Below are 144,179 nucleotides of genomic sequence, written 5' to 3'. Positions count from 1 at the left end.
TTAATAATAGGTGAAGCTGTGAAGCTTTTGGCACAATTTCTGGCATACCCGATTTGGGGTTTCTTGAGAAATTTGGTGGATCTTTGTAATATTAGTTGTTTGATCTTGAAAATCTGATTAGAGGTTGGGAATATCATACAAAATCAGAAAAGGGACATTTGAAAAATTCATCAAGAAATAAACATGGTAAGCATGAAAGATAACATAGTGGCAAATTGAAGACATTTGGGTTACATAGCATGTGAAAGAAGAGTGGCTAGAAACTTTATTTTATCAATTCTGATTTTGCAACAGTCATATAGCCCAGCATTTAGTATCCCATATCTTTTTACTTGGTGATTATTTTTTCGATCGCTCTAGTCAGAATGAAGATAATTAGGCTTGGAAAAACATATCCAAAGATGAGCTCGATCCAACAGTGGAATCAAAAGATATACCCCCCGAAACATGACCCATTTTCACCTGGCAGCAATATTTATTTTACTGTCTGGTCAACAAAGGAAAGATTTTGATATTGATTTAACATATTTAAATGTCAATTGTTAAAATATAATTTAAATATGTTAATATATATCATTATTAAATTTAAAAGTTAATAAGCATGTCATTTTTTAAAAGAAAAAATATGAGAAGTTGAAGAGACAAGATCAGTTACAGAACTGAAAAGTCATTGGAAGAAACCAAATGGTTGCTGGAGAATGTATTTATTGTAAAACCTTTTGATTTGAAAGGGTTCTTCTTTTCTGCAAGAGTAGGTATTGCTGGAGTAGAAGGGAGACAATAGTTTATTTTCATGCATTTTATTTTCTATGTTTAAGGGATTTTGTATTTGGATTTTGGTAATGGATTTGGCAAAGGAATTGTGAGCAAATAAAGTCAGAGTATTTTTATTTGTGGTGTTCAATACAAAGAGGTTTTATTTTGAATTAGAGTATTTGGTTATTACTTTTTTTTATTATAATCAATTAGAGCATGGTCATATTCAGTTTTGAACACTTTCTTACATCTTGAGTCAAATGGCGAATGGGTTGTAAATCAGAGTACTTTCAACTGTTCCTATTGCAAAGATTCAAACATTTAATCTTCTTTTCATTCCAATTTCATTGCATTTACATTTACAACATTCATATTGCATTACCAATATCAAGAAGTCATAGGAATTATGGGTTCTTGGCATTGGCTAGATTCAGGAGTTAAAATCTACCTGAGTTAGTTCCGTCTGGGACTAGCTTGGTTTTCCCTCTTCTGTTCTTAGGTTAAGAACGTACCCAATTAGTTTAGGAACAAACAAATTCATTGAATATCATTGATAAGGGAGTTGTACCTTTTAATTCAGAGGAAATCTATCAACCTCATGATAGATTATCCAACTGTTGGTATAAAATTGTTTCTCACAGGTTTGGACATTTAAGAGTTACATTGGAAAGAACAATTTGTTTACCAACACACTTTTATTGTAGAATCAACCTTAGCAATTTTATCTTGTGCTTCTTTCTCTTTAGGTTGATCTATTTTAACTATGGGAGGTTGTGAAGGTGGTTCTTGTGTGTTCACCTTCTCCCTTGGGATTTCTAATATAGCCTTCTATAATTCATCCACAATCACCAAAACTAGATTAGTACATAGTTGTGATTGTAGTGTAGCTTGGTGAAGGATCTTTTTGAGATCCTTTGCAGTGAGTGGATTGGTTTTTTGACCTAAGGCATTAGGAACATCCTTAACTATTATTGTTTCTATAGGTGATGTATGTGGACGACTTGGTGGTGGCATTTGGGTGTCTTGGACACTCTATTCTTGTTGTTGTTCTTCAACTATTGCCTTTTCACCCTATGTCTTCTCCACTGTTTCCTTTTCTTTTTCTTTCTCTAACTCTTCCTCTTTCTTATTTTCCTCCTCTTCTTCATCATTTCTCCCCTCAAATGGGTCTTCTTGCCCTTCTTTCATAGTTTTCAATCCATAAATTAGTTTCCACATTTGTGTGGACTTTTGTACAACATCTTCTATTTGGTTTTGCAATATTTTAAAGGCTTTATATTTGGGTGCAAATTTGCTCCCATGTTTCTTGCTGGCCTTAGTTATTTGACCTTTAGTAAGGTTTTACATTACATGAGCCAATGTAGACTCCCTTATTTCCTTTTCCATCTTGAGACAATAATGCTATTTATTTTCAACTAATGAGCTCAACTCTTTAGGCATTGAGTTGTCTAGTTCAAGTGGGGTGGTCTTGAACTTAGCCATCATAGTGTATATGGATTCTTCCACTATGTTTTGTTGTTCCTTTGACAACTTAATAAAATCAATGGTCTTTAGACCATTTAAATCTACATTTTATTTGATATTATTACAAAAACTTTTCAATTTAGATGTGGTAGAATGGCTTACCAATTTGAATTTATTTTCATTAGGCTCTATCCTTTTTTTGTCTAATTTAGGAGGTGCAACATACTTTCTTCTCTTCTTCTACTCTGTAGGTCCTCCTTATTCTGTATCCTTTTTCTTCTCCCATTCTTTTGTCACTTGAGTTGTAGTCCTAGTATCTACCCTTGTAGTTGGCTTGGTTGGGCTTGGCTTTGTTGATTTATTCTTCCCTTTGAGTTGTTCCACCAATTTTTTTTGAGCTTTCCTTTTCTTTGGCTAAGTCTTGGGTGCTTCTTGCTCAGCACTTCCATCTTCTACATCCTCCCCAATACCTTGGGTTAAGGCAAGTGGTCCCTAACCTTGTTCCTCTTCATCATCCTTAGCTTCCTCACCTTCTTCTTCTCCTCTTGCAGTAGCCTCACCAAATTTGGCTTTTAATTTCTTGACAAGTTTATCCTTCTTTTTCAATGTGGAGGCAATCTTCATCTCCATATCCACTTTTGATCTCACCATGTCATAGGTTTCAAAATGTGATGCATCCTTGTCTATTTCCTCTGCAAGTAATGCAATTATTGTTTTCGATGTTTCATCTATGTTAATTTCATAACTGAGAGGTCTTAACCATCACACTCTTGGTATTTCAGCTTGAATGTATGTATAGTCAATGTCTACAAGAAAGCATACATCATTTACATGTTTCTCTATTAAGGAAACTAGAATTCTTAGTCTTTGCTTCTTTGACTTCTTGAAGTCTTCAAAATAACTAGTCATTAGGGACTAAAAATGAGCTCCCATCTTCTCTATGTATTCATTAACTTGAGCTATGATAGACCTATTAGTTTTCCATGCCACTTTACCAAAAGAAGGAAACTCATTCTATACATAGAAGAAAATAAAAATCAAAATAGTACCAAATTTTCTTTGGGCTCCCTTGGTTCTCCTGATTGCTGCTAGATTTTCATTAATTTGTTGTAGTTACAGTTTTGTAAAATCATAAGTATGAACCTTTTTCACCAATTTATAGCCTACATCCACTACAATGCAGGGCACACTATTAAGTCTGTTGGATAGGTAAAATTTGTGTACAATAACTCTAATAGAAAAATCAACTAGAGGGTCTTGAATGGTATCAATTTTCATCCCTCTCTTGTTCCACTTAGCACTAGTATTCTTCTCAATTGCTTCCTTTGCATCACTCCTAAGTGCCTTTATCCGATCTAGGGTTGGGTACCCTATCACTCTATGCACAATTCTTTTGGTGATTTTTATTGGGCCATCCTGCAACCATAAGCTTCCATCATGTATTTTTCTAAGCATTAGTCTAATCCATTCAATCTTGAATACCGTAGGGAATTCTAGGGAACACATTAAACCCTTGTTTTCAACAAATTTTTACTCTTATTTCAATACTCCATTATCACTCAATTTTTCACATGCTTCCCTCATCTCCATATCACCTATGGCTCAAATATTGCAATTGTAACATCTTCTTACATCCTGAACCATAACTACTTTGGGGGGTATAACAGATAGGGCTCCATCTGGGTCATTCTTATATGCTACCTCTAGTATTGGGCAGAAATTAGTTTGTTTTACCTCATTTAACACTAGCTAGACCTCAAATAGTTCCTTATCCTAAGTTTTCCTAGAGCTAGAAGCCATTTTGTACAATCTAGGGTTTGTACACAAAGAAAATATGAATCTATGAAGCTTGGCACAAACGTAAATACCTTGAGATCAATGAAATCATGCTAAAATGCTATTCAAATCTGCTCAAACACTACATTCTCTACTATGAGGTGACTCTACACTCTTTCTTGTCTTTTCTCTTCATTTGCAATGAAGGAAAATGATTGAAAATGCGATGATATACCCTATTTCCTTAGCATTTAATGCTTAATGTGGTTAGAACTGTCCACTCAGCTTCTAAAGGATTCTACATTACTTAGATTCCATTGGCTTTTCATTACTTGGCATCCATAGGAGTATTCTTTACTTGGCTTCTACTACCAACTCGGCTCCAAGTGATCATTTGGCTTCTACTATTTTGACAGTCAACTCAGCATGTACTAGGATTTTACTTGGCATTTGAGGAAAACTTAGCAACACTTGTGAAATCATGAAAATTTAACTTTTCCTCTGTGATCATGTTGCTCTCTTCTTTTCCATACTTGCTTGTTTTAGGAACTGATGTATGATAAAACTTTGTAAATCAGTCCCTCATGCCTTTTCTTTGCTTAGTTTAATGAAGTGTGATCACTTGACCTGTTAGGTGAAGTGATCCCTTCATTTGATGTGCTACACCCATCTTTTTTCTTTCATGTCTTATTCATTTCTCCTTTGATGTGTTCAACATCTACCTTCTCTTTACCATAGTTAAGTGCCTTTGATCTTGTTGGGCAATTCTTGCTGATATGACTAGTCTTCAAGCAACTAAAACATGTGGTTTGACTCAAGCATCTGCTATAGTTTCCTCTAAAATGTGTTCTCATGTAATTTTTAGGAATGTGTCCATATTCCTGATAGTAATGAAAACTATAAATGGTGTTGTAATCCCAATTATAGTGATTTCGATGGTTGTTTCCTCTTGCTAGCTGATTTGGTGTCCACATAGGCTTTGATCTGGATTCAAAAGCTCTATGTCCATACTTCTTGCAATTATAGTAGTGTCCTTCAAATCTTGGTGTTCTGATAGTCTTAGTCCTATAATTGTGTGCTTGATGTCCTTGCTTTTTTCACTTATGAGAGTAGCCAACATTCTTTGGTTTTTCATGCTAATGGGCATTCTTACTCCTGCATACATTAGAGGTATGTCATTTTTTACCAAGTAAATGACAAGTAGGTTTAGTATTCTTACCTTTATTACTCCTTTCTTTTGCAGTCTTGGATGACTTTCCTTGTTCAATTTTGGTGAATCCTAATCTTGAAGTGTCATTGCTAGCCCTTGATGATTTTAGTAGCTTCTCAAAGTACTTGATGGCCTCATTGGGTTTATTGAAGCTCTTTACAATTTCCTTCTCTCTTTTTAGGTCATTTTGTAGTTTTTCATTTTGCATCTTTAGTGTAGAGACCTCAATGTCTTTGACATTCAGCTCATGGTGCACATTAATAATCTGGCTTAGGGTGTCTAGCTGCATGTTTGAAATTATTGCAAGCTCAATTAACTTTTCTTCTAGTCTGTTGGCTAGATTTCTCTTGTCTTCTTCTAGCATAGTCTTATCTTCAATGACTCTTTTCTTCTATTCAATCACTTCACAAAGCATCATGGCTTGTGAATCTTGTTCAATCTTGAGTGTTCTAATTTCTTCTTCTTGAGCTCTATTAATCTCCATTAGGTCTAGTGTTGCTGCATCAAACTCTTTGGAATCTCCATCTGAAAATAGTTTTTAGGTGTCAATCTCCTTGTACTATGTATCATTCTCAACTATTTCAATGTCTCTCCTCTTTAAGGATTTTCTCAGTTCTTCTCTAGCTTCTTCTAAAGCATTAAAGCAAGTTGCATGTCAATTTCCTAATTCTCTATGATCTTCCCAAGTTTGTAGACTTCCATTACAAGATCTTTTCTCCAAGTTGTAAAGCTCCTTCTTGTGAGAACTTGGCTTTGATACCAATTGTTGGAATTTACAGGTGGGAAGATTTACTTCTAAGAGGGGGGTGAATTAGAAGTATCTAACTTTAACCATTTCAAAACCTTTTAATTGATATCATTCACATGCATCTAATTCATCTAATAAACATGAAAGTAAAGACATGCATGAAAATAGATAACATAAGAATTTGGTAACCCAGAAACCCTGCAAAATGAGAAGGTAAAACTGGGGTGGGGATGACCTCATAAAGTATCACTACAACAATATGTAACTGTTCAAGGTTAAAAAGTTTGACCACTTCGAATGGTCTACCCTGTGATTTACTGTTGGCGCTAAAAATTGCATGGTCAATTTTCAGCACTACTGAAAAAATCAAGCCCTTAAATGCTTTTAAAATGCATATGTGCATGGTTGTACCCAGCTATCCGTTTGAGACCCCTAAGGAGTTTAATGCTTCTAGCACTTTTCATTCAGAATGCCTAAGTGTTTCGTGAAGTTAAATTGAGTTTCTGAGTCATTTGACGAAGTCCTGTTTCAAGCATTTGTCAAATTTGCAATTCTGCCCTAATGTCAAACAGCGACAGGAGGTTGTGCTTGCCACTGAACATCTCAAACCCAAAAATTTATCTAGTGTCCATACCCAAGAACCTACATTTCAGATTTTGAGTCATTTCGAGTTCATCTGACTAGGTTTTAAATCCCTCGAAGTTGGTCAGTTATTGTTTTCATGCTTTTGCACTTTGCACCTAATTCTGAAAAGCCCTGTTTGACATGCTATAACTTTGACACAGTTGACTAAAATGCTAAATTTCCTTTTGCGTTGCCTTGTACACGTCAAAGACTAATTAAGTTTCAAGTTTCAGCTCGTGATGAATCTGTTTGATATATTCTCAAACGTGATTCCAAATGAGATTTCTAAAGTTCTATTGGTGTTAGAACTTGCAGATTTGTCAGTACCCCTGTTCGTGGCATTATAACTTAAAATTCATGATTGGTCAAGTCAGATGGATTGTACCCCTGTATAGTACCCTAAAAATACTACAAGTGTGTAAGTTTGCAAGTAATGACGAATCTGTATGCACACTTTTCCAGGTCATTTCCATTTGCAAAAATCATTATCTTGTCAATGTTTCCAGTTTGCAAATCCAAGTAGCCTACTTTGACTATCCGCCATTTGTGCCCAGTTATTTTTCATGAGCCCAAATCATAGATTCACAATGTCCTCATGATAGAGAACCAACGCCCTGAGTTTCATTTTCCCATTTGCTCATTTGCCCAGTTTTCCAAGCCAAATCTTAGCCTAGTTTATTGCTTTCTGACATGTTTTCTTACAGGTAAATCTAAGAAGGCAACTTTGACAATAAATATTTTTTGACTGGGAATTCGTCATGAGACGAGATTTGACAGGGTGCAAGAATGAAAAAAAGAGAATTAGTGTGTTCAATCTCAAGGCCTGGTCAGTTCTCCGGGTCAATTTTTAAAGGCAGTCAACAGACCTCTTGATGCAAAAGTGATAGTTTATTAATTAATGGTGAAATGAGTTTTTAACGATCAGTTAGTGTGTGATTTTAATTCTAGTGCTTCTGTTTTATGTTGAAGATGGAAAAATTGCCTTGCATGCCTAGCACTCTTCTTCATTTCTACATAAGCTTATTTCATTAAAAAAAAATGTGGATGTAAAATATGTTTTTAAATGAGTATTCAGAGTGGTCAATGACAACAAGAGCTGTAGCTTCGATATGAGCTTTCATATGACGGTTACAAGGCTCTTTGTAATAGCTCCTTTAGGTCCACTACAGCTACATCAGTCCCTTTCCAAGCAGTGGATGTTTCTGATTGAGGAATAGATAAGGCAATTATGACCAAGAGTGAGAAACTATATATTCATGATGATCTTTCTTAGAATGGAGATAAGAGCCGAAGTCATGGAAACCATGATAAAAAAAGGGCATATGGTGTGGTAGAGAACTTTGATAGATTTAAGTGGGCTCATTGCAAGTAGCCATTGCATCAATAATTCATGCATTCTATTGGAATACCCTTGCCTCCTAAATATGTTGAGGTCTTGGAAGAAAATTTAGATTGGGGAGAAACCCAGTGGTCTTAAACAGGTGTTTGGGTTTGTGGTAAAGAATATCCTCTTGCACAAGCACATTTTGTATCTTCAATGTAACCTTTTGTAGATGGTAGGTCATATTCATGGGTACAATATCTGTATAAATGTTGTCATTGAGATTTAATTCACAGTGCTCCTTCATGAAGGCTTGCTAGACTGTGGTCATTCATCCAATGGATATATGCGCATAAAACAAGTAAAATCCACAATGTTTGAAAGATCACGAGAATATAGAGGGAATCAACAACAACAAAAAAAGAGTAGCTCATGCCTTTCAAAGAATCCACGCTTTCCAGCTAGGAGTCAGAGTGTAGGAAAAATGATGCAGTGTCCAAGTAATAAGCATGAGTCTCACACATAAAAAAAGGGGTCATTCGCTAGTTTTTAAAGAAAGAGACAAAAAACCTGTGCCAAAAGACCAAAAATTTTGCCATTGTTTAGAGGGGATGATCCACATTTTTATAGAAGATAGAGGCAGCACACGAGGAAAGAACACCACAACCTATAATGGAGGATCACATTAGGAGGTAAGCTATAGTGTGTAAAAATAGGAAAGATGCCACCAAAGATTATGAGCAACCCACGCATTCAGCAAAGGAAGCTGCCTATGCAAGTAGAATCCCACGCAAGCATTTCCAACAGCCCACGCATGACTCCTTGTGAGTTCGATAAGCTTTTGGGGCAGATTTGGAAGGTATTAAAGAGGAGGATACCCCACATGAAGGCAACAACAATCCATAACAATCAAAGCACCAGCGACAAGGAAGGAAGTGAAGGCGCTAGTGAACGCCAAAAACATAAGAAAAATGCCAAACAAAGTATGCTAAGGAAAAGCCAACTCATGCCATGAGCAAAGTGCAGGAAAGAGTATGTCAAACTATTATTTCCCACATCTTCTATGTGGATTACTTCTTCGACATTTAAATATATTTTCACATGGTAAGTGTAATGTCTAAGACAAGCGCTCTTTTGAAGAGACAAGCGCCCATGCACGTGGGGCCCGTGGATGTCATGGAGACAAAGTAATTTTAAAAAAACATGCAATTAAAGACCAATGATGTCAGCAAACATGAGGTCATCAAAAAAGGTTGAAAATCTGGCTAGTCATTACTCGCTAGCCAAAAAATCTAAGAAATTCCGAATAGCGACTTAGCGAGTCGTCGAACAAGTTCAAAAATCCGACGAACGATGGATGAGTTCAGATGAAAGGGAATTGAGACACGTGGCACATCCAGTGGTCCTAGCTTACTTGCCAAGTAGAAATATGCACAGAGATTACCATAGCGACATGTGGCAGGAGAAGATAGGGTCATCAACCAATCACAGAGCGCCATGTGGCATGGGTCAACAGAGCAGTGACCTCAAAATTGAAGAGTTGGACAAAATAAAATAATTTTAAATTTTTTTTCAAAATATGCACATTCAGTCATCCAAGAGATATTTTTTCTAAAGTTTTGACTTTAGAATTTTTTTAAATTTTGCAAATTTAAAAAAATCAAATGTGCAGACATGAGTTTCTAGCAAAGGACTATTTTTCAACCAAATTTTTAGGAGGTTTCCAAGAGGCCAGATAGGCGATGTTATATATCATCAAAATTTGGAAAAGATGAACTTTTTGATTCTGGAGTCAATTTTTGCACAGGTATCAGTCAATTTGAGCTACATGAGGTTTTCTATCAGGTACCTGAATTGCAACCATATTTAGAGCAGGAAGTTCAGTTTTGATTTTTTTTATCAAGGTAATGACCTGAATATCAGTAAAAAATAGTTGAAATGTAGTATAGGTTGAAATTTGAGTGGATTCATTTAGTAAAAACTAAAATTTCACCAGCGTTTCAATGGGTAAATCAGATATTTTGGTGACTTAGCAAGTTTTCATCATTCAGAAATAGACATTTGCAAATTAGTTGCAAAAAATGATGAAACAAAATCAGATCAAGATGGGAGAAGGAAATAAGAAGTTTTCAGTTGCTAGAAGATTTATTTTCAAGTGGACACTTGTCAAGTAAAGATTAGATCTGAGATTTCTTTCTTGTCTATATCTTTCTTTCTCTGATACTTTGTAAGGGTTCTAGTTCCAATTTTTTGTTACTGTGAGACCATTGTTGGTAGGAAAGTTGTAGTCATTCTGTGAGACCACTTTGTTGGATCTCGATCTGTGATTCCACCCACATTCTTCAGCAATTTCTCTTCTGTATGAACAGCAAGATAAGTTTTATGCATATAGTTCTATTTTGTTAGGTGATCTATGAGTTATTTTTTGTACGTCTTTCATATATTCATTTTCAAGGAGAATGAATAAAATACAACAAAGGTTTCCAAATTCAATTTGAGTTTTGTCTCCTATGTATGGATCTATGATCTTTCTAGTTTGTGATCAAGGATCATAGATTAGGTTGCATCTCATTTTGGAATGTATGTGGTTAAAATGTCTTGCATATGGATCAAAAGAACCATGCAATTGCTTGGTATTTATCACAAGGTTTTGCAGATTTCATGATGGGATATTTTGAGTATGAGATTCAAATCTGAAGTAGATGTCTGTTCACAAGGTGAATGATAGATCAGGGATCTAGATGTAGTAATGTTTCTTAGATTTCCAAAAGATGTATGGTGATAGTTCATTTAATTTCCCAATAGATAAGGCACTGATCAGAAATAGGATCACTAGATTTTGTTGCTCATATTTGGGTCTTGTTGATATCAACATATTAAATCAATTTTCCCTTTTATGTTGAAAGCTATTCAATGTAAACCCATACTTAGCTTGCCAGTTTCATGGAGTATGTTCTTAGCTATTTCGTGCTTGTGATTCCTGGGTAAGTATAGAAGATTTAGGGGTTTTTATCTGCTTTACATTAGATTCAGTGTATGCTTTGACAACTGGTACCATATAAGGAATCTATAGGTTCACTCGCCTAGGTTTTGCAGAGCCTGAAGTACAGAAGGAGTATAGCGTTATAGTTGGCCTGATGTCTGAATGGGCATGTTGAAAATGGGAGTTAGCTGCCCCTAGATGTGCTTTGTTCTCATCATGGTAATTGGAAATGGGTAACATTTTCAAACACCAACAAAATGGTGACTCTGCTAGGGAATGTATTAAATCAGATTTAAGATAAACCTTGAGAATTTGAAAAGAAGAGATTCAATACAACAGGAGAAGTGCATTAAAAAGTTTCAGCAGTAAGTTCTCTGATGTTCTTTCCAATTTTCTTACTCTAAATCATGCACCCTAGCTAAGTTTTATCCATTTACATTAGTATTTTTCAAGGTTGAATATAGATTGTGCTGCTAAGAGTGTTCATCTTCAGTCATGTCAACCGGTTGTTTTTTTCATAATACTGTTGTAATTTAGAGTCAGAATTGGTGAAAGATGTTTTCTCTCTTTTAAATGTTTTTAAAAGTCTTGCAAAGTTTTCAAGTTGAATTTTTTAGTTCAGATCGATAGTGTTATGAATCATGTTTAAAATCTTTCTCACAATAGTGAGTGGTGACTCTATCTAAAGGATCTCTGAATTATTGTAGATCAGTGATGTATAAATTGTTTTCAAGAGTTTTCAGTGGAATCAAGCAGGTCTGAAAGTTAGATGAATTTGCAAGCAACAAGAGAGTATATAAGTTTCTGACTAGTAAGTTTTGAAGTGTTGTTTGATTTGCTATTATAAGAATTTGTAATGGTAAAGATGAATCACAGCAGTGATGTCATTTAATTCTCCTCAGGGAGATGGCGACTTTGTAAGGTTTAATCAGTGGTGTAAAGAATTCAGATTAGCACCAGGCCAATCAGCAGATCAGTGGTTTCATGTAGCAACACTTGAGGTATTTTATGCTTTCATATGATTTCTTTTCAATGAAAGTGAGTTCCAAATATGTGTTCTCCATCAAGTGAAGTTTTAGCACTAAGAAGAGGAGAATGATTTGATAAGTTTTATGCACTTCATTAGAATGAGTTTCAATTGTTGTTTTAAAGTTGTGAAGTGTATTTGAAGCGTTCATTTGGTAGAGGATTGTGAAGATCTGCTGCAAGTTATGAATTCTGAAAGTATTTAATGATGAATGAGTCTTGAGTTGAAGAATGTCGAGTTTCATCTCATCTAGTATGCAGCCTATTAGTGAAGTTCCTAGATCCATCTCTACCAAGAGGTATGTGCCATTGAATTTTAATGGTATTCATGGTTTTCCAAACATTATGCCTTATGATCTTAAAAAGTATTTACCTAAGTTTAGTGGAAACCATGAAATTTCAGCCAGTCATCATGTTCAGTTGTTTAGTGACTTGGTTGGTGATTTTGAAATTGCTCATGAAGACATTCAAATAAAATTGTTTGTTCAGACTTTAGAGGATGATGCTAGGGACTGGTTTTCATTCTTACCAGCATCTTTAGTTTCATGTTGTGATGAATTAATGACAACCTTCATGATGTAGTTCGGGGAAAGAGTAAACATCTCTAATTATTTTGATAAGTTTTTGAAAATTCAAATCAGGAATGGTGAGTTAGTTCCTAAATTCAATATCAGATTTGCAAAGATTTTAAATGAAATTCCTAAAAGTTACAAGCTAGATGATCCAATGTGTTTAGTGGTTTATCTCGGTGAATTTGATAAAAAGATGAACTATCTATTAAGAGATAAGAAACCTAGAACTTTGCATCAAGCATTCATGATAGCAATAAAGATTGAGAATAACATAAAATATGGCTTAACTCGGAGTCACTTCTCTAGAAATGTTTGCCGACAATATGAGGTGCAAAGAACAAATCAATGTCATATAGAATGTTTAATTTTAGATCAGCAAATAAGCACTCCTGTTGTTGTAAGTAGTTTTGTTGAAGATTTAGAAATAAAAACATGTGAACATGAAATCTCTTTGTTGCAAAAAGGAAATGATTCCATTTGTGCTGAATTGAATGCACATGTTTATGGTATTACAATAGCGAATGATAGAATTGATTCATTTGATGAGTTATCCATGTAAGATATAAATCCAGTCATTCATTTTCCCATTGATGATTTGCATTATGTTGAAAACATAATGAATCAGGAAGAGGAAAGGTATTTATCTCAGTATGAGGATGAAGAACTTGAAAGTGATGCATCAAGTGACAAAGATGAAATTGCTGATCCGACATATTGTGAAGAAGCATCATGTGAAAATAATGGTGAGACTTGTTGCTCAAGTCAAGAAGAGGATTGTGATAGTCCATATGCATCTTCATGTGAATCAGATGCTGAGTGGGAAGAAGAGAGCAATGACGGAAGTGAGTGTTCTCTTGCTAGTAAAGGTACAAATACTATTTCTAAATCTCAAAGCGAGTCTCCATTTTAGAATTGTGTAAATCAGTTTGAGATTGAAAGTTATGAAGAAAATGTGTCTACACAATATGAAGACAAAGAGGTTATCCATAGAGACGTATTACCTAATTGTGTAGAAGAGTGTCTTGAGGATGAGTGCAATGATGATCAGTACGTGATTGATCCTGAGATTAATGCATCAGCACCTATTGGTAAGATAAATGATGATTTGCTTGCAAGACATTGTAATCACCTATATGGAGACAATGAAAGTGACTTTGATTTGTATTCTACATGCTGTGTTGATGGAGTGGATGTTGAGTCTTCATATGATTCTGATTTTTCTTCTTCATATGTTGAAAGTGTCCATGACAGTGATGTTAGAAATGGTTTTAAAGTTTTCACTAATCCATTATATGGTGAGGACTTTGATGTTGATCAGAACATTACTTGTCCTAATGTCTACAAAGGCGCTTTGCATGGAGTTATCCATCCTCTTTTTGAAGAACACATGGAAGTTTCAAATTTAGTAGAGAATAATTTTAATGATGATACTTTCTCTTACTGTTGTAAGAGGTCAGACTGTTCTTCTTCCAAATATGACAGTGAATATGATCATGATATTGCATCTGATTATGATAACAAGGTGTTTGATGAGACGGTTATTGAAAATATGCCTATACCTTGCAATGATTCTTATGATGAATATTTTAATGTGATGACTAATCCACATGCTGATTTCAAAGAACCATTTTGAAGGTTGTGAATTAGTTTCAAATTTTGACATTGATATCATGTGTGAGTACAAGTCAAAGTATTCATTTGAGTATCATCCGATTATACAAAAGGATACACATTTTGAAGGTACAAGTGGTCTTTTTCCCCAAGTTGAATATGAACCCTTCATATTCGAAAATGATAGCATGTATGAGTCATTAAATGAAGAGAGTTTTCAGTTTCAGTCTGATATGTTTAAGTGTGCTTATCAGTATCTTCATAATGAGCTAACGGTTGAAGATGAAGTAAGTTTTTATATGCATTATGAAAGTAAGAGTGATAATTTTGTTTTGCCGAGTGATTTTTTATATGATGATAATATGATTGGTGAAACTGATAGGAGAAGAAAATTCAGTTTATCGCATGAAAGTTCAGATGAGAATCATCTTTATGACAGAGGTAAAATTTTTTACTTAAGTTCGGTGGCCTAGGGCCATCATGTGTACATAGTCTTGGTAGTTGTAGTTGTTTCTCTGTTTTCAATAAAGCTGTTCGAGAGAAGTTCTAAAATTTTTGGGAGTGGTTTGCTTCCTCCAGAGATCTAAGATCTTACCACGCTCACAAGGGACATGCATCCCCAGATAGAACCACTGTTGGTGCTAAAAATTGCATGGTCAATTTTTAGCACTACTGAAAAAATCAAGCCCTTAAACGCTTTTAAAATGCATATGTGCATGGTTGTACCTGGCTATCCATTTGAGACCCCTAAGGTGTTTAATGCTTCTAGCACCTTTCATTCAGCATGCCTAAGCATTTCGTGAAGTTAAATTGAGTTTCTGAGTCATTTGACGAAGTCCTGTTCCAAGCATTTGTCAAATTTGCAATTCTGCCCTAATGTCAAATAGCGACAGGAGGCTGTGTTTGTCATTGAATATCTCACACCTAGAAATGTATCATGACATGCCACTTTGAGATTATCTAGTGTCCATACCCAAGAACCTATGTTTCATATTGTGAGTCATTTCAAGTTCATCTAACTAGGTTTTAAATCCCTCGAAGTTGGTCAGTTACTATTTTTATGCTTTTGCACTTTGCACCTAATTTCGAAAAGCCCTATTTGACGTACTATAACTTTGACCCAGTTGACTAAAATGCTAAATTTCCTTTTGCATTGCATTGTACACATTAAAGACTGATTAAGTTCCAAGTTACAGCTTGTGAAAAATCTGTTTGATATATTTTCAAATGTGATTCCAAATGAGATTTCTAAAGTTTTATTGGTGTCAGCACTTGTAGATTTGTCAGTACCCCTGTTCGTGGCGTTATAACTTGAAATTCGTGATTGGACAAGTCAGATGGATTGTACCCCTGTATAGTACCCTAAAAATACTACAAGTGTGTTAGTTTACAACTCATGACCAATCTGTATGCACACTTTTCTAGGTCATTTCCATTTACAAAAATCATTGTCAATGTTTCCAGTTTGCAAATCCAAGTAGCCTACTTTGACTGTCTGCCATTTGCGCCTAGTTATTTTTCATGAGCCCAAATCATAGATTCCCAATTTCCTCGTGATAGAGAACCAATGCCTTGAGTTTCATTTCCCCATGTGCTCATTTTCCCAATTTTCCAAGCCAAATCCGAGCCCAGTTTATTGCTTTCTGACATGTTTTCTTATAGGTAAATCTGAGAAGGCAACTTTGACAATAAATATTTTTTGACTGGGAATTCATCATGAGATGAGATTTGACAGGGTGCAAGAATGAAAAATAGAGAATTAGCGTGTTCAATCTCAAGGCCTAGTTAGTTGTTCGAGTTGGTTTTTAAAGGTAGTCAATGGACCTCCTGATGCAAAAGTGACAGTTTATAGATTAATGGTGAAATGAGTTTTTAACAATCAGTTAGTGTGTGATTTTAATTCCAGTGCTTCCATTTTATGTTGAAGATGAAAAAATCACCTTGCATGCCTAGCAATCTTCTTCATTTCTACATAAGCTTATTTCATAAAAAAAAACGTGGATGTAAAATATGTTTTTAAATGAGTATCCAGAGTGGTCAATGACAACAAGAGCTACAGCTTCGATATGAGCTTTCATATGATGGTTACAAGGCTCTTTGTAATAGCTCCTTTAGGTCCACTACAACTACATCAGTCCCTTTGCAGCCAGTGGATGTTTCTGATCGAGGAATAGATAAGGCAATTATGACCAAGAGTGAGGGGTTAGCCCACAATAGTGGGTTACACTTTTTTAGAGGAAGAAATTCCTCCAAAATCATGAAGGATGATTTTTTTGCCTAAAAACTTTTGATAGAAAGTACCCATATAGTTTCTATCGAAACTAATTCTCACCCTAGTTTCAATCAAAACTAAGTAAATGGAAGAAAAGGGTCCTTAATAGTTTTGATAGAAACTAAATACTTTCGATCGAAACTATTTAGGACAAAAAATCAACCTAAATAGTTTCGATAGAAACTATTTAGTTTCTATCGAAACTATGTAAAAACTTTCGATAGAAAGTTAGTTTCTATCGAAACTAGAAAACTAGATGTCTTTTGCAAATTCTATAATAGTTTCAATTGTTTTCATGGCTTCCAAGCTCAATTACTAGGTCCAGATGGAGCACTAAAATCATGTCATTTTTCATGATAGAAGTACTTTGAACAAGCTTTCTAATGACTATGAATTTGATACATTTTGAATTTGTAAGGTATATGTTTTTGCATGTGAATTGAACAGAGGTTCGTTCTAAAAAATAAATCTCTATATTGAACGCTCATAGAAAAATAGTAACTAAGAGAAAAAAAATTAAAAAATAACTACAGTCTTTGTATTCAAGTCCTCTATCAATCAAAAAAAGAAAATTTGAAATCAGGTAAATATATAATAAGTTACATGTGTCAAAAGCCATGTATGTCCAAATTCATGTTAGGTCAACTTTAAATGCTAATAAAATATGAAATACTAAGGATAAAAACATTAGATCACCTCCATGGTTTTGGTATGGATGTTAACAAACTAAATTTGAAAGAATCACATTGATATCTATTATAGAAAAAAGGTTGTGTCTCAAAAACAATGTCACTTTTTAAAAACCAAGTTTTTGATAACATACTAGCTTTCATGGGAGAAAAAATAATTCAATCAAATCAAGTCAAATTTTTTTTTAAAATATATATTTAGATTCTACATAGAAAATCTTAAAAGACTCTAGTTTAGTTCATCTTCAAATTCCTAACCGTTAAATGATAATTTGCATCTGAAAGTGAAAGTTTTCTTGAAAATTCATAGTTCATTGTCAGTTTAGGAAAAAAAGTGTAACCCACTATTGTGGGTTCACCCAGAGAAACTTCATATTCATGATGATCTTTCTTAGAATGGAGATAAAAGCCAAAGTCATGGAAACCATGATAAAAAAAGGGCATAAGGTGTGGTAGAGAACTTTGATAGATTTAAGTGGGCTCGTTGCAAGTAGTCATTGCATCAGAAAGTCATGCGTTCTATTGGAATACCCTTGCCTCCTAAATATGTTGAGGTCTTGGAAGAAAATTTAGATTGGGGAGAAACCTAGTGGTCTTAAACATGTGTTTGAGTTTGTGGTAAAGAATATCCTCTTGCACAGGCACATTTTGTATCCTCAATGTAACCTTGTGTAGATGGCAGGTCATATTCATGGGTACAATATCTGTATAAATGTTGTCATTAAGATTTAATTCACAGTGCTCCTTCATGAAGGCTTGCTAGACTATGGTCATTCATCCAATGGATATACATGCATAAAACAAGTAAAATCCACAATGTTTGAAAGATCACACCAATACAGAGGGAATCAACAACATCAAATAAAGAGTAGCTCACGCCTTTCAAAGAATCCATGCTTTCCAACTAGGAGTCAGAGTGTAGGAAAAATGATGCAGTGTCCAAGTAACAGGAACGAGTCTCACGCATAAAAAAGGGGTCATTGACTAGTTTTTAAAGAAAGAGACAAAAAACTTGCACCAAAAGAAAAAAAAATTCGCTAGTCTTTAGAGGGGATGATCCACGTTTTTGCAGAAGATAGAGGTAGCACACGAGGAAAGAATAGCACAACCTATAATGGAGGATCACATTAGGAGGTAAGCTACAACATGTAAAAATAGGAAAGACGCCACTAGAGATCATGAGCAACCCACGCATTCAGTAGAGGAAGCTGCCTATGCAAGTAGAATCCCATGCAAGCATTTCCAACAGACCACGCATGACACCTTGTGAGTTCGATAAGATTTTGGGGCAGAGTTGGAAGGTATTAAAGAGGAGGATACCCCACATGAAGGCAATGACAATCCATAACAATCAAAGCACTAGTGACAAGGAAGGAAGGGAAGGCGCCAGTGAACGCCAACAACATAAGGAAAATGCCAAACAAAGTATGCTAAAGGAAAGCCAATCCGTGCCATGAGCAAGGTGCAGGAAAGAGTATGTCAAACTGTTATTTCCCACATCTACTATGTGGATTGCTTCTTTGAAATTTAAATATATTTTCACATGGTAAGTTTAATGTCTAAGACAAGCACTCTTTTGAAGAGACAAGCGCCCATGCGCGTGGGGCCCGTGGATGTCATGGAGACAAAGTAATTTTTAAAAAACATGCAATTAAAGACCAATGATGTCAGCAAACATGAGGTCATCAAAAAAGGTTGAAAATCTGGCAAGTCGTTACTCACTAGCCAAAAAATCTAAGAAATTCTGGCTAGCGACTTAGCGAGTCACTGAAAAAGTTCAGAAATCTGGCGAACGATGCATGAGTTTAGATGAAAGGGAATTGCGACACGTGGCACAACCAGTGGTCCTTACTTACTCGCCAAGAAAAAATATGCACAGAGATTACCATAGCAACATGGCGAGGGTGGTTATGGTGGTGACATGTGGCAAGAAAGGATAGGGTCATCAACCAATCATGGAGTGCCATGTGGCATGGGTCAACAGAGCTTTGACCTCAAAATTGAAGAGTTGGACAAAATAAAATAATTTTAAATTTTTGTTTTAAAATTGTTTTCAAAATATGCATGTTCAGTCATCCAAGAGATATTTTTTCTAAAGTTTGACTTTAGAATTTTTTTAAATTTTTCAAATTTAAAAAAATCAAATGTGTAGACATGAGTTTCTAGTAGAGGACTATTTTTCAAATAGACTTTCAGGAGGTTTCCAAGAGGCCAAATAGGCAATCTTTTATATCACCGAAATTGGGAAAAGATGAATTTTCTGATTTTGGAGTCAATTTTTGTACATGTATTAGTCAGTTTGAGCTACATGAGGTTTTCTATCAGGTACCTGAATTGCAACCATATTCAGACTAGGAAGTTCAGTTTGATTTTTTTTGTCAAGGTAATGACCTGAATATTAGTAAAAAAATAGTTGAAATGTAGTATGGGTGAAATTTGAGCAGATTCATTCAGTAAAAACTAAAATTTCACCAGCATTTCAGTGGGTAAATCAGATATTTTGGCGACTCGGCAAGTTTTCATCATTCAGAAATAGACATTTGCAAATCAGTTGCAAAAAATGATGAAACAAAATCAGATCAAGATGGGAGAAGGAAAGAAGAAGTTTTCAATTGCTAGAAGATTGATTTTCAAGTGGACACTTGTCAAGTAAAGATTAGATTCGAGATTTATTTCTTGTCTATATCTTTCTTTCTCTGATACTTTGTAAGGGTTTCGGTTCCAATTTTTTGTTACTGTGAGACCATTGTTGGTAGGAAAGTTGTAGTCATTCTGTGAGACCACTTTGTTGGATCCAGATTTGTGATTCCACCCACATTCTTCAGCAATTTCTCTTCTGTATGAATAGAAAGATAAGTTTTATGCATATAGTTCTATTCTGTTAGGTGATCTATTAGTTTTTTTTTGTACGTCTTTCATATATTCATTTTTAAGGAGAATGAATAAAATACAGCAAAGGTTTCCAAATTCAATTTGAGTCTTGTCTCATATTTATGGATTTGTAATCTTTCTAGTTTGTGATCCAGGATCATAGATTAGGTTGCATCTCATTTTGGAATGTATGTGGTTAAAATGTCTTGCATATGGATCAAAAGAGCCATGTAATTGCTTGGTATTTATCACAAGGTTTTGCAGATTTCATGATGGGGTATTTTGAGTATGAGATTCAAATCTGAAGCAGATGTCTATTCACAAGGTGAACGATAGATCAGGCATCTGGATGTAGTAATGTGTCTCAGATTTCCAAAAGATGTATGGTTATAGTTCATTTAATTGCCCAATAGATAAGGCATTGATCAGAAATAGGTTCACTAGATTTTGTTGCTCATATTTGGGTCTTGCTGATATCAACATATTAAATCAATTTTCCCTTTTATGTTGAAAGCTATTCAATGTAAACCCACACTTAGCTTGCCAGTTTCATGGAGTATGTTCTTAGCTATTTTGTGCTTGTGATTCCTGGGTAAGTATAGAAGATTTAGGGGTTTTTATCTACTTTACATTAGATTCAGTGTATGCTTTGACAAATGGTACCATATAAGGAATCTATAGGTTCACCCGCCTAGGTTTTGCAGAGCCAGAAGTGCAGAAGGAGTATAGCCTTATAGTTGGTCTGGTATCTGAATGGGCATATTGAAAATGGGAGTTAGCTGCCCCTAGATGTGCTTTGTTCTCATCAGGGTAGTTGGAAATGGGTAACATTTTCAAACACCAACAAGTTGCATATCCTACATTGTCATCTAGTTTTAGTCTCCAAGTGGTAGATTGTTTGGTGTGGAGTGTGATCAATCTCCAAGTGGGAGATTGTTGATATCATGGCGATTGATCATGTAGTGGGGGTTGATGTTGTGGCACCTTCTTTAGTAGTTGTTGGAAGTGAGGGGTAGTAGCCCCAAATCTCTGGCTGATGTGCAACACCAAACTCTTTTTGTATTTTTTTGAGAAAATAAAATTGACAACATTGCAAAAACCCTAAAATGGTCAATTTTAGAGGTTGCCCTAAAAAGTTGTTTTAAGCGATTAAGATGCATAATGCATTGTAATGTTGGTGAAAGTTTTTTTCTAGATAATATAAAGGTTGAAGGATGTGTAGGTGGATGTATCCTAGGTTTTAGGTGAATCCTGTTAAATTTTTGTGTTATCTATGTTGTTTGTGTTTTCTTCTATTATTTATGCATATAACTATTTATTCTTATATTGTTCTAGATATATCAAACCTTAATAGTTCATTCTAGAGCATGAGTGTGACGATCACAAGAAGGAGAAAATAAGTCTTGCTCAAGAATAAAATGTCCCAATGTTGGAGAGCTTCTTTAATCTTAGAATTGGGAAATTTTTGCAAAGTATAGTAGTAAGCTTGTCATGCTTGCTGCTATTTTAAGTTGCCCACATGCATGAAAGAAAAAATCTTCTTGTGAGGAGGGGAAGCTACTTTAACAAGACGATTAATGATTTTGTTAAATTTCTATTTTTAAATACTTATGCATAGTACATTAGAAATTTCTAGCATTCCAACAAATACACAAGCACATCCATTTCCCTCTCAGAGGTAGCAAATTTTGGTTTGTTTTGTCAGTTGCAGAGTTGTTGTTTTTATGTGTGACAAAGATGCGCATCATGTTTTGATGCTTATGAATCCATTCCCAATGGATTTATTCAAGGCCTTTGATCATATTCTTTGTAGCGAAGCATCCCCCTTGAGTCACCAAAATTGTTGACATTGTTGTCACCATTTATCCCATTATAGATAACTGATCAGAGACATCTTCATGAGATAATTTTTGTAGTCTTGATGCAAGAGCATACTAGGTGTCAGAGAAATCTTCAATTAACCAAAATTATTTCATTTTAGTTGTTTGAATAAGGGTTTTCCTAATTTAGAGTTTTTTTTTCTATGGAGGCTTTCTACTTATTAAGTTAGTCACACAAGCTTTGAATGTCCTAATTTCAAGGGTGGATGTTCGTCCTGAATATATCAACATACTAGTTGAGGCTCAATTCTCTATCATGCGTATTCATGGATTTATTGTGGATTTTTGGTTGTAAAGTTTGGTATATAAAATTTACGCTAACCATTGAAGGCCTAAACATCCCTGGATGAGGCCCAAAAACCCAATAGATGAGCACCTATGCATATTTGAGCATGTAGATCAAAAGATGAGGTTTTCAAAAATGTGTTTATAATAGCCAATAAGAGAAATGGTTCGACAATTGTTCCCTTCTAAAGTAGGGTTGACCAAAACTTCTAAAATAAATGTCAAATTATATTTGGTTGACTCTATATATGTATTTTTATGATATGTCGACCCTAGATATTAAGTTTGAGTGTCTAGAACTTTCCTAGGCAACATAAAATTGACTATTTAAGAAATACCCAAACATTGTCTAGATAGTTGTAGGTGATAGTGTGTAGATTTTTCTTGCAGATTTATGTAATGAAGACATCCATGTCACACTAGTACATTTGGACCCAATTTTTGACCAAGGTTCATCGCTATTTTTTTTGTAGAAATTTTGACCAAATTGCATGTTGGTCAAAATTTTGATGAATACATTAGACAAAATTTTGACGAGAAAAATAGCAACAAACCCTGGTTGAAATTTAACCAAAATCGGTTGGAAATTGGGTCCAAATTTACTAGTGTCAGTTAGCATATTGTAATCCTAAGTTTTGTAATTCTACATTTGTGACGATAATAAGAAGCCCATATTTTGTTCTCACAATTTGATGGTATTTCTTTGTTTATGTTATGTATTTATGGTATTAAGTGGAGTTCCCTTCATCAAGTGGTATTAGAGATGGAGTTCCTGAGTGTGATGATAGATCACCAACTATGAGGTAGTTTGTACTGGGATTGTACTTTGGGTTGAGTGTGTAGACCAATCACTAATTGTGAGGTAGTTTGTACTAGCTTTTCAATGAAAGCAAGAAAATGCCTCCACAAAGAGAGTGTAGTGGAAGGGTCATAGGTGTTACACCTAAGGGTTTTCGATCCCACTAGAGGTAAATGCAAGCATTGCAAGAAAAAATGTGCAAGGAATAAATCTTTCCATAGGAGATGATGAAAGTGAGGATGAAAGAGAAGAAGAAGGAAACATTGATCAAGTAGTAGAAGATGAAGTTTTGAACCTAGAGGAGGAAAATATTTTCAAGGCCATTTCTAAGATTAGAAAAAGACCTAAGTTTGATATTCCTAGATTTTTGGGAAATTGTAACCTAGAGGAATTGATTGATTGGGTCAATTAATTAGAAGATTAATTTCAATATGAATATGTTGAAGATCTAGATAGGGTTAAGTTTGTGAAGGCCAAATTGAAGGGTCATGTGGAGATATGGTGGCACAAAATCTAGTCGGAGAAAAATAGAAGAGGAAAAGACAAAATTACCAGATGGGATCAAATGATAGCTAAAATGAAGTGAAAACTCATTCCCATAGATTATGAGCTTGATTTGTTTAAGAATATTCAAGGGTTGAAGTAAGTGGGAAGATCTATTCAAGAGTATGCTAAGGAGTTCTATTGAGTTCTCATAAGAACTTCCCATGCAAAATCTAATAAGGAGAAATTTGTGCATTATTTTAATGGGTTAAGGCCAAGCATTCAAGAGGAGTTGAGTCTAGTTTGAATAACTAGTATTGAGAAGGCATACAAGTTTTCCCTAAGAGTAGAGGAGAAATTGAGTAGAAAGTTTGGCAATGAGAATAGTGGAAGAGGTTGTGGTGGAAGATCTCATAGATGGTGTTATGGAGGCAAAAGTATGATGAAAAGAACAAGAATGAGGTGAGTAGTAGTAGTGAGAACCAGAAGGGTAACAATTCCAATTGTTTCCATGATTATAACAATAGAGATCAAAGAAGAAGAGGAAGAGGGGAAGGATCGGGAAGATGGATTTTACATAGAAAATGCTTTCATTATGAAGAAGAATCACATAGAGAATTTGAATATTCCTAGTACCAAGGAAGACAAGATTAGAGAATAGGAGGCCAAGCTAGAGTTGTGCATGTCAATGAAGATGCCCGATCATCATATTTTGAAGATGCTAAAAGAGGAGAAGTCCTAGTTAACATATGATTCCTATTGAGTGGTGAGAATGAACTTGATCAAAAGAAGCCTATTTTGCACAAGGTGCAAATGTGAAGATAAGTATTTTGACGTGATCACTGATGGTGGGAGTACTGATAATCTAGTTTCAGAATACATGGTCACAAACTTAAATCTCAAGAGGCAAAAACACTCACATATTTACTATATTTCTTGGGTGCAAGATGACCATAAGGTCATGGTCGATGAGAAATGCCTAGTGAAGTTCAAGATTAGAAGTTACTAGGATGAGGTGTGGTGTGATATCATATCTATGGACATGGGTAGGTCATGGTAGTTTGATAGGCATGTTGTACATGATTGGCGAGAAAATACCTACACTCTAAGAAAGGATGGAGTGAAACATAAGTTGAAACAATTGAAGGAGAAAGAATAAAAGTTATGTAGTGCTCTAAGAAGATGTTTTGTTGATAGAAAGGAGTTTCTCCAAGGTATGAAGAATGCTATAATCCAAAAAGATGGTAAAGAAGAAGTAGAGGAGGTACCTGTAGAAGTTGCAAATTTGTTGGGAGAGTTTCTTGATATTGTGTTTGATAATGTACCTAGTGGATTACCCCTAGTGAGGAAGATCATTCACTAGATCAATTTGATTCCAGAAGCCAATTTTTCACATAAGAAAAAACATAAAATGACACCAACAAAAAGTGAAAAGTTGAATAGAAAAGTGCACGAGTTGTTGCAGAAGGGGTTGATTTGAGAGAGTTAGAGTCCATGTGCTATACCAATAGTATTAGCACCAAAGAATAATGGAGAATGGAGGAGGTGCATAGATTCTCATGCTATCAACAGGATCACAATCAAGAATGTATTTCCTTTACTAAGGATGGATGATATCATGGACTGCTTGAGTGGATCGTATTTCACAAAGATAGATCTGAAGAGTGGGTACCATTAGATTCACATTATAGAAGGAAATGAGTGGAAGAATGCCTTCAAGAGAAAGGGAAGGATTGCATGAGTGGTTAATCATAACTTTTGGACTAACCAATAGACCAGGCACTTTTATGAGGCTCATGAATGAGATATTGAAGGAGTTTTTGGGTAATTTTTTCATTGTTTACCTAGATGATATATTGATCTTTACTAAAACATTGGAGGAGCATTTGATTCATATTCTAAATGTGTTTGATAATTTTAGGGAAGAAACCTTGCTAATAAATGTGAAGAAGTGTAGTTTTGTGAAGGAGTTGGTGTACTTGGGATTTGTAATCTTAGTAAAAGGTTTAAAAGTGGACTCGAAGAAAGTGAAGGCTATCCTTGAATGACCTATTCCAAAGAGTGCTACAAAGGTAAGATCTTTTCATGGACTGGATAGTTTTTTCATAAAGTTTATAAGATGTTTTAGCAATATTTTTGGACCCTTAACTAAAATAATGAAGGGGGATAGGAAATAATTTAAGTGGACCGTAGGAGAAGATAAGAGCTTTAGTCTATTAAAACATAAAGTTATAGAGTAGCTTGTTTTAGCATTTCCAAATTTTAACAATGTGTTTCAAGTAGATTGTGATGCTAGTGGTATTGCAATAGGAGCTATTTTGAGCCAAGAAAGTAGATCTGCTTCTTATTTTAGTGAGTTTGAATGATGTCAAAAGAAAATATTATGGTTATGATCAAGAACTTTATTCTATAGTTCAAGCATTGAAGAAGTGGAGATACTATCTTCTTCCTTAAGAGTTTGTTTTGTATATTGATCATACAAATTTGCAATATTTGAATAGTCAAGGAAAATTGAACCAAAGACATTTGAAGTGGGTTGAGTTTTTGTAGAGTTATACGTTTGTTCTAAAACACAAGAGTGGGAAGTCTAATAGAGTTGATGATGTTCTTAGTAAAACACAACTTTTGTAGATAGAAATGTAGATTGAGGTGGTTGGGTTCATGGAACTCAAAAATTTGTATCTAGAGGATACTAATTTTGGTGAATCTTGGAAGGATTATACTGAACTTGTTACACTTGATAGAACAAAGTGGTTAGATTTCACAATCCAAGATGGTATTTTATTCAAAGGGAGCTAGTTGTGCATTCCAAGAAGTTTAATGAGAGAGAATCTCGTCAAGGAGAAACATAGCGAAGGATTGGCTAGACATTTTGAGAGAGATAAGATCACTACTATTAATGCTTAAAGTTATTACTAGCCATAGTTGCAAAAAGATGTGAAGAATTTTGTATAGAGTTGCAAAGTATGTCAGATGGAAAAAGAAGTGAACCAAAATTTGGGGTTGTATCATCCATCACCTATACTAGAGAATATGTGGGAGGATGTTAGCATGGATTTTGTTATTGGAGTACCAAGGACTCAGTAAGGACATGATTCTATTTTTTCAGTGGTTGATAGGTTTTCAAAGATGATACATTTTATTCCTTGCAAGAAGCCTATTGATGTTGTTCATGTGGCTAAGTTATTTTTCAAAGAAGTGGTGAGACTACATGGTTTACCAAATAGTATAGTTTTAGATCTTGATACTAGTTTTTTTGGGTATTTTTGGCATATATTGTGGAAGAAATTGAAGATATATTTGAAGTTCAGTTCATCACATCATCCATAGACTAATGGAAAAACTAAAGTTGTGAATAAGAGTTTGGGAAATTTGCTGAGATGTTTGTTTGGAGATAAACCAAAAGGCTTGGATCTAATTTTACCACATGTAGAATTTTCATATAATAACTTTGTCAATAGGGGTACTAGTCAATCACAATTCCATATTGTATAAGGGAGTAGTCACAAAAATGATTATAAATTGAGGCAATTAGATAACGAAGAAATAAGTAGTGCTGAAGCAGAAGACTTTGATGAACATTTGAAGAATATCCATAAGGAGGTGAGGAAGCACACTTTAAAGATGAATACATAGTATAAAGCTAAGGTAGATTTCAAAAAAAGGTATAAGGAACTCCAGACTAGAGATGAAGTCATGGTTCATTTAAGAAAGGAGAATTTCCCAATGGGTACATATAATAAGTAGAAATGAAGAAGTTTGGACTATGCAAGATAGTGAAAAGGCATGATTCTAGAAATGTCTATGAAGTGGATGTTGATATAAAATTATTTTGAAGTGAAGAACCTATAATGGAACAATCATTATGTTGTCAATGATGTCAAACCTAGTACCTATTGGTGAGACAATTGCTTTTTTGTTTGAAAGTTATCATTTTGTTGATTGGTGAAGAGGATTTGAGAAGAGGAGATAATAATAGCACCTAGAGAAGGTTGAGTTATTTGGTATGTAAAAGAAGCACTAAGACCAAGTAAGACATTGATAATATAGTGAATTGTTTATCTACTTAAAGTATGGAATGAAAGATTACTTAAGATGAGACTACAAGAAGATCAAATATGAAAAGTGTCTTCCAAGCCTTGTCGAGTAGTCAGTGCAAGCCAAGTGATTGTTAGTATGTGCCTAGTAAAGTTTAGTTGATTTTGAGCATTAGTAAACTTTAGTGTTTGCTAAGTAAACTAGTGTAAGCTGAGTCAAAGAACAGTATGGAAGCCGAGTGACAACATATTGATGTTGAGTGCTAGTATTCATGCTAAATTGAAGATTTGATGAATTTGAGCTGACTATTTTATTTTCTTGAATTGTGTGAAGCATTTGGAAGATAAGTTTGATGAGTTGGTGGCACAAAATTCAAAGAATTGTAGAAGAAGTTTCTAGAAGAACCAAATATAAAAGTGGGTAGATTCATTGTATTCTACCTAGTCCTACCTAACCCTAAAATGGATGATTTTGGTTAAGCAGAAAAAGATCTTAAATCTCTATTTATAGAGAGAGCTAATTAGAAGAAAAAGTTGTCATGTGTGAGAACCTAAGGAAGACAAGGAGTCTAGGGTATTGCTTCATTCAGTGGTTGAATACAAGAGACTGCAATTGACATGCAAACCAAGAAAACTTAAGAGTATGTATGCTTGAAGGGTAAACAAGCTATCAAAGATAAAGTGTGTGAATACCAAGCATAATGGAGGACTAAAACAAATTTCTATAATTTTCAAGCAAGTTGTAATTTGTTATTAGATCAAGCCTTACTATTACTTTCCAATCATTATATCACTCTAGGGTAAATCCTTTGGATTAAGTTTTATCTAATAGTCATTTATAAATACTTTAAGTGGGTGAAATTCCAAGTGAATGGTATAAATTCCTCTAACAAGGGTCACTCCTAATAGGGTGATTGAAATCCTCTAACCAGGTCACATTTAGTAGTGTGTATTGTAACGTTTAACAGAGTTGGCCTTTCATGGGGCATCACTTCAGAAGAGTGAGAGTTAGTAGCATGTTACTGGTAGTTTTTCCCAAATTGGGTTTCCATGTAAAATCCTTGTGTCAAATATGTTATTGAATTTTTTATGTTTCATGTTTACATTTTTGCAAAGTCTTTTTGACATAGGATAGTAACCTACAAAGCTTAAGTGTTGTATGATCTAATGGATGCATGCAAAATAAGTTTGTAAGGATATGGGTCTATGAATCATTGAAAATTTTTATTTGTACATTTGGACCTTTGGTAATTGATTCACCTCCATCTCAATTATTATAAAGAATTCCAACAATTGGTATCAGAGCGCCATAGTGCTTAAGAGGACTGGTTTGAAGGTACTAGAAGAGAAAGATTAAGATGTTAAAAGGAGAGGTACCCAAGCTTAGCAAGGATAACTTCCTTGCATGGAAAAGTCTGATGAAGCTACACCTAGGAGGTCTTGGAGACCATGGACAATATACCATCTCCAATGATCATGTCAATCCTATTGGAGTCCTAATTGTTGATGATCTAGAAATGAATAAAGAACACAATCAAGCAATGTTGGAGATTCCATCTACCATAATTAATGTTGAGTTCAATGACACCATTTATGGAGGAGATGTAAATGTTTTAAGAGCCAAATCTAAAATTCTTAGAGGTAATTTTGATGATATGAGGATGCAAGAAGGTGAGAATGTTTCTCAATATTGCTCTAGAGTAAAAGATGTTGTTAATGCTATAAGAGGAGCCACTGGTAAGATAGATGATGATATTGTATTAATTAAAGTACTGAGAATACATCTACCCATCTATGCTATTAGAGTTTCTTACATACAAGAATTATGATGTATACCAAGTTCAAGTCTGACACTAGAAGGTTTGGTAGGTAGGCTCACTGCCTTTGAGCTCTATAATTTTGATAGCTTCAAATTTGACAATCTTGAATATTCTTTCAAAGATAAACTATCATTAAAAGAACGTAAAGAGAAGATGAAAATGGTCAAATATGTTTCTAGTGATAGTGAAATGGATGAGGTAGATGTAGCCTAGCTTAAAGCATTGCTAGTAAGGAGATTTCATAAAGGCAAAGGCAAATTCAAAGGTAAGTTACCTATCATATATTTTAATTGCAATGATGTTGGTCATATTGCTTCGAGATGTCTAGAGAAGAAGAACAATAGAAGTGGAGACAAATATAGAAGCAAAAGAGACAAGGAAAAAAAAATTACAAAGATAAAGGAAAGAAGTCTTGCTACATTGTAGAAGAGGAAACTAAAGATGGATTTGATAACCATGATGATGAAGTGGTGTATGTTGCAATGAAGAATGAATCTAATGAGGATGAGGCAACTACACTAGTGTCTTATGTGAACAAGAGTGATAGATGGATCATTGATAATGTTTTTTCACATCACATGACTAGAGATAAAAGCAATTTCATTACCTTAAATTATTATGATGGAAATAGTGTAAGGTTTGGTAATGATGCACGCTATCTAATAAAAGGAAAAGGATTGCAAAGTTAAGTTTGAGAACACAATAGCTAAGATCTATGATACTAATAGGAAACTAATTGTGAAGGGTGATCAAACTAGAGGCAATCTATTTTATCTTGATATGAATGATGCTACTTGTCTTGTTGTAGAATCTGATGATGTATGGTTATTACACAAGAGGTTATGTCATGTTAACTTTGATAACTTAGTAAGTATCAGTAATATGAAAAGTGATGGGAACACAACCCAAGAATAGAATGGACACAACAGAAAAGGGAAATTATATTAACTGAGAAAATAAGCTAGTACAAATAGTATAGAGAAAATAAACTTCAGAACATGCCCTAAGGGCTTACAATCACATAAATCTGGAGAATATTTCTCCTTTTAGCACCTCCTCTCAAACTCCACTCCGAATTGCCTTTTACAATGCCAAAAATATCCTTAAATAGACCCCAGAGGGTTAAGGACTAGGAGTACATTCTAGAAATCGCTAGTAGGCATCCACCAATGAAATAGAAGGTTCCGGAAGCTGCTTTAGAAGTCGGTGCAAATCTAGAAGAATCCAGAAATGGTAACCAAACTTTCGGGAGGCATAACTTTTGAACCGTATCTCTGATTGACGAACCGTTTACATTTTCAGAAAGATCTCAAAGCGCTCTATAGCCCTATGGACAAGCTTAGCTTGTCGCCCATTTTTTGACCCTTTTTGAGGTCATTTAATGCCCCAAACCTGACTTTGAAGCATTCTTAGGAAGTCTCCAAAACCTGAAAAACTGCAATAACTTTCAAACCGTGGGGCCTATTGACCTGATTCTTTTTTTGGAATGCTCTAAATCATGATTACATTCATCTGGCCAATTCACACCTTCTAGTTTACCGAAATGATGGCCCAAATACATGCTCCTATTTTTTTGGGATTTTCAAACGCACTGATAGTTGAACTATGAGAGTTGGAACCTTTATTTGAGCCAAATGGGTATCCAAAAATGTAAAGACATGAAACAAAAACTAAGTCTAGGTACATTTTTTTGGGTGACACAGGATTGCCCTTATACCTGTGGATGCTCCTGCATCAGACACCCAGGGTAGATTGAAAAGTGACCCTATCACTTTATGGATGGTAGAGGAAATCCCAAATGGGAAACCTCAACTGCTGAAATCCAAGTTGAGTCCTCGATCGACCGTCCTTTCCATTTGACCAAATACTCTTCATACTACCTGTTTCTGGTACTCCTACCCACACGATGATCTAGAATGTCTTCTATCTCCTCCTTCTTAGAAGCATGGATTGGACATGGCTCTAAAACCAGCTCCTCATCTGTACCATCATCATGATACTCTATTAAATCTGCAATGTTGAAAATGGGAGAAATGTGAATACCATTTGGAAGCTCTACCTCATATGCATTTCCTAAGTCATGTTTCTTCAAAACTTTGCAGGGGCCAAATTTCTTCATTTTCAGCTTGTTGTAAGTACCAATTGGAAATCTTTCTTTTTGTAAGTGAACCATGACTAAATCTCCTACTTGGAATTCCTTATGTCTTCTCCTTTGATCAGCCCTAGCTTTATACTCTTGATTCATCTTGGTTATGTGTGCCTGAACCTCCTCATGTAGACGCTTGATATGTTTAGCAAATTCCTCAGCTTTAGCACTTGTCCTCTCCCCTTGTTCTATCTTCCTCAGTGCTGGTGCAGTCCTTGGGCTATTCTCATATACAATTTGAAATGGTGATTTTCCAGTACTCCTATTTACAGAGTTATTATAAGCAAACTCTGCCTGTGGTAGAATCAAATCCCATCCCTTGGGCTTATCTCCAACTTAACATCTTAGCAAATTGTCCAGACATCTATTTACCACTTCTATTTGGCCATTAGTCTGTGGGTGATGCGTGGAACTGAATTTCAAGTCTGTTGTCAACTTCTTCCATAATGTCCTCCAGAAATACCCACAAATTTAGTATCTCTATCAGAAACTATACTCCTTGGAAGACCATGTAGTCTTACCACCTCTTTGAAAAATAAGTCTGCAATATGGACAACATCATGAGTTTTGTGGCATGGAATGAAATGTGCCATTTTGGAGAACCTATCAACCACCATGAATACTGAGTCATTACCCCTTTGTGTCCTTGGCAATCCAAGAACAAAATCCATACTTATGTCCTCCCATGGCCTTGATGGAATAGGAAATGGCTAATATAGGCCAGTATTTTGACTAAACCCCTTGGCAACTTGACAAACCTAGCAACTCTGTACAAACTTCTTCACATCCTGTGTAATTTGAGGCCAAAAATAATGTTCTCTAGGAATGGAAATGGTCTTATCCCAACCAAAATGTCCTGCCATCCCTCCACTGTGTTTCTCCTTAATCAAATTTTCCCTCATGGAACTCCTTGGAATGCACAATTGACTACCTTTGAACAACATGCCATCCTGAATCAAATAGTCTAACCACTTGGTTCTATCTATAGCAACAGGTTCTTTACAAGCTTTCCATGCTTCAACAAAATCAGGATCCTCGGGGTACAAATTCTTGAGTTCATCAAACCCAACTACTTCAACCTGCATTGTTGTAAGCAACAACTGTCTCCTACTTAGTGCATCTGCAACCCTGTTAGATTTTCCACTTCTATGCTTCAACACAAATGTATAACTCTACAAGAATTCTACCCACTTCATATGCCTTTGATTCAATTTATCTTGGCTATTTAGGTACTATAATGCTTGATGATCAGTATACAAAAAAAATTCCTTTGGCAGTAAATAATGCCTCCATTTCTTTAAGGCCTGAACTATTGCATAGAACTCTTGATCATAAACAGAATACTTCTTCTTTGCATCATTCAATTTTTCACTAAAATATGCAATAGGCTTACCTTATTGGGTTAATATAGCCCCAATAGCACTACCACTAGCATCACAATCCACCTGGAATACTTTTCTAAAATCTGGAAGTGCCAACACAGGTTGTTCAGTCAACTTCTTCTTCAGCAATTCAAAACTTCTCGCAACTGCTGCAGTCCATTTGAACTCTTTTCTATCCCCTCTTATTGTATCAGTTAGGGGTGCACATATGCCACTGAAATTCTTAATAAACTTCCTGTAAAAACTAACCAGACCATGAAATGATCTTACTTCAGTAGCAGACCTTGGAGTAGGCCATTCCAAGATTGCTTTTACCTTCTCTAGATCCATTTTGAGACCTTCAGGTGATATAACAAATCCCAAATAGACTAACTCCCTTTTTGCAAAGACACACTTCTTTAGATTAATTAACAGTTTCTCTTCCCTTAGCCTTTCAAGGACACTACAAATATGCAATAAATGTTCTTCCAAAGTATTGCTGAAAATTAAAATATCATCCAAATAGACAATAACAAATTTTCCCAAGAACTTCTTAAGTACCTCATTCATGAGCCGCATGAAGGTGCTTGGGGCATTCGTCAATCCAAAGGGCATGACTAACCACTCATAAAGACCCTCCTTGGTCTTGAAGGTTGTTTTCCACTCATCTCCTTCTTGAATCCATATATGATGATAGCCACTCTTCAGATCTATCTTTGTGAAGTACCGAGCTTTACTCAAGCAGTCCATAAGATCATCCATCCTTGGTAAAGGAAACCGATACTTGATGGTTACCCTATTTATAGCTCAAGAATCTGTACACATCTTCCACTCTCCATCCTTCTTTGGTGCAAGTACTGTAGGTACTGCACATGGACTCAGGCTCTCTCGAATCAAGCCCTTCCACTCATCTCCTTCTCGAATCCATATTTGATGATAGCCACTCTTTAGATCTATCTTTGTGAAGTACTAAGCTCCACTCAAGCAGTCCATAAGATCATCCATCCTTGGTAAAGGAAACCGGTACTTGATGGTTACCCTATTTATAGCTCAAGAATCTGTACACATCTTCCACTCTCCATCCTTCTTTGGTGCAAGTACTGTAGGTACTGCACATGGACTCAGGCTCTCTCGAATCAAGCCCTTCCTCAACAGCTCCTAAACTTGTCTATTTAGCTCCTCTATTTCAGTAGGAGTATTCCTGTGAGTAGCCTTGTTAGGAAAACTAGCTCCTGGAATCAGATCTATCTGATGACTGATTTGCCTTACTGGTGGCAATCCATCTGGAACATTATCAGAGATAATATCTCCAAATTCCCCTAGTAAATTTGAAACTTCAAATGGTATTTCACTACTACCTTCTTTATCTTTCCTAGGAATCAAAGCATAGCACATATGTTGATGTTTCATGCCATCTAAAAAATTCCTTCCATCAACAAGACAAATCCTAGCACTGCTACATACCTTTTCACCTTCCTTTTTCATGGGCTTCAATTTGTGGCAAACTCCATCCTTTGTTAGAGAGTATGTGTTTTCATGTCCATCATGTATTGCATGTCTATCAAACTACCATGGTCTACCCAAAAATAGATGGCAAACATCCATCGAAATAACATCACAGAGAACTTCATCATGGTAACTCCCAATTTTGAATTTTACTAAACATTGTTCACTTACCAGGACCTTATGATCATCTTTTACCCAAGAAATTCGATAGGGTTGGGGATGTTTCTCCCTCTTGAGCTTTATCTTAGAGACCATCTCTTCTGATACCAGGTTATCAGTGCTACCACGATCAATGATCGCGTCACAACATTTATCCTCACACTTGCATCTAGTATGAAACAAACCCCTTCGTTGTCCTGGTTCATTCTCACCACTTAGTAGGACTCTTTCATTTACCAAGGTCTCTCCTCTTTCTGTATCCTCTGAATGTGATGATTGTGCATCCTCATCCACATGAGCAACCCTAGCTTGTCCCTCAGCTCTCCTATCTATCCTTCCTTGTTGTTGAGGGCATTCAAAGGCACGATGACCTTCTTCATTGCAATGGAAATAGGTACCATGGAAGCCTCCTCTTCCTTGTCCACGTCCTCTACCTCTTCCTCTTTGATTTCCAAATCTTGATCATGGAAGCGGTTGAAACCCTCATTCCTCTGGTTTTTTCTAGTACCCACATCTTCATTTTTCTTTTGGGTTTCATTGCGGCCTCCAGATGATCTACCACTTCCCCTTCCTCCTTGACTACATCCTCTTTGTCTTCCTTCAAACCTTTTATTCAGCTTCTCTTCAACTCGTATGGAAAACTAGTATGCCTCTTCAACACTGGTCATTTTTACTAGACTTAATTCCTCCTGGATGCTAGGTCGCAACCCACTGATATAACGAGCAACCTTCTCCTTATTTGCTTCTGCTTGCCCCACTCTAATCAAGAGTCGGTAAAACTCCTCTGTATATTCTTGGACTAATCTTCCTGCATGCTTTAACCCATGCATCTTCTTAAACAGATCAAGCTCGTAGTCCACACGAATGAACTACTTCTTCAATTTGTCCACCATGCGATCCCATCTTGTGATCTTCTCCTTTCCTCTTCTAAGTCTTTCTAGTTGAACCTCTTGCCACCAGATTTTGGCATGACCTTTCAGTTTGGCCTTTGCAAACTTAACCCTATTTGGGTCTCTTATATCCTCATACTCAAAGTATTCTTCCAGTTCATTGATCAAATCGGTCAACTCATCTGGTTTTAGATTTGCTGAAAATATACCCACTTCAATTGTAGGTCTTTTTCCAAACTTAGTAATGGCCCTAAAAAGCCTTTCCTCTATAGGATTCAGAACTTCCCCGTCAACTTCCTCTTCTAGTCCCATTACTTCCTCTTCATTGTCATCCTCACTATTGTCACCTACGGCAACATTTTCTCCTCTACGAAGCTCCTCTTGCAATGCTTGTACCTACCTCTGGAGGGCTCTAACCTCCTCAGGATCAATAGCTCTGGCCCTTCCACCATGCTCTCTTCATGGAGGCATCTTCTAACTCAAACCCACAACCACACAGTCCTGGTGCAAACTGCCTCACAGTCGGCGCTCTGTCTACACACTCAGGAAAACCCGCTCTGATACCACTTGATGGGGACACAACCCAAGAACAGAATGGACACAACAGAAAAGGAAAATTATATTAACTGAGAAAATAAGCTAGTACAAATAGTACAAAGAAAATAAACTTTAGAACATGCCCTAAGGGCTTACAATTGCATAAATCTGGAGAATATTTCTCCTTTTAGCACCTCCTCTCAAACTCCACTCCGAACTACCTTTTACAATGCCAAAAATCTCCTTAAATAGACCCCGAAGGGTTAAGGACTAGGAGTACATTCTAGAAAGTGCTAGTAGGCATCCACCGATGAAATAGAAGGTTCTAGAAGCTACGTTAGAAGTCGGTGCAAATCTAGAAGAATCCAGAAATGGTAACCAAACTTCTGGGAGGCATAACTTTTGAACTGTAGCTCCGATTCATGAACTGTTTACATTTTCAGAAAGCTCTCGAAGTTCTCTATAGCCCTATGGACAAGCTTAGCTTGTCCCCCATTTTTTGACCCTTTTCGAGGTCATTTAATGCCCCAAACCTGACTTTGAAGCATTCTTAGGAGGTCTCCAAAACCCAAAAAATTGCAATAACTTTCAAACTGTGGGGCCTATTGACCTGATTCTTTTTCTGGAATGCTCTAAATCATGATTACATTCATTTGGCTAATTCACACCTTCTAGTTTACCGAAATGATGGCCCAAATACATGCTCCTATTTTTTTGGGATTTTCAAACACACTGATAGTTGAACTATGAGAGTTGGAACCTTTATTTGAGCCAAATGGGTATCCAAAAATGTAAAGACATGAAATAGAAACTAAGTCTAAGTACATTTTTTGGGTGACACAGGATTTCCCTTATACCTCTGGATGCTCCTGCATCAAAAAGAGTCAAAATTTTTCCTAAATTGAAGAAACCTAACAATATAATTTTCAAACAATGTCAGTTAGGCAAGATGACAAAATCTAGTTTTAAGAGTAAGACTCACACCTCAAAAGAAATTCTTGAGATAGTTCATACTGATTTGTGTAGACCAATTAAAGTGTAAAGCTACAAGGGTGACAATTACATTATCCTATTTTCTAATGATTATTCTATGATGATGATAATTATGTTTCTAAAATACAAATATGATGTTTTCCAAATGTTTAAGTGGTACTTAGCTAGATTTGAGAAGGAGACAGGAAAATGTATAAAATGTTTGAGATATGATAGAGGTAGAGAATTTACATCAAATGAGTTTGAGATGTTCTATAATGATAGAGGAATTAAAAGACAAAAATCTACACCTAGCACCCCTCAACAAAATGGAATTTTTGTAAGGAGGAACTAATTTTTAATGGACTATGCTAGGACAATCATGATGGAGAAGAATATTTCTTTGAAATACTAGAGAATGGCTATAAATACAATTTTCTATATCTTGAACTATGTAAGCAAATGTTACATTATTAGAGATTTTAGGAATGGAAAATTAGATGCTAAAAGTGAAGAAGGTATATTCCTTGGCTATTCCACAAGAAGTAAATCTTACAAGTGTTTAAACACTAACACTAAAAAAGTTTTGGAAAGTGCAAATGTGAAGTTTGATGAATATAGAGAGGTATGTGAGGCTGAACCTATGAAGGACCCATAGGAATATGAATCTTCTATATACTTTTATGAAGGTATGACTACTAATGAAGATTCTTGAAGCTAAGTTGCAAATCAACAACAAGTTACAATGACTATCTAGTAACATACAATGAATGTCAAGTTGCATTTAGGAACTAGCTGTAGTTAGGAACTAAGTTGTAGATAGAAGTTGAGGCACATTATAATTTAGAGATTAGTGTACATGAAAGAGATGTTGAATTACCTAATAGGGAAGTACATAGTGATTCAAAAGTTGACAAGGCTATTGAGGAAAGTAGAGCAGAACCAAGATTGTCAAAGTATGTAAAAAGACATCACCATGCTGAACAAATTATTGGAGATGAAGATGCTAGACCAATGATAAGGAATAGGCTAAATAATGATACACTTTTGCTGAGCATGCATGAAACTAGGACAAAGAAAGATGCCTTAGAAAATGTGGATTGGAGTAAAGCCATGAAAGAAGAGATTAAGTAGATTAAGAAGAACAAGACATGGACTCTAGTTCCCAGACCAGAGGACAAGAATGTGATTGGAACCAAGTGGGTGTACAAAAAAAAGTTAGATAAAAATGCTGAAGTCACAAGAAATAAAGAAAGATTAGTTTGCAAGAGGTATGCACAAGAAGAAGGAATAGACTGTGGATAAACATTTTCCCCTATTGTAGGATTGGAAAGAGTAAGAACTCTTCTTGCTTTCTCTACATACAATGGCTTCAAAATTTATCACATGGATGTGAAGTCAATGTTTCTAAATGATATATTAGAAGAAGAGGTTTACATAGAACAACCAAAAGGATTTTTTGATGCTAACAACAAGAACATGTTATGTAGACTATACAAAGATTTATATGGTTTAAAGAAAGCCCCAAGAGCATGGTATGAAAGGCTTCACAATTATCCTATGAAGATTGGATTTGAGAGGGCTGATGATAACAACAATCTATACTTGGAGATAGAAGGAGATAAAGGTATTGTATTAACTAAATTTTTTGTTGATCATATCATATTTGGAGGTCAAGATGGATTATGTAAGGCATTTGAAAATGAAATGAAGAAATAATTTTAGATGTCTATGTTTGGAGAGTTCAAGTTCTTTGTTGGTTTGCAAGTATATTAGATGAAATATGGTATATACATCACTTAGTCTAAGTATGTAAAGGAATTTTTTTTTGTTTGGATTGGAAGATTCCAAACTAGTTAGCACACCTATGCTAACAAGACACAAGTTGTCAAAGAGTGATGATTCAACTAATGTGAATCAAAATTTTTATAGATGTATGATTGGAAAATTGCAATATGTAGTACATAGCATACCTGACATTACATTATCTGTTGGAATTAATGCAAAATTCTTTGCAAATTCTAAGGAGAATCATTTGATGCTTGTTAAGAGAATTATGAGATATTTGAAAGGAATAGAAGACTATGGTCTATACTACAAGAAAAATGAGAAATGTGAGTTGAGAGCCTACAATAATGCTGATGGGATTGGAAACATTGATGACAGAAAGAACACAAGTGGAGGAGCATTTTTCCTAGGAAAGAAGCTAGTCACCTAGAGTAGCAAGAAACAAAATTGCATATCTCAATGTACTATTGAAGCTGAATATGTGGATGTTGTAGTAAATTGTACAAACATTATATAGATCAAACAACTACTCAAAGGTATGAAGAAGGAAATCATTGAACCTGTGGTACTGTATTTTGATAATACAAGTGCTATATATATATCAAAGAACCCTATGATGCATACAAACAACTAATTACATTGCAATCAAGTATCATTACTTTAGAGATTTAGTTCAAGACAAAGAAGTGAGGATGGAATATGTGAATAAAAAATAGTAGATAGCTAATATCTTCACAAAAGCATTACCTAAGGATGCTCATGAGTATCTAAGAGGTAAAATAGGGGTGATACTAAGAAGAAAGAATAGTTCCCTGCATCAACCAAGCCAAAGGTTGTATCTTACAACTTGGTGCAATGGATATTATTTTAGGTGCTACCTTAAGTAATGATGGAGCTAAATTAGAAGATCTAAAGTCAAATGTAAGGAGATAGAGGGAGACTCTGAAATCTATTATATTTGCATACATATATGACAAGTCTTTGGCATTGTTGTTAAAGAGGGAGATAGTGTACCCGATGTTTACTAAAGAGGGAGATGTATGCCCTATTGAGGGAGATATAACTAAAAGAAACACACTTACCTAGTAAGAGGGAGAAAGTAACAAGGGAGATATAAATCAGAAGGATAAGATTCAGTAAATAGTAAAAGTAACTTGACAAAGCTCACATTACCCTATACAGAGGAAGGACATATACTATAGTGATAGAGGGAAATTTTTAAAAGATTTATTTTCTTTTTGGTATTGTTTTTGGTATTAGTTTGCCATTAATGCCAAAGAGGGAGATTGTTGATATGCAATTATTTTGAAGTGAAGAACTTGTAATGGAGAAATTATTATTTTACCAATGATGTCAAACCTACTACCTACTAGTGAGATAATTTCTTTTTGGTTTGAAAGCTATCATTTAGTTGATTGATTAAAAGGATTTGAGAAGAGGAGATAATAATAGCAGCAAGAGAAAGGTTGAGTTAATTGGTATGTAAAAGAAGAACTAAGATCGAGTAAGACATTGATACTATAGTGAATTGTTTATCTACTTAAAGTCTGGGATGAAAGATCACTCAAGGTAACCCTGGAAGAAGATGAAGTAGGAAAAGTGTCCACCAAGCCTTGCCAAGCAGTTAGTGCAAGACAAGTAGAAATCAGTGGATGCAGAGTGAAAAATAAGCCTTGCCAAGAAAAGATGAAAATTAGTTGAAGCTGAGTGATGCAACTAAGGAGGTGTTCCACTTGTTCTCATTAAAAACTCTATCAATAGGATTCTTCCAAGCCCACCAACATATTATAATCAATCCCTTATGACTCTTCCAAGGCTAGACACCAAGTGGTTGGGCTTTTCCTCATGCCACACTCACCTCTTCAAAGTATCTCTACCCCAATCTCCACAATACTCAAACAACTAACTCTCACACCACACAACACCTCCACTACCTTACACCCTCCAAGATCTTTCACAATAGCACATCCAAAATTTCCTCCAAATACTTAGCTCATTACCAATAAAGATATCTCAAGCATTAAGAAGGTTCTATACACCTTGGTAGGCTCCAAACACCAATTTCCACAAACAAACTTAATGAGGGCTCTTCCGTGTAGCCTTAGATTGGGATTTAGAAAAGAAATCAAGATCTTTCAAACATCAACTAACACTAAAGGGAGATTTAGATACCCAATACCAAACTCTATTAAATTCCAAGATCTTAGGTTCTAAATTATTTATTAAGGCACACAACTCGCAGGCCCTAGTCTAGGCTAGTAGGCCTAAAGAACACACTCAACCTATAAACTTTCAAATCCTTAAAAGAAATTTTAAAAAAACTTCAATACACCATTACCTTATCAAACCCCTTCAAACTACCAATTTTTAGGATCCTAGTCATTAAGGAGTTAACCAAACCTTCAAACCCTTGCCTCAATGAGGGTTTTATTGTTGAATGTAGTGACTAACTCCCAAAATCCAATATCTCATCTATTACACTCCTCAAAAAAGTTCTTCAATATCCTATGAATGAAATCAACCTTCCAAAAATTCATGCAGATCCTACACAATTTTTTTCCATGTTCCTAATAGCTGATTCTATGCATTTTCCTTGCCACACCATGTAACTTGCTAATTCTTAGTCAACTCTTTACAAAGGGTAGTGGTTATGATTCAAAAATATAAGATATATATCAAGAAAACTAAGAAGACCCTTAACATCTTCCATAACTCCATTTAGTGATAATATGCTACTAAAGTGGTATTTCACTCTGATAAAGTACATATTTGCTGCTCTAAAATAGGGAGTAATGATATTTGACAATAACCTAATGATCCTAGATACATGTTTAAAAACAACTGTAGTTCTAGGCATTCCTTGACATATATAAGAAACTTAATAATTTTCATCAACATAAGATAAGAGAAAAAATATAAGGACTGCAATTCAAATGCTAGTATATAATCAATTTTTCACAAAAAAAAAAAAACAAACTTATATTATACAAAATTATGCACCATACTCTGCACTTTTCTTCTCCACATATCTTCCTCTAGATTTCTCTACATGAGAATATATTGTTTAAGTAATAACATGACCTTTCACCTCCTCTAAAAGCTCATCCAAGATGGATGACCTTCCATCTTCCAAAAATTTTCATGTTGCAAAATGTTGTCAACAACATTTTTGACAGCATAGCAACTTTTACACATTTTCTTACATTTTTGCATTTTTATGCTTTCACATGCTTTCTTGGAACCTCAAATAGGTCCAAAAGCTTATCATGACATTTTAACACTACATTATACTCCATTTATGGCCTTGTATGATATTTTTACACTTTTAGGGACTTTGATTCACTTTGACACACATTGATTAAACCATGAACTTGGTCAACATGACCTTAATTGAACATCTAATTATATGAATTGAAATAACTTATAAAATAACCTATCATGACTCAAAAAACATACTAACTATGACTCAAAATTACAAGGAGATGGTCAGGGTGCTCTTGCACCATCGGGTGATTGTTAATATGTGCCAAGTAAAGTTTAGTGTTCAATGAGTGGAAGAATAGTATGGAAGCTGAGTGACAAAAAATTGATGTCAAGTGCTAGTATTCTCATTTAAATCAAAGATTTGATGAATCTGAGCTGACTATTTTGTTTTCTTGAATTGTGTGAAGCATGTGGAAGATAACTATGATGAGTTGGTGGCATATAATTCAAGGTAAACTATTTTGTTGTGTATTCAAGGAAGATTGTAGAAGAAGTTTCTAGAGGAACCAAATGGAAAAGTGGGTAGATTCATTGTATCCTACCTAATCCTTCCTAACCCTAAAATGGATAATTGTGGTTAAGCAACAAAAGATCTTAAATCTCTATTTATAGAGAGAGCACCTAAGAAAGACAATGAGTTTAGGGTATTTCTTCATTTAGTGGCCAAATAGAAGAGACTACAATTGGCATGCAAAGCAAGAATGCTTAAGAGTATGTATTCTTGAAGAGTAAACAAGATATCAGAGCTAAAGTGTGTGAATGCCAAGTAGAATGGGGGACTAAAACAAAGATCTATAATCTACAAGTGAGTTGTAATTTGTTATTAGATTAATCCTTATTGTTACTTTCTAATCATTGTATCAATCTAGGGTAAATCCTTTGGATTAAGGTTGATGTAATAGTCATTTGTAAATACTTTAATTGGGTGACATTCCAAGCAAATGGTCTAAAGTCCTCTAACAAGGCTCACTCCTAATAAGGTGATTGAAATCCTCTAACCAGGTCACATTTAACAATGTTTATTGTAACCTTTGATAGATTTGGCCTTTCATTAGGCATCACTTTAGAAGACTGACAATTAGGAGCATGTTACTAGTGGTTTTTCACAAATTGGGTTTGTGTCAAATGTGTTATTTAATCTATTATGTTTCATGTTTACATTTTTGCAAACTTGTTATGACATAGAATAGTAACCTAAAAAGTTTAAGTTTTTTATGATCTAATGGATTAATGAAAAATAAGGTTTTAAGGATACGGGTCTATTAAGCATTGAAAAGTTTTATTTTTACATCTAGAGCTTGGATATCTGATTTACCCCCCTCTTAGTTATTCTAAAGAATTCCAATAGTGGAGTTGCCTATTGAATTGAATATTTCACCAGTATTTAATATTTTAGTTTTCATAGAGTATTATGAAGGAGGTGATGGTGATGAAGTTGCAAAAGTACAATGGAGTATTCTAGTAGCAAGTTCAACTATATAGGAGATTGAGGAGATAATGGACAATCATATTGGAAAAAGTACAATGAAAAAAACTTATAAAGAATACTTAGTTAAATAAAAGTGGAGGCTAGTAGAAGATTCATCATGGATAGAAAGATATGAGGTTAACTATATTAATTTTTCTCTAAATAGCTGATACATGATGAGGTCACTTCTCAAATTACCCTGGGTGTCTGATGCAAGAGCATCTTGGGTGTAAGAGCAATCTTGCATCAACAAAAAAAAATTCATTTCAGTTGTTTGACTAAGGGTTGTTTTAATGCAGTGTTATTTTCTATGGATGCTTTTTAATTAGTAAGTTAGTCATATGAGCTTGGAATGTCCTAATTTCCAAGAGTGAATGTTCATCTTGGAAATATCAGCCTACTAGTTGACGCTCAATTCCATATCATGTGTATTCATGGATTTATTGTAGATTTTTGGTTTGCAATTTTGGTATATAAATTTTAGGCTCATTGTTGAAGCCCTCATTTTTCCTAGGTGAGGCCTAAAAATTTGATGGATGGGAATTTTCACATATCTGAGCTTGTAGATCATAAGCTAAGGTTTCTAAAAAGTGGTTATAATAGCCAATCAGAGAAATGGTTCGAGAGTTGTGGCCTTCGAAAGTTGGGCAGGCCAAAACTTCCAAAATAAATGTCAAAAGGTTAATTGGCTGACTCTATATGTATTGTTATGATCTTTGTGCCTTAGGTATTTAGTTTGAGTGTCTAGAACCTTCTCGAGTGGCATGAAATTTCCTATTTGAGAAATGTGCACACATTATTTGGGACAAATTAGGGTGATAGTTTGCAACTTTGTCTTGTATATTTTTGTAATGAAGGCACCCATGTTAGTTAGCATATTATAATCCTAAAATCTATAATTCCACATTTCTAGCAATAATAAAAAGCCCATATTTTGTTCTCACAAATTGTTGTTATTTCTTTGTTTATGTTATGTGTTTATGGTGTCAAGGGGAGCACCCTATTGACTTTATGGTCAAATAATTTTTATTAGTGCCAAAACACTTGATTATTTAGGTGATCACATTACTACCAAGCTTCATAGTGTTAACTAAACTATTGTAGTGTTAACTGAGCCTCATAGTATCAACTAAGTAGGAAGTAAGTGTTAACCAAACAGAATAGAAAGACAATGTAAATTGAGCTAGACATGCTAATTGAGTAGAGAAAATATAGTGTTGACTAAACTTCAATGTCAACCAAGCTCTATAGTGTCAACCAAGTTCTACAGTGTTAACCAAGTTCATGTCTACTCCTGAACAATCAATGTGGACCAAGCACTAGTTTTAACTGACTCCTAGAGTTTAACAAGTTCACGGTGTTGCCAAGTGTCATAATATCACCTGAGTGGTCTTTAGAACTTGAGTATCAGTAGTAAGCCAACTTGGTTCAGATTATTGAATTTGGTATTGTTGCTAACTTTAGAAAGTAACTAGTTGATTTGGTATATATCTAAGATATCTTTTCATATCTAAATGAGTATGTGTTACAAGTATGAATGTGAATTGAAGAGTAAAGGCTACAAGTAGTATAAGGAAAAACATAGTCTCCTCTATCACATCAAGGTGATCATTTTATAGCAAAGGAATCTCAATCAGAAAATCAAGTTGTAGAGCAAAGATCAACCACTTGTTCATCCTAATAGGTGCATCAGTCAAATCCTCTAACAAGGTGGACTTAACATTCTTATGCAAAATCTCCTAAGTAAGTATATACTTCATTGTATTGTATAAATCCTTTCACAAGGTGGACCTAACAGTCCTTATTGCTCCTAAGAGGACAGATCACCATAAGTGATAATTTGTAAGCCTTAATAGGCCAAATTTACATTGTAGTATTAAACCTTGTGGGTATCATCCCCACCCTAATTTTACTTTCTATTTGAAAGGTTTCTGGGTTACCAATTATTGTGTCAAGTTTTATATTCCTTTTAATATTTCATGCATGCAATTAGATCAGATTAGCGTAAAGAGGATTAATTGGTGAAACAAAGTAAAATTTATTGGTTCCTAATTCACCCCTCCCCTCTTAGTCACCTAGCCTATTCCACATTTCCAAAAATTGGTATCAAAGCATTTGGTTCTGAAATCAGAATTTTAGTAGCTTGAGAAAAGATAATTGGAAATGGAAGTGTGAAAACTAGAGAAAGCTATTGAAAATGAAAAGTTGGATCTACAATTGGCCATAGAACAATTCAAGAAAATGAAAGATAAACTCTCTAAATATTTGCAAAGAAGGAAATAACTAGTAGTACAAATGAATGAAAATATCTACATAGAAGAAAGAGTTGAAGACATTTGCCAAGACAAAAATTCAGACGAAGCTAATGCAATAATCAAAGACCTACTCGAGGAGAATCTCAGTCTTCATGAAGAAGTCAAAAATATGAAAAAAGAATAAAAAATTGAGTCAGTTAGAATGTGTGAAGACATGTAAAAAAAGAGATAGAAAAAGAAGAGAAAATATTGCTAATTGAAAGGATAGAAGAAAAAGATAATAAAATTCAACACCTATCTCTTCACCAAGAATATTTGGTAAATCAACTCAATTATGAAAATCAAGAACTTATCAACTTGAGGATAGATAATGAAAGATTGAAAAATGATCTCAGCATAGAAAGAAAAACCAATGAAAGGATGATGAAATCTCAAGAAAACATGAACCAATTAAATGAGAAAACTCAATTCAGATACAAAGGAAAAGTAGGATTAGGTTGTACAAATGAAGGTGAATCATCAAAACAAGGAGCTCAAAATATCAAAAGACCTACATGTAATAATTGTGGAAAGATAGAGCATATATCAAACAAATGTTGGAGAAATAGAAAATCAAAATTTAGTGGAAAATACTACAGTGATAATGAACAAGGTCATAGAGAAACTAAATGCATAGAGAAAACCAAGTTTGAAGGAAAATGTTTCAATTGCAAAAAATAAGGGCACAAACCTTAGAATGCAAGACCAAGAAATGGAATCTAGAAAAATAGATTGTGAAAGCTATTTTTGGTTGGGATTATAAAACATTGTGTAGATGTCACTTATGTGGTGAGTATGGACATATTGGAGAAATTACATAAGAACACATATGAGGAAGAGAGACCCTGCAAAGAGATGTTTTGTATGCATACAACTTGGACATCTAGAAAAGAACTATATGAACCAAGCTATAATTGAAGATGAAAAGAAAGCAAAGGATGACAATATCAGAAGTCAAATGAGGTATCAATGGGTAAATAAATATCTAGAGAATGCAAGTTAAAGTCATGAGATCATTGATGCCCAAGACAATGAATTGAGTGACTCAACCATTTCAAATTGATGATCCATAAGGATCACTAGAATTGTGATTTTGAAGAAACGTCTTATATTAATTCTAGTATGCAAGCAAGAAGATCCTAACTGAGCTTGGAAGTAGATGGAATCTATTGAGTTCAGAGTTCTCACCAAGTTCATATGGTGTATATTAAGTTTGAGACATAATTGAGCTTATGCTTACCGAGTTGAAGATCAAAGGTATCTATTGAGTCAAAGGTACCTTCCGAGTTAAAGACTTAGCTGAGAATTTCATGCCTACCAAGTTTAATAGGGTGTCACCAAGTTAAGCTTTGTATGATGCATTCATGGTGACTTAAAGACTGATTTTTGGTTAAGAGGAAGAATCAAAAGGTTTTATTTTTCACTGCAAATTTGAGAGTGGAAAGAGAAGAGTATTCTAGAGCCCCCAAGCAATTTAGTGAAAAATTTTCAAAGTTTATTCCTCCATCCCCAAGAAATATGATATTCTCATCTAGTAGCAAGTTTAAGAAGAGTTTTGAGATACTAGTAAGGAATGTTGAGTGTGGAGTCCCACCATTCAAACTTTTTCTGACGATCATAGAAGAATTGGACCCAGTTGGTGCACATTAACAAATTCTACTGAAAGTACTTTTGATACATGACATTAGATCCTTTTATCATTGTTTGATTCAAGTATTAGGATCTTCAAAGACTTTTTTTGAGTGGGATGGTAGAGGAATGAAGCTAAATGGTGTTATAGACATGGAGATCAAGTTTTGAATTTATGTGATTGCTCACAAGATATATAGTTCCATCTAACCAAATAGTGTCCCATGTGAAGCTGTAGAATTAGCATCCAAGGTGGTCAAGAACAATCTATCCTTTGACCTCACTGAGTTGCAACAAGAACATAGAGAGCATCTAAGCATCCAAGACAAATCTGTGTAAGTTTGGTTCACTTTTGGCATGTTTATTCTTTTATGTAAAGAAATTTTTTCTTTCTAAGGGTAATTTAATATGGAAAAAGGATAGACCTATTGTACATCAGATCAATGAGTTTATAGCTGAAATGGGAGACAATTTTGAGGGCATCATGGATGCACATTTTGAAAATCTCAAGGAAAGGATGTAGAGTAGGTTCATAATACCTAAGCAACTAGTGGATGATTATGAACAAGACATATGTTTCCTTGTGGACTGTGACAAGGTACATATACAAGTAGTTAGACATAGAATTGCATGGGTAAAACCTCTTGGCTATGAGGTAAACATTGATGATACTAAGAAAATGATTAAGGCTCTTGTCAATGAGCCTATGAACCCTAAAATACCTTATTTTGCAAAATATGAAGAGGCAAAAACTAGGATTTCTAAAGGAGAATGTACAATTTGGTTCCCCTCTCCTTCTCACAAAAGGTAAGGGAGATGACATTAAAGAAGAAGAAGAAGGAGTAGAGGAACATGAAGAAGGAGGAGTAGAGGAAAATGAAGAAGAAGAAGAGGAAGAAACAAAGGGGAACCTCCAAAGAAAAATTGGAAAGCAACTATAACAAAAAGAGCTACTAAGTCCTCTCCTGCATTTTTCAACAGAAGACCTGCCAAGTCAAGGAAGAAGCTCAAACTTCAAGTTGAAGATGAAGATGAATATAAAAAGGAACATATGTCATTCAAAAGGCCTACCATAACCTTGGAAGATAGACTAAAATGATTCAAATAAGGAGGAGGTATGGAATATTTCAAGTTTCTTAAATATGATACTAGAAATAAAGAGGAATAGAAGAAAATAGAAGAAGCCTTAGTGGAGAAGATGGAAAAGTGGAAATACTCTCTGAGTGAACTAGGAATTCAAGTTCCTAACATTGTACTTAAGGTAGTATCACATCTTTGGGAAAATGTAGTAAATGTTTCTAGAGACATCTGTGATCAAACCTTGAGAAAGGTAATGCCAAACATGTTAGATAAAGAAGTGAAGGAAGCATTGAAAAGGCATGAACAAGAATTAACCCCTAAGTTCAATGCACACCTAATTTTGGCAAATGGCATTGAGTCTATTGTGCAATTGAATACAAATGAATAGAAGAACACTTATGGATTGAATATTCCAAAGCCCACTAAAGAAGTTGTTTAGGTTAATGATGAAGATGATAGAGAAGATGAAGTAGTTAGTGAGGATCTACCTGACATTTAGAATATTGAAGATTTGGATCCAGAGAAGATTTCAATAGAGGTAATGGCCTCCCTCCCTAACTCTTTCAGAAAAGCTTTAGTGATATCTAGCTCAGAGAAGGATGCAACTGAGTCACAAATAATTGAGACAAACACTATTCAATTGAGCGCTCAATTGACTATTGGAGCTATCTTACTAAGTATAGTGATGAGTATTGTGACCACTACTTCATCTACCAAGTAGAAGGCTCCACTCTTTTTAGCTCCAAGCTAGACTAATGTACAACAAGGTATTATAAGTATTCCTTATAATTGTTGTTATTTATAAAATTAGTAATGATGTTTATGTTACAAGTGATTCCACAGTAAGTGCAATGATAGATGAAGTCAAGCCTTAATTGAGCATTGAGAATATGAGCAAAGGTAAGGAAATCATTCCTTCACTTATTCCAAAGGAAAAAGGTACAGATGTAGAAGTTTTTGTTAAGGAAATTGATCTAGAAGAGGACAAAGTAATTCTAGATTGGGATCTTTCCAATCTCACTCCTGATCAAATGGATACTCTTGGAGAACTTTGGAAGAGAAGGGCTAGAAAATAGAAGCTAAGAGTAGAGAAGAAGAAAAGAAATCAAGTGCCAGAGGATATGAAAAGTATATTTATTCATGCACTTGGTATTGAAATTGATGATAAGAAGCCTAATTTGGATCAACTTGTTGACAAAGTTCAAAAGTTTAATGAAGATTTGAATGGACAAGAGAAGCTACTACAAAGGGTAGAGAGAAAATTGGAGAATAAAGTTTTTGAAAAGGTGGCATAGAAAGTTAGGAAAAATTGTCAAAGATTGATATTGATATGAAGGAAAGTGAAAACCAATTGTCACTTGACACTAGCACCAACTCAACACAATTTGCAAAGATCAAGTATCTAATAGACTTGTTGGTAGAGTTACTAAAGGAAGAAGTAAGAATCAAGGATACTTTGGCAGAAATTTAGAGTATGATAGCTCCAAACATGGATATAATGTAGAAACACATTTTTCACACACAGACATTAATCCATGATAACTTTTCTATTGTTGATTATATGATGGAGTTTTCGTCTAAAGTTTAGGTAGCTTTGCATACTTCAAAAGTTTTGCAAGAAATTTGGGACAAAGCCATGTCTCTAGTTTTGAAGGTATATAGTGATTTCCTCTCACATTTTTGTGTTACTTTATAATTATGAATTTTTGGTATTTGCATTAAAAATAAGGCAAAAATATAATACATAATGTAAAAATGGGGAAATATAGTTGTATAGAAGGAATTTGTGTTCAAAAAAACTAAAACATCAATTTTGAATAATAAAAAATAGAGCCAATATTAGTCAGGTATCAACAAAAAAATAAAAACTAAGTTACAGAACCAAGTGCATTGATAGGGGGAGGTTTGACTTATCTTTTTGATAATTCAAATTTTTTGGTATGATAAGTGTTTTTGTCACTAATGCTAAAGGGGATATTTTTGACCTTAAGGTCAAATCATTTATCAATTAGTGACAAAATACTTGATCATTTGGTTGATCACATTGCTATTGAGATTCACAGTGTTAAACAAGCTTTTGCAGTGTTAATTGAGCCTCACAATGTAAACCAAGTTGTTGCAGTATCAACCAAGCCTAAAGTAAGTTTTAACTAAGCATAATAGAAAGATAGTATAAACTAAGCTAGCCATGTTAACTAAATAGAGAAAATTTAGTGTTTATTGAGCTTCAATATCAACCAAGTTCTACGATGGTAATCGATTTCTACAGTGTTTGTTGAGTCATCAGTGTTAACCAAGTTCATGTCTACTCCTGAGTGATCAATGTGGATCAACCAATAGTGTCAATTGAGTGCCAAAGTGTTCCAGTTTCATTTTGTTTCTGAGTGTTAGAATATCACCCGAGTGGTCTTTAGAACATGAGTATCAATAGTAAGCTGACTTGGTGAAGACTATTGAATTTTGTATTGTAGCTGACTTTAGAAAGTAACTAGTTGATTTGGTATATATGTAAGATATCTTGTCATATCCAAATGAGTATGTGTAATAAGTATGAATGAAAATTGAAGAGTAAAGGCTAGAATTAGTATGAGGAAAAATAGAGTCTCATATATCACAACAAGGTGATCATTTTACATCAAAGGAATCTCAATCAACAAATTAAGTTTCATAACAAAGATCAACCACTAGTTCATCCTAATAGGTGCATTAGTCAAATCCTCTAACAAGGTGGACTTAATAGTCTTATGCAAAATCTCCTAACCAAGTACATACTTCATTGTATTGTATAAATCCTTTCACAAGGTGGACCTAACAATTCTCATTGCTCCTAACAGAGAAGATCACTAGAAGTGATTATTTGTAATCCTTAATAAGACAACTTTATATTGCAACACTATATCTTGTGGGTATCATCCCCACCCTAGTTTTACTTTCTATTTGGAAGGTTTTTGGATTATCAATTATTGTGTCAAGTGTTATATTTCTTTCAATCTTTCATGCATGAAATTAGATCAAATTATCTTAAAGAGGATTAATTGGTGAAATGAAGAAAGAGTTTTACTAGTTCATAATTCACCCCTCCCCTCTCAATCACCTAGCCTATTCTACATTTCCAACACACCCTTCATGAATTTTTTGACCAAGAAAAGTTGTGTATTTTTGGGAATTCTTGGTTACACAGAAACATTGTGTAGTTTCAAGTGTCCTAGGAGTTGTGTCAAGTGAGTTATCTTATCAAATGACATTTTTCTACTCATTTGATGTTGCAATCTTGTGCAAGTTGTGATCTTGTGATCTTGCACTATATTTTCATGTTGTGATGTTGTGCTATGATGCATTTTTGTGCTCTATGCATCATCACAATTTTATTATGTAGAAAGGATTTCATGCTATGATGGTGCATATGCCAAAACTATTGTGCATTTTTTGCCTATATTATTTTTAATTGCTAGCTCTGATGCAACTTGAGAGCTGGCTGAACTACATTTTTTGGGTTCTACACATGAAATAAGTGGCTTTCCTTCCTTTTTTCCACTTTTATAGAGTAGGGGTATGATTTTCTTGGTTAGGAAAGTATTTATTGTCCCATTTTCTATCTCTCCATGAGTATATTTGTGTGTAGAATTAGTTTTTTTCTAATTCTTTCTTGATTTGCACTCTATAATCATAACTCTAGTTGATTGGAGTTTGGCCCTCATTTCTATAACTTAGCTATGTCTAATCTCTTTAAAAATTTGTTCAAGTGAAAATTTGGCTCTTTCATATTAGGAACATCCACAGCACCATCATTGACAACATTGTTATATTTTTTCAAAGGTATATTCTTACCCTCTCTATTCTCATTGTAATTTTTATCATCATTCAAAACTATCACCTTTCTTAATAGAAACATCCTCAATATGATAAGAACGTTCAATCATATCATTGAAGGTAGTGAATATTTGTTTTCTAAGGTCATAGGATAACTTGAGGACAAGAGTGTTAACAAGGATATCAATATTTTCATTCTTGGGATTTTTTGTGGGTATCTAGCATGCAGTCTTCTCCATCTTTTTAGGTAGGAAACAAAATATTACTCTTGCTTTATCTTAATGTTGAAAAGATCTAGCATGGTTATGGGGTGTTTTATATTATAAGAATAATTTGGAATAAAAATTATGTAAAATCATAAAAATACTTGAAAGGTGGGGAAACTTAGTAAACCATTCCATAACTTGTCCATTCAAACTCCTTGGAAACATCCTCTTAAGGTATGTGTCTTCTTGCACAAAGTCCATTCTAAGTGCATAAAATTTTCTAAAATGATTATTTGGTTCACCATTTCCATCATATTAATCATATTTGGGAAGCTCTATATCCCTAGGAAATGTTACATGTAGAGACTTTTGTTGAAAGGAAGATCATGTATAGTTTCAAGAAAGGAGGTCTTGGGGTTTTTCCTTCTCCATTTGCATTTGCATAACTATATTTTTTATATATTAAACTCATTTCTCTAAGATCTCCTCCCTAGTTTGTTCTCTCTTTTGAATGATTTTTTAGACATTATAGTCATGGGGTATCTTCTAATCTCTACTCACCATGTATGCAAAGTATGGATCACCATTTTGTCCTTATGTCTTGAGATTGAGCTTTTGAAGATACCTATCTTATACATATGTACAATTATACACCAAGGTGTATGGATATAGGTTGATGCATTCATTCATGTGTGTGTGTGTGTGTGTGTGTGTGTGTACATATTTCATTCATCATTCTTTAGGTTATTTAGGCTTTTATCTCCTCTATTTTGTGATTACATTTTTCTCTTACCATTCAACATTTTTGAGGTTTGATGAATTTTTAACCCTCACTTTATATTTTCTTTACTTATTATGTTTTTATGTTTCCCATGTCCTTTTCTTTTTGAGAGTAGTGTGTGGTATTTTTATGTTCTTGGGTAGTCATTTAATCTAGCATTTTATTTTATTTTGTTTTTATTTTTTTATTTTTGTTTCAATTCTTGGTAGGAATGTTATCCCTCTTTCCTTGGTCCCTTTATTTTTTGATTCAAGGTTCTATCTACAAATAAATTTGTTTTTTCATCTCTTTCTCTCTTTCCTCCTAATGATAGATCACATAGTTTGATTCTACACATTGATGAAATAATCATAACACAACCTAATCCACAAGCTTTCATTGTAATGATACTTGTCTTGTTGGAATTTCATGAGATCTTCACTAGTAACTTTTTTGTCTACTTCACTTTCATGATGTGAAGGTTATGGGTATCTAGGTGGTGATGTAAATTCCTCAATACATGATCTTGGAGTTCTTGGATGGGTATTATTCCCATTTTTTCCAAAGTTTTCCTAGTCCACAAAAGGATTGCTAAAAGTAACATTGGCATTTTGATTCCCATGGCTATATGTGTAAGAATTTTAAAAGCCTTGAGTGTTTTTTTTGTAGGTATAATTTCCTTCATGACCATGTGTACCTATACTAGAGGCTATGTGTCTAGCTTGCTCAAGTTTCTCTTGCTCTACCCTAGCTTGTTCATCTTTAGTGACTTTTTTCTCTCTTTCAATTTCTTTTCTCTTGATATGAAAGTACACATATAAGTGGCAGAGTTTCTCCTCTTGATTCATGGTGAGAAATATACTATTTTCAAATCTAGGAGTGTCTAAAGGGGTATTTAAAGAACTAATAAAGTGGCTAATAGGATTGTACTAAGTGGTGGACTTGTCTTCTTCTTCTTGGAAATTTAGGAGAAGTCAATTGTTTAAAGAAGAATTAGGGATGATTTCCTTGACCCAATTGCAACCTATTTATCACCAACATGAAATGGAAAGTCTTATCTTAGTAGGATGAAAAAAAGCACTTGGAATTTTAAACTTATAAAGTTAGGACATTTACCTGTCAAGATATGTAGAAAAGAGAAAATCTTGTCAAAAGTTTCCAAGAAACTTATGCCACTAGTGACTCAAGCTGAGAGTAGGGCAGGAATCCCAATATCAAAAAAGCCAAGAAAAGAAACATTGTGAATCCAAGAAGCCAATATTATCTCTCCAACCTAAGACATAACCAAACATGTAGATTATAGACAAGGGATATAGTAAGACCTAACAGGAACACTCATAATTAGCTAGAATATAATTAAAGATCAAATCTCACAAGCAGTAGATTTAAGAAATAGTCTCAAGAAGGTTAGGTGACATAAGTTCAACAAATAGTATCATGCAATAGTTTCTATAATAGTCAGGAAATAGTTTCCAATGATACAATGGTTTCAAGAAGGTCGTGTGAAAAAATGCTAAATACCTAGGTGATGGACTTTGTAAGGTGATGCGATACATTTGGTAGTCCAAAAGTATTCTATGATATTTCTAACAATAGTAGTGTGATACAAATTCAACAAAGATAATATTTATTTATTTTGTGCCTAAAACACTTATGTTTTGATCTTTTTTTTTGTGTGTTTGAGAAAAATGGTAGTTACAACATAGTGTTTTTCTAGTTTGTAGTAGCAAGTTTAATGTTTTGAAATAAAATAGTGGTACAAACACACATCTTCAAACAATTTATCAAGTGACAAAGCAACCTTGCTAATACAAACACATTTGAGGTTTTCAAAATAAAAATCCTATGAATACTACCATCATGTATGTGTTTAATAGATTTCCATGGGTCTAGGAAAAAATGAGAACATGCCAAGCAATATCTACCTAAAGGTCACGGCTCATTACTCATTACCTTGGCCCACACTTGGTTCCCCCTTGTCTCACACAAAGTGGTTGCCCATAAAAGATATTGGCTTTGTCATGAAAGTGTTATTAACACAATGAAAGGGACACATATGGTGAGTGTAACATCTTGGGGTGATCCAGGTAGTCCACTAGGATCGATCCTTGCACTAAGATATTGAGCAGCTAATAAGAGTGACCTCTAAATCCTAAAGTTTCTAGTAAGGGTCTCATTTGTGACACCCCTCTTGCACCTGACACCAGGATGCCTTATCATATGATAAGTAACAAACCTCATGGCTACAAGAGTACCTTAAGAGTTCCTACCTAGTAATTTCCTCATGGCCCCAATCCTACAAGTACTCTCCGTAGATGAGAACAAGCTTTACACCCCCCAAGGATTTTTCTTTTATCAAGGGGTTTGTGATTATAAGGGATTGGGTTAGTTGTGTTTCACTTTATATCACTTTAGGTCATTCATATTGATATCTTTCTACTAATAGAAGACCATATAAAGGTATGAATCCTAATAGGATATCTGAACAAAATGGATCTGCACCAAAGAGGTCAAGATTTTTGATTCACCTTAGAAGGTGAAGAGCATACTCTCCTATTCCTTGATGCTTCTGTCAAACACACCAAAAAGAATAATTAAAACCACTAAAATGTCAAGTATCCCACTCACATTTGTGACTCAATGAAGTTTCAAGATTTTTGATTCACCAAAAAGGTGAAGAGCATACTCTTCTACAGACAATGAGCCCATACAAGAACAACTAGTATAATGTTGCACTTGAAAATGAAAGAAGATACATAGAAAAACTTTTGGGTTTGTTTGTTTTCTTTGCTTGGGCCTCCCTGCAACAAATATTAGTGGCCTTTTTTGAAAATTTTATCTTTGACAAACATTCCTAGAAAGAAAGTGTGAAACCCCTACAAAACAACAAGGTTAGCACATCAAATAGCTAGAAAATCCGAAATATACCCTACCAACCCACTGGTTAGGCTACTAGAAAACAAAAAACCCAAAAGTGGAAAACTTCAAGAAGTAAAAAATGCCAAATAAGAACTAAAACAACTTGCTAAACTAGGTTGAGTGATACTTCTAACTACATAAGTATTGTACAAAACTTCCTAGTATAACTAGATGATATAATCTCCTAATATGATACACTACATGTGATACTTCACAAAATAGGGTTGAGATAGAATAACTAGTAAAATATTGTACCACTATAGGATAAACTATCATACAATACCAGAAAAGTATCACACAATAATTCTATCTACAAAAATAAAATAGCCAAAATAACAAGAAACAAAATGATGAAAATGTAGGAGTAAGAGCTAGACAAGGCTATCTAGCCCCACAGTGGGTGCCAAAAATGTATATAAAAAAAGAGTATACTTCTTTAATAAATTTTATCCAAGGGATCCCATGGATTAGGTAATCTGAATGATGACCTAGAGCTCCCTATTCATGATGTGCAAGAGGTGCAAATAAAATTGTCGTAGTTATCAAATAAACCTAGATATGAAGTTCCTTGTAAGGTGCTCCATGAAATGAAAGATTCAAAGACAAAATAAATAATGCTAGTGTCCAAGAACCAACATGCAATGCAATGGAAAATGGAAACTAATCTAAATACATGTCAAATATAAGCTAAAACAACAAGTATGAGAGTGTTACAAGTCCTCTTGCTTAAGCTAGATGAACTAGTCTAAACCATGAAAAAAAACTAAGATAATGCAAGTATGCTATAATTCAAGTGTGGATGTAATTCTTTCACAAGTTCTCTAGAGATCCAAAGATTACCTAAAATCCTATATTATAACATTAGCATCAATACATGAAATTTTTGAGATGAGGAGAGAGCTCTCCCTTTTAAAGATAGATGAATGATAGAGATCAACTAACAAGAGGGATCTAATCAAGAGTGGAGGATGAATCTTGAGTGATTCATGTGCACAATAATTTCAACCAATTGCAATCAAGAGTTGACTTTTGTGTCCATCACATGAGACAAAAAGTCTTTTCTTTTACTTTTTAAATGGGGAAAATACTTTATGTCTATACACTTTGGGATAGGTGGGAAGTGGAGACTTTTATTTAATTATAGAGGAAAAATTTATATTTAATCAAATAATGACTTAGGATAAAGTGGACAAGTAATAGGTTATAATTGGATGAATAGATTTTTGAGGATTTTATCAAGAATAAGTGATTAGTAAATTATGAAAAAATGCTAGAAAGGGGACTAATAGCCAAGATGAACATTTTTGGATGATTATACTATCAACCAAGAGTTCTAGATCAATGTCATTTAAATATGAAGAACTCTATTTTCTCTATCTTGACCATCCTTCAAGAAATGTCTCTCGCCTCCTCAAAAACTAAATCAACTGTAAGAATTTCACTCATCAAAAGATTAATTATTAGCCAATTTATTCATAACAAATTTCTTCCATTTTTACAAAAGATAAGAAATATTAACATAAGCAATACCCAAAATTGGAAAACACTCTGAATCCTCAGATGTAAGAAACATAAAACTCACAAAACTAAGCTTTGATACCAATTAAAGGGAGATGAGAGCACCCTAGAAAGTCATCTGAGATCAATATGCACATCCTGTATCCAATAATTTCTTGAATAGCTTCTACTAATAAAATAAAAGTGCATACTACTATGCCATAAAAGAGGAAAACAAAAACATAGGTGATTTCCCATAGTTAAAACATTAAAGGAAAGTGATTACATTGTATCAATCTAACAAATTTCAGCAACTTTATGACATATGGGTTCAAATATTCTTCAATCATGAAAGTAGAAGAATGAGATAAAATAGAAAATACATATATGTATGGGGAAAACCTTTCCAATTGAAAACCCCACCCTCCAAACCATAAGCTAATGTAATATTCAGTAACAAGTTATAATACATTTTCAACCTTCACATGGAGATTTACATCTTGCTCCATCCGAGAGAAATTCCGATAGCATAACCTTGTGAAAATTCTTCTCACATCTCTCTTACATCTCTTTAACAAATCATTATAGTTATAGAATTTTCATAAAAAAAGAAATATTTTCTAAAGTGTCTACATTCAATGTATCTACAACTTATTTAGAAACTTCCTTTGTGCACAACTCGTGTATAAAAATTAAATGAGAAAATAAAGCCCACAAAATTTCTACTTTTTGCTCCAAGTCTATCCTTGTAGAAGATATGTTTAATTTAGCATCTTCCCAAAATGAATAAATAAAAAAAAAACAAACCATGATAAGGTTGAGTGACCATGTACCAACAAAATTTACCTTAAGGGTAAATTATACATTGGAAAAAGTTGGAAAATGATCAAATAAATGCATGACTCACATTATAACCATCAATAAATGGATAGTAGATCAAAAATACATCGAATACCAAAGCTTTTTATATAATTCAGTTATTATTTTTAAACATAAAGATTAATGGAAAAAGGGGACAACCAATCCTTGTATTTGAGTCTCATCTATCTCCTCTATTAGAATGTCTTTCCTTGCTCCTTGAGCCATGACTGGTGCATTACTTCTATAGGAAGAGGTGGTCTATAAGATAGAGCCAAAGCTCATAACTTATTAATGGATATAAAGTATGTGCTCATAGTAGACCTCCATGATATATGGCAGGTTTGAAATGTCAAATTTTTGGGAGCTATCTTTAAATAGGTTGAGTTTTATCTATCTTTAATATTGTGTAAATTTGGTTTCAACCAATGAAATTCCATTCAACTTTTCTCTTCTTCTCTGACTACACATTTTATTTTTATTCTTTCTACTAATGCATTTATCCATTTTCCCTTGGCTAATCAATTTTTTTACATTGTGTATTATTTTGCATTTATTCATAATGTATGTTACAAAATACATGCAAGTGTGAGGAGATTTCAAGTGAATAAATTAATTACCAAAGCAATAAGTTGTATTTCCACAATGTGGATGGTAGACTATGTTGTGACCACCAGTCACCATTGCCCAAGTTTGGGACCCCCCTTTTTTTTTCAAATCATATGCCAACTGTAGATTCCCAAAAATCATGGAGCGCAAGTCAAAAAGACCCAAGGAATGGTTAGAATGGATAAAAATCCTCCATTTTGGAAAAATCTTGACCTTGAACATCATGGAACACAATTCTTAGATGGTGAAGGAAATATTGCGTTAAGGACAATATCTGCTAGTTCAAAAAAATCCTGACAATGCAAAGCGTGGAGAGCAATTTTTAGATAGTCATGGAATATTTGAGAAGGATAAAATACTTTGTTCCATCAAAAGCCCGCTCCCTAAAGTGTGGAAGCAAAAAATTGGGAAAGAGAAGGATTTTTTCAAAAAGACAGAATCCTTCATTCCATCAAAATCCTGCTTTCCATGAAGTGTTAAGCACAAATCTGAAGGAGTCATAGAATATTTTGAAAAGGACTAAATCCTCCATTTAGCAAAAAGCCCACTTTCCATAAATCACCAGCTGAGGAAAGTTTTTTGAAAAAATATGGCCTTGGAAAAGACCTCTCAGAGGCGTGCATCTACTTGCCTTTGTGATGGTGCTTTCATGGCCCTAATTCAACAACATTCTTCTATGTGTGATTGGTTTCTTCACTTGTGAAGAGTAATTGCACAGATTATAAAATAAGAGAAGAAAGAAAGTGAGGCATTCAGTTTATATGGGAAGAAACATGAAGAATAAAATCTTGATCAGCAACATCCATTGCCTATAAATCATGATGAATTTCATAGTGAAAAAATGGAGAATCCTAAACACCCAAGTGAATCTGAAGGAGAGAAAAGAAATATAGATTGAATAGAAATCTTATTTTGCATGAATATTGGAGAGAAATGAATCAGAGCAGGAGGGTTGTGGTCTATCTAGTCCAATTGGGAAGAAGAATGCAGAGGAAACAAATGAGCAAGATATTCCTCATGCAAATATGCATGTGAATGGACAACTGGACATAGTTAACACTATAGTTGTGGTGGAGCCCCATCTCAGTGATATGAAAAGAAAATCCTAAGAAGGAAGAGCTTGGGAAATTGTGGAGCATAGTTTTTGGTTAATGAAGAAAATATTATGCAAAGGAAAAATCCTTCGTTCTGAGAAAACCCCGACCTTGTAAAGCATGGAGTGCAATTTTTGGATAATGAAGGAAATATTATGCAAAGGAAAAATCCTTCATTCCAAGAAAACCCTGACCTTCTAAAGTGTGGAGAGCAATTTTTGGATAGTGAAGGAAATAATATGCAAAGGAAAAATCCTCCATTCTGGAAAAAGCCTGCTCTTATAAATTGATTTGAACACAAGAATTTGTTAAAAATTTGTGAAAAGTGAGAGTATTGGAAAATTTAGAGAAAAATCTGAAACTTAAGGTAAAAGAATGAAATTCCTTATGAAGTAAAAAGCCAAGTTCAAAGAAAAGTGAAAAAACAATTTTCCTTCAAAAAATGTTTTTTTTGGATTTACATTAAAAATTAAATATTGGTAAAACTAATATTTAATTTGATTTTTTTGCATAATAATCCAAAAAATAAAAGTGGAGAAAAAGTTGTAAATAAATTTGATTTTTTTCATCTAAATATGGAAATTAATTAAATATTGATTTTTTAATTGATATTTAATTAATAAAAGTTAAAAAAATAAAAATGGGATAAGAAATACTTAGCTTCATCTTGAAGCTAAGAGCATCAAAATAGCAACTTTTTGAATGAAACAACAAAAAAGCGACAAGTGGCACAAAAGATGGAAACATTGATGGCTAAGTAAAGAAACTGCCTAATTATAGTCTACAGCTTTAAAGGCATCTTTTTTGAAGGATGATTTATATAATAAACCCTCTCATTCATTCAGGCTCACATAGAAATTTGAAGAGCAAGTCAAGAATAGGAGTGAGATTCAAAGAGTTCAAGGAATCGGATTTTTGGGAAATTTTCTAAAATTGTTGAGGAATTTTCTAGTAATTCACAACAGAGGATTTTGAATCCTATCAGAAAGGAATTCTTTTTGCAGTGAGTTGTGAAAATTGCATATTTCTCGCAGAAGTATTGAAAAGTAAATCTTGAAGGAGTATGGAAATTTTGGCAAAAATCCAAAATCTTTGTCTTATGGATAAGTTGTATCTATTGTTTTTAATAATTTCCTTGCATAGTCTTATGTGTGTATATTTTCTATTTTGAAAGAAAGGAGAATAGTAGAGACTAGGGGAATAGGAGAAACATGAGGACAACTAATAAAGAATGAAAGGAGAGGATTCTATCCTGAATCAAAAATTGTATCAAAGTGGGCAGAAATCAAAGATACAAGTCTTGGCAGCCTTGATTTGAAAGATTTTAACTGAAGAATGCTCGGATATAGTGACTATCACCTAACACACCTAGCCACTAGAATTGTGAGAAGTGGAATTTTTGCTATAGCTAGTTTCCCTCCTTCTTTTTAGCATCTAGAGTTGTTTGTGGAATGTACCAAACACTACAGTCCTAGAGATAGAACCATCAAGGATTCTAAATGAAATATTTTGGTAGATTTTTCTTCGGCATCCATTTCTAAACCTTTTGGAATTCCTTCTCACCCAAGGATGGTCACAAAGATGCAGGAGCAAGCACTAAGAATCTACATGTCTAGAATCAATTTCTATGAAGAAATACTCAACAAAAGATGGTTGAAAAAGAATAGATTACATCATTCCAATATTTTTAAGGAAATAGTATGGCTTGACTTGTAGAGGGAATATAGTGACATGATGTTGAGTCAAATATTTGGCATGCCTTATTCTTATAGGTTTGAATCTTGGATGTGGTATTTTGTTGAGCAGGTAATGGAGGAAGGTGACAAAATAAATTGGGTTGGGATCATAAGTGATAATCTAAATGAACAGTTGATGAATCTAGAGCATACAAGGAAATTTTACATGAGCTCCTATGTCAGCTACATGCTAGTACGAAGGAAAAATTATGATGGACTACGATGAAAAGGAACAATTGGAAATGGAACCCAACACCTCAAAGTCCATGAATGTTACCCATAGTTGCATTTGTATTCAAAGGATGATTACATGAGGATTAATGATATATTTTCCATGCGCATAGTAAGAACACTACAAAAGAGGCCACATACAAGAATGTCAATGGGAGCAATGAAGTTGGTCAACGAATATGGTGCCTGGTTTATTTAGTTTTCTACCTTTTCATACATGCAAATTCAAGGATTCTCCATGGAGCCATATAAACTTTGCAGGTATCCAATAGATAAGATGGCCTTATTAGAGCTTACTCAACAATTTATAGCCTATAACGAGATTTAGAAAGGGAAGAAGAAGTTGGGATTATAGTTTCCAATTTCCATAGGAGAAGGGAAAACTGAGGTATGCCCATGTCTAAAAGCTACAGAGAAATCATCGGATGAGCTCCACTTCTTCTGCCTTCCACTTTATTCAAAGAGGAATGATTTTGATCCTTACAACAAGATCTCATTAGTAGGAGGATCAAAGAATCAACACAAGGTTCACCTTGAAGACTTTTGGGCAAATGCAGTAGACAAGAATGAGATTAGAAAAAGGTTGCATTCAAGACTACCATTGAAAATTATTAGAACATGCAACATATTCAAGGTTCCTGATCAAATGGAGGAGGACCCAAATGTGCTATGAAAGGGATTCAATCCAAAAATGACAGCTCAACCATATGATTGGAAGAAGAAAGAAATTATAGATCTTGAAGCTCTTTCAAAACTAGTCTTAGATTTTAATAAGTGGTGGATTGAGTGTAAGCTTGAAAAATTAGTTGCACCAGCTAATGGATACACATATAGATTGCTTGGCCACAGACCACTTAGGGATAAAAGATTAGGACAAATATCTGAAGGGACTATTGAGGAAAGATGAACTCCATTCGAAGATGTAGGAACCAAGAAAGGGAAAGAGGTACCTCAAGAAAAGTGTTCTAGGATTGAGGAAGTCATCCAAGAACCTCAAAATAAGAAGAAAAAACATGGAGATGCTCCCTCTTCTCCTAGTCGAACTCCAAGTGTCCAAGAGATAGAAAGTTTTGAAAGGTAGGATGTAGGGACAAGTATAAGCAGATTTGAGCAAGAATATTATTTGGATAGGCTAATTCATGATAGGCTAAGTATAAATGCCTATGAAAAGTCCATGCAAGAAAGAGGGACAAATCAAGATATTGCAACAAAAGAAAGTCTCATTACGATCTTAGAGCGAGAAATGATTAATGATGGAGATGGTCTGCAAGAGGAAGAAACTCCAAGAGTAGCAAAACATCTTCCAAGTACTAAGGCCATAGTTCCTGAGGTTAGAATGGATAATCTAGGAGGTGAAGAGGAGATTGACATTCGAGCAGTCTAAAGGAAAGAACAATTGGTAATTCTAGGGAAACAAAGTATACCCATTCTAGAATGGTTGAGGCAATAAATTCAATTGTGTCAACAAAGGGAGGTTGATCTAGCAATTGAATTACAAGAAATTTTGGACCAATCAAATCTATCAGAAGAACAAGGGAAAGAAAAAAGATATACTAAATTCATCAGAGGAGAATCAGGATCCAGAATCTTGCAGATTGCGACTCCCATAGTTGACAAAGGAAAAAATTAAATTTCTCCAAAGGAATATAATGTTACAGAAGTAAATCTTGGTTGGGCCTCTCGAGAGAAAATATTGGAAGAATTTGATGACTCCACACAAGCTTTGAAGGATAGGCTAAAGAATGTAGAAGAAGGGTATGAAAAGCAAAAAAGAGAAATTCAAGCCTTATGTCACTACATCAATAAATTGCCTCATCTAGTAAGAGAGGAAGGTCCATCATTTCCTCCTCCAATAGGTGTTTCCAGTGAAGTGGTAGGTGACATTAACAGAATCAAGTAGATTGCTCAGGGTGCAAAGATTTGGATCGAAGGAATTTAGGAGGTATCCTTCAAACATGCAAAAGAATTAGTGCAAGTGCAGAATAGGGCATCGGCTGCAATCTCTAAGATCCAGTACATGGAGGAATCATGGGTGGATGAGCATATTTACCAAGAGGAGGTAATTGCCGACATTCAAAATCTAATGGATACCCTAAAGCAAGAATTCATTGATGGTTGAGTTATCAACAAGGGGGGTGACTATGATTTTGTTCAATGGTACAGTGCAATGATCATGGTTAAGGAAATGTTTGAGAGCTTTACCAGGGAATCCAGTCGATGGAAGAAGATTATTGATAACATCAAGCAAGGAATATCAAATGTAGTTGCATTCTTTTTATCACAGAGATTGGCAGAAGAAGAAATGACAATTGATAATTTGAAAGTCAAGTTAGAGGAATTATTTAAACTAAATGTAAATGGAAGAAATGATTTTGAGAACTTCTCCATCTTCTCAAATATAATGCACACTACCAAGGACTTACTACCAGATTGGGATGAAAGCTTTTGAAAAGCAGAAAGAGCAATTGCACTTCTAGAATTCAAGCAAGAATCTACACCAAGCATCAGTATAGAGGATTTGGAAATAGTGTTAGATCGATTTTGATCCTTCAGGCAAAAAATTCAAGGATAGATGCATTAAATGCATAATGGGTGTGCATAGGGATCATTTATTACACCCCACTCTTTCCTAAATGAGCATGCATAGTGGGAATTTATTACCCACTACAGTAGTGGATTCCTTGTGGCATTAATGTAGATTCATTTCCTTTGCCCTAACCCTAATTAGGCCTGATGTGGCACAATCTTGGCCATTAGTTATTGTGATCATTCGGGCAACCCAATGTAATTGAGGACCTATATAAAGGCCTCATTTCTCATTTGTAAAGGGAGATTTTTATGAGATTTTTTCTATGAGTTACTAAGATAATAAATTTTTCATTAGAGTTTTCGTGAATACTTGATGTGTCTTAGTGCTTTCTTATTGTCCTAAATTTCTTCAATTAGATTAAGTTTAAGATAGTTAATGTGTGGTGATTACAATGGAGAACATGATGGTGTATTGATGAATTCCTTAGGTTCATACTTTTGATGTTTTACTGATTCTAATTCATTGTGTAAAGTTAGCCTAAACCCCTTTCATGCATATACTCAACTTCTATCATTTGTATACATTGTTCTTTATGATGGTGTATGTGGTGATATGAAAATATTTGGCATAACCCTTGAAGATTGTACCAATTCACGTATAGTTTTAGTATAACTTGGCAAAGCAAAATTAGTTAAATTGAAGAATTTGATTGTTATCACTACCCTTAGGATTAGAATAGAATTCTTGAACCCTACCTTATTGAATTTTTGGATATTTTGTGAAAACTCCCAGAAAAAGACTTCATTGGAAAACATTAAGATAGCTCCCACATCTAGTATGGCTTGAAATGAATATGAATAAACACGGAAGACCCCTTGTGATCATTAGCAAATCACATCAACCACCAATCTTATCCACAATCAAGACTTGGCATTAAAGGAACCTTGAAGTCATTGTATGATCTTCTAATAATCTTAGCATACACAAGGCTTTATTCAAGAGAGGATAATATATTTTGGTATTTTGTTCTACTATTTGGTGTCATAAAACACACATCAACAGAAAATAGTGCTAGAAGGAGGGTCTTGACTAAAAGATTTTATAACAGTTTCACATACTAGAGAACATTAATTCATCCTCGCCCGAGGTACATTGAAGATCCTTGAGATTCACCTTGGGAGCACATGAATTAGAAGAGTTGAGTTTTGATCCAAAGCCTAGACGAGGAAATAAAGAAGCATCTATGAGCTAGAATTCACCAAGTGTAGCTAATCTCACAAGTATATTCCAAACTCCACCACCTCAACATCAAGCACAAGGATCAATCAAAGGAGGAGTTCCACTAGGAGCTACACAAATTCAAAGGTTATTTGTAAAAATACCTATACAAGTTATTTCACCTACAACTATCCAACAACAAGTTCCATCAATGGCTCAGCAATTCCAATCGCAAAATGCATCACCCATTGCAATGTTTTCTATATACAACAATATGCCAAAGAATCCTGAACACTTTTGTTCTAAATTCTTTGTGAATGATGTGAACCGCACTGTTGATGAACACATTAAAATTTTTGAGGATGTCCTCCAGAATAGAAATGTGCAAGATGAGTATGTTGCATGTAAAATATTCCCTTATTCATTGGGTGAGGAAGCATTTTACTGGTATATCAACCTACCTTCAAATTCAATACAGACTTGGCAACAATTAAAGGATGCATTCCTTGGGAAGTTCAGATTGCCTATCACCCCTGTAGAATTGTATAGGCAATTTATCAAGAGAAGGAGACAAGAACATTATCAATTGGTGCTTTCAATAACTGATTGCTAGAAATGATTGAAATGATCATAAGAAAAGTTGTTGGAGTAATATATGGAATTGGTAAAGAATGTCCTCAATCATTGTTTTGTCATTGATGTCAAACTTGCTACTTGCAGGAATGAAAATTGCTTTAGTGATCTAAATACTATCAATTAGTTGATTTTCAAGGAGGAAGCAATCAATAAGATGTAACTAGAACACCTAGAGAAATGTTGAAGTTATGATGTTGTAATGAAGTACAAGGATCAGCTAAGCCATTGATGAAAAAGTGTATTTGATGACATATTACAAAAATGGGCACACTGAAACATATCAATGATTTAAAGTTTTAGCTAAGTCTTTTGTAAAGCTCAAACTAAGTTCATTAGAGAGAAGGAACCAAGAAAGCTAGTAAGATTCGAGCAAATTCCTAGTTAGTGTCGAGTGTAACAAGTGTCAAGTATTAACAAGTGCCCAACAGAACCAAGTGTCAAGTAGAACCAAGTGCCGAGTAGAACCAAGTGTTGAGAAGAACCAAGTACCAAGAAGAACCAAGTGCCGAGCAGAACCAAGTGCTGAGTAACACAGAGGTGCCAAGCACCAGTAACTCAATAATGTCAAGTTGCTGCATTATTTTGGAAATTGAAGATTTGCCAAATCTAAGCCGACAAGGTTGTTATCTAGAAGTTTGTGAATTAAAAGGAAGATAAGAATGATGAGTTGGCGGCACAGAACACCATGTAGAACATTTTTTTTTTGAGAAACAACTGGCAAAGTTTCTAGAAGAAAACAAGATATGAGGTAGATACATTGTATCCTACCTAATCCATCTTGAAACCCTATAATTGGAAAGGGAGAATTGAGCAGCAAAAGGAAAATCAAACTTCTATATAAGTAGACATAAGTTAATGAAGAAGGAGAGTGAAAATAGGAATAAGGAGAGAGAGGTGGTCAAGCATAAAAGCATGAAGTGCTGTAGAATGTGCTAAGGAAAAGAAAGCATAGGAACTCTATTTGAATAGACGACCACAAGAATGATTGCATTAGCAAAATGAGTAAGAAGACTCAAGGAGACGAAGCTTGAAAGGGAAACAAGCAGTCAGAGCTGAAGTGATTGAAGCCAAGCATAAGGATTGAATTGAAAGTGTGATCTGAAATCTACAAAGTATGTTGTAAGTTATATCAGGTCAAAAGAAAATTATCGTTACTTTCTAGCAATTGTAATAGTAAGTCTAAATCCTATGGACTTAGGTTGGTTTAATAGCCATAAGATAAATTCTTTAACAGGGTGACATTCCAAGTGAATGTTCTAAAGACCTTTTACTAAGCCCATTCCTAACAGTTTGGTGAAATCCTCTAATAGGGTCACATTTAACAGTGTGTTGTAAGCCTTTAATAGGGCAAGCTTTTAACAGGGCATCACTTCAGAAGAGTTAAAATCAAGTAGCATGTTACTGGTGGTTTTTCCCAAATTGGATTTCCACGTAAATCATTGTGTCATGTGTTGATTTTGGATGTTTTGTAATTGCATATTGATTTACTGTAACTTGCTTATATGATTGATTTCAGTATTAAATGGATGAAAAGTATATGAATTCAATAAAAGTAGTAAAAAGGTATTAATAGGGAATTTTGGACCTTGACTAGTTGATTTACCCCCAAGCCCCCCCCCTTTCTCAGTTATTCTAAAGAATTCTAACAATTGGTATCAGAGCCAACTGTTGATTCAGTTTAAAGGGACTACAAGCAGAAAAGATCAAAATGGCAAAGAGAGAAGTTCCCAAGCTCAACAAAGACAATTTTGTTGCATGGAAAATTTTGATGAAGCTACATCTTAGATACATAGGAGATTATGCCTAAAATTCAATTGTCACTAAACATGTAGATCCAACAAGTGCTCCTACTGCAGAAGACATGAAAAACAAGCAAGAACACAACCAAACAATGCTGGAAATTGCCTCTGCACTCAGCTATGCTGAATTTGATGATATCAAAGGATGTGACACTGCATACAAAATGTGGAAAGCCTTATCAGACATCTATGGAGGAGATCAGAATGTACAAAGAGAAAAAAGAGAAAGTCTCAGAGGAAAGTTTGATGACATGAAAATGGAAGAAAATGAGAATGTTGCTTAGTATGGTGCAAGAATAAAGGAAGTGGTAAGTGCAATAAGATGCCTGAGTGGTCAACTAGATGAAGATACTATTAATAGTAAGTTCTTAAGAACCTTGCTCCCTATCTATGCTATTAGAGTATCAGCAATACAAGAGCTAAGATGTATACTAGGAAATAATCTAAGCTTTGAAGGTATAATAGGTAGACTCACTGCATTTGAATTATCTAACTTTGACAACTACAAACTTGAAAATGTTGAATCTGCTTTTAAGGCCAAGTTATCACTGAAAGATGTCGAACAGATGAAATCAAAGAAAGGAAGAAAAATGAAGTATGTATCTAGTGATAGTAGCACTGATGAGGAAGATGTGGAAGAATTGGAAGATTTGCTCGCTAGAAGATTTCACAGGGGCAAAGGAAAATTCAAAGGTAACATGCCTATCATTTGTTTCAATTGCAATGAAGTAGGTCATATTGCTGCAAGATGTCCACAGAAAAAGGATTCCAAGGAAGGAACCAAATACAAGAACAGAAGAGATGATGACAAGAGAGATTACAAAGAAAAAGGTAAGAAGTGTTATATTTTTGAAGAAAATTTTGATGACAATGATGATGAAGTTGTTTATGTAGCCATAAAGGACCAATCTGATGAAGAAGAAGCCAAAACACTGGTAACATGCATAAACAAGAATGACAGATGGATCATAGACAATGGATTCTCACATCATATGAAATGAGACAAAAGTAAGTTTGTTAACTTTACTCAGTATGATGGAAATAGTTTTAGATTTGGTAATGATGCTCCATGTCAAATCAAAAGAAAAGGTTACATTAAGCTCACAGAAAAAATTACATGTGACAATGCATACTATGTTGAAGGATTAAACTACAATTTACTGAGTGTCTCACAGTTAGGCAATATAGGCTGCAAAGTGGAATTTGGAAACAAAACTACAAAAATCTATGATAATGATGGTAAACTGATAGGAAAAGGAGATCAAACAAAGAGTAATTTGTTTTACCTTGATATGGATGGTGTTTCTTGTCTATTTGCAAAATTTGATGATGAATGGTTATGGCATAGAAGATTATGTCATGTCAACTTTGACAATCTAGTCAACATCAGTAAAATGAAGAAAGTCAAAGGTCTACCGAAATTGAAGAAGCCTGATAATATCATGTGCAAACAATGTCAGCTAGGAAAGATGACAAAATCAAGTTTCAAAAGCAAAAGCTATACATCTATGGAGATACTTGAGTTAGTTCACACTGACTTATGTGGTCCAATGGAAATACAAATCTATAGAGGAGATAAATACATAATGTTATTTATTGATGACTATTCTAGGATGATGATTGCTATGTTCTTAAAAAAAAAATCTGATGCTTTTCAAATGTTTAAGTGGTATGTGGCTAGAGTTGAAAAGAAAACTAGAAAAATCTTGAAATGCCTAAGATTAGATAGAGGTGGTGAATTTACATCAAATGAATTTGAGATATTCTGTAATGACAAAGGGATCAAAAGACAAATGTCAGCTCCTAGAACTCTCCCACATAATGGAATTGCTAAAAGAAGAAACAAATCTGTAATTGACTATGCCAGAACATTAATGATGGAAAAGAATGTTGCTCTAAAATACTGGAGAGAAGCTGTAAGTGTAGCTATTCATACACTGAACCGAGTACAAGTCAAGAAAGGTAGAAATACAACACCTTTTGAATTATGGTATGGTTACTCGCCCAATGTAAAACATTTCAAAGTGTTAGGTTGCAAATGTTTTATCCTTAAAGATGTTAGAAATGGAAAATTTGATGCAAAAAGTGATGAAGGTATATTTCTTGGTTACTCCACTAGAAGTAAGGCATATAAGTGTTTGAATATTAACACTAAAAAAATTGTGGAAAGTGCAAATGTAAATTTTGATGAGTACACAGAAGTCCAAGCTGAAATACCAAAGAAAATGAAAGAATACAAAACCTTTGTGTATTCTTATGAAGGAATGATTGATGAGAATGATGTCAATCAAATTGGAAATCAACAACAGGTATCAATTTCAGATGAATCACAACCAGTAAATGTCGAGTTGCATTCAGAAGTCGAGTTGCATAATGAAGAAAATGCACAATCTAATTCTGAAGACAGCATACATGATGAAGAACAACCTGACAACAAAGTGCATAGTGATCCTAAATCCGAAAGATCAAACATGGAAACAAGGATAGAGCCAAGGTTATCCAAATATGTAAAAAGAATTACCCTGCTGAACAAATAATTGGTGACAAAGATGCAAGACCAATGACAAGGAACAGACTAAGACATGAATCATGTCTGATCAGCCAATCTGAACCCAAAATAGTACATGGTGCATTACAAGATGATGACTGGTATAAAGCTATGGAAGAAGAAATTGATCAAATAAGAAAAAATAAAACCTTGAGTTTGGTTCCCAGACCAACTGACAAGAATGTGATTGGCACCAAATGGGTATTCAAAAAAAAACTAGATGAGAATGGTGAGATTACCAGAAACAAAGCTAGACTAATATGTAAGGGTTATGCTCAAGAAGAGGGAATAGACTATGGAGAAACATTCGCTCCTGTTGCTAGAATGGAAGGAGTAAGAACTTTACTTGCATATGCTACCTACAAAGATTTTAAAGTCTATCAGATGGATGTAAAATCCGCTTTCTTAAATGGTATACTAGAAGAAGAAGTTTACATTGAACAACCAGAAGAATTTGTTGATGAAAACAATAGGGATATGGTGTGTAAGTTACATAAAGAACTCTATGGTTTGAAACAAGCACCTAGAGCATGGTATGAGAGACTTCACAAGTATCTAGTACAAATTGGATTTGAAAGAACTGATGATAATAGCAACATGTACATCAAAGAAGAAGAAGGTAAAGACATTATTGTATCTAAAATCTGTGTGGATGACATAGTGTTTGGAGGTAAGGAAGTACTTTGCAAAGGCTTTGCTGACAAAATGAAACATGAATTTGAGATGTCTATGTTTGGAGAAATCAAATTTTTTGTTGGATTGCAAGTATATCAACTCAAACATGGAATATTTGTTACACAATCAAAGTACATCAAAGAAATTCTTAAAACATTTGGATTGGAGGAATCCAAACTAGTCAGCACACCAATGGCCATAGGAAATAAGCTATCTAAAAATGATGAGTTAGCTGAAGTCAATCAAACAATGTATAGATCTATGATTGGAAAACTACAATATGTTGTACATAGTAGACCAAACATAGCATTAGTAGTTGGAATAGTGGCTAGGTTCTCTGATAATCCTAAAGAAAATCATCTCATAGTAGTAAAAAGAATAATGAGATATCTCAAAGGGACTGATGACTTTGGTCTATATTACAAAAAGAATGGAAAATTTGAGCTCAAGGCATATACAGATGTAGACTGGAGAGGAAACATTGATGACAGAAAAAGCACAAGTGGAGGTGCATTATTTCTAGGCAAAAGGCTGGTTACCTGGACTAGCAAGAAACAAACATGTATATCACAGTCCACTATAGAGTCAGAATATGTGGCAGCTGCAGTCAATTGCACAAACATTGTATGGCTCACACATCTATTGAATGGAATGAAAGAAGAAGTAACAAAACCTATGATATTGTATTGTGATAATACAAGTTCTATAAACATATCCAAAAATCTAGTGATGCATGCAAAAACCAAGCATATTGCAATCAAGTATCATTATGTCAGAGAATTGGTAGAAGACAAACAAGTGAATTTGGAATACATTCACACAAAGGAACAAACTGCAGATATCTTCACCAAACCATTGCCCAAGGATGCCTATGAATATCTTAGAGGCAAGTTAGGGGTCATACCCCTAACTCAAGTTGCTTAAGGCAACAAGAAAGTTGCCTTGCATCAATAGGAATAAATCAATGTAATATTAATAGGTCGATGCAAAGGATGACAACAGAAACAGAAACTCCAAATCAGTCACAAGCATGATGACAGAGGGAGATAATCAACTAGAAGCCAAAGCTTATATTTTGCATGATAAAGATGCTACATCTTTGACATTTATGTCAAAGAGGGAGAAATATGCAAAAAACTGATCAATACAAAGTAAGAGGGAGATATATATGAAAGAGGGAGATATATGAGATCAGTAGTGAAATGTAGCAAGCTAAAGTATACAATCTTGGTGGTAACTGAATTGATTACCTGATCAGTTTGGTTTGCCATCAATGCCAAAGAGGGAGATTGTTGGAAATGATTGAAATGATCATAAGAAAAGTTGTTGGAGTAATATATGGAACTGGTAAATAATGTCCTCAATCATTGTTTTGTCATTGATGTCAAACTTGCTACTTGCAGGAATGAAAATTGCTTTAGTGATCTAAATACTATCAATTAGTTGATTGTCAAGGAGGAAGCAATCAATAAGATGTAACTAGAACACCTAGAGAAAGGTTGAAGTTATGATGTTGTAATGAAGTACAAGGATCAGCTAAGCCATTGATGAAAAAGTGTATTTGATGACATATTACAAAGAATGGGCACATTGAAACATATCAAAGATTTAAGGTTTTAGCTAAGTCTTTTGTAAAGCTCAAAGTAAGTTCATTAGAGAGAAGGAGTTAGGAAAGCTAGTAAGAGCTGAGAAAATTCCTAATTAGTGCCAAGTGTAACAAGTGCTGAGTATTAAAAAGTGCCAAGCAGAACCAAGTGTTGAGCAGAACCAAGTGTCGAGCAGAACCAAGTGCTGAGCATAACCAAGTGTCGAGCATAACCAAGTGCTGAGCAGAACCAAGTACCAAGCAGAATCAAGTGCTGAGTAGAACCAAGTGCCGATCAGGTATAGGTGTCGAGTAACACAGAGGTGTCGAGCACCAATAACTCAATAATGCTAAGTTGTTGCATTATTTTGGAAATTGAAGATTCGCCAAATCTAAGCCAACAAGGTTGTTATCTAGAAGTTTGTGAATTAAAAGGAAGATAAGAATGATGAGTTGGCAACACAGAACACCATGTAGAATTTTTTTTTTTGAGAAACAACTGGCAAAGTTTCTAGAAGAAAACAAGATATGAGGTAGATACATTGTATCCTACCTAATCCATCTTGAAACCCTAAAATTGGAAAGGAAGAATTGAGCGGCAAAAGGCAAATCAGACTTCTATATAAGTAGACATAAGTTAATGAAGAAGGAGAGCAAAAATAGGAATAAGGAGAGAGATTTGGTCAAGCATAAAAGCATGAAGTGCTGTAGAATGTGCTAAGGAAAATAAAGCACAGGAACTCTGTTTGAATAGACGACCACAAGAATGATTGCATTGGCAGAATGAGTAAGAAGACTCAAGGAGATGAAGCTTGAAAGGGAAACAAGCAGTCAGAGCTGAAGTGATTGAAGCCAAGCATACGGATTGAATTGAAAGTGTGATCTGAAATCTACAAAGTATGTTGTAAGTTATATCAGGCCAAAAGACTATTATTGTTACTTTCTAGAAATTGTAATAGTAAGTCTAAATCCTATGGACTTAGGTTGGTTTAATAGCCATAAGATAAATCCTTTAACAGGGTGACATTCCAAGTGAATGTTCTAAAAACCTTTTACCAGGCCCATTCCTAACAGTTTGGTGAAATCCTCTAACAGGGTCACATTTAATAGTGTGTTGTAAGCCTTTAATAGGGAAGGCTTTTAACAGGGCATCACTTTAGAAGAGTGAAAATCAAGTAGCATGTTACTAGTGGTTTTTCCCCAATTGGGTTTCCACGTAAATCATTGTGTCATGTGTTGATTTTGGATGTTTTTTCATTGCATATTGATTTACTGTAAATTTCCTATATGATTGATTTAAGTATTGGATGGATGAAAAGTATATGTGTCATGTCCCCTTTTCAAATAATTAAAAAAATAATAAACTTTGCTAAGGCAGGCAGGCTCCAAAAAGGTGAAGTTTCGGAAAAAGGAGCTAATCTTTGGAAACCAATGGACTAATAAATAAAAATTATTATTAAATTATATTTTATTAACCTTTCTTGGATGTGAGTTAGGGTTATGCCCTCTTTTAAGGGGTTTGGAGGCTTTTTGGGCTCATTCCAGAATTTGATTTTTGCTTATTTCTTTGTTGTTCTTCAAAGGCTGCCAAACCTATGGAGAAGGAGACCCAAGAATGGGAGTTTATAGGTTTTCAAGAAGGCTAAGGATGGTATTTTGAAGCCATTCCATGTGCATGCTTATACAGAGTTTGCCTTTGTGCTGAACAGTGCAGATTTGTGGGTTTTTGGGTGTGTTTTTTGTATGAGTTTGGTGTTTTCAGTTGAGTATTTCATATCAATTTGGGTTTCTGCTGTATTTCAGACTTCAAGATGTTAAAATAGAGCTAAATATATGTATTGGAAGATTTTTAAACTTTTGAGATAGATTATTAGTGTTTTTGTGGTGTTTTCGGGCATTTTTGTGTTAATTTCGGGAGCCCGATGAGCATAGTTTTTGTCCTACATTTGTGAACTCTTGTGTAAAGGCTATATAGATCTAGAAATTTCATTTTGTAGGCTGTTATGCTGCTTAAATTTTTGTAAAAATTTCTATTATCATATTTATTAATAATTTGTGAAGTTATGAAGTTTTTTGGCACTGTTTTGGACATACCCGATTTGGGTTTTATTGAGAAATTGCTAGATCTTTGTAATATTCGTTGTTTGATTTTAAAGATTTGATTTGACACTTGAAATATCATAAAAAATCAGTAAAGGGACATTTTGTGGTATCAGAGCCATGATCTTGCCAGCCTGAGGGTTTGTAGAACTTGCATGTCAGTTGTGACAATTACCCAGATCTTGCATGTCATATTTTATGGTTGCATGTTGCTTCTAATAAGTTGCATGTCAAAATTTATGGTCACATGCAACTAATTGAAAGAGAAAAAAGATATTTGCAGTGAGAAAAGAACAAAGAAATTTTGATCAAACCCCCAGTTGAAAGTAAAAGTACAAAATCCAAGGAAGGGAAAAGTATGGCTGATCCAGATGAGATGGCAAAGAAATTCTTCCAAGAGATCCAAAATACTCAGAAGCAAACAGTGGATAGTTTGACAGAAACTAGAGAGTCTTTGCGAATATTGACAGAAAAACTACAAGGAGTTGCATCTAATAATGAGAAAGGGAGCACTTCAGAGGAGCCAAGAAATCTAAAATCCACACCATCTAAATCAACCAAAACTATTTTCTTGCCTGCAGATGAGCCACCAGTACCAAATCCAAACATTAATCTCGTGGAAAAGGTTACAGGTAACTTGATTGCATTAAGAACTACATATAATGGCTTAGATGATGACTTTTATAGTTTAGTTCCTTTTAGAGAATATGTGGATATGATGAACACTTTGATGCCCAAGAAAGAGAATAGGAGGGAGCATGACATAAGTGGAAGAGAGCTCAAAAATAAAATAAGAAAGTTTACAACACCTACTTTTGATGGAACAAATAAAATTTCAGCTAGAGCATGGCTACAAAAATTACAGACTTTCTTCACACTTAGCCCCATGAAGGAGAGTGATGCTGTTCAATTTGCAAGTCTACACTTGGAAGATGCAGCCTAGGATTGGTGGTATCATGGAATAACTACTCAAGGTCATGATCAGGTAACTACATTTGATGATTTCAGTCAAAGAGTGATAGATAGATTTGACCTCAAGGATGATGAAGAGTACTTTAAAGAATTGTCAAAGTTGAAGCAAACCAAATCAGTTAATGAGTATATAGAAGAGTTTCAAAAAGTGGCTATTATGGTACCTGATATGAGTGAAAAGAGGATTGTTTATCTTTTTCTTGATGGTTTAGAAGATTTTGTTAAGGCTTTGGTTAAGGCTTTCTCACCCTCAACCTTACAGGAAGCTATCAAAAGAAGCTTGCAACTTGAAACTTGCATTCCTATGAAATCAATCACTAATCAAAAACCCCCAAATCTTTGGCAACATATGCGAAATTTTTAGAAAAAGACTTTCCAACACTACCACCAAAAGATGTGATAAATGTGGCAAAAAAGAAGGTAGATGAAGAGACTAGGAGTGAATTACGAAGGAAAAAGCTTTGTTTTACTTGTAGAGAACCATGGGCTCTAGGACACAGATGTTTGGGGAAAGGTCAAGTGCACTATATTGAAGTTTCTTTAGAATCTGATTCAGATGAGCATGAGGAATTTCATGATACTAAGAAGGAGGTAGAAGAAGAGAAAGAAAAAGAAATCAGCAAGGATGGCACTTTAGCAGCATTATCAGGAGTCCCAAGATACCATCCCTTTCGAATTCGAGGGGTACTAGTAGGGCAAAGGTTGATAGTTCTTCTTGATAGTGGGGCAACTCACAATTTTATTGACGAGGGATTTGTCATAAAAAGAGGGCTTAAAGCAGAAGATTTTGAGGGATTCAATGTTACGGTAGCTGATGGATTCATTATGCCTTGCACACAGGTGGTGAAACAACTCAAGATGACCTTAGGAGATTATGAGTTATGTGATGACTTCTATGTGGTTGGTATTGGGGAGATAGATCTTGTATTGGGTGTTCAATGGTTGCACTCTATCAGAGGCTATTACATGAACCATCAAACTATGGAGTTTAAATTTCATTCCAATGGGAAAGAAGTCATATTGAGAGGTTTATCGAATGGAGCACCTAAGGCGGTCTCTGCAAAGAGGATGGAGAGGACTTTTCAAAGAGGACAAGTAACATGGGCAGTAGGAGTCATAATCCAACCAACAAGCTTTCTAAAGAATCAAGGTAATTTCCATTTTGAAATTCAAAATATTCTTGATAAGCATAGTATAGTTTTCAATGATTTGCCTCCAGGATTACCACAATATAGAGGTTTTGAGCATGTTATAGAGTTAGAACAGGGTACCAAACTAGTTATAACAACCCCATACCACCATCCAAGAGGTTATAAGGAAGAAATTGAAAAAACTATTAAAGAACTCCTGGACATGGGATTCATAAGGCCTAGCTCTAGTCCATTTGCATCATCTGTGGTACTTGTCAAGAAAAATGATGGTACAATGAGAATGTGTATAGACTACAGGGCTCTAAACAAGAAGATCATAAAAAATAGGTATCCCATACCATGCATAGATGAACTCATTGATGAGTTACATGGTGCTGTATACTTCTCAAAAATTGACTTAAGATTAGGGTACCGTCAAATCCGAATGAGGAGTGAAGATGTGGAAAAGACTGCTTTCAGATGTCACTATGGGCACTTTGAATTTTTTGTTATGCCATTTGGACTCACTAATGCACCTGCAACATTCCAATCTTGTATGAATAAGGTACTTAGCCAGCATCTTCGAAAAATTGTTTTGGTATTTTTTGATGATATCTTTATATACAGTAAAACATGGGAAGAGAATCTAAAGCACATAGACACTATTTTGGGAATCTTGGAGCAGCAATCCTTCTATGCTAAGCTATCTAAATGTGAGTTTGGTTCGACAGAGATCCTATATTTGGGACATATTATAAGTTCTAAAGGAGTACAGGTTGATCAACAAAAAATCCAGGCAATTTTGGATTGGCCTCCACCCACTAATCTTACACAGTTGAGAGGTTTCTTCGGGTTGTGTAGCTACTGTAGGAGATTTTCCAAGGGATTTTCTCAGCTTTCTACCCCCTTGACTGATTTGACAAAGAAAGGGGCTTTTTTTTGGACAGAAGAAGCACAAAAAACATTTGATAAGCTTAAGGAGGTAATGAGTTCATGCCCTATGCTTGCAATTCCAGATTTCTCTTTACCTTTTGTTGTTGAATATGATGCTTCTGGAGAAGGTATAGGGGCTGTCCTAACTCAAATGGGACATCCAATAACATTTGAGAGTAGAAAATTAAATCAATCAGAGAAAGGTTACTCCATCTATGATAAGGAAATGTTGGCAATCATGCATGCACTTCATAAGTTTAGACAATATTTGGTATGTGGGAGATTCATTGTAAAGACAGACCATAATAGCCTTAGGTTCTTCTTGAACCAAAGGGGTTTGAATGATCATCAACAAAAATGGGTAAGAAAATTGCAAGCTTATGATTTTGATATTGAATACATGAAAGGAAAGAATAATGTGGTTGTTGATGCTCTCTCAAGAAAGCCCACTTTGTGTTCCTTATCATCTATCTTTGCTGATTGGAAAGTCTCCATAATTTTAGAGTATGCTAAAGATTCCTTTGCCACCAAGATTTTGGATAAGTTAGTGGATGATAACAGGTACAAGGTTGTTGATGAATTGATTTATTACAAGAATAGGATCTTCTTAGTGCTAGGGTCAAAAACTAAGGAGAGGATATTGAGGGCCTTTCATGACACACCTTTGGCTGGTCATCAGGGATACTTCAAGACATATAGGCAAATTTGAGAGTGGTTTTCATGGAAGGGTATGAAGGAGGATGTCCTTAAACACATTAAGGAATGTATGGTATGCCAACAAAGCAAGAGTGAGCAAAATTTTCCTGCAGGGTTGTTGCAACCACTTCCTATTCCCGAACAAAAATGGGAAAGTATTTCCATGGACTTCATCACTGGGTTGCCCAAGGTTCAAGGTAAGGATTGCATATATGTGGTGGTAGATAGACTAACTAAGTATGCACATTTCTTTCCTATCACATCTGCTTTCAAGGAATCACAAGTGGCTGAATTTTTCTTCAAGGAAATTTTTATATTACATGGTTTGCCTAGAATCATTGTTAGTGATCGGGACTGTAGATTTCTTAGCTCTTTTTGGAAGGAGCTCTTTCATTTGGCAGGAACTAAACTCACTCCCAGTACTAGCTATCACCCTCAAACAGATGGACAAATAGAGATAGTTAATAAATGGATAGAGGGATATTTGAGGAACTATGTTTCAAATCAACAACATGCTTGGGTGAAATGGTTACACCTAGGGGAGTATTGTTACAATACATCTCATCACATGTCTATTGGTATGCCTCCTTTTCATGCTCTTTATGGTTATGATGCCCTTTCCTTTGTTGATCTAATACTTTTCGACAGCAGAGTACCTGCAGCAAGTGATTTTGTCAAGCAAAGCCAAGACATAATAAGGTCCCTCAAGGATAATCTACAACATGCACAGAACCAACAAAAGATATATGTTGACAAGAAAAGGATTGAAATATCTTTTTAGGTGGGAGATTTGGTATTTTTTAGGTTGCAGCCATGTAAGCAAAGCACCTTGAAGAGGAGTGGGGCAGAGAAACTCAAGCCAAGGTTCTATGGGCCTTATAAAATCATCAAGAAGGTAGGAGAGGTAGCTTATGAATTGGAGCTCCCACCAAACAAAAAAATACATAATATTTTCCATGTATCTTGCCTAAAGAAGGTTCTAGGCCAGAAAACCATAGTATCTACAGAATTACCACCTCTTGATGATGAAGGTAAATTAGTTTTGATACCAGAAGAGATTTTGGATACAAGAGAGAAAAGATTGAGAAACATGAGCGTCATAGAGCATTTGGTCAAATGGAAAGGATTACCACTAGAGGATGCAACTTGGGAAGGAGCACATATTCTTGAGAATTTTAATCTTCATTTCTTGAGGACAATCAATATTTGGGAGGGGAGGACTTTTCATGTCCCCTTTTCAAATAATTAAAAAAATAATAATCTTTACTAAGGTAGGCAGGTTCCAAAAAGGTGAAGTTTCAGAAAAAGGGGCTAATCTTTGGAAACCAATGGACTAATAAATAAAAATTATTATTAAATTATATTTTATTAACCCCTCTTAGACGTGAGTTATGGTTATGCCCTCTTTTAAGGGGTTTGGAGGCTTTTTGGGCTCATTCTAGAACTTGATTTTTGCTCATTTCTTTGTTGTTCTTCAGAGGCTACCAAACTTGTGGAGAAGGAGACCCAAGAATGGGAGTTTTTAGGTTTCTAGGAAGGCTAAGGATGAGATTTTGAATCCATTCCATGTGCATGCTCATACAGAGTTTGCCTTTGTGCTGAACAGTGCAGATTTGTGGGTTTTTGGGTGTGTTTTTTGTATGAGTTTGGTGTTTTCACTTGAGTATTTCATATTAGTTTGGGTTGATTCTGTATTTTAGACTTTAAGATGTTAAAATAGAGCTAAATATATGTATTGGGACATGATTAAACTTCTAAGATAGATTATTAGTGTTTTTGTGCTGTTTCCAGGCATGTTTGTGTTAATTTCGGGAGCCCGATGAGCATAGTTTTTGTCCTACATTTGTGAACTGTTGTGTAAAGGCTATAAAGATCTGTAAATGTCATTTTTTATACTGTTATGCTGCTAAAATTTCTTTAAAAATTTCAATTATCATATTTATTAATAATTTGTGAAGTTGTGAAGTTTTTTGGCACTATTTTGGACATACCCGATTTGAGTTTTATTGAGAAATTGGTGGATCTTTGTAATATTGGTTGTTTGATTTTAAAGATTTTATTTGAGGCTTGAAATATCATACAAAATAAGTAAAGGGACATTTCAATATGGATTCAATAAAACTAGTAAAAGGGTATTAATAGGGAATTTTGGACCTTGAATAACTGATTCACCCCCCCTTCTCAGTTACTCTAAAGAATTCTAACACTAATTTTGAAGGGCTTATTCAAGATTGTGTGATCCATATTTCATAGGAGATGATGTAGCATGACCTATCTACTATGCAACCCTAGATTGTTTCACATCTATGTTTGTTTAAAAAACTCGTCCAGCTCCTACAAGTTTGATACAAGCATATTCTGAGGCAGAGAAAGTTAGTTTACAATCACTGGAAACTACGAATGGAGCACCTAGCTATTTTGGAAATGAAAATGTACTGAATCAAGGAGCTTTAAATTATCCTTTGACTATCAATCTAGTTCTTACCCCTTCGGGCAAGTTGGTGTTGCACCCTAGAGCACCTATGTCATAGGCAATGCCCACATAGCCAATTTATCTCCAGAACACAACAAATTCTACAAGGAACCAAGAGGAAAAGGATGACATGAGAGATTTTATTGAACAAGTGAAAAAATTTTCCACTGAGGTCACTTACCTTAGAAATCAAAATAATCAGTTGCAAAATGCACGGAGGAATTATTAGTCATATCAAGGTAGCAACCGAGGTTATCGAGGGAATACCCCTCCACATCACGATAGTAATCAAGGACATAATCAAGGATTCAATGAAGGTAATCAAGGATATTATAATAATAACCAAGGTTATCAAAGAAGATCATGGAACACTAATCCAAATAATGGGGGCATACCATCACCATTGGATAATCCTCCATATGAGCATCGCCCAACTGATAAAGTTTTCTTAGTAGAAGCTGCACTATTTGGATGGTGTAGATTACATGACACTAGTCAACATTTTGAATTAGAATGTGACAAATTTCAAAGAGCAGTGAATATTTTCAATGGAGAAGTGAGGAACATTACCATTTCTAAGAATTCTCCTCCTATAGGATATGAGATGGTACTCGCACCAAGATATGGCCAAGCATTGGTTTTTGATGATTTTAAGTTTCCTCCTCCTAATTCTCAAGATTACATGCCAATACAAGCTAATCAAAAATTCCCACTAGCTTTAGCAAATGGTCCTGTAGATATGCCACGTTATCAAGTCCCAATAGAAAATCAACCTCCACCAGTATCCTTAAATGAATTACTACATAAGGATGGATTTTTATTCCCTCCTCTATATAATAGTATCTTGGTGGAAGGGACAAGTGAAGTGCAGGCCTTTCAACAAACATTGGGTAATACTCCAATGAAGACATATCAAAGGAATTATAGGAACCATGAGTTCCTCCAAATACCTTTTCAACTCACCCGCATCCAAATGCAAAAAATAATCCTGAGCCTCTCTGAGACTCCCCTGAATACCAACAACTAATGAGCTCTCAAGGAGAATAAAGGCAATGTGAAAATCAAGCACAAACACAAAAAGGAAGTCCTCTTAGAGACAAATTGAGAAGGTCGAGTTCTTATGTATTAGAGGAATTCAAGAAAATTAAAGTGAGTCTTCCACTATACGAATTGATGAAAATTTCAAAAATTAGAGATACATTATTGGAAAGCTTCAATGTAACCCCCATGAAGATTAGTTCTCAAAATGTATCACATCCTCCGAGAGGGATTTCCAATGTCCAACAATACAATTTTTCACAAAACACCAATGTTTCAGATGATGTACCACCATATGCATCTAAGCTTGCTCAAAATCCTTCAAGTTTCATTGGAATGGTGCACAACTCTTAGGATGATTAGAAGGTTACATCAAATGGACAAGTATCTTCAAAAAATCCACCACCGAAAATGATCAAAGATAATTCTCCTATAGTGGAAAGTTCCATGACAACACAAAATGGGAGAAATTCTATACATAATAATGAGACATTTGATTCAAAAAGGTAAAAGCCAGTGGTTTTTTATCAAGGGAAGGAAGAACCTGCACCTTTCCTAGTATCTATTAGAATTTTTGGGAAAATGTTACATAATTGTTTAATTGACTCTGGGACATCAAGTAATGTAATGCCATTGGACATATGTAGAAAGCCGAGATTGATTCCACTTTAGACTAACAAGAAGGTTACACAATTGGATAAAATTGAAGTCCCAGTCATGGGAGAGTTGAATAATATTCACATGCAATTAGCCTCTGATCCACATGTTCAAAGTTGTATTGACATATCTATTGTGGATATTCTTGAAGGGCATGGCATGCTTCTTAGTAGAGATTGGGCAAGGAAACTGAATGGTTATATTGCAAAGGAATTTTCACACATGTGTCTCCTATGGAAGGGAATTCCCAATTAGATAAGGATAGAGAGCACTCCAAGGCTCCAATTATTGATCACTGAGTATGGAAAACATAATGAGATCCTATTTATGGAAACCACTTTGGGATCATATATTCCCAAAACTTGAGAGGTTTTAATGTTGCAAGGTTACAATCAAGGGGGATGTCCTAATGTGACTCCAACTTTCACTAAGGTACCTATTATGGATGATTCAAAACCATCACTGAATGAAGGAATGCTTGAGAATTTTAGGAATTTTATCCTAAAAAGCATTAAGCAGGAAGTTGAATTGGGAAAAGATGCATCTATTCAAAATTTATTGTTACCCAACTAGTGTAGAATACATAATGCTTTTCATTCTGAGATATCATGCACCATGTGCAAAGAAGCAATTGCAGAAGTATCCAAAATGGTTCTAGAAGCATGGATAGTAGAAAAATGGTCAAAGTGAACTCATCTTGTATGAAAATTTTAGACCTACAACGGGAAAGAATTTGAGAAGATGAAATAGGAAAAGAAAAAAATCATAAAGAATACAAGGATTCAAAGGTAAAATCACCCATGGAATATGAAAATAATCAAGTGTGGACCCTATCCTTTGATGGATACAAATCAAAAAATGGTAGTGGAGCTGGTGTTGTACTCATCAGCCCAACTGGAGAAACATATTTGGTAGCACATAGGTTGTAGTTCCCTTGTACTAATAATGTGGCTAATTATGAGTCATTAGTCATTGGATTTCTACTCGCTATCCAAAAGGGTACCAAAATCCTACATGTACATGGAGATTTAGACATAGTAATTCAAAAAGTATGCAAGAAATATACATGCTATGATAAAAGATTGGGTCATTATCACAATAGAGTTTTGGACCTAATTGAAAGCTTTGACGCTTTCAATATTAAAAGGATAAGGCGAACAAGAAATCCAGTAGCAAACTCTTTGGCTCAATCTGCAAGTTCATTAGAACCATTAGCCATGGATTGTGTGAAGAAATTCACAGTTGAGCTAACTTTAGTACCATCAGTTCCTAACATCACAACTTTTCAAGTGTTTGAAGATGATAAGCATATTCTTGATTTTCTGACAAGCTCGAGGGTATTTGAAGCACAAGTCATAGATGAAGGAGAATGACAACAAGCTCAATTTGAAATTGATGCGATTTTGATTTTAAGGACAAATACCATTCCAAAAGGAATGATTGAACTAGAGAGAATTTTTGATGCAAACAGACTAAGTTCCCTCAAGTACCAACGTACTAAAGGAGAGGAATGTGTAAAGGTGAACTTCAGAATGAGAGAAAATGTCTAGAATCTATTTATTGGGAAGGTTTGTACTCCCACAGAAAAGGAAGAAATATTGAAGCTTATGAAGGAATTCCTCGATGTGATTGCTTTGGGATATGAAAATCTGAAGACATATGATACATCTCTCATCACACATACTATTCTATTAAAGCCAAATAGTAAGCCATTTAGACAAAGGAAGAGACCCATAAATCCATTGTTAGAACCACTAATACATCAAGAAGTGAAGAAGTTATTGTCAGTCAACATGGGCCGCCAACCTTGTCCCTGTCAGAAAGAAGAATGGAGAGATAAGATTGTGTGTGGATTTTAGAAATCTCAATAGAGCTTCAGAGAAGGATAATTATCTAGTGTCGTCATTAGATGAAGTGATACAATTTGGTAACAGTTCTCAAATGATGTTATTTTTAGATGGTAGAAGAAGTAGATAGACTAAAGATGACATTCACAATTAAGTGGGGTACATTTTCTTATAGAAGAATTCCTTTCAGTTTGATCAATGCAAGAGCCACTTTTCAAAGGGCCATGGATTATGCTTTTAGAGACTTGGTAAAGAAGTGCATCATCATTTACATAGATGATCTCACAGTATTCTCTCGACGCAAGGAAGATCACATCAGTGATTTGAGGAGAATCTTCCAAAGATGTAGAGGATATGGGATTTCCTTGAATCCAAAGAAATGCATTTTTGCTATCATTGAAGGGAAATTGTTAGGACATGTAATATCAGAATGAGGAATCTCAATTGATCCTGAGCACATCGAGGCAATATCAATGATAGGATTGCTAGCTAGTCAGAAAGAATTAAATTCATTCTTTGGGAAAATTAAGTTTGCAACAAAGTTCATAACTATATTTGTAGAGATATTAAGGCCATTAAATGACATGTTAAAGAAAGGAGCAATGATAGATTGGACACCTATAGCAAGAAAGGCATTCAAAAAAATCAAGCAAGCAATTGTAGATGCTCCTGTTCTGTTGAGTCTAGACTACACCAAGCCTTTTGATATATATTATTTTTCCTCAAGACACACTTTTGCAGCTATCCTTACCCAGAAGGTAGATGATTAGGATGAACATCCTATTGCATTCATGAGTTCACCCTTGAAAGATGCAGAATTGAGATATCCAAATGTTGAAAAACAAGCTTATGCTTTAGTAAAAGCAATAAAGAAATTTTGACATTAAATCTTAAGAAGCAAGGTTTATGCAATAGTTCCTGATGCAATAGTAAAGACTTTGCTAATGCAGAATGAATTGGGAGAAAGAAGAGGAAAGTGGATGGAAATTATTCAAGAATATGACATGGAGATACAACCAATGAAGTTGGTATGAGGACAAGCTCTATCTCAAACCCTATCTACAACTGGCCCTAGGTTAGTACAACAAGTATATGTGTTAGAAGAAGTATCCTTGAATGAATGGTATGATGATATTGTTCCTTATTTTCTAAACCATAAGTCTCCATCACACTTGAATTTTTTTCAAAAGCATTCATTGAGAATGAAGAGTTAAAATTTTATGCTTCAAGGATCTATTCTATATAGAAAGAATCATGATGGGGTTTATTTTAGATGTGTTGGAAAGGAAGAGGCTGGACACATCATCGGGCATTTTCATAGTAAATATGGAACCAGTCATGGAAGTGGTTTGGCTATGGCTCATCAAATATCAAGAGCAGGGTATTATTGGCTAACCTTGTTTAGAGACATTTATGAACACATGAAGACTTGTCACACATGTCAGATAGCTATGAAATGTGAAAGAATTTTTGCTATGCCATTACAACCTATTATTGAAGTAAAACCATTCTCAAAGTGGGGCCTAGATTTCATCATTCCCATCAATCCACCATCATGAGGACACCACCAGTATATACTAACTGCTACAGACTATTGCACTAGATGGACTGAGGCTCAATTGCTAAAAAATTGCACAATAGAGGTTGTTATCAAATTTCTTGAAGAAAATATCATTACTAGGTTTGGATGTCCCCATGAATTTGTATGTGATAATGGGCCATCATTTAGATTGTTGAAGTTCTCAAACTGGGCATTTGACTATGGGATCACACTAAACTTTTCATTAAACTACTATCTGCAAGGGAATGTATTGGCAGAATCAATGAACCAAAATATTTTGAGGGAAATGAAGAAGTTATTAGACAATAATCATAGAGATTGGCATACACAACTGAGATGTGCACTTTGGGTAGATAGGATTAGAATAAAGAGTTCTTTGAGGACATCTCCATATCATTTGGTCTACGGACAAGATCCAGTTTTTCCTATCCAATTGAGGATTCCAATGATACAATTTGTGCAAGATTTTATTGAAGGAGAAGATAGAGTATAGACACATTTGACTCAAATATTTCACTTGAAAGAAAAGAGGGATGAAGCATTGGAAAAGTTTGCTAAACATCAAGGAGTTGTTAAGAGACGATTTGACAAATTTGCAAAGGTTAAAGAATTTTGAATTCTAGATCTAGTACTTTGCTGGGATAAGGCACATGAGAAGAAAGGTGGACATGACAAGTTTGATAATCTATGGAAAGGTCCTTATCAAATTTTTGAAATTTTGGGAGATAATGCATTCAAGCTTAAGACTCTAACAAGAAAGTAAGTCCAATTGCCCATCAATGGGCAATTCCTCAAGCATTATTTCTACCCTTAGGTTTCCTATGTGAAGTCTAACTTGTACATAGTTGGTTTAGGTTTTCCTTTGTAGTGTGTTTTTGTTTTTCTTCCTCCCTTTTAGTTAGGTGGGGGTTTTGGTTTGTCTCCCCTTCTCCTGGTCAGGTTTTTTGGCTTTTTGTAGTTTAGGTCTCTTTCCCTTGTTTGTTTTGTTTTCTTTTTTTCTGAGCTATTTTCCTCAGGTGGTTTGGTTTTCTCTCTTCTTCTAGTTTTGGCTTATGTTTTGGCTTTTTCTAGGTGACTCATAGCTATGAGAACCTCTTTTTATAGGTTTAGTGGTGTAGTGATTTGGTTACTTCATTTGAAGATTCCACTGAGTTTTGTTTATTTCATTTCTTGGATAATTGTTATGAAGAGCAATAGAATCTTGGCCATCTTTCATATATTTTGAGTGGGTCATAAAACATACTTGACTTGGAAGGTTAATCATACATTGTTTCATGACATGTAAACTCTAAGGTTGACACATATTTCACACTCTTAACTATTTCTCTATGTCCATTTATGTGTCATTGGGAAAGGTCATGACTTGTGAAAATTGTAAAATCTTACTTCCGCACCACTATAACTCCTAAACCTATCATAAGCTTCATTTCTTAAAAGCCAAGAGAAAAGAAAGAATTGAAATACAAATTCAAAAGGAATATAAAAAAGAAAGATGAAATAATAAGATTGGCTTTTGGGGTACGAGGAAATCTCCATAGGTGTTCAAAAGAATAATTCACTGGAAGTGGAGCAATCTCTGTTGGTTTTACAGCAACAACTTTGTTGGGGCTATGGATGCCTAAGCGGTAGTGAGGCAATGTCCAAGATTCTTTTGAAGTCGAGAGGAACCAATAACTTATCATGATCAATCCTAGAATTTTTGAATGGTCTTGTTTAGTTGGAATTAATACAATTGCACACACTCAAGTTGTCGCGGGGTAAATGTGTTTTTGATCCAATGTATGATTATTCTTCCCTTTTGAGCTTGTTTTATCTCTCATTGGTGACATAACATTAAGAAACTAGAGATTTAGAATTTGGATTAAGTTTTATCCTTGAAATGTTTGTAACATTTTACCCATGGAGTCGCCAGATTTTGTGACTGCCAGTCACCATCACCCAAGTTTGGGACCCCCCATTTTTTTCAGATCATATGCAAGCCATAGATTCCCAAAAATCATGGAGTAGAAGTCAAAAATACCCAAGGAATGGTCAGAATAGATAAAAATCCTCCATTCTAGAAAAAGCCCTACCCTAAAAAGCGTGGAGCACAATTCTTAGATGGTGAAGGAAATATTGTGTTAAGGAAAAAATCTACCAGTTCAGAAAAATCTTAACAATGCAAAGCATGGAGTGCAATTTTTAGTTAGTCATGGAATGTTTGACAAGGATAAAATCCTTTGTTCCATCAAAACCCTTCTCCCTAAAGTGTGGAAGCGCAAAATTGGGAAAGCGGAGGATTGTTTCAAAAAGACAGAATCCTTCATTCCATCAAAATATCGTTTTCCATGAAGTGTTAAGCACAAGTCTGAAGGAGTCACAGAATATTTTGAAAAGGACTAAATCCTCAATTTATAAAAAATCCCACTTTCCATAAATCACTAGCAGAGGAAAGTGCTTTCATGGCACTAATTCAACAACATTCTTCTCTATGTGTGATTGGTTTCTTCACTTGTGGAGAGTAATGACATAGATTATAAGAATAGAGAAGAAAGAAAGTGAGATGTTCAATTTATATGGGAAGAAACATGAAGAAGAAAAGCTTGAGCGGCATCATCCATTGCCTATAAATCATGATGAATTTCACAGTGAACAAATGAAGAATCCCAAACACCCAAGAGAATCTAAAGGAGAGAAAAGAAATATAGATTGAATAGAAATCTTCTTTTGCGTGAATATTTGAGAGAAATGAATCAAAGTAGGGGGGTTGTGGTCTCTCTAGTCCAATTGGGAAGAAGAATGCAGAGGAAACAGATGAGAAATAGATTCCTTGTGTAAATACACATGTGAATGGATAACTAGACATAGTTAATGTTATAGTTGTGGTGGAGCCCCATCTCAGTGATATCAAAAGTAAATCCTTAGAAGGCAGAGCTTAGGAAATCATGGAGCAAAATTTTTGGATAATGAGGGAAATATTATGTATAGGAAAATCCTTTGTTCTGAGAAAACCCTGACCTTGTAAAACATGGAGCACAATTTTTGGATAATGAAGGAAATATTATGCAAAGGAAAAATCCTTCATTCCAATAAAATCCCAACCTTGTAAAGCGTGGAGTGCAATTCTTGGATAGTGAAGGAAATATTATGCAAAGTAAAAATCCTCCATTCTAGAAAAAGCCCGCTCCCGTAAATTGATTGAAGCATAAGAATTTGTTAAAAATTTGTGAAAAGCACGAACATTGGAAAATTTAGAGAAAAATTTGAAACTTAAGGCAAAAGAATGAAATTCCTTATGAAGTAAAAAGCCAAGTTCAGAGAAAAGAAAAAAAATAATTTTCCTTCAAAAAAAGTTTTTTTTGGATTTACATTAAAAATTAAATATTGATAAAACTAATATTTAATTTGATTTTTTTGAATAATAATCCAAAAAATAAAAGTGGAGAAAAAGTTATAAATAAATTTGATTTTTTTCATCTAAATATGGAAATTAATTAAATATTGATTTTTTAATTGATCTTTAATTAATAAAAGTAAAAAAAATCAAAATGGGATAAGAAATACTTAGCTTCAAGAGAGCATCAAAATAGCAACTTTTTGAATCAAACAACAAAAAAGTGACAAGTGGCACAAAAGATGGAAACCTTGATGGCTAAGTAAAGCAACTGCCTAATTTTAGTCTATAGCTTTAAAGGTATCTTTTTTGAAGGATGATTTATATAATAAACCCTCTCATTCATTCAAGCTCACACAAAAAGTTGAAGAGCAAGTCGAGAATAGGAGTGAGATTCAAGGAGTTGAAGGAAGCAGATTTTTGGGAAATTTTCTAAAATTGTTGAGGAATTTTTTGGGAATTCACAATAGAGAATTTTGAATCCTATTAGAAAGGAATTCTTTTTGCAGTGAGTTGTGAAAATTGCATATTTCTCACACAAGTATTGAAAAGTAAATCTTGAAGGAGTATGGAAATTTTGGCAAAAATCTAAAATCTTTTTCTTATGGACAAGTTGTATCTATTTTTTTAATACCTTCCTTGCATAGTCTTATGTGCGTATATTTTCTATTTTGTAGGAAAGGAGAATGGTAGAGCCCAGGGAAACAGGAGAAATGTGAGGACAACTAATAAAGAATGAAAGGAGATGATTCTATCTTGAATCAAAAATTGTATCAAAGTGGGCGAAAATCAGAGATACAAGTCTTGGCAGCCTTGATTTGAAAGATTTTAACCGGAGAATGCTCAAATATAGTGAATATCACCTGACACACCAAGCCACCAGAATTGTGATAAGTGGAATTTTTGCTGCAGCTAGTTTCCCTCCTTCTTTTCAACATCCAGAGTTGATTGTGGAATGTACCAAACACTACAGTCCTAGAGATAGAACCATTAGGGATTCTGAATGAAATGTTCTCGTAGATTTTTCTCTGACATCCATTTTTGAAGCATTTGGAATTCCTTCTCAACCAAGGATGGTCACAAAGACACAAGAGCAAGCACTCAGAATCTACATGTCTGGAATCAATTTTTGTGAAGAAATAATCAACAAAAGATGGTTCAAAAGGAATAGATCACATCATTCCAAGATTCCTAAGGAAATAGTATGGCTTCACTTGTAGAGGGAATATAGTTACATGGTCATGATGTTGAGTTGCATATTTGGCACGCCTTATTCTTATAGGTTTGAATCTTGGATGTGGTATTTTGTTGAGCAAGTAATGGAGAAAGGTGATAGAATAGATTCGGCTGGGATCATAAGTGATAATATAAATGAACAATTGATGAATCTAGAGCATGCAAGGAAATTTAACATGAGCTCCTATGTCAGCTGCATGCTAGCATAGAAGACAAATTATGATGGACTAGGATGTAAAGGACCGATTGGAAGCGGAACCCAACACCTCAAATTCCGTGAATGTTACCCATGGTTGCATTTGTATTCAAAGGATGATTACATGAGGGTTAATGATATATTTTCCATACGCATAGTAAGAACACTACAAAAGAGGCCACATACAAGAATGTCAATGGGTGCAATGAAGTTGGTCAAGGAATATGGTGCCTGGTTCATTTAGTTTCCTACCTTTTCATACATTTGAGTTCATGGATTCTCCATGGAGCCATACAAAATTCATAGGTATCCAACGGATAAGATGGTCTTGTTAGAGCTTACTCAACAACTTACAACCTATGACAAGATTCAGAAAGGGAAGAAGAAGTTGAGATTGCAGTTTCCAATTTCCATAGGAGAAGGGACAACTGAGGTATGCCCATGTCTAAAAGCTATAGAGAAATCATCAGATGAGCTCCACTTCTTCTGCCTTTCACTTTATCCAAAGAGGACTGATTTTGATCCTTACAACAAGATCTTATTAGTAGGAGGATCAAAGTATCAACACAAGGTTCACCTTGAAGGCTTTTGGGAAAATGCAACAAACGAGAATGAGATTAGAAAAAGGTTGTATTCAAGACTACCATTGAACATTATTTGAATATGCAACATATTCAAGGTTCCTAATCAAATGGAGGAGGACCCAAATGTGATGCAAAAGAGATTCAATCTAGAAATGATAGCTCAACCATAAAATTGGAAGAAGAAAGAAATTACAGATCTTGAAGCTCTTTCAAAACCAATAGTAGATTTTACAAAGTGGTGGATCGAGTGTAAGCTTGAAAAATTAGTTACACCAGCTAATGGATTCACATGTAGGTTGCTTGGCCACAGATCACTTAGGGATGAAAGATCAGGACAAATATCTAAAGGGACTATTGAGGAAAGAAGAACTCCATCTTAAGATGTAGGAACCAAGAAAGGGAAAGAGGTACCTCAAGAAAAGTGTCCTAGGATTGAGGAAGTCATCTAGGAACCTCAAAATAAGAAGCAAAAACATGGAGATGCTCCCTCTTCTCCTAGTCGAACTCCAAGTGTCCAAGATATAGAAACTTTTGACAGGTAGGATGTAGGGACAAGTATAAGGAGATTTGAGAAAAAAGATTATTTGGATAGGCCAATTCATGATAGGCTGAGTATAAATGCCTATGAAAAGTCCATGCAAGAAAGAGGGACATATCAAGATATTGCTACAGAAGAAAGTCCTGCTATGATCTTAGAGTGAGAAATGATTAATGATGGAGATGGTCTGCTAGAGGAAGAAACTCCAAGAGTAGAAATAGATCTTCCAAGTACTGAGGCCATAGTTCCTGAGGTTAGAATGGATAGTCCAGGAGGTGAAGAGGAGATTGACATTCAAGTAGTCCAAAGGAAAGAACATTTGGTAATTCTATGGGACCAAAGTATACTCATTCTAGAATGGTTGAGGAAAAAATTTCAATTCCATCAATAAAGGGAGGTTGATCCAGCAAATTGAATCATAGGAAATTTTAGACCGATCAAATCAATCAGAAGAACAAGGGAAAGCAAAAAGATATACTAAATTCATGAGAGGAGAATCAGGATCTAGAATCTTGCAGATTGCGACTCCCATAGTTGACAAAGGAAAAAATAAGATTGCTCCAGAGGAATATCATGTTATGAAAGTAAATCTTGGTCAGGCCTCCCAAGAGAAAATATTGGAAGAATTTGATGACTCCACATAGGCTTTGAAGGATAGGCTAAAGGAAGTAGAAGAAGGGTATGAAAAGAAGAAAAGAGAAATTTGGGCCTTATGTCAATACATCAATAACTTGCCTCACCCAGTAAGAGAGGAAGGTCCACCATTTGTTCCTCCAACAGGTGATTCCAGTGAATTTGTACATGACATTGATAGAATCAAGTAGATTTCTTAGGGTGCAAAGATTTGGATTGAAGGAATTTGGGAGGTAGCCTGCAAACATGTAGAAGAATTAGTGCAAGTGCACAATAGGGCATCAGCTACAATCTCTAGGATCTAGTGCATGGAGGAATCATGGGTCGATGAGCATATTTACCAAGAGAAGGTAATTTCCAACATTTAGAATCTAATGGATACCCCAAAGCAAGAATTGATTGATGGTCGAGTTATCAGCAAGTGGGATGTCTATGATTTTGTTCGATGGTATAGTGTAGTGATCATAGTTAAGGAAATGTTTGAGAGCTTTACTAGGGAATCCAGTCAATGGAAGAAGATTGTTGATAATATCAAGCAAGGAATATCAAATATAGTTGCATCCTTTTTATCACTGAGATTGGTGAAAGAAGAAATGATAACTGATAATCTGAAAGTCAAGTTAGAGGAATTATTTCAACTAAATGTATATGGAAAAGATGATTTTGAGAACTTCTCAATCTTCTCAAATACAATGCACACAACCAAGGGCTTACTACCAGATTGGGATGAAAGCTTGGGAAAAGTAGAAAGAGCAATTTCAATTCTAGAATTCAAGCAAGAATTTGCACCAATCATCAGTACAGAGGACTTGGAAATAGTGTTAGATCGATTTTGATCCTTTAGGCAAAAAAATCAAGGATGAATGCATTAAATGCATAGTGGGTGTGCTTAGGGATCATTTATTACACCCTAATCCTTCCTAAATGAGCATGCATAGTGGGCATTTATTACCCACTACAATAGTGGATTCCTTGTGGCGTTAATGTAGATTCCTTTCCTTTTCCCTAACCCTAATTTTAGCTGATGTGGCACAATATTGGCCATCGGTTATTGTGATCATCTAGGCCACCTATTTTAATTGAGGACCTATATAAGGCCCCATTTCTCATTTGTAAAGGAATATTTTTATGAGATTGTTTCTATGAGTTACTGAGATAATAAAGTTTTCATTGGAGTTTGGTGAATACTTGACATGTCTTAGTGCTTGCTTGTTCTCCTAAATTTCTTCAATTAGATTAAGTTTAGCATAGTCAATGTGTGGTGATTACAAAGGAGAATGTGATGGTGTATTGATGAATTCCTTAGGTTCATACTTTTGACATTTTATTGTTTCTAATTCATAATGTAAAGTTAGCCTGAACCCCTTTCATGCATATGCTCAACTTCTATCCTTCATATACATTGTTCTTTATGATGGTGTATGTGTTGATATGAAAATATTTGGCATAATCCTTGAAGATTGTACCAATTGACGCATAGTTCTAGTATAACTTGGTGAAGTGGAATTCAGTAAATTGAGGAATTTATCCACTATAGTACTATTTATTGTTATCACTGCACTTAGGATTAGAATAGAATTCCTGAACCCTACCTTATAAAATTTTTGCATATTCTGTGAAAACTCCCATAAAAGCACTTCATTGCAAAACCTTAAGATAGCTCCCACATCCAGTATGGCTTGAAATGAATATGAATAAACATGTAAGGCCCCTTGTGATCATCAAAAAATCACATCAACCATTGATCTTATCCACAGTTGAGACCTAGCATTAAAGGAACCTTGAAGTCATTGTATGATCTTCTAGAAATCTTAGCATACACAAGAATTTATTCAAGAGAGGATAAGATATTCTTTTATTTTGTTCTTCTATTTGGTGAGTCATAAAACACACATCAATAGAAACTAGTGCTAGAAGGAGGGCCTTGACTAAAAGATTTTATAACAATTTTGCATACTAGAGAACATTAATTCATCCTCACTCGAGGTACATCGAAGATCCTTGAGATTCACCCTAGGAGCGTACAAATTACAAGAGTTGAGTTTTGATCCAAAGCCTAGGCAAGGAAATAAAGAAACATCTACAAGCCAGACTTCACCAAGTGTAGCTGATCTCACAAGGATATTTTAAACTTCACCACCTCAACATCAAGCACAAGGATCAATCCAAGGAGGAGTTCTACCAAGAGCTACACAAATTCAATAGTTATTTGTGAAAATATCTATACAAGTTGTTTCACCTACAACTATCCAACAACAAGTTCTAGCAATGGCGTCCACAGAATGCATCAACCCTTGCAACGTTTTCTACATACAACAATATGTCAATGAATCCTGAACACTTTTGTTCTAAATTCTTTATGAATGATGTGAAATGCACTGCTGATGAACACATTAAATTTTTTGAGGATGTCCTCCAAAAAAGAAACGTGCAAGATGAGGATGTTGCATGTAGACTATTCCCTTGTTCATTGGGTGAGGAAGCATTTTACTAGTATATCAGCCTACCTTCAAACTCAATAAAGACTTGGCAACAATTGAAGGATGAATTCCTTGGGAAGGTCAGATTGCCCATCACCCCTGAAAAATTGTATAGGCAATTTATCGAGACAAGAAGACAAGAACGTGAATCAATTGGTGCTTTCAATAACCAATTTCAAAGGGCTTATTCAAGATTGCATGGTCCATATTGCATAGGTGATGATGCAGCATGACCTATCTACTATGCAACCCTAGACTATTTCACATCTATTTTTGTTCAAAAAACTCATCCAGCTCCTAAAAGTCTGATCCAAGCATATGCTAAGGCAGAGAAAGGTAGTTTACAATCACCAGCAACTACGAATGGAGCACCTAGCTATTTTTGAAATGCAAATGCATTGAGTCAAGGAGCTTTGAATTATGCTTTGACTATCAATCTAGTTCCTATCCCTTCGAGCCAATTGGTGTTGCACCCTAGAGCACCTATGTCACAGGCAATGCCCACATAGCCAATGTATCTCCAAAACATGGAAAATTCTACAAGGACCCAAGAGGAAAAGGATAAGATGAGAGATTTGATTGAACAAGTGAAAAAGTTGTCCACTGAGGTCACTTACCTTAGAAATCAAAATAATCAGTTGCAAAATGCATAGAGGAATTATAAGTCATATCAAGGTAGCAACTGAGGTTATCAAGGGAATACCCCTCCACATCACGATGGTAATCAAGGACACAATCAAGGACTCAATGAAGGTAATCAAGGATATCATAATAATAACCAAGGTCATCAAAGAAGATCATGGAACACTAATCCAAATAATGGGGGCTTATCATCACCATTGGATAATCCTCCATCTGAGCATCGCCCAGCTGATAAAGATTTCTTAGGAGAAGCTGCACTATCTAGATGGTGTAGATTAAATGAGACTAGTCAACATTCTAAATTACAGTGTCACAAATTTCAAAGAGTAGTAGATATTTTCAAGGGAGAAGTGAGGAACATTACCACATTTGAGAATTCTCCTCCTATGGGATATGAGATGGTACCCACATTAAGATATGACCAAGCATTAGTTTTTGAGGATTTTAAGTTTCCTCCTCTTGATTCTTAGGATTACATTCCAATACAAGCTAATTAGAAATTCCCACCAGCTTCAGCAAATGGTCCTATAGAGATGCCACGTTATCAAGTCCCAAGACAAAATCAACCTCCACCAGTATCCCCGAATGAATCACTAGATAAGGATGGATTTTTATTCCCTCCTCTATATAATAGTGTCTTGGTGGAAGAGACAAGTGAAGTGAAAGCCTTTCAACAAACATTAGGTAATACTCCAATAAAGACATATCAAAGGAATTATAGGAACCATGAGCCATTAACATCATTAACTCCTCCAAATAACTTTTCAACTCCCCCGCATTCAAATGTGAAAAATAATCTTGAGCCTCTTAGAGACTCCATTAAATATCAACAACTGATGAGCTCTCAAGGAGAAAAAAGGCAATGTGAAAATCCATCACAAAAACAAAAAGGAAGTCCTCCTAGAGAGGAATAGAAGAGGTTGAGTTCTTATGCATTGGAGGAATTCAAGAAAATTAAAGTGATTCTTCAACTATATGAATTGATGAAAATTTCAAAAATTAGAGATACATTATTGGAAAGCTTCAATGACACCCCTACAAAGATTGTTTTTGAAAATGTATCACATCCTCCAAGAGGGGTATCCAATGTCCAACAATACAATTTTTCACAAAAAGACAATGTTTCAGATGATGTACCACCATATGCATCTAAGCTTTCTCAAAAATCTTCAAGTTTCATTGGAATGGTGCAAAACTCTTAGAATGATCAAAAGGTTACATCAAATGGACAATTATCTTCAAAAAATCCACCACTAGAAATGATTAGAGATAATTCTCTTGCCATGGAAAGTTCCATGACAACACAAAATGGGAGAAATTCTATACATAACAATGAGACATTTGATTCAAAAGGGTAGAAGCCAGTGGTTTTTTATCAAGGGAAGGAAGAACTTATACCTTTCCTAGTATCTGTTAGAATTTTTGGGAAAATGTTACATAATTGTTTAATTGACTCTGGCGCATCAAGTAACCTAATGCCATTGGACATATGTAGAAAGCTTGAATTGATTCCACTTCAGACTGACAAGAAGGGTACACAATTGGATAAAACTAAAGTCCCAATCATGGGAGAGTTGAATAATATTCACATGCAATTAGCCTCTGATCCACATGTTCAAAGTTGTATTGACATATCTATTGTGGATATTTCTTAAGGGTATGGCATGCTTCTTAGTAGAGATTGGGCAAGGAAATTGAATGGTTATACTGCAATGGGCTTTTCACACATGTGGCTCCCATGGAAGGGTATTCCCAATCAGATAAGGATAGATAGCAATCTAAGGCTTCGATTGTTGATCACTGAGTATGGTGAACATAATGATATCCTATTTATGGAAACCACTTTGGGATCATATATTCCCAAAATTGGAGAGGTTTTAATGTTGCAAGGTTACAATCAAGGGGGGTGTCTTGATGTGACTCCAAATTTCTCTAAGGTACCTATTATGGATGATTCAAAACCATCACTGAATGAAGGAAGATTTGAGAATTTTAGGAATTTTGTCCTAAAAAGCATTAAGCAGGAAATTGAATTTGGAAAAGATGCAACTATTCAAAAAAATTTGTTACCCAACTACTGTAGAATACATACTGCTTTTAATTTTGAGATATCATGCACCATGTGTGAAGAAGAAAATGCACAAGTAACTAACATGGTTCCACAAGCATGGATAGCAAAAAATGTGATAAAAGTGAACTCATCTTGTATGAAAATTTTAGACCCATAGCAGGAAAGAATTCGAGAAGGTGAAATAGGACAATAAAAACATCATAAAGAATACAAGGATTCAAAGGTAAAATGACCCATGGAATATGAAAATGATCAAGTGTAGACCCTTTCCTTTGATGGATCCAAATCAGAAAAAGCTAGTGGACCTGGTGTTGAACTCATCAGCCCAATTGGAGAAACATATTTGGCAGCACATAGGTTGTAATTCCCTTGTACTAATAATGTGGCTAAGTATGAATCATTGGTCATTGGATTTCTCCTCGCTATCCAAAAGGGTGCCAAAATCCTACATGTACGTTGAGATTCATACATAGTCATTGGAGAGGTATGCAAGAAATATACATGCCACGATAAAAGATTGCGTCATTATCACAATAGAGTTTCAGACCTAATTGAAAGCTTTGATTCTTTCAATATTAAAAGGATAAGTCAAACAAGCAATCCAGTAGAAAACTCTTTGGCTCAATCTACAAGTTCATTGGAACCATTAGCCATGGATTGTGTGAAGAAATTCACAGTTGAGCTGACTTTAGTACCATCAATTCCTGACAACATCACAAATTTTCAAGTGTTTGAAGATGATAAGCATATTCTTGATTTTCTGAAAAGCTTGAGGGTATTTGAAGCACAAGTCATAGATGAAGGAGAACAACAACAAGCTCAATTTGAAATTGATGAGATTATGATTTTATAGACAAATACCATTCCAAAAGGAATGATTGAACTGGAGAGAATTTTTGATGCAGATAGACTAAGTTCCCTCAATTACCAAAGTACTAAAGGAGGGGAATGTGAAAAGTTGAACTTGGGAACGAGAGAAAACATCAAGAATCTATTTATTGGGAAGGTTTGTACTCTCGCAAAAAAAGAAGAAATATTGAAGCTTACGAAGGAATTCCTTGATGTGATTGCTTTAGGATATGAAGATCTGAAGACATATGATATGTCTCTCATCACACATACTATTCCATTAAAGCCAAATAGTAAACCATTTAGACAAAGGCAAAGACCCATAAATCCATTGTTAGAACCACTAATAAATTGAGAAGTGAAGAAGTTATTGTTAGCAAGAATTATATTCCCAGTTCGACACTCAATGTGGGTCACCAACCTTGTCCCTGTCAGAAAGAAGAATGGTGAGATAAGGTTGTGCGTTGATTTTAGAAATCTCAAGAGAGCTTCAGAGAAGGATAATTATCTAGTGCTGTCATTAGATGAAGTGATACAAGTTGTTAATGGTTCTCAAATGATGTCATTTTTAGATGGTTATTTTGGATATAACCAACTGATGGTAAAAGAAGAAGATAGACTAAAGAAAACATTCACAACTAAGTGGCATACATTTTCTTATAGAAGAATGCCTTTCGATTTGAACAATGCTAGAGTGACTTTTCAAAGGGACATGGATTATGCTTTCAGAGACTTGGTAAAGAAGTGCATCATCATTTACATGGATGATCTCATAGTATTCTCTCGATGCAAGGAAGATCACATCAGTGATTTGAGGATAATCTTCCAAAGATGTAGAAGATATGGGATTTCCTTGAATCCAAAGAAATGCATGTTTTCTATCACTGAAGGGAAATTGTTAGGACATGTAATATCAAAACAAGGAATCTCAATTGATCCTGTGTGCATCGAGGCAATATCAATGATAGAATTTCCATCTAGTTAGAAAGAATTAAAGTCATTCTTTTGGAAAATTAACTTTCTAAGGAAGTTCATAACTAGATTTTCAGAGATAGTAAGGCCATTAAATGACATGTTAAAGAAAGGAGCAAGGATATATTGGACACCTATAGCAAGAAAGACATTCAAAGAATTCAAGAAAGCAATCTTAGATGCTCCTACTTTGTTGAGTCCAAACTACACCAAGACTTTTTATATATATTTTTTGCCTTAGAACACACTTGTGCAGCTATCCTTACACAAGAGGCAGATGATTAGGATGAACATCCTATTTCATTCATGAGTTCACTCTTGAAAGATGCAAAATTGAGATATTCAAATGTTGAAAAACAAGCTTATGCTTTAGTAAAAGCAATAAAGAAATTTTGACATTACATCTTAAGAAGTAGGTTTATTCAATAGTTTCTAATGTAGTAGTAATGACTTTGCTAATGCAGACTGAATTGGGAGAAAGAAGAGGAAAGTGGATGGGAATTATTCAAGAATATGACATGGAGATACAACCAATGAAGTTGGTATGAGGACAAGCTCTAGCTCAATCTCTGTCTACAATTCATCCTAGGTTAGTACAACAAGTCACACATGTTAGATAGCTACAATACGTGAGATAAATCTTGCTATGCCATTACAACCTGTTATTGAAGTAAAACCATTCACAAAATGGGGATTGGATTTCATCGGTTCCATCAATCCACCATCATTAGGACACCACTAGTATATCCTGACTGCTACAAACTATTACGCTAGATGGACTGAGGCTCAATCGGTAAAAAATTGCGCAATAGAGGTTGTTATCAAATTTCTTGAAGAAAATATCATTACCAAGTTTGGATGTCCCCATGCATTTGTATGTGATAATGGGCCAGCATTTAGATCATTGATGTTCTCAAACTAGGTATTTGACTTTGGGATCAAACTAAACTTTTCATCAAACTGCTATCCACAAGGGAATGGATTGGAAAAATCAACGAACAAAAATCTAATGAAAGTAATGAAGAAGTTATTAGACAGTAATCCTAGAGATTGGCATACACAGCTGAGATTCACACTTTGGGCAGATAGGATCAGAATAAAGAGATCTTTGGGGACATCTCCATATCATTTGGTCTACGGACAAGATCCAATTTTTCCTATCCAATTGAGGATTCCAACACTATGATTCATGCAAGATTTTATGGAAGGAGAAGATAGAGTATAGACATGTTTGACTCAATTATTGCACTAAGAAGAAAAGAGGGATGAAGCATTGGAAAAGTTTGCTAAACATCAAGGAGTTGTTAAGAGATGGTTTAAAAAAATGGAAAAGGTTAAAGAATTTTGAATTTTAGATTTGGTACTTCACTAGGATAAGGCACATGAGAATGGCAGAGCCCAAGGGAATAGGAGAAATGTATGGACAACTAATAAAGAATGAAAGGAGAGGACTCTATCCTGAATCCAAAATTGTATCAAAATGCACAGAAATCAGAGATTCAAGTCTTGGCAGCCTTGATTTGAAAGTTTTTAATCAGAGAATGCTTAGATATAGTGACTATCACCCGACACACCTAGCCACAAAAATTGTGAGAAGTAGAATTTTTTTTGTAGCTAGTTTCCCTCCTTCTTTTCAACATCCAGAATTGATTGTCAAATGTACCAAACACTATAGTCCTAGAGATAGAACCATCAAGGATTTTGAATGAAATGTTCAGGCATATTTTTCTCCAACATCCATTTCTAAAGCATTTAGAATTTGTTCTCACCCAAGGATGGTCGCAAAGACATAGAAGCAAGCACTAAGAATCTACACGTTTGGAATCAATTTCTATGAAGAAATAATCAACATGATCACATCATTCCAAGATTCCTAAGGAAATAGTATGGCTTAACTTGCAGAGGGAATATAGTTACATTGTCATGATGTTGAGTCACATATTTGGCATGCCTTATTCTTATAGGTTTGAATCTTGGATGTGGTATTTTGTTGAACGGGTAATGGAGGAAGGTGACAGAATAGATTGGGTTGGGATCATAAGTGATAATCTAAATGAATAGTTGATGAATCTAGAGCATAGAAGGAAATTTTACATGAGCTCCTATGTCATCTACATGCTAGCATAGAGGACAAATTATGTTGGACTACGATGCAAAGGATCGTTTGGAAGTGGAACCCAACACCTCAAAGTCCATGAATGTTACCCACAATTGTATTTGTATTCAAAGGATGATTACATGAGGGTTAATGATATATTTTCCATACGCATATTAAGAATACTACAAAAGAGGCCACATGCAATAATGTTAATGGGTACAATGAAGTTGGTTGAGGAATATGGTGCTTGGTTCATTCAGTTTCCTACCTTTTCATACATCTGAGTTCAAGGATTCTCCATGGAGCCATACAAACTTCCCAGGTATCCAACAAATAATATGGTCTTGTTAGAGCTTACTCGACAACTTACAGCCTTTGACAATATCTAGAAAGGGAAGAAGAAGTTGGGATTGGAGTTTCCAATTTCCATAGGAGAAGGGAAAACTGAGGTATGCCCATGTCTAAAAGCTACAGAGAAATCATCAGATGAGCTCCACTTCTTTTGCCTTCTGCTTTATCCAAAGAGGAATGATTTTGATCCTTACAAAAAGATCTCATCAGTAGGATGATCAAAGTATTAACACAAGTTCACCTTGAAGACATTTGGGCAAATGCAGTAGACGACAATGAGATTAGAAAAAGGTTGCATTCAACACTACCATTGAACATTATTAGAACATGCAACATATTCAAGGTTCCTAATCAAATGGAGGAGGACCCATATGTGATGCGAAAGAGATTCAATCTAGAAATGGTAGCTCAACCATATGATCTCGAAGCTCTTTCAAAACCAGTCTTAGATTTTACAAAGTGGTGGATCAAGTGTAAGCTTGAAAAATTAGTTGCACTAGCTAATGGATTCACATATAGGTTGCTTGGCCACAAACCACTTAGGGATGAAAGATCAGGAAAAATATCTTAAAGGACTATTGAGGAAAGAGGAACACCATCCGAAGATGTAGGAACCAAGAAAGGGAAAGAGGTACCTTGAGAAAAGCATCCTAGGATTGAGGAAGTCATCCAGGAACCTCAAAGTAAAAAGCAAAAACATGGAGATGCTCCCTCTTCTCCTAGTTGAACTCCAAGTGTCCAAGAGATAGAAAATTTTGAAAGGCATGATGTAGGGAAACATAAAAGGATATTTGAGAAAGAAGAGCATTTGGATAGGCCAATTCATGATAGGCTAAGTATAAATGCCAATGAAAAGTCCATGCAAGAAAGAGCGAGAAATCAAGATATTGCTACAAAAGAAAGTCTCGCCATGATCTTAGAGCGAGAAATGATTAATGATGGAGATGGTCCACTAGAGGAAGAAACTCCAAGAGTAGCAATACATCTTCCAAGTACTGAGGCCATAGTTCCCGAGGTTACAATGGATAGTCTAGAAGGTGAAGAGGAGATTGACATTCGAGTAGTCCAAAGGAAAGAACAATTGGTAATTCTAGGGGACCAAAGTATACCCATTCCAGAATGGTTGAGGCAACAAATTCAATTGTGTCAACAAAGGGAGGTTGATTCAACAATTGAATTACAAGAAAATTTTGACTAATCAAACTAATCAGAAGAACAAGGGAAAGCAAAATGATATACTAAATTCATTAGAGGAGAATTAGGATCCAGAATCTTGTAGATTGTGACTCCTACAGTTGACAAAGGAAAAAATTATATTGCTCCAGAGGAATATCATGTTATGGAAGTAAATCTTGGTCGGGCCTCCTAAGAGCAAATATTGGAAAAATTTGATGACTCCACATAGTCTTTGAAGGATAGGCTAAAGAAAGTAGAAGAAGGGTATGAAAAGTAGTAAAGAGAAATTCAATACTTATGTCTGTACATCAATAACTTGCCTCATCCAGTAAGAGAGGAAGGTCCATCATTTGTTCCTCCAATGGGTGTTTCTAGTGAAGTGGTAAGTGACATTGATAGAATTAAGTGAATTTCTCAAGGTACAAATATTTGGATTGAAGGAATTCAAGAGGTAGCCTTCAAACATGTAGTAGAATTAGTGCAAGTGCACAATAGGGCATCAGCTGCAATCTCTAGGATCCAGTGCATGGAGGAATCATGGGTGGATGAGCATATTTACCAAGAGGAGGTAATTGTTGACATTCAAAATTTGATGGATACCCCAAAGCAAGAATTGATTGATGGTTGAGTTATTAGTGAGGGGGATGTCTATGATTTTTTTTGATGGTACAATGGAGTGATCATAGCTAAGGAAATGTTTGAGAGCTTTACCATGGAATCCAGTCGATGGAAGAAGATTGTTGATAACATCAAGCAAGGAATATCAAATGCAGTTGAATCCTTGTTATCATAGAGGAATTATTTCAACTAAATGTATATGGAAGAGATTATTTTGAGAACTTCTCCAACTTCTCAAATACAATGTACACTACTAAGGACTTACTACCAGATTGAGATGAAAGCTTGGGAAAAGCAGAAAGAGCAATTGTAGTTATAGAATTCAAGCAAGAATCTTCACCAAGCATCAATACAGAGGACTTGGAAATAGTGTTTGATTGATTTTGATCCTTTAGGCAAAAAAATCAAGGATAGATGCATTAAATGCATAGTCGGTATTCTTAGGGATCATTTATTACACCCCACTCCTTCCTAAACAAGCATGCATAGTGGGCATTTATTACCCACTACAGTAGTAGATTCCTTGTAGCATTAATGTATATTCCTTTCCTTTTCCCTAACTCTAATTAGGGCTGATGTGGCACGATCTTGGCCGTTAGTTATTGTGATCATCCGGACCACCTGTTGTAATCGAGGACCTATATAAAGGCCTCATTTCTCATTTGTAAAGGGAGATTTTTATGAGATTGTTTCTATGAGTTATTGAGATAATAAAGTTTTCATTGGAGTTTTTTTAATACTCGACGTGTCTTAAGGCTTGCTTTTTTTGCTAAATTTCTTCAATTAGATTAAGTTTAGCATAGTCAATGTGTGGTGATTACAATGGAGAATATGATGGTGTATTGATGAATTCCTTAGGTTCATACTTTTGACATTTTTGTGATTCTAATTTGTTGTGTAAAGTTAGCCTAAACCCCTTTCATGCATATGCTCAACTTCTATCATTCGTATACATTGTTCTTTATGATGGTGTATGTGGTGATATGAAAATCTTTGGCATAACCCTTGAAGATTGCACCAATTCATGCATAGTTGTAGTATAACTTGGTGAAGTGGAATTCGGTTAATTGAGGAATTTGTCCTCTATAGTACTATTTATTGTTATCACTACCCTTAGGATTAGAATAGAATTCTTGAACCCTACCTTATTGAATTTTTACATATTCTATGAAAACTCCCAAAAAAGCACTTCATTGCAAAACCTTAAGATAGCTCCCACATCTAGTATGGCTTGAAATGAATATGAATAAACACATAAGGCCCCCTTGTGATCATCAGCAAATCACATCAACCAACGATCTTATCCACAATCAAGACCTTACATTAAAGGAACCCTGAAGTCATTGTATGATCTTCTAGCAATCTTAGCATACACAAGACTTTATTCAAGAGAGGAAAAGATATTTCGATATTTTTTTCTACTATTTGGTGAGTCATAAAACACACATCAATAGAAACTAGCACTAGAAGGAGGGCCTTGACTCAAATATTATATAACAATTTCACATATTGGAGAACATTAATTCATTCTCACCTAAGGTACATTGAATATCCTTGACATTCACCCTGTGAGCACACAAATTACAAGAGGTGAGTTTTGATCCAAAGCCTAGGCAAGGAAATAAAGAAGCATCTATGATGCAGAATTCACCAAGTTTAGCTGATCTCACATGGATATTCCAAACTCCACCACCTCAACATCAAGCACAAGGATCAATCTGTTGGTGTTTTAAAATGCATTAAAACTACTAAGTGACAAAATTCTTAATACCAAAATGACAGTACATACACAATCTAAAGACTAGCCAATTCTTATTAACAATTGCATATGCAAAGTATTTGTACCCAACTTCAAAAAAACCATAGATGGTTTTCTACTCTTTTGGCTCTGCAAAACCAGGGTGGGTATACCTACGGATGATTCAAAACTGGAACAACTATATGAGGATTATTCTTAGTTTCATTTTGATTCTCATTTCAAAAATCCTCAAACATATATGTAATTCTTTACTAACTTGATAAACACATCCCATAAAATAGACATGGCCAAGAATTTTTCTATAGATCTGCAGATGTTCTTAACAATAGTGGCTAACTGAAGCTAAAACATTCCATGCAGACAAGTGATGGCCAGCTTTGAAGATCTACAGGAAATAAAAGTAAAATTTAATTTAATGCTGCATTTTGATAACCATTATGATATATTTCTCCTTCAGCTAAATCAATTTGATCAGTGCCTAATCCATTGGGGTTTAGAGTCTATAGCAAGTTCTCAGATCTAGTTTTTTGCCTTACAACAAATTCTATCAGCAATTCTTATCAGAATCCATCATTCAAAATCCTTTCCACTACTAAAGAAACCTTATCACATTCATCAAAGCTTTTATTTAATCCATTGAATTAACAACAGTGATAAATAGATATACAACCTAACTAGATCACATTCAATTGCACAAGCCTTTACTTATACAATATCAAGACAACCAAGTAATTGAAAGGAGATAAGATTCAGAAAGAACTAATATGGGGATAGTTCACAATTTGTATTCATTTTCTTTGAAAATGGTATATCCTTTACAATAGACTCAGAATGACCTTTAGAAAGAAACATAGCTCATTTTATATTCATGTATTTTTAGATCCTATGGCATGACTTCTACATTCTTCATAGTCTGGCCCCACTATGACATGCGTCACAAATGCGCTTCCCTGCTTTACTTAAATTCCTACATCTTCATAATGCGGGGATGCACTAATCATAGATCTTCAAAATATCTACGGTTGATAAGATTTCACTTCCATTCAGCAGCCAAAATCCTTCAGTGCACATCTAGTAGTACACGTCATCCATCATTTACAGTGTAGCACACTTAATCAGAAATACCCAACCCCACTCTGCCACGCGTCGCAAATGCGCTTCCCCGCTTTTCTTAAAAACCTTCATCTTCATAATGCGGGGATGCATTGGCCCTTGATCTCTGATAGATCAACAATGTTTGAAGAAACTCTTCAACTTGGCATCCTTTCAAAAAGAATATCCCAATTAAAGGCACATGAAAGGTTTATCACAAGGATTTAAAAAATATTCTGATGTGAATAAAACATTAGGATAAAACATCTCGCCAAGATACTTGAAGAAAAACCCCCCTTTTTTTAAAATTTGAAAATTAGGGCAACATAAAACTAAGGTATAAGGGTTTTTTACTCACTTAGGGCCTTTTATGGATAATTTGAAAGCCAAAACTTGAGAATTTAAAAGGGAAGATACAACTTACAGAGCAGGGCATAACTAGGGTAATCTAACAATTTTTAGGATTTCACAAAATAAAACCCTAGTCTACAAGAAACAAAGACTTAATTGATTTTTCATCCAAATAATAGAATTTTTCTATACTATGAAAAATCACACCAACACAATCCAAGGAGTTCCACCAAGAGCTACACAAATTCAATAGTTATTTGTGAAAATATCTATACAAGTTGTTTCACCTACAACTATCCAACAACAAGTTCCAGCAATGGCTTAGCAATGGCATCCATAGAATGCATCACCCCTTGCAACATTTACCACATACAAAAATATGCCAAAGAATCTTGAAATTCTTTGTGAATGATGTGAACTGCACTGCTAATGAACACATTAAAATTTTTGAGGATGTCCTGTAGAATAGAAATATGCAAGATGAGGATGTTGCATGTAGACTATTCTGTTATTCATTTGGTGAGGAAGCATTTTACTGGTATATCAACCTACCTTCAAATTCATTACAAACTTGGCAACAATTAAAGGATGCATTCCTCAGGAAGTTTAGATTGCCTATCACCCCTGCAGAATTGTATAGGCAGTTTACAGAGATAAGGAGACAAGAACATGAATCAATTGGTTCTTTCAATAACTAATTTCAAAGGGATTATTCAAGATTGCATGATCCATATCACATAGGAGATGATGTAGCATGACCTATCTACTATGCAGCCCTAGATTTTTTCACATCTATGTTTGATCAAAAAACTCATCTGACTCCTACAAGTTTGATCCAAGCATATGCTAAGGTGGAGAAAGTTAGTTTACAATCATTGGCAACTATGAATGGAGCATCTAGTTATTTTGGAAATGAAAATGCATTGAATCAAGGACCTTTGAATTATTCTCTGACTATCAATCTAGTTCCTACCCCTCCAAGCCAGTTGGTGTTGCACCCTAGAGCACCTATGTCATAGGCAATGCCCACACAGCCAATTTATCTCCAGAACATGAAAAATTCTACAAGGACCCAAGAGGAAAAGGATGATATAAGAGATTTGATTGAACAAGTAAAAAAGTTGTCCACTGAGGTCACTTACGTTAGAAATAAAAATAATCAGTTGCAAAATGCGTAGAGGAATTATCCGTCATATCAAGGTAGCAACCAAGGTTATCAAGGGAGTACCCCTCCACATTATAATAGTAATCAAGGAAAAAATCAAGGATTCAATGAAGGTAATCAAGGATATCATAATAATAACCAAGGTCATCAAAGAAGATCATGTAACACTAATCCAAAAAATGGGGGCATACCATCACCATTGGATAATCCTCCATCCGAGCATTGCCCAGCTGATAAAGTTTTCTTAGTAGAAGCTACACTATCTAGATGGTGTAGATTACATGAGACTAGTCAATGTTCTAAATTACAGTGTCACGAATTTCAAAGAGCAACAGATATTTTCAAGGGAGAAGTGAGGAACACTACCACATCTGAGAATTCTCCTCCTAAAAAATATGAGATGGTACCCACACCAAGATATGACCAAGCATTGGTTTTTGATGATTTTAAGTTTCCTCCTCTTGATTCTTAGGATTACATGCCAATACAAGCTAATCAAAAATTCCCACTAGCTTCAAGAAATGGTCCTATAGAGATGCCACATTATCAAGTCCCAACAAAAAATCAACCTCCGCCAATATCCCCAAAAGAATCACTACATAAGGATGGATTTGTATTCCCTCCTCTATATAATAGTGTCTTGGTGGAAGGGACAAGTGAAGTGCAAGCCTTTCAAAAAACATCGAGTAATACTCCAATAAAGACATATCAAAGGAATTATAGGAACCGTGAGCCATTAACATCATTAGTTCCTCCAAATAACTTTTCAACTCCCCCGCATCTAAATGCAAAAAATAATCTTGAGCCTCTCAGAGACTCCCCTGAATATCGACAACTGATGAGCTCTCAAGAAGAACAAAGGCAATGTGAAAATTCAGCACAAACATAGAAAGGAAGTCATCCTAAAGAGGAATTAAAGAGGTTGAGTTCTTATGTATTGGAGGAATTCAAGAAAATTAAAGTGATTCTTCCACTATATGAATTGATGAAAATTTCAGAAATTAGAGATACATTATTGGAAAGCTTCAATGACACCCACGCAAAGATTGTTTCTCAAAATGTATCGCATCCTCCAAGAGGGGTATCCAATGTCCAACAATACAATTTTTCACAAAACACCAATGTTGTAGATGATGTACCACCATATGCATCTTAGCTTGCTCATAATCCTTCAAGTTTCATTGGAATGGTGCAAAACTCTTAGGATGATTAGAAGGTTACATCAAATGGATAAGTATCATCAAAAAATCCACCACTAGAAATGATTAGAGATAATTCTCTTGTAGTGAAAAGGTCCATGACAACACAAAATGGGAGAAATTCTATTCATAACAATGAGACATTTGATTCAAAAGGGAAAAAGCCAGTGGTTGTTTATCAAGGGAAGGAAGAACCTACACCTTTCCTAGTGTCTGTTAAATTTTTTTGGAAAATGTTACATAATTGTTTAATTGACTCTGGTGCATCAAGTAATGTAATATCATTCAACATATGTAGAAAGCTTGGATTGATTCCACTTCAGACTAACAAGAAGCTTACACAATTGGATAAAATTGAATTCCCAATCCTGGGAGAGTTGAATAATATTCACATGCAATTAGCCTCTAATCCATATGTTCAAACTTGTATTGACATATCTGTTGTGGATATTCTTGAAGGGTATGGCATGCTTCTTAGTAGAGATTGGGCAAGGAAATTGAATGGTTATATTGCAATGAACTTTTCACACATGTGGCTCCCATGGAAGGGAATTCCCAATCAAATAAGGATAGAGAGCACTCCAAGGCTCTAATTGTTGATCACTGAGTATGGAAAACATAATGAGATCCTATTTATGGAAACCACTTTGGTATCATATATTCCCAAAATTGGAGAGTTTTTAATGTTGCAAGGTTACAATCAAGGAGGATGTCCTAATGTGACTCCAGCTTTCACTAAGGTACCTATTATGGATGATTCAAAACCATCACTGAATGAAGGAATGTTTGAGAATTTTAGGAATTTCATCCTAAAAAGCATTAAGCAAGAAGTTGAATTGTGAAAAGATGCATCTATTCAAAATTTGTTGTTACCCAACTGGTGTAGAATACATAATGCTTTTCATTCTGAGATATCATGCACCATGTGCAAAGAATAAATTGCACAAGTATCTAAAATGGTTCCACAATCATGGATAGTAGAAAATGTGCTCAAAGTGAACTCATCTTGTATGAAAATTTTAGACCCACAACAGGAAAGAATTCGAGAAGGTGAAATAGGACAAGTAAAACATCATAAAGAATACAAGGATTTAAAGGTAAAATCACCCATGGAATATGAAAATGATCAAGTGTGGACCCTATCCTTTGATGGATCCAATTCAAAAAAAGTTAGTGGAGATGGTGTTGAACTCTAACAAGAAAGGAAGTCCAATTGCCTGTCAATGGGCAATTCCTCAAGCATTATTTCTGCCATTAGGTTTCCTTTGTGAAGCCTAACTTGTACATAGTTGGTTTAGGTTTTCCTTTGTAGTTTGATTTTTTTTTTCTTCCTCCCTTTTAGTTAGGTGGGGGTTTTGGTTTGTCTCCCTTTCTCCTAGTTAGGTTTTTTGGCTTTTCATAGTTTAGGTTTCTTTCCCTTGTTTGTTTTGTTTTTTTTTTTCTGAGTTGTTTTCCTCAGGTGGTTTGGTTTTCTCTCTTCTTTTGGTTTTTGCTTCAGTTTTGGATTTTTCTAGGGGGATCATAGCTGTGAGAATCTCTTTTTTTGAGTGGAGTGGTATAGTGATTTGGTTACTTCATCTAAAGATTTGACCAAGTTTTGTTTATTTCATTTCTTAGATAATTGTTATGAAGAGCATTAGAATCTTGGCCATCTTTCATATATTTTTTAGTGGGTCAGAAAACATACTTGAATTGGAAGGTTAATCATAAATTGTGTCTTGACACATAAACTCTAAGGTTGCCACATATTTCACACTCTTAACTATTTCTCTATGTCCATTTATGTGTCATTTTGAAATGTCATGTCTTGCAAAAATTTTAAAGTCTTGCTTCAGTGCCACTATAACTCCTAAACCCATGGTAAGCTTCATTGCTTACAACCCAAGAGAAAAGAAAGAAATGAAATACCAATTCAAAAGGAATATAAAAAAAGAAAGATGAAATAATAAGATTGGCTTTGGGGGTATGAGAAAATCTCCATAGGTGTTCAAAAGAATAATTCACCGAAAGTGGAGCAATCTCCATTGGTTTTATAGTGACAACTCCGTCGGGGATATGGATGTCTGATTGGTAGTGAGGCAATGTCCAGGATGCTTTTGAAGTCAAGAGGAACCAATAACTTGTCATGATCAATCCTAGGATTTTTGAATGGTCTTGAGTTGGAATTAATACAATTGTACACACTCAAGTTGTCACATGGTAAATGTGTTTTTTATCCAATGTATGATTATTCTCCCCTTTTGAGCTTATTTTCTCTCTTGTTGTTGACATAAGATTGAGAAACCAAAGATTTAGAATTTGGATTAAGTTTTATCCTTGAAATGTTTGTAACATTTCACCCATGGAGTCACTAGATGTTGTGACCACCAGTCACCATCGCCCAAGTTTGGGACCCCTATTTTTATTTCAAATCATATGCCAGCCGTAGATTCCCAAAAATCATGGAGCACAAGTCAACAGGACCCAAGGAATGGTCAGAATGGATAAAAATCCTCCATTTTGGAAAAAGCCCAACCCTGAAATGCTTGGAGCACAATTATTACATGAAGTAGAAAAGATCCAATTTTTAAAACTTTGTCACTATCTCTTAAAGCTTATCTCCAAAACATATTGGTTTACTTGACATCTTGTTTTAATGTCCCCAATTCAATGGAAGATAATTTAGACAAATTTTTAGAGGAAATTCTTGTGGACAATGAGAGAGGGTAAGGCAAGAATTGTAATGGTGAAATGGGATAAATTCTACCTAGATTACAAGATTTGGTTGTTTTCACATTGAAAATTATATGAATTGGATTAGTATTATTAAAGCTAAATATCTTCAAAAATAGAACTCCAGATAACTTTATGTATGATCTAAGTATCTCCTTTGACTTTCCTTTCTAGGATAGCCTCCTAAAAATTAAAGAAACATTATAAGAAAATGTAGTGGGAAGATGGTGGGGATGGTTTAAATTCTAGATAATGAGAAACATAGATTAAGCATAGACCTCTTTCTTTTATAAACACTTTCAATAATGTCAGAAAGAGACCCAGAAAGAAAATGGGGGCTATGTGAACAAATCTTTTATGTCAAGCTACCATGAACAAGTGGAAGGATTTCAAATAATAGCTAATAAATACTAAAAGTAAATCCTCCATACATTGATAGTCAATTAAATGAAGCTATCAACTATTTGCTTCCTCTCCTACCTAATTGGACCTCATTTTCTTAAGCTAGCCTAGATAAATGGGTTTCAAGATACAATTGTTTAGGGTCCTTTTTCTATTAAATTAACCTAATAGACTATAGAGGTTTATGAATATAATGATCAGCTATGGTACCACATTTGTATCCTTCATCTCATCCAAAATATCAATATTTATAGTGGATCATGGCCCAAGCAAATGTTTTGACCATTGACAACCTTAATAGACGAGGTTTATTAATGGTTGACATGTGTGCTCTATGTCTTTCTAGAAGTGATAATATTGATCATTTTTTGATACAGTGTTCTCATACTTGTAAAATATGGCACCTTGTGATTTCATTATTTCAAGTTTCCTGGGTCATTATGATAACTATAACATATTTAATGTATTTGTGGAAATATTTTTCTTTGAACCATCTTATCATGATGAATCTAAGGATATGGATTCCTCAATTCTTAGTCTAGAATATCTACGAGGATGTGACTATTAGTTTGCTATCCTTGACATATGTTTCTCCCTGTGTAATTGTTTAATAAATTCATTATATTTTATGTAAGTCCAAAGTTGGGAAAAATGGAAGTAAATTCCATTTCAAAATGAAGTCATTAAATGTAATGCACAGTCTTGCAAAATCAAGGTTTTGCAAGATGTGCCGATTAGAAAGTTTTAATCTTTTCAAATGTAAAATGGATGTTATAACCAACTCCATATAACCATCCATAAACCTTTATAAAAGGTTGAATGTAATTGAATCCAACCATGGTCGAGGGTGAGATGAAATTGTAAATCCAATCCCTCTGACTATTGATAGTCATGGTTAAAGTGTAGGTTTTAATATAAATCTTTTGTTTGATTTTGGCCATTGGTTTTGTTCATGAAAACTGATTTCAAGAATCAATTGGCATTACAGTTTGAGTTCAAAAATAAATCTTTCTAGTTGTTAAGGCTTTTCAAACTATCAGTTCCTTTCATATCATATTATTGTTTTATAATTTGTTAAGTTAGTATGAAATCAGCTTGTTGATTTTAGAATAGTTTATATTTTTAGTGAAATACAATAATCAATGTTTGAGTTCTTTGTTGGTTTTGATGAATCAAATCTAATTGGGTGAAACTAATAATGTCACAAGACTTCATGGTAGCTAATAACTATATAATAAGTACTATCAATTTTAGTACAGTGATGCCAATTTGTGTTTGGGAAAAAAAACATAATATGAACAGTCATTATAGCTTGGATAGTCGGCTGACTTGTTCAAGAAAAGGGAGCAGTTTTATTGTAATCTGGTATATGTTATATTTGGCAGTAATGATTTGTTTTGATTAATTGGTAATGAAGCTGATATGGAAACTCTAGTTTGACATGAAGAAATTAATGTTATTGTGAATTTGAACCAGCCTAATATACTTCATAGGAAAGCTTTAGATTGGACATAGTTGGATGGATGTGATGAAAATTCTTCAAATAGTAGTTTGTTAGATTAATTTTATAATATTTGTGACATGAAAAATGTGAATTAAGTGAAAGTATAATTTTCACTTACATTAGGTGTGATGATAGCATTGGGGATAGTACTGGTGGAATATCAATTGAAGAAATTGGGAGGTTGTCAAGGTTTTTCCAGTAAGAGGCAAGTAATTTTGTATCTCTTGGTTCATTGAAGCTCAATATAATTCATCATCTATAGAAATGGTTTTCCCTTAGGAGTTTTTCTAGGGCTAAGTTTTCCAAAAATATTGTGTCATTGATTTTCTTATTTCTTTCCATATTTTTATTGGTGAAGTTGCAATTATGTTAGTTTTTTATATTAGCTGTGAATTTATTTTTTGGCTATTAAATAGTTGTGAAGATATGTGATTAATAATCAATGATCTCAATAGTAATTCTCACATAGTATCAAAGTAATGTTGAGGGTAGAAAATTTTTTCCCTAGGAAAGAAATCAAGGGATTATAGAACCTGGTTGATCTCTTTATATTTATTATTTCCTTAATACCTTGAAATGGCTTTAATTAGTTTGAGAGATCAAGATAAATTGGATGGTACCTCAAATTTTGGTGTCTAGAAGGCCAAAAAAAAAAAAATTATTGGAAGAGACTAGTATCAAGGACTATGTTACCAGTTTTGTAATAATACCAAAGGATGCAACACAACTTGAAACATATGAGAAGGACAATGCCAAGGTGAGGAGGAAAATCCTTGATGGTATCAAGGATCATATCATTCCACATATGTCAGTACTAGATACATAAAATAAAATATGGGATGCCATTTTGAATCTATACCAAAATGCTACCTCTAACATGAAGATTATTTTTAGACAGAATTTGAAGAATACCTAGATGAACTAGGGAGAAGACATCACATGTTACCTTACTAGGTTTAGACTTGTCAACTATGAGTTCACAACTATTAGAGATAGCCTCGATGATGATGACCTAGTAAGGATAGCCCTAAATGGCTTTAATGAGTAGTGGGATGTCTTTGTTCAAGTTGTTATTGGTCAAGACACCTTACCGAGTTGGGATCAACTATGGAGTGATTTCACTTAAGAGGAGCTTAGAGCAACTTTTGTCAATGGTGATGCAGAGCCCTCTGTATTTATCTTCAAGGAATATTAGTTCAACTCAAGGGATTCACAATAGGCTGGTACACCCTCAAGGAACCAAGAACATCTCAAAGATTACAAAAAAGAACCCTAACATTATACACCGATAAAGACAACATCTTCACTCACACAATCAGATTGCTATGTCTGATTGCATTGTTAATAACTCCAGTTCTAAATATCTTCTTGAAATTTTTTTTGGAGGAATTGTTCCAAATTAGTAATTCTAAAACATATCCAAATCTGAGACCAATCCAATAAGCAGATTATGAATTATGTACTCTGAACCAAGACCCATATTTTCTGTCATAAATCAGGAACAAAACTGGTAACCCTACCTAGGGCATCAGATATCTTCCTCAAAATAAATCTAAATGAAACCAAACCAATTCCATATTATCCATTCTTGAGTATAGTTTTCAAATATGTAAGCCATTCATTTTTTTCATTCATATATAAAGTTCCTAGCACAAATCACTGTCTGTAACTCCAATGAAAATTGTTAAAAACCAGTTTTCACTCAAATGCCCATAACTTTCACAAATCTATATAAAAATGATTCAAACTAGTTGGAAATGAAAGGTAGTTCACATATCTTTCCAATTAATATCATTATAGATCTTGAGTCTCCAAAATATGTCCGAATCACACGCTGTAACATGACTGTATTCAGCAAATCTCAAATCTGCAAACATCATCTTTCACCAAAATACCCATAACTTATTCATTTCTTCATAAAATTGAACCAAAACAAAAGCATGAGAAGAATAATTCATCATAATATATATCCATTACTATATTACATGGTTTCCGGGCTGTAAATGGCCGTACAAAGCCTGGAAACTACTCTAAAACTAAAAAAACCAATCAAAACCACAATAATAAAATGCACCAAAAATGTATCAAAGTATTTCCTCTTCTTCCAATTTTGATTTGGTTCGACCATAAAATGGTTTTTATATCCATGTGACAGTTATAAACCTTCCTAACTACCCCCAAGACCAACCATATACCCTTTTACATCATTTTTCTATTATTAACACTTTTCTCAAAGTTGCATTTTACAACTTTTTTACACAACTTTTACATTTTTGACAAAAAATGGCTTCATAGCCTTTACAACTTGACCCAAATACAATAAAAATGACTCAAATGACTTTAGATGGATGTCAATAGATCCATTCACCAATTAAATAAACATTTTTACATTATTTATCATATTAAGACCTCCTTTGACAACTTATTACAAATGGCTTCTCTAGCTTTTATATCTTTGTCTTCTTGAAATTTAAGTGCCTTCTGCACCAAATGGGGCCAATAAGAGTTAGAAAAGTGAAGTGGAATAGGAAAACATTTCCCTAGTGGGAAAAGGGAAAGAAAAAAAGGATTCTAGTAAAGGATCTAATTCACAAAGTGAGAAGAAGAAGGACCTTTCTAAGGTCAAGTACTTTGGTTGTCATGAGTATGGTCACTATGTCACTAATTGCGCATAAAGGAAGAAGTGAAATAAGCAAGTGGGAGCTTTAGAAAGTGCAGAAGAAATCTCTATCAGAATGGAAGATGAGTTTGCAATCATAGATCATATGGTTAGCTTGACCTCATAGTTTGTTTGGTATATAGATAGTAGGGCATCATTTCATATGACATGAGTTAGAGGATACTTCTCCGGTTATAAGGATGAGAACAAAAGTATCCAGATTTCTATGGGGAACTTGTCCAAACTCAACTCAATCAGGAAAGGGACTAGGGTAATCTTTAAGAAACCCCCCTCCAGAAAAAGATATAAACTATTGGTGAATCTTTCATTATTTTGAAAAAAAATAAAAATTATTGGTGAATCTCTTAATTTTTTATTTTAAATATTATTTATATTGGCAATTATTTTGGAATCATAATTTTTTAGCAGAAAATATTGGTAGATCTCAATAACAATTGGAAGTTTTCTAACTGTCATGGAATATTACAAATCAAAATTGAACATGTTTTATCTCATGAAAATTATGAGGATAATTATATTATATTTTAAATCAATAGTGAAAACTAAATAGTGGTAATATATCCCTGAAGTAACTAATAATAATGATAGTTACTAGTGAATTAATTTTAATTTCTTTGATAATATATAATATTTAAGTGAATCAAATCTAATCATGTATCAAATATTCTGACAAATATTTGAGTTTAAATTTTTTAATTAAATAAATTATTGAGTGATTTTAAATATTTTAGAACTAAATTTAATAAAAATGTGGCAATTTAGGTTGCATTAAATCTTAAATTACTAGCAAAAAATTTCTAGGATTCGTAAAATTACAAATATTCACCACTAAAAAACACCCTAAATGGGACTAATCAATTTGAGTTGGAGAATGGAAAGATAATCTCACTTCATGATGTGTTACATGTCCCAAGCTAAGGTACAAATCTAGTTTCCATATATGTCCTTTAGGATAAGGGGTATAATGTAATCTTTAGAAGGATACATATGTTGATTAAGTATAAGGATTTGAAATCACCCATAACTATTAGAGTTAGGAGTGGTCATCTTTATAGGTTACAATTTGATGCTATTAGCATGAATGTTAATGATACTACATTGGGGGAGTATCCTAAGCATTGGAGAGTATTCACATGTTGCATTCATGACTATGTTTGTTATTGATGTCAACATAGCAAAAAGTATGTGAAAACTGGCAGTATAGTAGAGAGAGATCTTAGTTGTATGGAAAAGGTTTTTCATGTCTAATGATGTGCAATCATGGACATGTTCAATATAATGTCTTGATGATTTGGTTCAATGCACAACACATAAGTCAAAGATGTAGGAAATTTGTACTTGATTTATTGTGAATAGTATAGAAATAGAGTGCTCGGGAAATAGTTCTGATGTTTGTATTATATCTTTCTTTTGAGATGTAATAAGAAGATGTTTGATTAGAAATTGATAGAGGATAGTTAGATGATGATGTCAACAGATGCTCAAGCCTTAGTATCGTAAGTGTGAATTTTTGTATAGACTGTGAGCCGATAGAGCTATTGTAATTGTAATTAATTAATTATCTTATTATAATTAATTAGAAAATCCTCAAGGATGACTCAAGGAATTATTTTTAAGATAGGTATAAAGAAAAGATGTTTTCCTTTTCTATAATATGAGTATTCATGTTGTGACCGTTGTATGAAGTACAGAGTGTGAAAAGGAGTAGAGTGTCTAATGAATGTGTGTAAGTGATCAAAGGGATTATTGGATATGAGAGAGACATGGTTACAAGATCTAAAGTAATAGAAGTCTAGTTGATAGGACAGAGAAAGATGAAGGCAGTACTATTCATTTCCATTATTCTACAAGGAATAATACTGATGAAGGGTGCTCCCCTTAATACCATAAACACATAACAGAAACCAAAAAAGAACAAAAAATGCAAGAATAAAATATGGAATTCTTATTTGTGCTGCAAATGCAGAATTATAGAATTCACAAGTACAATATGTTAACCAACATGGGCACCTTCATTTCAGTAATCTGCAAGACTCTGCTCTGAACTACCACCCAGAGCTATCCTAAAAAATATTCGGTCCTTTCTTAAATAGGCAATTTTATCATGCCCAAGAAGGTTCTAGACAATGAAACTTAATGCCTAGGACCGAAAGACCCTAACAATACATATAGAGTTGGCCAAATACATCTTTGACAATTATTTTAGATATTTTAGGTAGCCCAACTTCAAAAGGCCATAACTCTCAAAATATTGCTCCAAATTGCTATTATAACCACTTTTCAGACATGCTAGCTCTTGATCTACAGGCTTGAAACTACACAACCACCCTTCTATTGAGTTTTTGGACCTCATCTAGGCACTTTAAGGCCTCCAATGGTGATCTTAAATATTTTTCTACAAAATTTTCCACCAAAAATCTGCAATAAGTTCTCTAATACTTAAGTTGGAGCAATGATATTTTTATGGTAGGCTTATAGCTCTAAAATGAACCTTATTGTAAAAAATGAGAACATTCCAAGCTCATATGGAAAACTTACTAAAAATAGAAAGTTCCCATAAATAGTAACCACCCTATCTACTAGTCCTTATTAAAATAGAAAAGACTAAAAATAAAATATTTATTTTGGGTGATGCAAGATTGCTCTTACACCTAGGATGCTCCTACATTAGACACTTGGGGTAATTTGATAAGTGACTCTATCACATCTCAAGTGTTCAGAGGAAAACTAGGATGCTTAACCTCCTCCTTTGCTAGCCACGATGAATCCTCAACTGACCTCCCTTTCCATTTGACTAGATATTTCTCATAAGTTTTGTTCAAGGTACTTTTGCCAACATGACAATCTAGCTTCTCCTCAATCTCCTTTGTAGCCGAACTAGCTGCTAGAATACTATACTGCACTTTTGCAACTTCATCTTCATCACCTCCTTCATAATACTCTGTCAAATCTAAAATGTTAAATACTAATGAAATATTCAATTTAGAAGGCAACTCCACTTCATACACATTTCTAGAATCATGGCTTTTCACCATCTTGCATGGTCCAAACTTCTTCACCTTCAACTTATTATATGTACCCACTATAGGAGTTGAGAATCCGACTTTGATAATGCGCCAAGATCACCTGCAGTGCAAATAACTTGCTGAAGAGAAACCTAGGGAGCAAAGAGCTTGAAGCAAAAACCACACAAGAATGATTCACAATAGGAAATTAGAATTGCTATGTGAAAAATGGGATAAATTTACAATGAGGGAGAGGTCGCTTATAAAGACCTCAAGGAAGCTTGTAGAACAAGCTAGAAGGTGGTAGAAGATAAGCTTGACAACTCAACACATATCCACAAAAAGGTGGAACATGCTAGAAGGGAACAAACTCATGTGTTGTCAACAACTAACCTCAACATCCATTAAATACAAAGTATTAAATAAATGCATGAACTTAAGTAAGCTTAAGTAAATAGAATAAATAATTACCAATTAATTAATTATTTACTCTAACACCCACTAGAAAACACTCATTTCTCAAATGAACCATGACTTCATCTCCAATCTAAAATTCCTTATACCTTCTTTTCACATCTATCTTAGACTTATACTATATATTCATCTTTATTATGTACTTCCTCACCTCCTCATGGATGTTCTTCAAATGTCTAGCAAATTCTTCTGTTTTAGTACTACTTATCTCTCCTTTATCCAACTATCATAATTCATAAGAATTTATGAGACTACTCCCATATACAATTTGGACTATGGAGATTTACCAGTACTCCTATTGACAAAATTATTATATGCAAATTTTGCCTATGGTAAGATCATATCCCTTCCTTTTGGCTTGTATCCAACCAAACATCATAGCAAGTTTCCCAAACTATGATTCACAACTTTCATTTGTCCATTAGTCTGTGGATGATGTGTTGAACTAAACTTCAAATTTTTCTTCAACTTCTTCTACAATGTATCCTAGAAATACCCAACAAATTTGGTATCTTTATCTGAAACTATACTCTTTGGCAGACCATGTAGTCTCACAACTTCTCTAAAAAATAATTCTACCACATGAACACGTCACTAGTCTTTTTGCAAGGAATAAAATGTGACATATTTGAAAACTTTTCAACCACCAACAAAATATAATCATGCCCACACTACGTCCTCAACAGTCTAAGAATAAAATCCATTTTGACATCCTCCCCTAGCTTCTTTGGTACAAGTAATGGATGATACAATACTATATTTTTCTTTACTCCTTTCACCATCTGACACACTCTACAACTCTATACAAACTTTTTCACATCTTGTTGCAACTATGGCCAACAATAATTCTTAGCAACCAAAGAAATGGTTTTATCTTAGCCAAAATGTCCAGCCAATCCTCCACTATGCTTCTCCTTGATGAGATGCTCTCTCATTTAACTTCTAGGAATGCATAACTGGCTTCTTTTGAACAACATACTATCTTGGATCATAAAATCTAACCACTTTGTCCTATCAAGTGTAATAGGTTTTGCACAAGCCTTCCACAATTCACCAAAATTAGGATCATCTGGAAACAAAGTACTAAGTTCCTTGAACCCAACCACCTCTATCTTTATTTTTGTTAGCAAAGTTGTTTTCTACTAAGAGCATCTACAACTTTATTAGACTTCCCATTCCTATGTTTCAAAATAAATCTATAACTCTACAAAAAATCAACCCACTTCAAATGCCTTTGGTTTAATTTTCCTTGACTATTCAAATGTTGTAAAGCTTGATGATCAATATACAAAAAAAACACCTTAGGAAGAAGATAGTGTCTCCACTTCTTCAGTGCTTGAACTATACCATAAAATTTTTGATCATAAACAAAATATTTTCTTTTTTCATCATTCAATTTATCACTAAAATAAACATTAGGTCTACCTTCTTGGATCATAAAAACTCCTATTGGAGTACCATTAGCATCACTATCTACTTGAAACACCTTGTTAAAATCAGTAAGTGCTAAAACAAGCTTCTCAATAACTTTTTGTTTCAACAAATTAAAACTCTTATCTACTCCTACAATCCACTTAAACTCTTTCCTATCTCCTCTCATTGTTTCAGTCAAGGGTCCACAAATATTGCTAAAACCTCTTATGGTTTTTCTGTAAAAACTAGCTAGTCTATGAAAAGATCTTACCTCTATTGCACTCCTTGGAGTAGGCCATTCATGGATAGCCTTCACTTTATCTGGGTCCATTTTTAGACCTTCTTTTGAGACTAAAAATCCTAGGTACACCAACTCCTTTACAAAATTACACTTCGTGAGGTTTATCAACAACTTTTTTCCCTCAACTTATCAAAACCCTTGGGAATATGGATCAAATGCTCCTTCAATGTCTTACTAAAGATCAAATTATCATCTAGGTAAACAATGACAAACTTACCTAGAAATTCCTTCAATACCTTGTTCATGAGCCTCATGAAAGTGCTCAAAGCATTGGTTAGCCCAAAAGACATGATTAACAACTTGTATAGTCCTTCTTTGGTCTTGAAATAATTCTTCCACTCATCACCTTCTCTGATATGAATCTAATGGTACCCACCCTTTAGATCTATCTTTTTAAAATACTTAGCTCCAATCAAACAATCCATAATATCATCCATCCTTGGCAATGAAAATCTATACTTGATTGTGATCTTGTTGATAGTGTGAGAATTTGTGCTCATCCTCCATTCTCCATTCTTCTTTGGTATCAATATTTCTGGTACAAAACATGGACCTAGACTCTCTCGAATCAAACACTTATGCAATAACTCATTTACTTATCTATTTAACTCTTCACTTTCTATTGTGTTCATTCTATGTGTTGCCTTGTTTGGTAAACTATCTCCTAGAACCAAATCCATCAAGTGACTAATCTTCCTCATTGGGGGCAATCCATCAAGTACATTATCTGATACAATATAAGAAAAAATTTCCCAACATATCTGCAACTTCTATAGGTACCTCCTCTACTTCTTCTTTACTATCTTTTGAAATTATAGCAAAGCACATATGCTCATGCGTCATATCTTTAAGAAACTCTTTTAGATCAACAAACCATATTCTACATTTTTTTCCTTTCTCCTTCAATGGCTTCAACCTGTGTTTCACTCCATCCTTGGTCAAAGTGTAGGTATTTTCTCACCCATCATGTTTAGCATGTTTGTCAAACTTCCATGGCCTACCCAACAACATATGACATATGTCCATAGGTATGATATCACAAAGTACCTCATCTTGGTAGCTTCTAATCTTGAACTTCACTGAGCATTGCTCATTGACCATGACCTTGTGGTTATCTTGCACCCAAGAAATATAGTATGGATGTGGGTGTTTCTACCTCTTTAGCTTCAACTTGGTGACCATCATTTCTAACGCAAAATTTTTAGTACTTCCACCATCAATGATCACATCATGACATTTATCTTCACATTTGCACCTTGTGCAAAACAAGCTCCTTATTTGATCAGGTTCATTCTTACCACTCCGTAGGAGTCATTTGTTAACTAGGACTTCTCCTCTATCAACATCTTTAGAATGTGATGATCTAGCATCTTCATCAACATGTGCAACTCTGGCCTGGACTTCTATTCTTTGATCTATCCTTCCTTGGTGTTGGGTACATTCAAATGTTATATGCCCTTCTTCTCCATAGTGAAAAAATTTCCCACAGAAGCCTCTTCTTCTAGATCCTTATCCTCTACCTCTTCCTCTCTAATCTCTATTGTTCTAATCATGGAAATTATTGGAATTGTTTCCCCTCTAGTTCTGACTGCTAATTTTAGCCTTATCCTTGTTCTTCTAATCATCATTACAACCTTCATAAGATCATCTACCAAATCTTCCACCATGACCTCTTCCACTATTCTTGTGCTCAAAATTTTTGCTTAGTTTCTCCTCAACTCTTAGGGGAAACTGACATGCCTCCTCAATGTTGGTGCTAAAAATTGCATGGTCAATTTTGGGCACCATTGAAAAATTGAGCCATATAAATGCTTTAAAATGACTTTGTACCCGACTGTACTTTTGAAGCCCCTAAGGTGTTTAATGCTTCTAGCACCTTTCATTCAGCCTATCTAAGTGTTCCATGATGATAAATTAACATCCAATCCATCTTGTTAAGTCTTGTTTTGAGCAAATGTCAAATCTGCATTTTTCCCCTAAGTGTCAAACAACGATAGGAGGTTGTGTTTGCAAGTGAATATCTCACACCCAAAAATGTTTTGTGAATTTTGGCTTTGGGAGTGTCTAGTGTCCATACCCAAGAACTTATGTTTCAAATTTTGAGTCTTTTTGACTAGGTTTTGAATCCCTCAAAGTTGGTCAGTTACTATTTTCATGCTTATGCACTTTGCACATTATTCTAGGAGGCCCTGTTTGGTGAGTTATAACTTTTGATCAGTTGACCAAAATCTTGAAATTCCTATTGTGTTGTATTTTAAACATTAGAGACTTGTTATGTTTCAAGTTTTAGCTTCTAACGAATCCATTTGATCAGTTTTAAAACGTGATTCCAAATGGGATTTCTATTTTTTACTGATGTCTCAATTTGCAGATTTGTTAGTAGCCCTGTTCGTGACATCATATCTCCTGGTCTGTGATTGGTAAGATCAAATGGATTATATCTCTATATTTTCCTCCAAAAATAATCCAAGTGTGTTAGTTTGTAAGTCTTGATGAATCCATATGCACACTTTTTTGGGTCAATTCCATTTCCAAAAATCACCTTTTTGTCACTATTTCCAGTCTGCAATATCTGAGTAGCCCACTTTGACCGCTCGCCAAATGCGCCTAGTTATTTATCATGAGGCCAAATCATAGATTTGTATTGCCCTCATGATAGAGAATCAATGCCCCGGTTTTCATGCCCCCAAGTGTCAGTTTTCCCATTTTCAAAGCCGATTCTGAACCCAATTTAGTGTTTTCTGACATGTTTTCTTGCAGGAAGATTTGAAGGGGCAACTCTGACAGTGGATATCTTTTGACCTTAAATTTTTCATGAGACAAAATTTTACATGGTGTAAGAGTGCGGAGCAAAGAATTAGTGTGCCAGTTTTCAAAGCTCGATCAGGTGTTCTAGTTAGTTTTTAAGGCTAGTCAATAGACCTCCTAGCACAAATTTGATAGGTGGCAGAAAGTGATGAAATGAGTTTTTAAGGGTCAATCAGCAATCAAATTTGATTCCAATCAGTTTGAGATGGTTAATGGATCATTCTGCCATATCAGTTGTTTGAAAAAAAAAAAAAATTTAGTCGGACCCACTTTAGGGCCCAGTTAATTGTATCAAACTAATAAATATGTGAGATTCTACATATTTTGTGAGATCGAACTAATTGTGTCTCATTGAATGTTAATGTTTGTATCTGATTCTTATCAGCTAGATGATCAGTTTCTCTCATGAAGAAAGGGCCATTTCTAACAAAGTTAAGAGGGAGACTATAATGGTTGTAGTTAAACAAAGTTTTCAGTGTGTGTGTACATTGGCTTTTGAGATCAAATGGATGTATGTACCTCACTATGGCTTTTTCTATAATGAGTGAGGAAATGAAGAGCTTGATTCATTTTCTCAGTGGATTCTAAAAGTTCTATGGAGATTGCTTTCCTCTTATAACAAATGGCAAAAAAAATTCTGCAGTTTAGTGGGATTCTGATCTGCAGGAGTTATATGTTTGGTTTTATTACTTTGATGATGAAGACGAAGAGCTGGAGGGGTTTTTGATATCAAACTTCATGTCCATTGTAGATTTTCAATACAAGAACATAGTCATCTATTCCAAAGTCCTCTGGAGCATCCTTGATGCAGATGATTTTCATGATGGGTTGCCATGACTTACATCTATTGAGAGGGAGAGAAAAGAAGGAAATGCAAGAGCACTATGGGAGCTCCATGAAAAGAAAAAATAAGCTAAATGAGACTGGATATGGTAAAGGTTTCAAGAGGTTAAGCACCAAAAAAGGGAGTTTGAAAGACAAACATGATATTGGTCATGTATGAAAAAATCAAATTGGTTTGCTAAAAGGAAATCTAAGAGAATATAATGATGCCAGTTTGATAAAATGTAAATACAAAAATAGAATAAAGCTATGTTTAGATAAGTTTTGAAGAAGAATTCAAAAGGCATCTCTAAGAAAGACATAGGTGTGAAGTATACACACATGCCATTTTTGATAAAGTCTTTATCATTTTTCTCTGATCGATCACCCATTAGTGAACAGTATTTTCAATGAAGGAGCTTAGGCATCAAAGTTTGAAAAAGGCAAGGGAAGACATAGTGATCAATGCCCACATTGAATATGAACTCCATCTAATTCAGCTGCTGATTGGAAGTGCTCACACAAGAAGAGAGCAAAGACAAGACAAATAGCCAATGAATATTAAAATGAAGTAACCCATTTTAAGGAGCACTCACACCCAACATCCAGAGATGTTGATTAAAAATATAGTTTCACATGCATTAAAAGGAAGATGCTACACCAAGCAAGGGCAAGGAAGCCCATAATTTTAAAAGGAAAGTCACCCACCAGTTTCTAGTGTAGTAGGGGAGATTCGTGGAGCAATCCATCCATATAAAACGATGGAGAAAAGTCCACAGTCAACAAACAAAGAGGCTATGGTAGATACAAAAACACTAGCATTTTAAAAAACTGCATGAGAAAGTCTCCAAAGTGTTGAGCAAGACCAATACAAATGAATAGACCCTGCGCTAACAAAAGGCAGTCCATGTAAGAAAATTCAATCAAGAGAAAAGAAATTCCAAATCCATGGCAATCCCCATGCATTAATTTAAAGGAGTCATGCCATGTTAAACGTAGGAAGCAGGGCATTGACCTTGCAAAGGAGGCAACACCAAATGAAGAAGGCGTTTGTTTTAAAAGATGAAAGCCACCATGTTAAGAACACAATAGCCAAAGCAAAAAAACCATGACCATGACATGAAAAGGCATCCACATTCACAAGAAAATGTAGTCAAAGGAGCAAAAGTAGTGATAAACTTTAATCCCGCATTGGGGATACTGTCAAATTTTTAACAATGTAAATGAAAAAGCGCTCAGTTATTAGGATGTCTTAAAGACATGGAGTCTTTTTTGGATGTGAAAGACTACTTGTGGTGGACCTATGCACTTGGAAAAATGACAGGGCATGACATAAGAAATTTTTTGGATGGATGCGCAGGTGTGATGATGTAGCAAAATCAAAGGAAGGACCATAGGATTGCGCCACTTAGCACATTCTGTCGTGCCCGCTTCCCCGCAATATCAAGTTGCACAATAGTTAAATAATGTAGGAAAGTAGATTTTTTCCATGTAGCAATGTGGGACTCAGACATGGTGAGGTGGTGTTGCAAAGCAGTTCAGGCAAGGATCGACTAGATCGTGACATGTGTCATGATCCGACGAATGGCGCTTCCCTACAAAAACAAAGTGCCCACTAGATAAATAATGCTGGGAATTGGGCACATTACATGTGTCAACAAGGCCCAGGATGGGTGTGATGGGGCATGCTTCATAAGTGGATGATGTGGCATAGGCTGGCCAATTAGGGGCCACCATGTGGCAGTCCAGGTGGCACCTAGTGGGGCCAGAGATGAGGGAAAACTTTTTGAATATAAAAAATAATGATTTTAAATTATTTCTTCAAAAAGTGATTTCCACTTTCAAAAATTTAAAATTCAAAAGGATTCTATTATAAAGTTTGATCTTTAGAATTGAATTAAATTTTTGAATTTTTAATCTTTCAAAGATGCAAACCTGGTTCTCTACCAAGGAGGGTATTTTTCAAATTGAGTTTCAGTGGGTTTCTAGAAAGCAAAGTATGCCATATCATATACCGCTGAAATCGTGAGAATTTGAACTTTCTGATTTTGAAGTCAAATTTTGCATAGAATGCCACTAGTTTTTGCTATAGGAGGCTTTCTTCCAGGTTCCTATCTTGCAACCAATTTCATGTATCATAGTTTAGTTGTGATTTTTGGCAAAGTAATGACCTGAATATGGTTAAAAGATAGTAAAAATGCAGTTGGGGTCAAATTGAATTAATTTTAAATCAGCTAAAGTTTGATTCCTTCAACATTTAATGAAGATATCAGATATTTTGGCAAGTAAAGGGATTTCATCATTAGGCAGAGATATTTTCAAGTTTGTTACATGAAATGATGAAAACAGAATCAGATCAAGATGGGAGGAAAGAAGAAAGAGGTTTTTCAGTTGCCAGAGATTGAATTTCAAGTGGACAAATGGCAGTTGCATAATAGATCCAAGAATTCATTTCTTACTACATCTTCCTTTCTTTCTTTCATTTTAGGGGTTGGAAATATTGGAAAGTTTTTCTCTAGAATGGAAACACTTGGAAAAATTGGCCTTGGTATTGACGAATTCTGAATGGACGATCTAGGATGTGCTGGTTCTAGACCATGAAGTTTTGCTTTGGTTGTGATACCCCCTTTCCATCCCATCAGTTTCTCATTCTTGCCATTTTCTCTCTTGTATGAAAGCATATGTTATTATATAGTCTAGTTTATTAGGTGATTTGTGAGTTAATTTCATGCATTTTCATGTATTATTTCAAGCAAATTAATACAAAGTACAGCAAGGGTTTAGTTTTAGTTTATATCTTGTCTCCATTCTCAGTTGAGCTGTGATGTTTTATGATCTTTGAACAAAGAGCCTAGGTCATTTTTGCAGTCCCTTAAGGTTGTATGTTGTTTCATTGTTGTTGATGATTCAAGGAATTGTGTAAATGCTTTAGAGATTCAATAGGGTTGCAGGTTTATTGAGAAGGATATCAGGTAAGAATGAGATTTGAAATGAACATTGATGTGTGTTAGCAAGGTTAATGGATAGATCATATATCTGAATATATGAATAAGTATCATATATCAAAATGCATAAGGGAGATTCATTAATTTTCCCAATGGATTAGGCACTAATCAGATATAGGGTCATTATGTTGTTGTCCATGCATTTTTTTCATCCGCTTTCCCCCACCCACATAAAATCAAAATCAAAATCATCTTTACATTTTATGTTGAAGGACCTAAATGTTTAACCCTCACTCAGCTTGTGAATATTCTAGATTTGCATTTAGCTACTATAGATCTATGTCATTTCATGAGTTACTAGGAGATTTAAGGGTTTTATCTACTTTAATAGATTCAGGGATATGTTTTTGCAGTGGTATGGTATCAATTGAATCTTAGGTCCACCCGCCTAGGTTTAGTAGAGCCTGAAGTAGAAGAAGGGTCAAGCCTTATAGTTGGCCCTATGTCTGAAATGATATGTTGATAATGGGAGTTAGCTTCCCCTAGATGTGTCATATTCTCATAGGGATAATTAAAAACCCTCCAACATTTTCAAACACCAACAAAATGGTGACTTTTCTGGGGAGTTGCATATAGAAAGAACCAAAATCTCTAGCATGAAATAGATTGAATAAGGCATATATATAGCAAGAGGCATTTCTTGTTTTCCTTGCTGAAGTTTCATGTTCCCCAGTTTAGTTTTATTCATGGACAACAGTATGTTATAAAATTGGATGAAAATTGCGTTCTATGACTGTTATAAGTCTATCTTCAATTAGTTCAATTTTGTGAGATGCTGTAATGATAGTTATAGTCAAGAATCTAAGAATGAAGTGTATTCTCTTTCTAAAAGTGTTAGTGATCTGCAAGTTTTTCATATTGAAAGTCTGAATTAGAGTGTATAAGTGGTGAATTGTTTTAATTATTTTTCTCACTAAGTGTGAGTGGCAACTCTAAAGTAAGTCTCTGTACTAGTGCATGATTTGTTTTTAAATATCAGAGACTTTCAGTATTTGTGAGCAGATCTAGTTCTTGGGAAAGAGGAAGTATAAGTTTCTTGATTAATGCTTTATGTGGTTGTTTGTATCTGTTGAAGTACTCATTTCAAACAGAGGAATCACAGTTGTGATTTCATTTTCCTCTTCAAGGAAGTGGAAACTCTACAAAGGATTAGATCAGTGGTGTGAAGGAATTCCATGTTTGCACCTGTGCGAGTCAGCAGATCAGTGGTTTTATACCACAACACATAAAAGTATTTTCAGTTTTCATGTCTCTGTTTTCATGAAAGTTGAATGGTATAAATGGTTGCCTCCATCTAGTGATTTCAGCACTAAGAAAGAGAGGTAGGAAGTTTAAAATCTTAAGAGATGGATTATGACTCTGGATATCAATATGAATTAGAGAATCTTCGTGCGGAGATTGCTAGATTAGAAAGAGAAGATCATGATAAGTTGGTTGTCATATTAAGAAGTAGAATTGGTGATGTTGAGGGTCTTAATGGATTGCAAATTTACATTAAGTTCAAATCTGCAATCATGAATCTTCATGAGTCCTGTAGACCAGAGAAGTCTTCATGGCCAATGTTTCTCTTAGAACTTTTTACACTGCATTCAGTTGATTGGCCAAAGGAGGCAAGATTCCAAAAGATTATTAAATTTCATGATATTATCATAGAATTTGAATGTGAGTTAAAGGATATTGAGTCTAATGTTAGTGAATGTAATGAGTCTGTTCAAGATGATATAGAAAATGAAGAGTCCCAGTTTTATGAATCAGAGGATAGTAATCAGCAGTCTAATAATATGCATAATGTTAGTTCATCTTCTTATGACGATGAGTATATAGAAGAAGAACAGTGTAGCAGTAATGATAATATTTTTTCTAATGATGAATGTGTTTGTGTTGAGATGCCAGTTGTTGAGGTGTTGTCTTAGGAAGAAGAACAATGTGGTGATCAAATTTCTGATTTTTTAGAATGTATTACTAACAAGTTTTCTGTTACAAACTTGTCAAGCTGTCCGGATAATGATCTAAGCCAAGGAGAACAAACTAGGGATGAAATCTTGCTAAATGTTGATGATGAGATTTCTAATTTTTTGGCTCATGATTTTGAAAGGTATGCTAACCAATCTAAGGATGCTTTTTTTTTGACATGTTATGCAAATTCATGTGGTGAATTCATTTTCCTTAAGTATGATGTTGAGAAAGATGTAGTTTCAAAATGTGCTATCTCAGGTTTGGGGGGTGTATATGATAGTAATTTGTATGTCAATGCACATAATGACTTCTATGATGAGAATGAAAATTGAGAGATAAGAGTTGTTGCCGATTCAATGTTTTCCTATTTTCATAAGGTTGAGATAAGTTCAGATAGCTCATGTGATAAGAGAAATAGTAATGAAATGGTCTATCCTAGTGAGCTATTTGAGAAAGAATTAGATACAGATCATCATACTGTGAACACACAATTTCATGATAATTCTTATGATTTGGGATCTAATCTATCATGTCCCACCCCGACCATCATAGCACTATTGACATTTTGTTTCTTTTGGACTTTGATAGTTAGACTCTAGATGACACATTATTACCCACTATGGACATTGATATTTTGATCCTTAGACTATTTTATTTCATGTTATGTTATTGGGACATTGATACCTATATCATTAGGCTATATGATGATTCCTTATGATGTTACTAGGACACTAATATTCTAAGTAGTTTTTATGATGTTATTCAGATATGCTTACTTACCTTCTTGATGATCCATATGTCATGATTAAAGCTTATGTTATACTCAAGTGAATGTTTGATTTTTGAATTGTGGTCTCGATATGGTGCTAGATTATCATGGTTTAGCATATTTAGAGTAACATTAAGAATTCATGTATCATTTGAATAAACTAGAATTGTATACTTATATTATATTTGATGCATTGCTTAAGGTAGATTAATTCCATAATTTTCTGTAAGAATAAATGATCATAATGTTTTACTATCTAGATTAGAGAATTGCTACAAATGTGAAGTGTGTAATGTAATATGAATGGAAATACATATTTCATATTAGTTATGTTATTCATTGATGATAGAATCTATGTGATTTATATTTACATTACCATTTTATCACCTTATTCTTGGACTACTGATATTTGCAATAAGTGTGCAGGAAAGAAGCCCATGGATTTATGGAGAACCTTGCTAGGTGTTTGGAAAAACCAAGGTTAACCCTAAGGAGGGTATAACCCTTTTACCCTTGTATTTTATTTGTAAAACCAATTTGTGTGTATTATTGTGATTCTATAAAAGTAAATTTGTTTTTCTTGATGGCTTGCCAAGTGTGTTGTGTGTATTGTGGTGTCACTTGACACATGTTCTCCTTTGTAGCATGCTTAGTGGGATGGTAGGTGGTTGAGTGAACCAAGGAGTGGTTTGGTAGGATTTATTTTCCCTAGGTGTATTTATGGGTCCAAGAGGGATTCTTTCCATGCTAGGTCGAATGCACACCTTTTGTGAATTTCTAGGAGGTTTACACCATCCCTAGGGGTAGTTTGAGGTCTTATTTTAAAGCCCATATGATATACCTAGGGGGTAGGGGAATTTTTAAGTATTATAAGCTTCCCTAGGCATTGAAAAGAGCACCCAAAAATTGTGGATTCCCAAGTTGGCCGAATTTGGAAACTTAAGCATCAAAAGAAAACATTCTTTAGAGAGAGTGGGTTGGAGAGTTCTTGGGGGGAGAATTTTTGGATAGATCTGGAAAAAGAATCTAAGTGGGGTAAATTTTGGAAAAGAAAAGAAAAACAAGGAGAAGAAGATAGCTTAGGAGGAGGATTGCTGGTAAAAAAGAGAGGGAGCTCAAATTTACTTGGAAACCAGGTTGGTAACCTTATGTACCCTTGCTATGAAAGCTTGTTGTTAAGTAGACTATTTTTATTGTGTTATGCATGCGAGTTTTCTATAATGTAGTTGTAATATGGTGTGTTGTAATGTTGTGTTGTGTAAGGTTGAGGGATCATGTTTTAGTTTTGGTGTACGTGTGTATTGTGATTTACTTTGTGTTTTGAATTCATATGTTCTTGTTGCAATTTTCTGTTTTGGGTGTGACAAGGTGAGCCTCATCTCTTGGGAGGGAAAGAGAGCCTTGTGAGGGTAAGGGGTGCATAGGGAATGTGTTGGGTGAGAGTCTCTCCTAGTGTAGGAGAGGGATGCCATATGGGTGTTATGGGCCCCATATGCCACCTTGCTGGAGTTATAAGTATTGTAAAGATGCCATGTGAGGGCATGTATGTGGTGTTGGGTTGCCTTGTGAAGGCATGTGTATAAAATGTATAGCCTAATGAAGGCATAGTTGCAGGTGGAGTCTCCTCAACATTCATTTTCCACCCTTACCCCTTGAGATGGATCTACATGTGATCCTAAGTGGTCTACCTTGGTTGGGAATTTTTGTGGTTTTATTTGTCAACTATAAAATGTGTGAACAGTTTTGTAATGTGAGCATTGTGTTGTAAATGGTTGTTAGTAATGTATGTCCACCTAGTCAAGGTTCTCCCTGCTTGGGGGTGGCCTTTAAAAGGCCTAAGGTTGGGAGGAGAGTACCATGGGCTTGTTTGTGTGTGTTGTACTGCAGGTTGTGATCTATGGATTGAAGACTTGAAGAGAAGAAGGATGTTGTCTTATTTTCATTTGCAGCAAAAACATACTTCCAAGTGAATTCTTATTGTATTAGGGAGAGTCACCCTTGGGTAACTCCCAATATTGTGTTTTATGACAGCTTGTAAGCTGGAAAATTGTATAAGTGGATTGTACTTGTTGATATGTTGCTACATTCAGTGATTTAAGAAATTTATATATCATGCACTATCCTATAGTATATAGAAATGAGTAAAGTTGTTATGTTTTTGTTTCTAAAATGATTCTAAGAGAAAATGTGTGTCTCCATTTGAAATTGATACATTTGGTTATAAAGACATTTTATTAGAATTTCAAATAATGTTCTGGTTGGAAGGAACTAAAGTGGTTAGTGAAGTTAGTTAAATGTATTGTAGTAATGTACATCAATATTGTAGATCAAGGAAAATAAATATAAACAAATAAAATAAAATAAAAATGCTTTCATTGAAAAAGAAAAATATATTTATATTTGCTGGTTCCTTTGACTGTAATATTGGTGCACTACATAATCATTTTCTGGAATATGAAGAAAATGCAGCATATATTCAATCTGATATATGGTGTACTAATGTTGCAAGTGAGGATAAATCAGATTTTCCATACTCTTCATATTTGGAGGCACAAGGTGAGTTACCATCTGATTCATGTAACTTGTTCAATGAAGTAGAATATAAAGTTTTTGTGTTTCCAGTTGAAGGAATCCATGAATCTATTAGTAGAGATCAATTTTAGTTTGATTTCAATTGTTATGATCACACTGATGCATATTTTTAAAGTGAGTAAGGTATATAAAGTTTTTTTGATTTCTATGTGCATTATGAAGATGATGATGATAGTTTTATTTTGCCTAATGAAATGATTGAAAATATTGATATGTTGGGTGAGATAAAGGAAAGTGAGATTTTTAGTTTTCCTCAGGAGAATGTAAATAAAAATAAGGTATATGATAGAGGTAAAAGGTTCTAAAACTTTTGGTGGCCTAGGGCCATCCCTTGTATATAGTAGTTGTAGATTTCCTTGCTTTCAATAAAGCTGTTCGAGAGAGTTTGTTTGTTAGGTGTGTGGTTTGCTTCTCCCAAAGATCTAAAATCTTGCCATGCCCGCAAGGGGCATGCATCTCTAGATAGAGCCACTGTTGGCGCTCAAAATTGCATGGTCAATTTTGAGCACCATTGAAAAATTGAGCCATATAAATGCTTTAAAATGACTTTGTATTCGACTGTACTTTTGAAGCCCCTAAGGTGTTTAATGCTTCTAGCACCTTTCATTCAGCCTATCTAAGTGTTCCATGATGATAAATTGACATCCCAAGCCATCTTGTCAAGTCTTGTTTTGAGCAAATATCAAATCTGCATTTTTCCCCTCAGTGTCAAACAATGACAGGAGGCTGTGTTTGCAAGTGAATATCTCATACCTATAAATGTTTTGTGATTTTTTTCTTTGGGAGTGTCTAGTGTCCATACCCAATAACCTATGTTTCAGATTTTAAGTCATTTCGAGTTCGTTTGACTAGGTTTTGAATCCCTCAAAGTTGGTCAATTACCGTTTTCATGCTTATGCACTTTGCACATTATTTTGGGAGGCCCTGTTTGGTGAGTTATAACTTTTGATCAGTTGACCAAAATCTTGAAATTCCTATTTTTTTGTATTGTAAATGTCAGAGACTCGCTATGTTTCAAATTTCAGCTTTTGACAAATCCATTTGATCAATTTTCAAACATGATTCCAAATGGAATTTCTATCTATTTACTGATGTCTCAATTTGTAGATTTGTTAGTAGCCCTATTTGTCACATCATATCTCCTAATCTATGATTGGTAAGATCAAATGGATTGTATCTCTATAGTTTCCTCAAAAAATAATCCAAATGTGTCAATTTGTAAGTCTTGATGAATCCATATGCACACTTTTTCGGGTCAATTTCATTTCCAAAAATCACCTTTCTGTCATTGTTTCCAGTCTGCAAAATTCGAGTAGCCCACTTTGACTGCTCGCCAAATGTGCCCAATTATTCATCATGAGTCCAAATCACAAATTTGTATTATCCTTATGACATAGAATCAATGCCCTAGTTTTCATGCCCCCAAGTGTCAGTTTGCCCATTTTTCAAAGCCGATTCTAAACCCAATTTAGTGTTTTTTGACATGTTTTCTTGCAGGAAGATCTGAAGGGGCAACTCTGACAGTGGATATCTTTTGACCCTGAAATTGTCATGAGACAAGATTTGACATGGTGTAAGAGTGCGGAGCAAAGAATTAGTGTGCTAGTTTTCAAAGCTCGATCAGGTGTTCTGGTTAGTTTTTAAGGCTAGTCAACGGACCTCCTGGCACAAATTTGATAGGTGGTAGAAAGTGATGAAATGAGTTTTTAAGGGTCAGTCAGTGATCAAATTTGATTCCAATCAGTTTGAGATGGTTAATGATTCAGTTTTCCATATTAGTTGTTCGAAAAAAAAATTTTATTTTAGCCGAACCCACTCTAGGGCCCGACTACTTGTATCAGGCTGATAAATATGTGAGATTTTGCATATTTTGGGAGATCGAACTAATTGTGTCCAATTGAATGTTAATGTTTGTATCTGATTCTTATCAGCTAGATGATCGGTTTCTCTCATGAAGAAAGGGCCATTTATAACAAAGTTAAGAGGGAGATTATAATGGTTGTAGTTAAACAAAGTTTTTAGTGTGTGTGTACATTGGCTTTTGAGGTCAAATGGATGTATGTACCTCACTATGGATTTTTCTATTATGAGTGAGGAAATGAAGAGCTTGATTCATTTTCTTAGTGGATTCTAAAAGTTCTATGGAGATTTCTTTCCTCTTATAACAAATGACAATTTTTTTTTTGCAGTTTAGTGGGATTCTGATCTAGAGGAGTTATATGTTTGGTCTTATTACTTTGATGATGAAGACAAAGAGCTGCAGGGGGTTTTAATCTCGAACTTCATGTCCATTGTAGATTTTCAATACAAGAACATAGTCATCTATTCCAAATTCCTCTGGAGTATCCTTGATCTAGATGATTTTCATGATGGGTTGCCATGACTTACATCTATTGAGAGGGAGAGAAAAGAAGTAAATACAAGAGCAATATGGGAGCTCCATGAAAAGAAAAAAAAGCTAAATGAGAGTGGATATGGAAAAGGTTTTGAGAGGTTAAGCATGAAAAAAGGGAGTTTGAAAGACAAACATGATATTGATCATGGATGAAAAAATTGAATGCATTTGCTAAAAGGAAATCCAAGAGAATATAATGATGCCAGTTTGATAAAATGTAAATACAAAAATAGAATAAGGCTATGTTTATATAAGATTTGAAGAAGAATTCAAAAGGCATCTCTAAGAAAGACATAGGTGTAAAGTATACACACATGCCATTTTTGATAAAGTCTTTATCTTTTTCTCTGATCGATCACCCATCAGTGAATAGTATTTTCAATGAAGGAGCTTAGGTACCAAAGTCTGAAAAATGCAAGGGAAGATACAGTGATCAACGCCCACATTGAATAGGAACTCCATCTAATTCAGCTGCTGATTGGAAGTGCTCACACAAGTAGAGAGAAAAGACAAGACAAATAGCCAAAGAATATTAAAAGGAAGTAACCCATTTTAAGGAGCACTCATGCCCAATATCTAGAGGCACTAATTAAAAAAGATAGTTTCACATGCATTAAAAGGAAGATACTATAGTAAGAAAGGGCAAGGAAGCCCATAATTTTAAAAGGAAAGTCACACACTAGTTTCTAGCATAGTAGGGGAGATTCATGGAGCAGTCCATCGATATAAAATGATGGAGAAAAGTCCATAGTCAACAAACAAAGAGGTCGTGGTAGATACAAAAACACTAGCATTTTAAAAAATTGTTTGAGCAAGTCTCCAAAGTGTTGAGCAAGACCAATACAAATGAATAGATCCTACACTAACAAAAGGCAGTCCATGTAAGAAAATTTAGTCAAGAGAAAAGAAATGCCAAATCCATGGATATCCCCATGCATTAATTTAAAAGAGTCGTGCCATGTTAAAGGAAGGGTGCAGGGCATTAACCTTGCAAAGGAGGCAGCAACAAATGAAGAATGCATTTGTTTTAAAAGATGAAAGCCACCATGTTAAGAACACAATAGCCAAAGCAAAAAACCCATGACCATGAGATGCAAAGGCATCCACATTCGCAAGCAAATGCAGTCAAAGGAGCAAAAGTAGTGATAAACTTTAATCCCACATTGGGGATACTGTAAATTCTTTAGCAATGTAAATAGAAAAGTGCTCATTTATTAGGATGTCTTAAAGACATGGAGTCTTTTATGGACGTGAAAGGCTACTTGTGGTGGACTCATGCACTTGGATAAATGATAGGGCATGACATAAGAAATTTTTTGGATGGATGTGCAAGTGTGATGATGTGGTAGAATCAAAGGAAGCACCATAGGATTGTGCCACTTGGCACATCCTGTGGTGCCCTCTTCCCAGCAATTTCAAGTTGCACATTAGTTAAATAATGCGGGAAAGAAATTTTTTCCATGTGGTAACGTGGGACTTAGACATGGTGAGGTGGTGTTGCAGAGCAGTTCAGGCAAGGATCAACCAGATTGTGACATGTGTCATGATCTGATGGATGGCACTTCCCCGCAAAAACAAAGTGTGCACTAGATAAATAATGGGAGGAAATAGGCATGTGACATGTGTTAGCAAGGCCTAGGCTAGGTGTGATAGGGCATGCTTCATAAGAAGATGATGTGGCATGGGCTAGCCAATCAATGGCTGCCACGTGGTAGTTTGAGTGGCACCTAGTGGGCCCAGAGATGAGGGAAAAAATTTTGAATATAAAAAATAATGATTTTAAATTATTTCTTCAAAAAGTGATTTCCACTTTCAAAAATTTAAAATTCAAAAGGATTCTATTATAAAGTTTGATCTTTAGAATTGAATTGAATTTTTGAATTTTTAATCTTTCAAAGATGCAAACCTGGTTCTCTACCAAGGAGGGTATTTTTCAAACTGAGTTTCAGTGGGTTTCTAGAAAGCAAAGTATGCCTTATCATATACCGCCGAAATCGTGAGAATTTGAACTATCTGATTTTGAAGTCAAATTTTGCATAGAATGCCACTAGTTTTTGCTATCAGAGGTTTTCTTCTAGGTTCCTATCTTGCAACCAATTTCATGTATCAGAGTTTAGTTGTGATTTTTGGCAAAGTAATGACCTGAATATGGTTAAAAGATAGTAAAAATGCAATTGGGGTCGAATTGAATCAATTTCAAATCAATTAAAGTTTGATTCCTTCAACATTTCATGAAGATATCAGATATTTTGGCAAGTAAAGGGATTTCATCATTAGGCAGAGATATTTTCAAGTTTGTTACAAGAAATGATGAAAACAGAATCAGATCAAGATGGGAGGAAAGAAGAAAGAGGTTTTTCAGTTGCTAGAGATTGAATTTCAAGTGGACAGATGGCAGTTGCATAATAGATCTAGGAATTCATTTCTTACTACATCTTCCTTTCTTTCTTTCATTGTAGGGGTTGGAAATATTGGAAAGTTTTTCTTCGGAATGGAAACACTTGGCAGAATTGGCCTTAGCATTGATGAATTCTGAATGGAAGATCTCGAATGTGTTGGTTCTAGACCATGAAGCTTTGCTTTGGTTGTGATACCCCTTTCCCATCCCATCAGTTTCTCATTCTTGCCATTTTCTCTCTTGTATGAAAACATATGTTATTATATAGCCTAGTTTATTAGGTGATTTGTGAGTTAATTTCATGCATTTTCATTTATTATTTCAAGTAAATTAATGCAAATAACAACAAGAGTTTAGTTTCAGTTTATATCTTGTCTCCATTCTCAGTTGAGCTGTGATGTTTTATGATCTTTGAACAAAGAGACTAGGTCATTTTTGTAGTCCCTTAAGGTTGTACATTTTTTCATTGTTGCTGATGATTCAAGGAATTGTGTAAATACTTCAGAGATTCAACAGGGTTGCAGGTTTATTGAGAAGGGTATCAGGTAAGAATGAGATTTGAAATGAACATTGATGTCTATTAGCAAGGTTAATGGATAGATCATATATCTAAATATATGAATAAGTATCAGATATCAAAATGCATGAGGAAGATTCATCAATTTTCCCAATGGATCAGGCACTGATCAGATACAGGGTCATTAAGTTGCTGTCCATGCATGGTTTTCATCCGCTTTCCCCCACCCACATAAAATCAAAATCAAAATCATCTTTACATTTTATGTTGAAGGACCTAAATGTTTAACCCTCACTCAGCTTTTGAATATTCTAGATTTGCATTTAGCTACTGTAGATCTATGTCATTTCATGAGTTACTAGGATATATAAGGGTTTTATCTACTTTAATAGATTCATGGATATGTTTTTGCACTAGTACAGTATCAATTAAATCTCAGGTCCACCCGCCTAGGTTTAGTAGAGCCTGGAGTAGAAGAAGGGTCCAGCCTTATAGTTGGCCCTTTGTCTGAAATGATATGTTGATAATGGGAGTTAGCTGCCCCTAGATGTGTCATTCTCATAGGGATAATTGAAAACCCTCCAAACTTTTCAGACACCAACACTCAATACTGCTCATTCAAACTAGACTTAGCTTGTCCTAAATGCTTGGCCTTAACCCATTAAGATAACAAGTAACTTTCTCCTTATTAACTTTTGAATGGGCAGTTCTAATGAGAACTCAATAGAACTCTTTGGTGTACTTTTGAATAGATTTTCCCACTTGCTCTGTCCCTTGCATCTTCTTCAATAGGTCAAGCTCATAATTCATGGGAATTAATTGTCACTTTAGTTTCACTATCATCCAATCCCATCTGATGATTTTTTCCTTTCCCTTTCTATTTCGCTCCAACTAAAACTCTTTCCACCAGATCTTTACATGTCCCTTTAATTTTCCTTCACAAACTTGACCCTGTCTAGATCCTCAATATCTTCATACTCAAAGTACTCCTCTAGTTCATTTATCCAATTAATCATCTCCTTTGGGTTAAGATTTCTCAAAAATGTGGGAACCTCAAACACATAACAAAAACCAAGAAATAAAAAAAATGTGAGAAAAAAATATGGACTTATTATTTGTGCCACAAGTGTAGAATTATAGAATTCAAAAGTACAATATGCTAATCCACATGGGTGCCTTTGTTATAGTAATCTACAAGACTATGCTGGGGACTACCACCTAGAGTTGTCCTAGATAATGTTTGGGCCTTTCTTTAATAGAAAATTTTATCTCACCTTGGAAGGTTCTAGACAATGAAATTTAATACCTAGGGCTGACAAACCCTAACAATACATATAGAGTCGACCAAATACATCTGTGACAATTATTTTAGATATTTCAAGTAGCCCGACTTCAAAAGGCAATAAATCTCAAATTGTTGCTCCAATTGACTATTATAACCACTTTTTAGAAATTTCAACATCTGATCTACAAGCTAAAATTATGCAAGTGCCCTACTGTCAAGCTTTCAAACCTCATCCAGGCACTCTAAGGCTTCCAATGGTGAGGCTGATTTTTTTTTTTACAATTTTTTCCACCAAAAATCCATAATAACTTCTCTAATAATTAATTTGGAGCAATGCGATTTTTATGGTAGGCTTATAACTCTAAAATGAACCTTCTTGTAGAAAATGAGAACATTCTAAACTCATATGAAAAACTTTCTAAAAATAGCAAGTTCCCATAAATAGTAACCACCTTGTCTACTAGTCCTTATTAAAATTGAAAAGACTGAAAATAAAATATTCTTTTTGGGTGATACAAGATTTCTCTTACACTTAGGATGCTCATGCATCAAATACAAATATCATTTGGATAGTGGGTTCATTGGTCATAACCTTGAAGTTGTTTGGGTGGTGGATCTAGTTGTCTTCCACAACTTGTAACAGGGACTGATATATACTAATTTTTTTTATAGATTCTTAATAGGGCCCATCCCCTAACAAGGAATATTTATATTAATACATCATATTTTAGGTACCATCGCCACTGGGGTTTTCCCTCTAATCAAGAGTTTCCCTAGTTAATATATCTAGTGTTTGGTGTGTATGAGTATCTTATTGTGGTTTATCATTATATTTCTCATATGGTTAAAGTTTTATAATATTGATCATTGTGATATTAGTTGGATAACTAATTTAACCCTCCCCCTCCCCCCCTCAGTTATATTGGTGGGCTATATATTCTAACAATTGGTATTAGAGCATCAGATCCTTGAAGGATAAGCTTAATAACTTTGGGAGATTGGTGGCGAGTCATTTTAGTAAAGACAGTCCTAAGTCAGATAGAGGAAATTTTGAGACCTAGAAGATGGAGACTCTTGGTGAGATATCAAAATTTTATACAAAATTGAGCATTGAGTTTCCTAATTTAGAATCCTTTTGTTGCACATAAAAGGATAGAAGCACAAACAAATTCTTATCTGAAGAAGAAAAGAAGAGCAAGGAAGGTATTGACATGCTTATGAAAAGAGAGCCATAAGGTATGGAAATTTTTGTTTGTTGGATATGTAAAGAGTTTGGTCATTTTTCATCTAGATATCTTAAGAGAGTAATGAAATCTAGAAAGAGTTCACATTCTGATGAAGATGAAGAATTTAAAGCAACAATAGAAATATTCTTGAATGGTCATCATGTTAAAGATAATGAGCTCGAATTGGTTAAGGAAGATGAAGTAGTATAAGAGATATCTTTAGTAACTATTGTTGATCTAAAGGCTAACCATAAAAATGTAGAAGTTATCATTAAGACTAACAATGATTTGTAGAATGGGAATCAGATTGAAGTACATAGATCTAAGCCTAGAGTAGAAGAAAGAGTTGAGTTGACAACTTGTAGCAGAAGTATATCAAGGAAGATGAATGAACAAGGTGAAGTTGTGATAAATAAGGCCACATTTGTATGAAAATTTAATCACAACAAGAAGACATAGACTATGAAGAGACTTATGCCCCTATAGCTAGAATGGAAGCAATAAGAATGTTCTTGGCTTATGTAGCAATTAAGAAGTTCAAAGTATATAAGATGGATGTTAAATCAGCCTTCTTGAATGGAGAACTTGAAGAAGAGGTATCTATTGAGTAGCTTAAAGGATTCCCTCTAATAGTAGATGAAGATATGGTATGGATACTAAATAAAGCTCTATATGGTTTGGAGCAAGAAACTAGAACTTGGTATGCAAGGTTTGACAAATATTTGGAAAATTTTTGATTTGCTAAAGGTACAATAGATAGTAACTTGTATTTGAAATAAATTAAGAATGGTTTTTTGATAATAGTAATATTTGCTGATGACATCATATTTGGAGGTAATGATGAAGCAAGTGATAAGTTTATTGAAGAAATAAAGAATGAGTTTGAAATGAGCATGATAGGAGAAATGAAGTTTTTCCTAGGATTGCATATTGTGTAGGATGGTGATGGTATTTTCATTTTACTACCTAAGTACTTGAAATATTTGTTCAAAAGGTTTAGATTGGACAGTTGTAAGCATGTTGTTACACCTATGATAACTAGTCACAAGTTATCTAGAAAAGATGAGACACAGGTGAGCAAAAGAAGTATAGATCCATGATTGGAGGTTTGCAGTATCTGACTCATACCAGACCAGATATAGAAAATGCAATTGGGATTGTAGCTAGATTTCAAGCTAATCATAAGGAGTATCATTATACAGTAGTAAAGAGGATATTCAAATATTTGAAAGGAACATCTTACTATGGAATTTGGCATGATATATCAAGTGATTTCTCTCAATGTGCATATACTAATACAGATTGGGTAGGCGATATGGATGACAGAAAGAGCACTAGTGGAGGAGCACTTTTTCTTGGAGGACAATTCATTTCTTGGCTAAGCAACAAAAAAGATTGTATTTCTTAGAGTACAATTGAGGTAGAGTATGTTGTAGCAACAAATAATTGCATTCAAGTGATGTGGATGAAATAGATGCTGAAGGATATCAGGATTGAGTTTGTAGAATGTGTTATCATTTAATGTGATAGCACAAGTATAGAAAGTATTTTTAAGAATCATGTATTGCATTCTAAGAACAATAATATATCTATTATGTATCGTGTGTTGAGAGAGAAAGCATCATAAAAAGAGATTAGGTTAGAGTATGTGAGTACCAAAGATCAAATTGTAGATATCTTTACAAAGAATTTATCTTAAGATACATTTGAGTACTTGAGAGGTATGCTTGGGGTTATGCCTTTGTCTACTTTTGAGTAGATGATGAGGTAAGTGCATCAATCCAGTGGTACATAGCACTATTGTTAGACTAGACTAAATGTTGATGCTTCCCATATGGGGGATTATATGTCATGAAATGAGTCATCGAGATCTCTTGGTACTTGGTCTTGAACAATGTCTTTAGACACTTGAACTAGTTGAATAATTGGAGTAGTAAATTGACATAATGAGGACTTTTTCATTGATTTCAATGGGGGAGAGAATATGCATGAAAAACATCTCCTTAATATATATAGGGAGATATGTACATGAATGGGGGAGAGATAGTTATTAGGAAGATCTAGATAGATTCATGTAAAGAAGAAGGAATATC

The sequence above is a fragment of the Cupressus sempervirens genome, chromosome 9 (assembly GCF_028749045.1).
Source record: "Cupressus sempervirens isolate cs-2001-9-10 chromosome 9, ASM2874904v1, whole genome shotgun sequence".
Classification (NCBI taxonomy): Eukaryota; Viridiplantae; Streptophyta; class Pinopsida; order Cupressales; family Cupressaceae; genus Cupressus; species Cupressus sempervirens.
This window is presented reverse-complemented; position numbering follows the sequence as displayed.